Source organism: Castor canadensis, chromosome 13, assembly GCF_047511655.1.
Source record: "Castor canadensis chromosome 13, mCasCan1.hap1v2, whole genome shotgun sequence".
In the NCBI taxonomy this organism is placed as follows: domain Eukaryota; kingdom Metazoa; phylum Chordata; class Mammalia; order Rodentia; family Castoridae; genus Castor; species Castor canadensis.
Window position 1 is genome coordinate 48,427,575 of NC_133398.1, and position 144,179 is coordinate 48,571,753.

Genomic DNA, 144,179 nt, shown 5'->3' on the forward strand with positions numbered 1-144,179 from the left:
GTTTTGTTTGATGTTTTATATTCTGCTTTTTGAAAAAAAAGAAAAAAGAAAGAAAAGGGAGAAACAGCCAGGGGGCTTTTTCCCAGGTCAGGCATACCCTAGTCTAAGCTCAATCTTTTTAACTGCTTCTATTTTTTGATATTCTGGTCAGTATGATCACAGCACTAAAAAATATATGTGAGGCACTTCATCTATCATCTATCTTATACTGCTCCTCATGAGACTTACATTTAGCTCACCTCTTCCCTTATTCCTATGTAATCATATAGTAGTGTTTTTTTTTTTAATTTATATGTGCATACAATGTTTGGGTCATTTCTCCCCCCTTCCTCCATACCCTCCCTTACCCCCCATCCCCTCCCTCTCCCTCCTACCCCGTTGATACCCCGCAGAAACTATTTTGCCCTTATCTATAATTTTGTTGAAGAAAGAGTATAAGCAATAATAGGATGGACCAGGGGTTTTTGCTAGTTGAGATATGGATGTTGACTTGCATTGATTTCCTGTGCATGTGTGTTACCTTCTAAGTTAATTCTTCTCTAACTACACTTTCCTCTAATTCCTGGTTCCCTTCTCCTATTGGCCTCTGTTGCTTTAAAGTACCTGCATTAGTTTCTCTGCATTGAGGGCAAAAAATGCTATCTAGTTTTTTGGGTGTCTTACCTATCCTCACCCCTCCCTTGTGTGCTCTCGCTTTTATCATGTGCTCAAAGTCCAATCCCGTTGTTGTGTTTGCCCTTGATCTAATGTCCACATATGAGGGAGAACATATGATTTTTGGTCTTTTGGGCCAGGCTAACCTCACTCATAATTATTTTTCCAGTTCCATCCATTTACCTGTGAATGATAACATTTCTTTCTTCTTCATGGCTGCATAAAATTCCATTGTGTATAGATACCACATTTTCTTAATCCATTCGTCGGTGGTGGGGCATCTTGACTGTTTCCATAACGTGGCTACTGTGAATAGTGCCGAAATAAACATGGGTGTGCAGGTGCCTCTGGAGTAACCTGTGTCACAGTCTTTTGGGTTTATCCCCAAGAGTGATATTGCTGGATCTTATGGCAGATCTATGTTTAGATTTTTAAGTAGCCTCCAAATTGTTTTCCAGAGTGGTTGTACTAGTTTACATTCTCACCAACAGTGTAAGAGGGTTCCTTTTTCCCCGCATCCTCGTCAACACCTGTTGTTGGTGGTGTTGCTGATGATGGCTATTCTAACAGGGGTGAGGTAGAATCTTAGTGTGTTTTTAATTTGCATTTCCTTTATTGCTAGAGATGGTGAGCATTTTTTCTTGTGTTTTTTGGTTATTTGAATTTCTTCTTTTGAGAAAGTTCTGTTTAGTTCACTTGCCCATTTCTTTATTGGTTCATTAGTTTTGGGAGAATTTAGTTTTTTTTAAGTTCCCTATATATTCTGGTTATCAGTCCTTTGTCTGATGTATAGTTGGCAAATATTTTCTCCCACTCTGTGGGTGTTTTCTTCAGTTTAGAGACCACTTCTTTTGATGAACAGAAGCTTTTTAGCTTTATGAGGTCCCATTTATCTATGTTATCTTTTAGTTGCTGTGCTGCTGGGGTTTCATTGAGAAAGTTCTTACCTATACCTACTAACTCCAGAGTATTTCCTACTCTTTCTTGTTTCAACTTAAGAGTTTGGGGTCTGATATTAAGATCCTTGTCCATTTTGAATTAATCTTGGTATAGGGTGATATACATGGATCTAGTTTCAGTTTTGTGCAGACTGCTAACCAGTTTTCCCAGCAGTTTTTGTTGAAGAGGCTGCTATTTCTCCATCGTATATTTTTAGGTCCTTTGTCAAATACAAGTTGGTTATAGTTGTGTGGCTTCATATCTGGATCCTCTATTCTGTTCCACTGGTCTTCATGTCTGTTTTTGTGCCAGTACCATGCTGTTTTTATTGTTATTGCTTTGTAATATAGTTTGAAGTCAGGTATTGTGATAGCTCCTGCATTGTTCTTTTGACTGAGTATTGCCTTGGCTATTCGCGGTCTCTTGTGTTTCCGTATAAATTTAAAGGTAGATTTTTCAATCTCTTTAATGAATGTCATTGGAATTTTGATGGGAATTGCATTAAACATGTAGATTCCTTTTGGGAGTATTGACATTTTTACTATGTTGATTCTACCAATCCATGAGCATGGGAGATCTCTTCACTTTCTATAGTCTTCCTCAATCTCTTTCTTCAGAAGTGTATAGTTTTCCTTGTAGAGGTCTTTTACATCTTTTGTTAGGTTTACACCTAGGTATTTGATTTTTTTTTGAGGCTATTGTAAATGGAATTGTTTCATACATTCTTTTTCAGTTTGCTCATTATTAGTGTATAGAAATGCTAATGATTTTTCTATGTTGATTTTATATCCTGCTACCTTGCTATAGCTATTGATGATGTCTAGAAGCTCTGAGTAGAGTTTTTTGGGTCTTTAAGGTATAGGATCATGTCATCTGCAAATAGGGATATTTTACAGTTTCTTTACCTATTTGTATTCCTTTTATTCCTTCTTCTTGCCTAATTGCTCTGGCTAGGAATCCCAGTACTGTGTTGAATAGGAGTGGAGATCGTGGGCATCCTTGTCTGGTTCCTGATTTTAGACGGAATGGTTTCAGTTTTTCTCCGTTAAGTATAATGCTGGCTGTAGGTTTGTCATATATAGCTTTTATAATGTTGAGTTACTTTTCTTCTATTCCTAGTTTTCTTAGAGCTTTTATCATGAAGTGGTGCTGGATCTTATCAAAGGCTTTTTCTGCATCTATTGAGATGATCAAGTGGTTTTTGTCTTTGCTTCTGTTAATGTGGTTTATTACGTTTATTGATTTTTGTATGTTGAACCACCCCTGCATTCCTGGGATGAAGCCTACTTCATCATGGTGAATAATCTTTTTGATGTGTTGCTGAATTCGGTTTGCCATTTTTTGTTGAGGATTTTTGCATCAATGTTCATTAAGGAGATTGGCCTATAGTTCTCCTTTTTGGAGGTGTCTTTGCCTGGTTTTGGGATAAGTGTAATACTGGCTTCATAAAATGTGTTTGGCAGTTTTCCTTCCCTTTCTATTTCATGAAACAGTTTAAGGAGGGTTGGTATCAGTTCTTCTTTAAAGGTCTGATAGAATTCAGCAGAGAATCCATCAGGTTCTGGACTTTTCTTTTTAGGGAGACTCTTGATTGCTGCTTCAATTTCATTTTGTGTTATAGGTCTATTCAGGTGATTAATTTCCTCTTGGTTCAGTTTTGGATGATCATATGTGTCTAGAAATCTGTCCATTTTTTTAAGATTTTCAAATTTATTTGAATATAGGTTCTCAAAGTAGTCTCTGATGATTTCTTGGACTTCCATGGTGTTTGTTGTTATCTCCCCTTTTGCATTCCTGATTCTACTAATTTGGGTTTTTTCTCTCCTCATTTTAGTCAGGATTGCCAGGGGTCTATCGATCTTGTTTATTTTTTCAAAGAACCAACTTTTTGTTTCATTAATTCTTTGTATGTTTTTTTTGGTTTCTATTTCGTTGATTTCAGCTCTTATTTTTATTATTTCTCTCCTTCTATTTGTTTTGGGATTTGCTTGTTCTTGTTTTTTTAGGAGTTTGAAGTGTATCATTAGGTCATTGATTTGGGATCTTTCAGTCTTTTTAATATATGCACTCATGGCTATAAACTTTCCTCTCAGGACTGCCTTTGCTGGGTCCCATAGGTTCTGGTAGGTTGTGTTTACATTTTCACTGACTTCCAGGATATTTTTAATTTCCTCTTTTATTTCAACAATGATCTATTCTTCATTAAGTAATGAGTTATTTAGTTTCCAGGTGTTTGCATGTTTTTTGTCTTTACTTTTGTTGTTGAGTTTTACTTGTACTGCATTGTGATCAGATAGTATGCACGGTATAATTTCTATTTTCTTGTATATTCTGAGACTTGCTTTGTGCCATAGGATATGATCTATTTTGGAGAAGGTTCCATGGGCAACTGAGAAGAATGTATATTGTGTAGAAGTTGGATGAAATGTTGTGTAGACATCAACTAGGTCCACTTGATCTATTGCATATTTTAGATCTTGGATTTCTTTATTGAGTTTTTGTTTGGATGACCTATCTATTGATGCTAATGGGGTGTTAAATTCTCCCACAACCACTGTGTTGGCGTTTATATATGCTTTTAGGTCTTTCAGGGTATGTTTGATGAAATTGGGTGCATTGACATTGCGTGCATACAGGTTGATAATTATTATTTCCTTTTGGTCTATTTCCCCTTTTATTAGTATGGAATGTCCTTTATCTCGTTTGATCAATGTAGGTTTGAAGTCTACTTTGTCAGAGATAAGTATTGCTACTCCTGCCTGTTTTCGGGGGCCATTGGCTTGGTAAATCTTCTTCCAGCCTTTCATCCTAATCCTATGCTTATATCTGTCAGTGAGATGGGTCTCCTATAAGCAACAAATTGTTGGATCTTCCTTTTTAATCCATTTCGTCAAGCGGTGCCTTTTGATGGGTGAATTAAGTCCGTTAACATTAAGCATTAGTACTGATAGGTATGTGGTGATTCCTGTCATTTAGTTGTCTTAGTTGTTTAAAGGTTTGATTGTGTGTACCTAAGTTGAGGTTACTCTCTACTGTCTTGCTTTTTCTTTTCCTGTGGTTTGGTGCTGCCTGTCTTTTCATGGTTAAGTTGGGTTTCACTTTCTGTGTGCAGAGTCCCTTGCAGAATCTTTTGTAGTGGTGGCTTTGTGGTCTCATATTGTTTTAGTTTCTGCTTATCATGGAAGACTTTTATTGCTCCATCTATTTTGAATGATAGCTTTGCTGGGTAGAGTATGCTGGGGTTGAAGTTATTTTCATTCAGTGCCCGGAAGATCTCACCCCATGCTCTTCTTGCTTTTAATGTTTCTGTTGAGAAGTCTGCTGTGATTTTGATGGGTTTACCTTTGTATGTTACTTGTTTTTTCTCTCTTACAGCCTTCAATATTCTTTCCTTAGTTTCTGAACTTGTTGTTTTAATGATGATCTGTTGTGGGGTAGTTCTATTTTTGTGTGGTTTGTTTGGTGTCCTGGAGGCCTCTTGCATCTTTCTCTAGATTTGGGAAATTTTCCATTATTATTTTGTTGACTATTTTATGCATTCCCTTCGCTTGCACCTCTTCTCCTTCTTCAATGCCCATGATTCTCACGTTTAGTCTTTTGATGGTCTCGGTGAGTTCTTGCATTTTCTTTTCACCGGTCTTGAGTTGTTTAATTAATAGTTCTTCGATTTTTCTTTTAATTACCATTTCATCTTCAAGTTCTGAGATTCTGTCTTCTGTTTGTTCTATTCTGCTGGATTGGGCTTCCGTTTTGTTTTGCAGTTCTGTTTCATTCTTTTTTTCTGAGGTTTTCCATATCCTGGGTGGTTTCCTCTTTAATGTTGTCTATTTTTGTCCTGAGTTCATTTATCCATTTATTCATCGTGTTCTCTGTTTCACTTTGGTGTTTACAGTGCTTCTATGGTTTCCTTTATTTCTTCTTTTGCTTTTTCAAATTCTCTATTTTTATTGTCTTGGAATTTCTTGAGTGACTCCTGTACATTTTGGTTGACCATATCCAGTATCATCTCTATAAAATTCTCATTGAGTATCTGTAGTATGTCATCTTTTAAATTATTCTTGTGGGCTTCATTGGGTCCTTTTTCATAGTTTATCTTCATTTTCTTGGAGTCTGGTTCTGAGTGTCTGTTTTCTTCATTCCCCTCTGGTTCCTGTATTAATTTTTTGCTGTGGGGAAACTGGTTTCCCTGTTTTTTCTGTCTGCCCGTCATTGTCTTTGGTGTTGTTACTGTCCCTGTACTGTGTGGAATTAAGTATTTTCTAGCTTATAATAATAACAATGGTAATATTTAAAATGGAAGGGTGAGCTGAGATGGAAAGCACAAAGTTAAAGAAAGGGGGAAAACAAATACACAGACAAGGAGAAAACAGGACAAGGTATCAGACAAGAAAGTTTCAAAGGTATAAACAGGGAGCGTTAGTGTACTAATTGACAGTAAACTGAACAGACATTAGAGAGACAGAGAGCGGATTGAAAATCAAAAAGAAAAAAAGAAAAATAAGAATAAAAATAAAAAATAAGTAAATGAAAGAAATATCTCTCTATATAAAAATGCATTAAAATAAGATGAAAAATAGAAAATTAAAAAAAATACCAAAAAACCAAAAAACCTCCAAGTTCAAATGCAATGAAGTTTCAGTCTTAATATTTTGGGTGTCCATCTCAGTGTCCAATCCTGGAGATGGTGCCTCAGATGTTGTTCTGTAGTTGTCTCATCAAAGGGGACGCATAAAGTAGAACAAAACTACACACACACACACAGATACACACACACACACACACACACACACACACACACACACACATACAGAAAAACCCCATCAAGTGTCCCAAGTTCAAATGCAATACAGTTTCAGTAAGTTTTTCAGCATGCAGGTGTAATTCGGTTGTTCTCTCATCAAGTGTAGGGAGAAAAAGAAAAAAAGTAGTCTGGAGACAGTTCTGAGAATGGTATCTGCAGCTGTGGCTTGCCTGCTCACTGCTGTCAGCCTGCTGTTGCTGGTGGCATTATTTATGCAGATCTCTGGGGTGAGCTCAGCACTCACCTGGCCTCGCAGGCTTTGTTTGTTCAGAGTTCTCCTGTGCAGGAGCCTCTGCTACAAGCTTTCCCCTTTCGAAGCACACTGGGAAAGGTGACACTGCACCCGCGTTGTCAGGCCTGCATGTTTATTTACAGTTCATGTAGGAGGTGGGTCTTCCCCCCTCTCCTGTGCAGTTTGCCTCCCACTGCCACTTTCACAAGCTTTCCTGCTCCTGATTAGTGGGCGGTGCTGCTGCTCCTGCCAGCTGCTATGTTTGTTTACAGTTCACATGTGAAGTGGGTCTTCCCTCCTCTCCTGTGGAGTTTTCCTCCCTCCGCCACTCTCACAAGCTTTCCCGCTCCTGGTTACTGGGTGCGTGCCCCCGCTCCCGCCAGAGCCTCTCCAGCCCACCTGGCTTGTTTATTTACAGTCCCAGGAAGGATTCCCTTCCCCCAGTCTTCAGCACTCAGGGCACCCCACCCTCTTTTCTGCATGTCTTTATTGTTCTTATTGCTTATTACTCAGTTTTTCTTTTTTTCCCCAGGTGGAGGTCAGTCTGTCCAGGGGGCTATGCTTCTCTGGCCCAGGCTTGTCTGTGGGAGTACCGTGGTACCACGAAGCTCAGCTGGTCCATGTCTTCCCAAGCTGTCTGGGCACGGGCGACTGGCAGCCCAGGTGCCCTCCTGGTTTCTCCATTTAATGTGAAGTGGAGATTCTCTGTGCTGGCTGGAGCTGTGGAGGGGTCAAAGTTATGCCTCTTCTCAGTGTTTGTGCCTGCAAAGTGTGTCTCCAGCGTCTCTCCAAGATTTCACTATAGGAGGCTCGCTTTCTGCTTCCTCCCTCTAGCCGCTATCTTGGAATCCTATTCCAGCCACTTTTGATGAAACCTTTTTTTCTCATTTTAGCTTCCATCACCCTTCATTCCATTGTCAAGGCCTGAAATTTCACAGTGTAAACCTAAGTTTTACTTTCTTTTTCTGTAAGACTTATCTGCATTGGTTTTTGTGCAAACTAAATAGCAATATAAATATAACAATATTTATAAATAGCAAAAGAACATTCTTTCTGAGATCCAAGAAATCTGTAAAGGGTAAATAGAGGGAGAATGATTCATGAGGCATTAGGACAGAATCTGAGGCTTTTAAATTGCAGACTAATGATTTGGGCCAAGTAATTGAGGCTATGAAGTCAACAAGAAAATAGGATATTCAGCATGAGTCTGGTATAGTCAGGTGATAGGAAAGTGACAAGGTTAGGTGAAAGAAATTATTTCATGAAGAATAATGGTGGATAAAGTTGGAAAGATAGTTCAGAACCAGAGGGTTGATTATGAGCCTCAAGCCATCTGCCTCCAAAAACTGTAGCTTTTACTTTCACCGCCTCCATGTTCTTTCCTTCCTCTTTCCCTCTCTCCCTTCATCCCCTCTTCCTTTTCCTTCTCCTCCTTCTTTTCTTTCTCTCTCTCTCTCTCACTCCATTTATGTCTTATGAAAGCCAATATAATTCTATTAAAAAGCTACCAGAAACTTATCTAAGAGTGCACACCTAATCCACATCCTCCTTTATGTCTTTGTGGGATTTGATACTATTGGTTGTCATCTATGTCTTGATATGCTCATGTCCTTCACCTTACGGTATTCAATTCTTCATGTTCTTCATGTGTTTGCTGAACATCTCAATGTGTGTAATCAATCAAAATTTTACATTTAACATGTGGAAAACTTACCATATTTCCTTTCACACAAGCTCCTGTTCTTGTTTTCCATCTTCCTTAGTTCTGTTATATCTTTAAATCAGTTGAATTCAAATCCCCATTATAACTCTTGACTCAATCTACTCTTGATTTCAACCCTTGATGAGTCTTCATACCCAGTCAGGTACTGAGTTCTATCAATTTTCTACCTATTATTTTCTTGGCATTCATTCTACCTTCACATGCCCATGCTTACAACCTGATAGTTCCCTCTTTTCATGTTATTTGTATTGAGGTGAAGGTCTCCTAAATATTTTCCCATGACAGTCAGTTCTCACCATAATATCAGACTGGGATAGGTTGTCTCATACTATTTCTTGAAGGAAATTTTCAGTGGTTTCACAGCCAACCCAGGACCTAATGCTTGGCTTGGCTTGGCTGTGCAAGATCTTCCACAATTGACTTTCCCTGAACTTTCTTCCACGATTTCCTCTGAGGCAACCTATAGTTGGATAATACTGGATTTATCCATTTTCCCCCCAACTTGATTTTCTTTGCTTCTTTTCCTTATTACTCTTTTGAACTATTGATATCTTATTTTTCACACAGGGGTTGGTTACATTTTTTGCCTATGTCACAGAGTCTTCCTTATGTAATGGTACTTCTCTCCCTGCCACCCTACTTTCCTCCCATTGTGGTACAATAATTTGCATCTATTTCTTCCACTATGTATAATATATATATGTGTATATGTGTGTGTATCTACTTATGTATATATAATTTATAATATAATATATGATAATATATAATTTTCTTTTATACTACTAAAATGTTACTGAGGGATGTTTTAATTTATGTGCTATAACAAAATGTGTAGAGTACATAATTAAGAAGAAATAAAAGTTTATTTTTCACAGTTCTGGGGGCTGGGAAATCCAAGAACATTCTGTTGGGAAGGTCAATGTCTGGTAAAGATTGCTTTCTGCTTTCAAGATGGTGCCTTGTCCTGCACACCCATGTTTATTGCAGTGCTATTCACAATAGCAAAGTTGTGGAAACAGCCAAGATGCCCCACTACTGATGAATGGATTAAGAAAATGTAGTATTTATACACAATGGAATTTTATGCAGCCATGAAGAAGAATGAAATCTTTTCATTCACAAGTAAATGGATGGAACTGGAGAACATCATTCTGAGCGAGGTTAGCCTGACCCAAAAGACCAAAAATCGTATGTTCTCCCTCATATGTGGACATTAGATCAAGGGCAAACACAACAAGGGGATTGGACTTTGATGACATGATAAAGTGAGAGCATGCAAGGGAAGTATGAGGATAGGTAGGACACCCAAAAATCTAGATAGGATTTTTTGCCCTCAATGCAGAGAAACTAATGCAGATACTTTAAAGCAACAGAGGCCAATAGGAGAAGGGAACCAGGAACTAGAGAAAAGTTTAGTTCAAGAAGAATTAATTTAGAAGGTAATGCACATGCACAGGAAATCAATGTGAGTCAACTCCCTGTATAGTTATCCTTATCTCAACTAGCAAAAACCCTTCATCTTTCCTATTACTGCTTATACTCTCTCTTCAACAAAATCAGAGATAAGGGCCAAATAGTTTCTGCCTGGTAGTGAGGGGGTAGGGGGAGAGGGAGGGGGAAGGGTACATAAGGGAGGGGGTGGGGGAAAGGGGTTGAGAAATGACCCAAACATTGTATGCACATATGAATAAAAAAAAAAAGATGGTGCCTTGTGGCTGCTTCCTTCATAGAGAATGAATGCTGTGTCTTCACATGGCAGAAGGACAGGAAGGGGCACAGATGCCCCCTCTTTTATGGAGCAGAGCCCTTATAGCCTAATCACTCCCTAAAGACCCCACCTCTTCATAGTGTGGCACTGAAAATTAACTTTCAACATGACTTTTAGAGGGCACATAACATTCAAACCATATGGATTGATAAAAGAATAGCTGAACTTTTTTCCACTATCCATATTTTATTGCTATAGATTTTTAAAAATGTATTATAATGATAGGGTATTAAGGTTTTAATGTCAGAATCATTGAGCAAAGTAGTGATTCTATTAACCAGCTCAAATAAGTGGCTGAACCTCTGGAACTTCTGTACAATGGGATAATGACATTTGCACCTCAATTCTCTGAGAATCTGTGAGTTATTACTATATAAGTACTTTACAAACTTGCAGGATTCTTTCTTTAAAGAAAGAAGTCTATTTTCCCTGAAACTTTTAGTCAAACATCTTAAGTGCTTAGAACCACTGAGGCAGGACCAGAAATTCCCAAATGTCCCAGTGTCACTTTCCAACCCAGGTAAGTTCCTGGGTCATTTAATCGGGAGGTGTGATAGATCTTTTCAGTGTCATTTGGGAAAGAGCCTAGAGAATGCCTTCATTCAATCTGGATGGTCCCCTGTCTACCAGAGTGTTTTCCGCATAGAAGCGAAGAACCATAGTAACAGAAGTACATGGAGTAGCCTTTGGAGCTTAGGAGAGAATCTTTACTTGCCATTTTAAAGCATGAAAAATAGAATAATACCTGTTTTACATAATTGTTAAGATTAAATGAGGCCATGTAGCCAGAGCTCCAGGCTCTAGTACTATTGTGTTACAACTCTGTGTGTTCCCTTTTTCTTTTATTTGTTCCTGTCTACCTAATGTGGAATTAACTCTCATGGCCTAGGTCAAGAGAAGCTTCCTTTAAGGTGACTATTGATCAGAAAATGACCACATCTCCGACCTGTCTCCAGGTCCCTCAGATCCCCAGAGGTTGTCATTCTAAGTATAGCTTTTGGATGAACAAGGAAATGCAACTAGTCAGCAGCTCCTAGTGGCTTCACAAATGCAGTTATTGGCAGGGAGCCCACAGTTAGAGAGTATGGAGACAAGAATAGTACTCAAGGCTAGTTCAGGGTTCTTTCCACTGGTTTCTGCTGCCACTGCACATGTGGGCACAATAGAATATTAACTCTTCGCTTTTTTCTGTAACACAGCCACAGTCTTTAAGTCTGAAAGAGCTGAAATGCAGTTCCTTATAGAAAATATATTTTCCCATGCTTAATAAAGTGGGACATTAAACTCATCCTATACTTCATACCTTGTTTTTTAATCCCCAAAATAGAAATATCAATTGCAGGCTTTCCAAGTCATTGTCTTTGTTGACCTTAAATATCTTCTTAAGTGACTTTTGTAATTATCACCAAACTAAGACTTGGATTTTTTGAAAAAGCATACACTGTATTTTAGTAGACACTTGCTGAGATACACTTCTGGTTACTTTTAGGGTTGTTTACTGCTTCGCCATGTCCCAAACCACTTAGCTTTATGGTAGAAGACTGCACAGACCTAAGACATCAGATTACATTTGGTCTGATTCAGTGCCTCGTTCATTGGTTTGCCCTTGACAGAAAAGAGGAAGTATCTATTCCCTCACCCTGATGGTTACTGGCAGTTTATATAGGTCATTGGTTGTCTGTTTCTGTATCTAGTCTAGTCTGGGCATCTCAGAGTAAGTAATACTTGCTTTCTGGGTCCCACAGCAATAGAGCCAGAGAATTAGGGAAAAAAATTCCTTCATTACTCTTATGGAAAAATATGAGAATTTTATCTCAAAATATCATTCAGTGCTTTTTTTTCTGAATATGATCATTAATCTGATTGTCAACTCAATTGGATTGAGAACTACCTAGGAGATTAAAGCATGCCAGTGGGTGTGTCAGTGATTGTGTTTCCAGAGAGGACTAACTAAAGGGGGAATATTCATCTTGAATGTGGGGGACACCATTCTATAGAGTGGGGGCCTATATGGGACAAAAGGGAAAAGAGAAAGGCAATGAGTGCAAGTGTTCTCTCTTCTGCTTTCTAGTGGCCATGATGTGAGCTGTTGTTCTCTGCCACACCCTTTCCACAAGGATAGACTGAAACTGTGAGCCAAAATAAATCCTTCTTCCCTTAACTTGTTCATATCAGGTATTTTGTCACAGTGAGGAAAAGTCTGGCTAACACATTAAGTAGAAGTTTAGTTTTTAGATGTTAGCTGATTCCTCTTAAAAAAGCTTAGGAAACATAGGACAAGACTGAGATTGAGATAACTCAGAGGGCAAGAATCACAACTGAATAGCCAGCTGCCACATACAGGGAGAGGAGAAAAGAAGAGGGATGCACAAATGGCATTTCATAATTAAAAACCTCAGCTATTTAGTAAGCACTTATCATGCATGTAATATATACTATGGTATATTGACCCTTAAACCTGTGAAGTAGGGGTTAATTCTTTTTTTATAGTTGAAAAAATTGAAGTCCAGAGAGGCCAACTCATCCAACCTTGCTGAATCCACCAAGGTCATTCAGCAATAAATTCAAGACTCCATTAGAGTCATAGTATTAATCACAGTTTTTATGAGTTAAAAATATAAGAAAGGAGGTCTAAAGATATAGATCAGTGGTAGAGTGCTTGCCTGGCCTGTGCAAGGCCCTGAGTTCAAATGGCAGTACCACAGTGTGTATATAGATAGATATAGATACATTAAGTAATGTTTTATTTGGTTATCACTTCTTAGGAGTAGAAGCAATTGATTACATTGACTTAAGAACTCACTACCCAAAAAGATGCCACAGTCCCTGACCTGGCACAGATCTGGATTTGTTTCAAGAAATGGTCCTCTTACCCTTAAGTGTGGCCTTTTTGGTATCCCCTTTTCCCTTCTATCTTGTGTTCCACATCACCCATACTCTAGCCCTCTTCACGCTGCACTATAGTTGCCTATTTGTCTGACAGTCTCTTTAGGCTGTGAGTGACTGAGGTTGGGGAAGGAACTGGACCATTGTTCTCTGTCTATCGTAACACTGGTACAAGGTCTATAATAGCTGCTTAGTAAACATGTTTGGATAAAAATCAAAGTACTAAAAGAGTTGGCCAACTAAGTCTTTTATGGTGAATAAAGTAGACTGTTTAGTACAGATGGGCTCAACAGAAATTTAGCAGAGTATTAGGAAACAAATCTTGCCTTGACCTCATGGAGCTGCACAGACTTCAGATGACTACACAGAAAAAAATCACTGAGCATTTTTAATGGGCTTTTAGGAAAACTGTAATCACAAAGTTTATACTGTATCATACATTATCTGATAGCTTTTCTATGGGAATATTGGTATATAGTACTTAGTCATACTCAATTAGTAAGCATAGTAAGCTTGGAGTTAGTCTGGAAGTATAAGGTATTGTTATGTGTGCAAGGATGTTTTACTCAAATCACTGTATCAAAATGACCAAAATCATTCAGGTCAATCGTAGAGGGATCTGAACAAAAAAATATTCCTCTATGGCTTTCTACAACTTTTCTGGGATTTGGGTTTTAAACACCAATATAAACCTTGCCAAATTCTGAAGAGGCACTTGTGCAGAGGTTTCTGTTCAGCCATTTGTCATTTGAGCATTTACATCCTGTATGTCACCTTGGTCTTAGACATATACACATGGAAGCCTCAGGAAATCACTTATAGTTATGGAGCATGACCTTATTATCATTTTTGCCCAGGTGGCTGCGAGTGTGTTGCTAAAACAGAAGTAGACACTATCCTACCTTTTGGCACAAGATCTTGACAGATATCTCCTTACAGAGGAGCAGGCTTAGAATGCTCCATGATCACCAAGGGTTTCAGGATTTAAAGTGTGCATCCAGTTATCATATTGTGTTTAGACGAAGATCACTTGGAGGCCAGAGAAGAAACTGCTTATTCCTCCTAAGTCTTTAAGCGGAGTCTAATGGACTATGTATAGACACGCACCAGGAAAATACAAAGATGATTTGATGTTAACTCTATTTTTGGCAGTCATGTTTTCTTTACAAATCCAAGCTTATTAGGGAAGGCTCTAGCTTATGCACAACACTGCCCAACTTGTGCACTTTTGCCTTCTGGCTTTGTAGCTTGATTAGAGACATCTGTTCTTAAAGCATTTCTGTGAAAGCCTCCTGGTATTTCATGTCTTTATACTCTTGACCTGGCTAGATTGTGAGTGCCATAAGGGTGGTACTTTGTTGTTTATTGTTATGTAGGGAAGTACTCAATAAATGTATCGATTGAATGACCAAGATATTTGGGAACACATTTTGAGTACAGACAGGATGTCAATACAATCTTTTTCCTATAGTGAGGAACAGGCTGAATTTTAGTGATTATCTCTCCAGATGCTGTGGTTTACTTGTTTTGTTTTGCTTTGCCTTGTCCTACTTTACACTCCACTCTCTTCCCTTCCTTTACTTTCCCTTCCCCTTCCTTTTATTGCCCTTGTATTCTCTTTCCTTTCCTTTTTAGGAAAATAGGGCAGAGTTCCTAGGAATTTGAGATTTGAGGGTGTAGTATAGCAGTTGCAGTAAAATGAATGTGAGTTTCAAGTGATTTACCTCTCAACCTTTGAGTCTCACTTTTGTTATTTATAAAATGGGGATATGATATCAATCTTGTGGTGCTGGTTATAAGGATTAGAGATTTGAAAAGTGCCTGCTATCAAAGGCACTAGTAATTGCTATAGAAGGAACACAATAGTTGGTATAATTTCTTTTTGTTGCTAAAAGTCTTGAAATAGGAATTTATAACCTCTTTTTGTTACTAAACTAATTCTAGCTTTTCCTACCTGTCTCCTTTCCTTCCATTCTCTGTCTGTCTGTCTGTCTGTCTCTCTCTGTCTCTGTCTTGTAGTGCTGAGGATCAAAACTAGAGCCTCACCTCATGCATGCTGTGCAAGAGCTCTACCACTGATCTATATCCCTCCCCCGCTCAATATGCAGTCACTTCTATGAACTCTTAGAAAATGGACTAGAGTTTGCAAAAAGGCTCCAACTTCTTGTCCCAAGAATGTCTTGTATGCAGTTTTTACCTAACAGAAACAGACTCATAGCAAGCATGCTGTACTGTTTTGTAAGAAGGTAAGTCAGACTATAATCATCTATTTTCCTACAACATTAGTCATTAAGTGTTATAGCTGTTTTTGGTGTATGATAAACCAATTTCTTTTTGTTCTCTGAGTAAGTTTGTTTGCAATATGTAAACCCCTGATAGGGAATAGATGTGGATGGATTGATGGGTAGATGGTAAATGTGAAGGTCACTGTGAAATACAGTTGGTAGCAATCAAGTAGTAGAGAATGAAGGCCTTAACTATACGACATGCTTTAGCCTGTGATGGGTAGGTATGACAATGAAAGCACTGAGCATAATTATTCAGAATAAGGAAAACAAAAATTTCAAGCCTCATTTTCTTGATTACCAGTTTTCAGATTGATATGACTTTGACACAGATATTTTTACTTGGTACACATCTCAAAATATCTTGTGCTAATATAGCCTTTCATTCAAGCTTTTATGAGATTCGTTTATTCATCAAATGGAAGTTTTTTTGTAAGGGAAGATGCCTTCGTCTGTTTTGTGCTAGCATAACAGAGTACCACAGACTGGATAATGTATAATGAACACAAATTTATTTTGCTGATGGTTCTGGAGGCTGAGAAGGTCAAGGAAAAGGAGCCAGGATAGGATTAAGGCTGTCAGGCTTTGTGATCCCAAGGCAAAATACTGAAGGACAAGAGAGAGCAAGAGGGAGCCCGAACCTACTTTTACCATGAACTTACTCCTGGGATAATGGCATTAATCTATTCATTAGAACACAGCTTTCATGACTTAATCACCTCTTTAAGGTGATTACTGTTGCTTTGGGGGAACTTTCAGGGAAACACATACATAGTATCAGAACAACATGGAATTCAGTGATAGGCTGATTTGAATTAGAAATATGGTTCCACTGTTACTAACAATGTGGTTTTGTATAATAAAAATATACTTAGTCTTTGTCCCTGGTTCCTGACACAGATCTCTTGAAACTGTTGTCATTTGGTCTTTTCTGTGCTAATAAGATGATTCAAGGGGAAAGGAGAGCCCTGGGTAGTCATATAATTAGAGGGTTGGAAATTTTAGCTTGGTGCATTGACTTCCAGGGGGAAAGAGGGACTGGAGATTGAATCTAATCACCAATGGCTGATGATTTAATCAGCCATTCCCATTTAGTAAAGCCTACATAAAATCCCCTAAATAATGTCATTAGGGTAGCTTCTGAGTTTGTGAACACACTAAAGTCCTAGGAAGGTGATGTGCCTGGAGAGGGCATGGGAGCTCTGAGCAACCCCCTATCCCTCCATATCTTGTCATATTCATCTACCACATTTGACTATCCAGTAGTGGAATTCTTTAAGTTTAGTGTTTTCTCAAGTTCTGAGAGTTACTCTAGGGAATTTTGTAACTTGAGGAGATGGTCACAGGAACCCCTGAATTTGAGTAAGCTTGTAAACTGTGTTTGCAGTTGGTCTCTGAAGGGGGCAATCTTGTAGAACTGAATCCTTAGTCTATATGGTCAGTGTTCACCCTGGGTAGTTAGACAGAATAGAATTGAATTGTTGGACACATAGTTGATGTTGGAATCTTGAAACAGTAATGTGAAAAAACAATGTGTGTTTTGTGTTAGAAAAAAAAAAAAAACGGATCTTAACACCGTAGTTCTTAAAGTTCATGACCTACAATGAACTTCTGTCTGCAATTCTTTTAATAAAGTATGTGGGGGTATCATCATAAGACCTTGAAAGCTGTCTAGGAGGAAAGAAGGGAATAATGTATACAAATCTCCCAGGGTATGCTTGCTATTGAGTTAATGTACATGTTAATGACCCACTCTTTTATTTTTTTGGTGGTACTGGGGTTTGAGCTCAGGATCTTACACTTGCTAGGCAACCTCTCAACCACATGAGCCATGCACCCAGCTCTTTTTTGCTTTTAGTTATTTTTCAGATAGGGTCTCACATTTTTGCCCATGCAGGTCTTAGATTGTGATCCTCCTATCTATACCCCCTATACAACTGGGATTATAGGCAGAAACCATCACACCCAGCCCACCTTTTTTCTTTATTGTTTTTACATTTACTCACATGTGTATACATTGTTTGGACTACCTGTCCCCCACCCCCACTTCTAGGCGGAACCTGTTTTGCCTTCTTCTTCTCCCATTTTGTTGAGGAGAAAACATAAGCGATAATAAGAAAGACATAGTGTATTTGCTAGTTTGAAATAAATAAATATAGCTATACAGAGAGATTCCTAGCATTGCTTCTCTGCACATGTATATTACAACCCGAATTGATTCATCTCTACCAGACCCCTTCACTTCTTCCTAATCTCCTTCCCACAGTGGCCTCTGCCAGTTTAAGATTACTATATTCACTCCTCTACAGTGAGCACATCAACCATATTCAAGTTTTAGGTTTCCTTCCCTCTCCCTATTCCTCCCGTGTGCGTTCTCCCCTTAGTGTATGACCCATGTCCAATAATATTACTAAATTTGTTTTAGGTCTGTAATCCGCATATGAGGGAGAACATGTGATTTTTGGCCTTCTGAGTCTGGCTAACTTCACTTAAAATGATGTTCTCCAATTCCATCCATTTACTTGTGAATGACAAAATTTCATTCTTCTTTGTGGCTGAATAAAATTCCATTGTGAATAAATACCCCATTTTCTTAATCCATTTGTTGGTAGTGGGGCATCTTGGCTTTTCCATAGCTTGGCTATTGTGAATAGTGCTGCAATAAACATGGGTGTGCAGGTCCCTTTGTAATAACCTGAGTCGCACTCCTTCAGGTATCCGTAGGAGTGGTATTACTGGATCATGTGAAGATCTATGTTTAGTTTTTTAAGAAGCCTCCATACGGTTTTCCAAAGTGGTTGTACTAGCTTACATTCCCACCAGCAGTGTATAAGAGTTCCTTTTTCCCTGCATTCTTGCCAATATTTGTTGTTGCTGTTGTTCTTGATGCCAGCTATTCTAACAGGAGTGAGATGGAATCTTAGTGTGGTTTCAATTTGCATTTCCTTTATGGTCAGGGATGGTGAGCATTTTTCTCATGTGTTTTTTGGCCATTTGGATTTTTTCCTTTGAAAGAGTTCTGTTTAGTTTAGTTGCCCATTTCTTTATTGGTTCATTGATTTTTGTGGGAGTTTAGTTTTTTTGAACTCTCTGTATATTCTGTTTATCAGTCCTTTGTCTGATGTGTAGCTAGCAAATATTTTCTCCCACTCTGTGCGTGGTCTTTTCAGTTTAGAGACCATTTCTTTTGTTGTGCAGAAGGTTTTCAATTTCATGTAGTCCCATTTGTCCATCCTTTGTCTTAGTTGCTGGGCTGCTGGAGTTCTACTGAGGAAGTCCTTGCCTATACCTATTGCTTCCAGTGTATTCCCTGCTCTTTCCTGTACTAACTGCCAGGTTTTGGGTCTGATATTAAGGTACTTAATCCACTTAAAGCCCATCTTATTTTAAAGAAGTGCAGGACATCTTTGTTGTAATGTTTGGAATCTGATGGGGGAACATGATCAATAAATGGTTTATACTGAATCTGAATTGCCTGGAGGAAATATGGGAAGGAAAATCTGTAAACTCTGTATGAAATGGTGAAATATGGAGAGGTATCTGTTGGAGCACATTGATAATTGAACAACATATTAATCCAAATATTTATCAATGGCTTGATAACCCACAAGGGCAAGCTTTCTTAGTATATTAGCCCTGCCTTGATACTTATTTTCCCCTAAGGCTTTGGATTAAATTATGAAGAACATTTCTAGCAAATATGTTAGAGAAAGAACTTATGTGTTTGATCAGTAAGGCCAGAGTTGTTGACCAAAACCAAAAGGACAAATTTCCCAGTGATAAATTTGATTCCTAGTGTTGGCACCAATGGTGGTTGTAGCTGTTTTGAGATGATCACAGCCAATCAAAAGTACTGTCATTGGAGGAGCTTTAAAATGTAAGATATTCCGTAGGACAGAGTACCCAGAGAAGGTACTAGGCTGAAGGAGGAGTAGAATGGGAGCTATGGAGGATAAGCTAAGTGAGGATGAATTGTTTTTCTAAGAGTGCAGGTGTCTTAATTTGCTGAATTGTCTAAAAGACTGTTGTGTACAAGAAGTGATAAACTAATTCTGGTCAAGCTTGAAAACAATGGGGTTTATAACACTAAGAGGTGCAGTGCAGCTCAAAGTATGAAAGACTCTTGTGGTAATTAGAGAAATTGAAGTTGATTGAGCTACTTCACAGAGCAGAGAGCTCCTCATTGCTGGGAACTTCAAGCTGAGGCTGCATGATTTCATGAAGTTAGATTCTCTTTTAATTCCTGCTCTCTAAATTATTTAAAAATATTCAACCACATAAAATCCAAATCTTATATTATGTCTGCTTCCAAAGTCAGGAGACCCTGACATACCATTTGTTGAGAGCATCACTCTAGATGTATATTCTCATTTCTTGATTTACCCCTCCTGAATCATCCACTGTGTCTAATACACCAAATCATCATTATCAGTAACAGCTATAAGTGAATGATTGCACTTAAAGAAATTTGTCTTGGAATGTGTGTTCTTTTCTTGATAATTTTATTTTCAATTTATACTTCTCTGATCATGTAGACTTAAAGAAGATGGGAGGAGAACATTTTTTGAGGCAAACATTGCTAGTTTCCTGTCCTGAATTAATTTCTCCTTTTTCCCTTATTAACAGACTCCATGTTTTATGCACATCTCTAGGAATGACAATCACATCACCAGACTCCCTTGCAGCTGGAGGAAGTCTTGTAATACCACTAATGACATTTAATTGAAATTGTGCTGAGAGCTCTTTTTTTTTTTGGTGGTACTGGGGTTTGAACTCAGGGTCTCATGCTTACTAGGCAGGTGCTTCTACCACTTGAGTCACTCTGCCAGCTCTGCTGAGAGCTTTTCAAGGATTGTTCTTACTCAGAACATAGACTTGGGACTTGAGCTAATTCAGACATCTTGAGACAATAAAAGGAAGACCGAGAGAATTTTAGGGACATCAACCCTCACATTACTGAAAAAATATCAACAGTGGTCTTCCTCTGGGTTTCTTGCTAGATAAGAAGAATAAACACTTATTTGTTTAAGTCACTGCATTTGGGTTTTCTGCTACATGCAATTAAAAGTATTGATAATTGATAATTTGTCTATGATCTTTAATTAATAGTCAACAAATACTTATAGAGCTTTGGCCATATGCCTGATGTGATCCTAGTCACTGCATACAAAAGTGAATGAGACATGGTCCTTCCTTCAGAGAGATCTCAGCCTCAGCCTTAAGGTTTTAAGAAATCATGAAGCATCTAGAATTAAATGTTTCGCTTTAACTTTCCATTCTTGTTTCTGGGGAGTCGAACCATGGGATGGATACACTAGAGTTATTGGATGACAGCAGTGTCAGAAAGAGTGCCTGGGTTATATTGGTACCTGAGCTCTGCTCTCATGTGCTTTTCTGAAGGCTGTTGTACTAAGGTTTTTTGCCTCTGGACTTGCTGATCTAGCTGTTGAGAAGGAAGAGGTAGGGGTAATGTTTACATGGATTTGATGAGAATTTTAAATAGCATTAACTTTCTGAGTACTTTATTTAACTTTGTTTATTTAAAAGGTACATTACCACTGTAAACTGTGAATAAGATATTTAGAGATTTCTATTTAAAAACCATGTGAATGCTCTTTGTAAGATATGTTTTTGAAGCGACAATTTATTCCCAAATACCTTTATGATCATTTATTAATATTCTCAGGGAAGATAATGCATATATTATTTTCAAAACTATATAAAATCATGTTTTAAAAATAACCTCTGAAAAAAAAATCTTTAAATAGGAAAAATCCCAAAAAGGAAATACACCAAATGTTCATCTAATGCCATCAAATGTTGGGATTTTATGTGATCAAGAAAATCTTTTTTCTACTTTTCTGACTATATTCTAATTTTATTGTAATTAGGAAGCATTATTTTTATACTCTGCAGAGAACAAATGTAAGGAATTATGTACCGAGTCATGACAAATGAATTGACATTGAAATAGCAAAACCATTTTAATGTGTTTATATAAATAGATCTGTATAATTATCATTAAGGATCATAAGCACATATTGCTTAAAAAAACTTTTCTATTTACTCAAATTGAAGTTGGATTTTATTACAATATACAACTCAGTATTCTAAAGAGAACTAGATGATGGTGACATTAAAGCCATTGTATTTAATATATGTATAGATTGTGCATCCATGCAATAATACCTAGCTGTATGCTAAGCAGACAGTGTTATATATCCATTGCTTTGGTATCTGTAACCTAAAAAATGCTGATGCATTGCTTCTGGGACCTTGAAAAGGTAGAGGTAAGTATTTCTACTTATGCTTTCTATGTGACAGATTCCAGAATCTTCTATTGAGTGAGTTTTTTCCCTGAATGTGACATACTTGAGTCTTAAATCCATACAACTATTCTAATAATATGCAATTGTATATTTAAGATTTTAGTTTAAACTTTAATTGAAAAGATGAAGATATATGCTGGGTCTGGAGGCACACACCTGTAACCCCAGCTTTCAGAAAGCCAAGGCAAGAGCGTCATGATTTTAAGGCCACCTGGGCTACATAGCAAGATTATATATGAAAAAAAATAAAAAAAAAGAAAGCAAGAAATAAAGTAAGCTCCAAAGGCTTGGTTTAAAGGCATTTTACTTAATTTTCTACTTGATAATCATGATACTCTCATTTGAGGTAAGAGGTGATTATGATCCTGCATTGCCAGACTTTAATGCTTGGGATTTTCAGTGGAAGAAAAGCATGACAACTTAGTTCATGGGAAACCAAGGGAAGAAAAGGAATTGAACTATATTGAGGCTGAAAGTGTGCATTGGGGTACAACTATGGCAAGCAAAGTCATTGGTGATCTTCACTTAAGGAAATTCATTACAGGAATGCATGGTGAGGAGGGCAAATGTTAGAAGTAGGTAGTCTTTTCCATCATGTGTAAATCTAGGTGCTGAGACCAGAATCCACATCTCCTGACTCCAATATTATTACACGTTCTACTAAAGCAGCCTGGGTGTTTCACACATTGAAAACTTTAGGAATAGCTGTGCCTGGTGGTGCACACACACAGCTATAATTCCAGCACTCAGGAGATGGAGACAGGAGGATTGTGAGTTTGAGGTCAGTCTAGAAAATACATAGTGAGACACTGTCTCAAAAAATGTTTAGTAATATCTGCTTTGTATTTCTCAGTAGGAGTAGAATGTTGTATTTACAACCCCTCATTGGAGCTCATTGACTCATTTCTCAGTCATGCACCAAGTGCTATTGCATTTTTTGGCTCAGTGGAAGAAGGAACTGTAGTTTAATGTATACCCAATCAGCATTTTATCTTCTCTACAAATGAGGTCACAGATCATAGACCTCTCTGCAGCCCCTGCCAATATAGGCCCTTTAGTACCTCCTTGCCAACTACATGGCAGTTTCCACTTTTTCTCTCTTGACTCTTGGGAAGTGTATCCAACTAGGCAAAGTTAGGGCGATTAAGGCTAGTCACTTTCAACAAGCTGTGCCACCATTCCTGTCTAATTGTCCATCCTCTCTGAAGCCACCATGCCCTGATTACCTTGCAACTCCTTACTTCTGATTCCAGCATATATCAACTATCTTCTGAAACTTTTCACTGTGTCCCCAGAAACATTCCTTAATCTATTGTCAAAATCCTTTTCAGACAGTATACGAAACCTTCATCTTCCTCAGAATATTCTTTTCTCATATTGTTCTGCAGAACAGGCTCATCTTACCCTAGAAAGGAGGAATTTCCAGGTCAGTAATCATTCTGCTTTGAAAACACATCCTTTTCTGAGACTCAAGCCTCCTCAAGTCCCCATTTCCCCTTCTCCTTCATTGTTGTTCATGGGTCTGCCATTCTTCCTTTCAAATTTTGTCATGTGGATGTAGCTTTTGTTTTAGTCTAAATTCCTGAGTATTAGTACATCCCCATCAGAACACTTCAGTGGCCAAACAGGCATTTAGAGGCCCATTTTGAGCAGGACTACCAGGAGCAAGGCCAATTCTAAGTGGGGAGCTGTATGCTGAGTGACAGATCCCAGGATACTTTCTAGAACAGCTCTGGGGCTCCAGGGAAACAGAAGACTTCAAACAACTGCAACTATTTAGGTAGGATCTTAAACTCCTGGACCAGAAGCAGAAAAAGAAATTGTTTGTTTCAGGTTGCTCCCAGGGCTCAGGTGGAACACTATAGAATAACAGCAGGTTTTAAAAAGAGTAGGAATATTCCAGCTAATCAGGGAATAGCTTGTCTGCAAATGAAGAAATACTTTCAATAATAACAATATTATTAATAAAGAAAAGCTGGAGGCTCTGATAACAAAGCAAAAGTATGTTAGAATTTTTGGTGAAATGAACTCAAAAATAGTTTCCTCCCTAGTTTTGACTGCTAGTGAGTCTGCCTTTTCTCTCCTGGCTTAGTTTTATGTGTGTTGTGTCAGATAGGTTTGACCTGTGAGAGAAGATCTTTGCTTTTCAATTCTGCCAACTGCAGGAGTTTCTTGCTGGGCAGTGCTTTTGCTTCGTCCCTTTAAATGGCTGACCAAAGAATTAAGAGCTGGGGGTGAAGGAAAGAATCAACTTATTTAGAAACCAGAATATTTCTGGGTCCATTGAATGGAGAGGCTGGTCTAAGAGTCTGCCTTGAACGTTCCCTATCTGCTTTTATTAGCCAACAATCAGACTAGGGCCCAGGGTTTGGGGTGGGGTAGCAAGGAATAGGCAGAATGTTTTCTTTCTTGAATGCTGAATTTATTTCTGATATAAAACAATTCCAAAGAGAAAATTGTTCTTTAAAAATGCCCTAAGCAGACAACTAAAAATCTTGAACGTTGAGTTCTGGTTTTACCTCTGAGTTAATTCATAGATATTATAGCTAGAAAGAGATTTAGGGATAGATGAGTCCCTCTATTTGACAGATGAGCAAATTGAGGCCCTAAGAGAATACTGCAACTTACTCAAGGCAATGCAGCTATGATCTTTTCTCATCACTCATCTTTGCAGAATTTTCCCTCAAAAAAAAATCCTCAAATTCTCTAATATTCATCCTGCTTACATGATAAAATTCTTTTCTCCCTACTAAAGCCCATAAATTTCCCAGCCTGGACTGGAACCTCAAAAAGGTTTTATTGATTCATTTTTCTAAGAAATCAAGGCATTTGATAGTCTCTATCTCATTTCACACCATTTTTATTAAGTAATGGACATAGTTTCCTGGGGACAGATAATACTCAGAAGGAATCATATGACTTGCTCAAGATAAAAAGAAATTTGGAACAAGAGCTAGAAGTGACAAGAGTCAAAATCTATATTTAGCAGAAATGACTTTCCAGAGTCACTCCTGCTAGGAGGAGACTTTAGATGTGGAGAATCATCATTACTAATCACACTGCATATTTAATTGAGTGGGACCATCAGCAGGTTATTTCCTTATGCCCAACTTCCTGCTTCTAGGTCAAATCAAGGCTTTATATATTTTTGCTTTTTATTGATTTCATTACTAGACCCAGGTCTGGCTGCTTGCCGCACAGCAGGTCAGTGAAGTTAAGAGACAATGTGTGTGGTAAGGTAGGTGACTATTTGGAAAGCCAGCTAAATGAGAAGATGGAGGACTCTTGCCCAAAGTCCAACTTTCTTCTTAGAGAAAGGTAAAGTTTAAGGACGTGATAGCAAAGGGTTACAAGTAAAATCAAAAAGTTATTTTATTTTATTTTATTATTTATATGTGCATACAAGGCTTGGGTCATTTCTCCCCTCTGCCCCCACCCCCTCCCTTACCATCCACTCTGTCCAAAAAAGTTATTTTTGATTTGCAGATTACAGGTATCATGAAGGTCAGCTGACACCAATCAGACCTCCAAGAGTCTCAATTTCTTGTTAGTATGGACGGAAATCTTTAGCTATATGTTACTAGATCATATGCTTCCTGCCACCGATGTGCAAGAATGTATGTTACTTAAAGACTATGTTTGTGTCTTCTCTGTGTTCTGTCTATTATTGGTGAGTTATTATTAGCAATCCTCTATCCTCTAGGGCTAGCAACTTTATGTAGTAGGAGTTAATGCTGCTACGATTTCACTTTCTTTCTTGATACTTCTATTGCCAACTTGTATTACCTAAGCAAATAAAAGCTGATCTTTAATTTTCATGGTGTGTGTGTGTGTGTGTGTGTGTGTGTGTGTGTGTGTGTGTGTGTGTTGTGGGTCCTTTCTTCTGTTCTGCTTTCAACCTGACAGGAAACAGGGCATAGTCTACATAAACCATTTGGTCTACCCCCAGACTTGACTAAAGGAGCAGAGTATAAGTTTCCTTCTCAGAGACATGACAGTTGTTTGTATTTTTTTTTGACTGATTCTTGGCCATATGTATTTCTTAAATCTTTCTCTTTTATTTTATATCTCAGCATTCAATTTTAAAAGGCAATACTTTGCTGTCTTTGTTTTATAATTCTTTTTAACATCTTCCTCTTTGTTTGAATGTGGAGTGACATGGCACTTAAAAAACACAGGGGTGGGGTAATAATGATGAGTGGTGGGACCTGGAGGCATTTGTAATCTTAATTAGAGAATAATAGGAAAACTTTCCAGTGGAGAAAATCATAATAATCCCAGGAAGCGTTACCATGATTGGAGGCTTGGGAGCCTGTAAAAAGGGTGGATGGTCCTCTTAAAGAAAAGGTTATTAACCAGAAGATAGAAGGGGTAGATAAGTCTTTCCTTTTTACTTATGTTCTAATTTCCTATAACATAAATTTCAAAGGGCAAAATTGCAACAATTTAAAGATCTTATTTTGTTTTATTTTTTATTCTGGAATCAAGCAGGACTTCCTTACATAAAATAGAATGCATATTCTAATAAACTGAGTAGAGGAGATAATTTTATAGACAGAAAAAACTGAAGAAAGGAGAAACACACAAATAGAAATGCAAATGGATATTTCAAAGTTACTTGTGTTATAAGGCAGGAACAGGGAGTCAGAACAATAGACAAATAACTGACTAGTTAATACCAGGTTACTTCAGGTTGCCTTTTTGTATGTGTGTGTGTAAGGATTAAGGCAGAGGAAACTTCTTTATTGTGCCAATTGAAACTTTTATTTGTGAAATTTGGTTGTTATCTCTCTAACACTGACTTCTTAGAAGGTCAGATAAAAAGCTGAGTTTCAGATTGGTCACATGGAACTTTAGCACGAACAACTCCATTTTGATTTTTAGTCTGGCCTTTTGGGGCCCTGTCCAGGAGCTTAGTCCAAAACAAAGCCTTCCTGTAATTTTTATTTAACACAAGTCAGAGTAGTAATATACCATGTAGTTTCTTTTGAAAAAAGCAGTTTTGGTTTCTCCCTACCTCATTCTTTTTTGAAAAGGTCATTTCCTATCACTGGAGGTAAGAATGTTGAAATGGTTTCTTTTATTTATTTTCAGTAGTATATCTATGAGCTTTCAAAATGGTTCATGAAAAGTGAAACATTAACATTATGGGGTAGGGAATTTTCTTTCCTTTTAAAATAATTTTTTTGAGTAGCAATGGCTCCCAATTCTATGGTGTGACTTTGGGTGGATAATTACTATAGAATACTGCAGACTATTTTTTTCTCTTTCCCTGTAGGGTGATTGATTTTAACCTTTCTCCTCTGCCAAACCTTTGTTCCGTGCATGACATTTTAACCCCCACCATTTCCTATGTTCTATTTTGCTAAGGAAAATTGCATTTTCTATTTCTGGACAAAGCATGGTTGTTTGTGTCAGTCAATTTAACACAATATACCAGTTCTTATTTGTGCAGAGGAAGTACTAATAAGATTCCAGCAGGAGATGGGTCCTGAGCCCATGACCAAGCCTCCCATTGGGCCCGGAAGATGGAAGCCACAATAATCCATTACCGACAAAGATACTTAATGGTGATGTAGCACCTTTTTGTTTCAGAAACCTCCAGATAGTATGGAATCCCATTTCCTGTTCTGTATACTCATTCCTGCAAGTGGTACATGAGTATAGGAAAAATGTTTGCATGGTGTTGTGGAAAGGCAGGCACTGTGGAGATTGTGGCCTGCCTTTGGTTCCTGCTCTGCCATTTACCAGCTCTGAAACATTAACATTACATGTCCTTCTGAGCCTCGGGTTCTTCATCTGAAAAATAGGGAAAATAACAGGTTTTGACTGCAGGATTGGTAGGAGACTGGAATAAGATAATGAACACATAATTTCACACATGGGAATCATTCAATACGTGATAGCCATTATAATGCACATAATGCATTTTGATGAAGTAAGTAGTTCTTATTGTGAGATGTCTTTTGGGTAAAAACAGTATCGTGGCCTCCAGCCTTTTGTTTCATAGTGGATATAGGCTATGGGAAATGTAAAATTTTTTCTGTCACTACTGTTTATGACTTCATTTGCTAAGCAAACATTTAAAAAATGCCTGCTGGATGCCAGGCACTGTACTAGGTGCCTGAGTTTAGAAGAATAAAACCAAAAGTAAAGGTCAGAGTGTTGGAGTGGAACAAGCAGCATAGGCAGGTGAAACTTCCCATTCTGGCTTGGCTCTTTATCACCTGTGTGATTTGTGCAGGTTACTTAACTTCAATAAGTCTAGTTTCTGGATCTCTAAAATATGAATTATTAATGCATGTTTTAAAAAGCTCTGATAATATATATAAAGCAGTTATATCAAAATGTAACTGGACTGATATTCAAAATACTTGCTAATCATTATAGTTAGTAAATCGAGAAGAATCAGGGTTCATGCATGCTGAAGGACCTGGGTTCAGTTCTTAGCTCTGAAGAATAAAGAATCAAGTATAGAAAACCAACTAATTAGTGCAAATCAGCATAAGGGTGGAATATCAGCCCTGCCTTAACAGAGCCTAGAGTATTATAGGAAGGAGCCCAGGTTTTAGTTTGGGAGTTGGGATTTGTATTATTTATATTCTTTGTTTTTTGAATATTATAATGTGTTGGCATCCTAAAAACCTTTCTGTCTGGGGAGAGATAACCCTTCTGGAACAAACTAATCTTAGGGGTGCCACAGGGCCTACCTTGGAACATGTCTCTGAGAGGCAAAGTAACCAATCCAGAACCAGACCTCCCTTACTTGGACTGTAACCCCATGAGGAAATATTCCTCTGCCTTAATCATCCCAGAGCCAGGTACCAGGCAACCAAAGACCGTCCTACAGCCCAAAGCACATATGTATTATTTAAACTAGCCAGTCCTTAAAGGACTTTTGCATAGACTTTCTTACCACTGTCTTCTGCCTCCTGACCAAAACTTAGTGCTTTCTTTGTGGCTCTGCATGGCCATCTTTCTGTCTCTAGGATGGTGAATATAAAGAACTTGGTTTTCCTGAACTTCTCCCATGTTTTCTCTCATTGTAGCTGCAACTGAATGAGTACAATGTGAAAAAGGACACAAAACAGGAGCAGACAAAGAAACAAACATACAGACAATGACAATGCAGTATGAAATATGGCATAATGAAAGAACAGAGAGAAGCTTTTGGGGAGCCTCTAATCTTAACTTGGGGAATTCAGGAATGATAAAGAAAAGAAGAGATCACATTTGAATGCAGAGTGGAAGTATGAATAGGAGGGTTTGTCAGAGAAGAGATAACTCCATGCTGCACAGTGTGTGCACACATGTGTGGTGTGTTTCAGGATGGGTGGGGGTTGTGGTCTGAGGAATATTTGGGGGGCTGGAAATGGACAAAATTGGAAATGTCAGTAGAGGCTTAGTCTTGAAGGACCTTCAAAGTTAAGCTGTTGCAGTGTGAGAAGCAATGGGAAAGGGGGAGATGTAGGATAGAGGAAAACCAGTATAGTATAGTTGCAATTGTCAGCAGAGATATGAGAACCTGAACAGTAGAGGAATGTCCAATAAGCAAGGAGAGCACTAACTCAGGAAATATGTTAGACGAGGATCAGAGGGAACTGTGTTAGGAATTGTTTGTGATTGGATATTGGAGGGAGTGAAGAAGCAGTTGAAGATGACATCTGAGTTTTTAGCTTGAGTGCACCTGGGAATCCTGAGTGAGAGAACTGTTTTAAGGCAAAGTGCTTCTCTATAGCCTGTGTATCTACCCCATCCCCCTTCTTACCAGGTCAAGTAAGGCTTTTTTTTTTGTCTCACAGCTGTAAATATTTCATGCCAGTGGCCATGTTTCTGTTTTATTTTGGGAATGGCACTTTAGCTGGTTTTTTAGCTTAAACAACTTAGGAACTGAAGGGCCATTTTTGTCCTCAGGGATGTGTTTGGTGCTGAAGATGGCAGACAGTTGGGTGTGGGTGAGGACAGATAGCGCCTGAGGTCTTGTAGCTTAGAAGTAACATCTTGTTGTTTGAGGATAACACTGCCAAAGGTGTGTGGGTGTATCTTTGAAGAAACAAAACAGTAAAAGCATGACCAGCAATTTGATCTAGCTAGGTGTCTATAAACATCATTATTTTATTTATTGCTTTAACTCTTGTGGCACTCCTGTGGCACTCCTTCACAAGAGTTGGCCTCATAGATGGCCCTGAGTTCAAAGGCAACCACCCCATTGCTCTTGGGGTGGTAAGCAGCCTATCAGCTGACATTTTTTTTTCTGGCACTTCCCTGTTATATGGATTGTTTAAAAATTTTTTCTTTCCTTTTTCTTCTCCCCATAACCTTGGCAATAGTTTATAACTGCCCTCTCCCAGGGATACAGGGCACAATAAGACTGTAGTCCATGTGTTCTAGCACACAGAATTTTAGAACCAGTGAAGCCATGCTCAAGCCAGACTTTACTATCTCTCTGCTAGCACAGAAATAGTTTCAATGAAAGGACAGAATTATAGGAAGATTCATTTTGTATTTTGGTCAGCTGCTGTCCAACTTACTGATTCCAAACAAGTTTGAATTTTCTAAAGAAGTCTTCTGGTATTTTCACAACAGTGTACATTTCCATTGTTTTCTTTTTTTTAAGCCACTAAGAGCCAGGCTTTTTATACCCATCATATCGCTTATGTCTACTATACCAAGCCTGCAGGCTCCAGTTACTGAGTTTTTATGTGTTACAGCACTGTGCTAAGCAGCACTTTACATGGATAATAATATAAATTCTTTACAACAACCTATAAGTTCAGGCCAACGGTTATCTCCCTTCCTCAGGTGAGGGAACTGGGTCTTTGAGAAGTAAGCAGTTGTTCCGATTCACTCTGTTCTACGTGGACAGGTCAGGAATCCAACCACTTTTAATGCAGAGTTTGCACTCCTAATCATCATATTCTACAATCAGCAAGGAAATACATGCAAACATTGTTCATCTTTTTTTTTTTTACAGCAGTACTGGAGTTTGAACTCAAGGCCTCACACTTGCTAAGCAGGTGCTTTACCACTTGAGCCATGCTCCCAGCAATTTTTACATTAGTTATTGATTAGATAGGGTCTTATGTTTTTACCCAGATTGAGTCTCTGACCATGATCCTCCTGCCTATGGCCTCCTGTGTAGCTAGGACTACAGACATAGGCCATCATATCTGCTTACTAGTAACTTTTAACACAGGCTGGTCTTGAACTACAATCCTCCCCATCTCTGCCTCCCAAGTAGCTGGGATCATAGGCATGAATCAGTACACTTGTTTCACTATTATCACTTTTAAGGAAGATGAAACTGAGAGTTAGAAAATCTTAGAATCCAGAAGCAAAGTCAGTGACCTTAAAGCCATGTTGTTCTCCCATGTCACCAATTGCCTGTGCTTACACCTGGTGACCAAGGCATCACTGCATGAATTGTTTTTATCACAGGTAGCTGACCTTGAATCCCGGGATGCTCAGAGGAAGCTCATGAAATTAGTATTGGTTTCTGGTGTGATGTTTCTGTTCTAATGTTTGATTGGGCCATTCTTTCTCATCCTTGATGGTAAAAAGAACATTTGCATTATAAACGATCACTGATCCCAGAAAGTTGGCTTGAGCTTCCAACACTGCTGACTGTTCCCTGTAGACAAAGTGGTATGCCACTAAGGCTGATAGATGAGAAGTCTCCTACCTCTTTGGAGGAACTTCTTTTACAATCTTCAGAGAAATTCAGACAGCTATTTATTTTTGTATTTATGCAAATTATATATACATACAGAGTGGCTAAAACATAAAAACAACATATGGTTTAGGAAAATTTCTGTAAGTGCTCCAGGCATCTCTGGATACAGAAATTGCATGACTGCTAATAATGTATCTTCCTTAGCAGACAAAGATCACAGTGCTCACCTACTTGTAGAATATAGATGGTATGGAGCTCTTCTAGAGGGGTGTGCTATTTTAATACTCGACCTTATTCGTGATAAGCAATTGTCATTTTAAAGCAGTTTGATCTGGGGGTTATGAGAAAAGCCATAAGTGCCAGAACAGAATGGAGCAAAACTCTCTCACAGGAGAGAGCTGAAACCAGCCAAAAACACTGGCCATAGTATCATACAGGAAATTGGACACGGGGGAGTGGTATTGAGACTCAAACCTGTTAAATTAGAAATACCTAGAAAGCAGCAAAGAACCAGCTCCGAATGAATAAGCCTAATTAATAAGCCTAATTAATATTCTCTCTTGCTAACCAGAGAGAAAGGATAAGGAATTAAAGGAAACCAAAGAGGGAAAATTTTTTTTAAATGAATGTTCTAGTTATTAGACTCCATCCATATGCCAGGGTTATGGTTTCCTACCGCTTTCACAGCAACAGAGGCAAATGGATACCATTCTTAGTTCCATGTTGTAGATGGGAAAACTGAGGTGCATGGCCAATGCCATGCAGTGAATAAGTGGAATACTCAGAGTATCTATCCAACTCTTTCTGATGCAAGGAAAGCTCATACTTTCCTACCCAGGTGGAAATCTTTCCTGAAGGACTCCAAATCATTGCCAAATGACATTTGCGGTCTCTGGATACATCCTGCATTGATATTTGGCAGAAACTGTGGAAACCAAAGGTGAGTATTGTGGCCAGAGCACAGCTGGGGACTCTTTAGTTCTCTCTCCTCTCAGGCTGCTGGGTGATAAGCTGTAGCCCTTGCTTTACACACCAGGCTTCATTTATTCTTTGTACCACAATGCAGCTCCAGTGCCTATAGTGCAGAAAGCAATTAATTTTCCCAATATTTTCTAATTTTTGGCATGTATTGAATGCAGCCAGAGAGACTAAGCCAGGATCGTATCAAGGACTTATGCCCGCATCTGTGCAGAGGGATGTGCAGTTGCCATAGCAGCAATCAATCTGCTAAATAACTGGTAACATAAACTGATTCAAAGGCAAAGACTGATTTGGGTCAGGAAATTGCACTCTATAAAGAACAACTTCTCAGTGACTTCTGAGGGTTTTTTAGCTTGTATGGATGGTCTTAGAAATGTATAGCAAGTGACTGCTCAGTTGCAGGAGGTGTGTGCTCCAAGAGGAGAGCAGCATGTTTTTCCTGGGAAGTTAGAATAGAGAATTCCATGGCACATGCCATGAAACTGCTCTTCTGCTGCATGTCAAGACCCAGAGGCTTAGGAGGACCAGGAACAAAAGCAATAGGGACCAATTTTTAAGTTGTCACCATATGCCGGGACATCTCTTGGTGTTTTACATGCATTTTGCCAACAATCCTGCAACATGAGACATACAGACATGGAGACTGATGTTAGTTTGCCGAGAGGCATAAAACTGCCCAAGTATGGATTCAGGGTTCAAATTCAGGTTGACTTTGTGCAAAATGCGGTGCTCTCTTCACCCTGCCATGTTGCATTTCTGTCTTGGACTTTTTCTGAAAAGAAAGAGCATTTCTTCTTGCTCAACATCATGGGAAGGACTTCAGTGTTCTGATTCTGCTCTGCATAGTGTGGAATGCTACTAATAATTTTTAATCCAATGTGAACACTAAGTTTTCATGCACAAGGACTTGATACCTCTAGAGGAAGCACTGACCAGTTTGGATGATTCAGATGGTCATGACGAAAGGAAAAACATGCTGTTTTTTTTTTCATCAGGCTTTTAGATCAGTGGCAGGTACACTATTGTCTCCATTTTGGTTTGGTTTCTCTGGGAAGTGAGTACATCTGAACCACAATAAGAAGTGTCATGTTGTAAGCCAGCTACCAAGGACTTGGTAGTCAATGTTGGGTTATGGGTTTTGCTAATTTCTGTTGGTGTGATTTCAGGAAATTTACTTAAATTCTTTTAGCCACTATGACCAACCCTATAAGATGGGAATGATGATGATGATACTAACACAATTACTTAAAATTCTTTTGGGAATGAGACATAGGTAAAAATTGCCTCAGTCTTAAGGACTAAAGTCTCCAAAAGATTCCCTTGTATCAGGGAATATCCCTATGTCTTTTTAATTTTATTTTTAATGTTTGGTTTTATGGCTGTGCATTAAATATTTGCAAAATGAATGAAGTCTAGGAAAGCACCTCGTAGAGTGCCTGTCACATGGTTATGTTTTAATAAATAATAGTTTTCCAATTAAAAAAAGCCTAAAAATTGTTAGAGATCTTTTTACTTTAGAGCTCGGTTTGATCATGAGTTTGATTTGGTATCTGAGAGTAACTTGAGCCCTGGGAGCTTGGAGGAAGGAGATTTGAACATTTGGATGTACCTTTATGTTTTCTGTTCCCTCTTTCTGATTCTGTGGCTGAAAGTTGAGATAAGGCAAGTGCTGCTGACAAACTTTCCTCTAGGAGGCCTCACCTTACCAGGGTCTGCAGCCTCTGATCTGGGTCAAGACGGCTGAAAATGAACTTAAAAAATTACAATTTGACAAAGCTGTGCATCTGGACTATACCTCTCAGAGCTGAGTTCATTTAGAGGATCCTATTGTTTTTCAGTTTCTCAGCCCAAAGGATGGCCATTTCTAGTAAAAATGTAATCTTCAAGCCAGCCTTTTTCACATGGACTGTCAATGGGTTATGAACATCATATAGGCAGGACTGGGTTGCATTTTGAGTTTGTAACTTGGAGGTAAAAATTCTGTTTGTCCCTTCTCATCATTCTTTCTAATGAAGTTGATATTTTTGCATTGACCTATAACTTCTCTACTCAACTTCTGGGTCTGGCATTGTTGTAATTTCTGGCTTCAAAATAAGTGCTCAGTTTTCTTCCTGTCTGTGGACATTGATTTTTTTTTCCTTTAACCTAGAATGCAAACGGAACCTGTGCCTGCTATCTGAATATCTATAATTAGAATACCTGTGCAAATCTGCCAATTGACTCTAATAGATTGAATCCAAGTCAGCAACAGTGTTGGAGGGGAAATGAGATTGCCTTGCCTCCCAAGTTATCTTCGGTTCTTAGCCTGAATGCAGATAGATTTCCCACATTCAAGATACAATGGTCGGCAAGAGTTCCTGAGACCCTGGAGGCAGAATGCAATCATCACACAGGTAAATTATCCCTGCCGTGAGAAAATTGAAGCAGTAAATGAAACATTAGTCCACTTCACTAGGAGGTCATGTATGTTATGGTGCCACAACAGCCTGATTCTCTGATTATAGTTAGAGTTGAGTCTGCCATTCATGCCTTCATTTTTTTTGTTCTTTTTCTCTTTTTATTCTGCTGAGCTTTGTTTTTACTTTAGATTTTTGTGTTCTGCCAATTAAGCCCCAAATTGGCAGTTAAGACAAAACACAGATGAAAGGGAAGGTGCAGTGAGAAAGGAGACAAAGGCAATGGAGAATAAAGTTGAAAATTGCTCCTTTCTTCCTTCCTTTCCCAGCAGCTGTGTTGAGCAAAAGAGATACTGATTTTGTCTGATGGGGAGCCAATAACTCACTGGGCTGAATTCCTGAGTGGTCATCGGTAAAACTGGGTAGAGAACAAAGCTTGGTATCTGAGCTGATCTTCTCTCCTTCTTATGCAGCTGTTCAGGTCCCTGGGCTCCTCACATGCAACAGGATTAGATGCCATTTACCAAGGTTTCCTCTGAGCAGGCCTCACTGCTACTGTTCTGAGTGTATTGTATGAATCGCCTCATGATTCTCTTATAAAAACCCTAAAAATAAAATGTCAAATCAGGTGCAGGTGACTTCTATAATCCTGGCTATTTGAAGGCTGAGATCAGGAGGATTATGCTTCCAGGACATCCCAGTTTATAAGACCTATCTCAATGGAAAAAGATGGGCATGGTGGTGGCACGCACCTGTCATCCCAGCTACAGCAGGAAGCATAAAGTAGGAGGACCACGGTCCAGGTTGGCCTGGGCAAAAGGTGAGACCCTATCTCCAAAATCACCAGGACAAAAGATCTGGAGGCATGGCTCAGGTGGTGGAGTGCCTGCCTAGCAAGCAGGAAGGCCTGAGTTCAAACCTAGTACCACCACCAAAAAACAAACAAAAAAGCCAAAACAAGTCCCCATCATTTCCATTTAGCGATGAGAAAGCTAAAATAATAGAGAAGCATGGCAGGTGTATGAAAGTCATGTTTACAAAGTGGTGGAAAGAGGACTCAAACCCAGGCAGCTAAATATGAGTATGTTCTTGCATTAGTTTCTAATTGAAAAGTATTCTGTGTTCATTCTAGGAAACCTGGAAAACATTAAAAAGCATACAGAAGAAAATACAACCTTCCACTCTACTGTCATAAAACCATAATTATTTCATTCCTTCCATTGCTTGATAAAAATATATTTTAGAAATATATTGTTGATATCATATGGTAGGTAGGATATCTTGCTGTTTTCTGAAGAATTTAGGTGACTATTTTCCCATGAGGTTTTAAGTCCTTTCTTTGGACAGCATGATATAATTAACCATCCCCCTATTGTTGGACATGGAGACCACTCCTGGTATTTACATTTTAACAATGAATAAATACTTGCTTAGTTTAAGGAAATATAAATGAATGTTTTTAAGGTATGAAGACAGGAATGGGTGGCTTTTTTGGGGGACAAGAAATTCTTCAATCCAAATTTACCTTCCTTTTTCTGATTGTCATTTTCACTTTTTCTTTGTATACATTCTCTAAGGCTTCCACCACTCATGCCTACTTTCCTTTGACGTCTGTACTCACAGTAAAGTTTAATGCAACCTCAAGACTGCCTGAATGGCAATCTGAAAAGTGAATTTTATTCAAGAGTTGCAATAGGCTTTTTAGATGGCATAGTTTTTGGGTTTTCTGGAAAATATTTTTTGTGTGTTTCACTGTCTCCAGTTATCTTTGTACTGTATCCTCCAAAAAGAGCTTTATTTTTAACTCAATCATTTGCCTATTGTTTCATATCTTTTTGTGTATGATACTTGATTGACCAAGGGAGTAAAGAGCTCAGTCAAACATGGTTCTTGCCATTAAAGGCCTATGAGTAGAGCCAGGGACAGGAATGAAGATAATTATAGTTGTGAGTGCTGTGATACATTGGTTATAAAGGGTTCTGGAAACCCAGCTTGAGAAGCATGTTTTCTAGAAAGAATAGATATCTGCAAAAGAGATGGATACATGGAATGTTTAAACTCAGCCTGAAAAGACAATCATAAAATGTGCAGGCAGATGAGGTGGAGAAGGGCTCACCTTACAAAGGGAGGTTATACATAAAGGTACAGAAGTGGCACTTGTTTAAGAAACACATGCCATGTAGGAAGTCCATGTAGAGGCTGGATAGTGGTGGAAGATGAAGTTAAAGAAGCAATAGGAATGAGATTATGGAGTGTGGTAGGTGCCAACTTTAGTGATTTCATAGTTTATTCCATAGGTGTTTGTGAATGTGTGTGGAATTTAGCAAAGATCTTTCAGAAGCTCACAAGGGACATCTTAGGTACCAGTTTGGGTACCCTGTACTTATACTTCTTTATGATCACTCCTACTTCAAAATTTGGCTCCTTATAAATGACTTGGAGTCTCAGAAGCTATTCAAATACTTTTTGTTAATAAGAAATTTCTCAATTCTTAGTGTCTAGTAGAACTATTTAAGACTCCTGTATTTAACTTATTCATGGTCTATGACATTGTAGTCTACTCTGGAGGGCTCTGCTTTATTTGGTGTATATTGCTTAAGATTGTTGAGTTGCCTCAAAAAAACCTGAAACTCTGTCAATGCATTTGCTCTTGTCATTATGGTCCAATATTGGTCAAGGCAGATGGGATGGTTGTCTGTAGTCTCGGTTCCCCTAGGACTTCAATTCTCATTTTATTGGCCAGAACTCAGTCTCAAGGCTGCACTTCATCCAGGCAAGGCTGGAAATGTGTGTAGGGAGGGTGGGTCTGGAAGAAAAAGAAATGGGATTTGGTGATGAACATACAGCTGCAGTGTATGTTAATATTGCTATCACTATAAAAATTACTGGCTTTGGAGTTTGAACTCAGGATCTCATGGTTGCTAGGCAGGTGCTCTACCACTTGAGCCATGCCTCCTGCCCTTTATACTTTAGTTATTTTTTTCAATTGAGTCTCATGTTCATGTCCCAGCTGGCCTGAACCATGATCTTCCTATTTACGGTTCCTGAACAACTGGGATGACAAGCCTGTACCAGCATGCCCAGCTTTTATTGGTTGAAATGAGGGTTTGCCATCTTTTTACCCAGGCTGCCCTCTAACCACAGTTCTCTCAATCTTTGCCTCCCAAGTAATTAGGATGACAGGTGTGAGCCACTGCACTAGGCTTGTAGTGTCACTTTTAAGGATGGCATCACTAAAACCACAAGTCAGGATTTCTGGTCTGAGAACATCCCATTCTCACAACTATTTCATCACTTTTGAAATTCACCTGATCTGTTTTTGAGTTTATAGTCTGGCTTATTTGTTCAGGTTTTCTATTTCTGCTTTTATTCAAAATTTATTTTCCATCTCTTTTCCCACTTGGAAAAGCTCTTACAAAGTAAAAGTGTTTATAGCTTCTACTTTCACTGTGACGTTGAAGTAAGGATTGAATTACTTTGAATTATAAATTCAAAATCCAATATTCTATCAAAATAGTTTTCTAAATTAATTTAGTTATATCTTAAATGGAAGGTGAAACAGAAGCCCACAAAAGGCTGGAAGGCAGTAAGACTGTGTTCAGATTACATTTATAATAGAAGAAAGTGCTAAAAATTTTTTCAGTTTCATTTGATTTATCTGTATAAAAGAATGACTTTATTGTTTCTTTCCCCTAATCTCCATATATAACATTTTCTGTTTTTACTCTTCATACCCTAAAACCAATCAGTCTGTCATATAAGTCATATATTTTGCTTTATTCTATCACCTCTGCACCTGCCTTACTTAATTCTGTGCAATCAGGAATGTGTTCTAGGGAACATAATTAGCCCTGCCAACAGACTAGCAATGTAGACAAGTTATTGGGGAAGGAAGTAGATTTCATTTCCGAATTACACAGGAACTATTATAAACACAAAGGATAGGTATTTGTTGAAATGTGCAATATGATTTGGCAATTAAGAGGTATTTTGGAGTTTTTCCCTTTACCCCTTACATGCCCATCTCCCTGGTCCATTAGTCCAAGACAGTCAAAATGAAAGACAAGTTATCAGGCAGCCACTCTGCCACAAAGATAATGTCTCTGACAGGAAAGCAAGGTTTTCATTCCTATTCAACTTCTGGAGCAATTCAGATGACACTGCCTCAAGAAAGACTTCCCTGAATGATGAGGCAGCATGCAAGAGCTCTGGCAGTTGGCTTCCTTAGTGTTCATGTTCCCTACTTAATACTAGCTGCGCTGCATTGTATCATAGTACTCTTAACATTCTATCAGTGAATAATCTCTTATAGTTCGGATATCTAGCATGATTCTGCACATGTGCTTGACACTCCATAAGTATCTGTTTGAATAAATGAAGCATGAATATGTAAGCTGGGGATCCTTTAGAAACAGGTACAGTTTTGTTTCTCTGCAGGTTCCTAGTTCTATGTTGTGGGTCATTTTTTTCAGTTCTTTCATGACCCAATTGCTATAGCTACAAAATAAACATGGCAACCCTAATTGCAGATTAGGAATTTGAAGAAGTGAGACAATGAGTATACAGCCCCGAGGAGAAGCCCTACTCTATGAATGCAAATTAAATGATAGTTCTGTAGTGTAGTGGGAACATTGGAGGGTTTGGAGGAGGGGCCTGTTGGTGTGCCACAGAAGAAATGTGAAAGAGAGGGAAGAAACTGTGTTGGTATCCTTGGTATGAGGTGATGAGGTCTGAAACATTTTGTTTGGTAAATAGAGTCCCAGATGCCATCTCTGTGTGGAGTGATCCACTTTGTTGAGCTATTTAAGTGGTGTATGGATGTCACAGCCTCTCAGTGATCCCCTATGGAACTGTTCGCCATCTTGCCAACAGGTGCTGGCTTGGATTGGTTGGGTTTATTACCAAATGAGGGACTAGTAACTCATTTAGACCCTCTAATGAAGGGAGTTTATTTTAAGGACATCCTGTAGTTCCTGCAGTTGAATCAGGAAGACTGTGAGCACCTAAGACAGTTACTACATATTCTCTCTCTCTCCTTCTCTCTCTCTCTCTCTCCCCCTCCCACCCCTTATCCAGCACAGTCATGATATGTCTGCTACTCTCTCTATATATACTCTTATTTTTGGCTGATAACTTTGTAAACTCCTCTAGTCTAAATCCCGCAGGGTAGTCATTTCTCATCCATTTCTAGAGTACGTTTTGTGCTAGACCAGTTAATGAGTCCTTAGCCTGGCTGGGAATGAATTTGGGGCCTTTTTTTCCTGCCTTGTAAAGAAGGCCACTGGAACAAACTAGAAAGGAATATTGTGAACAATAAGCTAGCATAACTAACATGCCAGGGACAGAGCAGTTAAGAGGACAACACAACTTTGCCCGTAGCATAAAAGAAACATTTCTTACCTGTTGGCGTAAACATGGGCTAGCTGTGATGGGAGGGACTTAGCAACATAAGCAAGAAGAAGAGCTCAGCTTTAGGAACACCTGAAGGCATAAGCAAATATATCATCAGATAGTGTGCTCTAGAAAAATGAATTTAGCAATTCAAGAAATAACTTTTAGTGTTTTCTGTGTTCCAAACTCTATACTAGATGCTAAAGATACCGTGATGGACAAGACAGAGTCCCTGTCCTGTGTAGCTTACTTGTTCATGACTGAAATGAAAGGTAAGCAGATAAATACATTGATATGACTTTATATACTCTTCTAAGTGCAGTATGACTTACTTATTCATTCAGCAAACTTTAAAAAATTTATGTGGTAAAATATATAGAATGTAAATCTTCCTATTTTAACCTTTTTTTTTTTTGAGATAAGTTTTGCTGTGTGTTCCAGGTTGGCCTCAAACTCAACAATCTATCTTAGCTTCCTGAATGCTGGGAGTATAGGCATTTATACTACTTTATTTTATTTTAATTGTTTTTATGTATACAATTTAGTGGCACTGAGTATGCTCACAATGGTATGCAAATGTCACCACTATTCCATCTTTAGAACTTTTTCATTATCCAAACATAAACTCTATGCCCACTAAACAATAACTCACCACAACCTATTTTCTGCCCACCCCCTGTTCCCTGGTCATCACTATATTTTCTGTCCCTATGAATTTGCATGTTCTGAGTACCTCATAGAATATTTGTCCTTGCATTTCAAGCTAATTTCATATAGTACAACATTTTCAAATTGTAATATGTGTCAGAATTTCTCTCCTCTTTAAGGCTGAACAATATTCTCTTATATGTATATGCTACATTTTGCTTTTCCTTGGGTTACTTCCTACTTTTGTCTATTGTGGATAATGATGCAATGAACATTAGTGTACAGGATGAGTGACCAGTTCTTTTAGGTAAGCACATGTTTTGAGTGCCCTGGCATGAGGATACACATTCAAGGCACTCATTCCAGTAATAAAAATCAACTGTGAAGTACTAGAGTGGTAGAGGCATGCTCACTTAGAGCACCTAGGAGGATCACTGGGTGTAGTGTCAAGGAAGGCTTCCTAGAGGAGGTTGTACTGAGCTCAATCTTAAGGAACAAGTAGAATTTAGCCAGGTGAAGAGCAGAGGGAGGGGCATTCTAGATAGGTGGTAGAATATCACAGCAGAGAGGCTTGAGCATGTACTCCTCTACAGAAGCTCAAGATGGCCCAAGATAGATGTGTGGTGGGGAGTAATGTGGGAGAAGGTAGAAGAGATGAGGCTACCAAGATAAGCAGGAGATCTGCAAGCAATGCTAAGGAACCTTACAGGAACCGCTTAGGGCAGTGGTGCTTCTTCTTGATTGCACTAGAGAATTGCTTAGCAGCTCTCAAAACACACCAATGCCAAGCCTGAGTTTGGTTTAATTGGTCTGGTTTGGGGCCAAGACACTGGCATTTCTTAGGTTTCCCCAGGTAACTCTAGTGTGAAGCCAGGATTGAGAAGCACAGCCTTAGGCACTGGGGAAGCTTTTAGAGAGTTTTAAGGGAGGAAGTAGTAAGATCAGATTCTTCTTAACCACTTGCAGATATTTCATTGCAAAGTGAATTGTATAGTTGAGGAGACCTCCTTGGGAAAGGAGGCCCTTGTCTGTTCTCTGAGACTCATTTTGTCCCACTATGAAATAAAGCAATGACCTACATACCTCCAAGACTATTGTAAGGACTGCATTTTCCCCAAACACAGGGTAAATGGTGAGTACATTTCTTCAAGGTAAAGATGACAGTGCTGAGGAGCTCTGGGCAGGGCTCTTTCTCCACAGTGTCCTGAGACCCATACTCGGAATGCCCATGGAGTGCGCCAGCACTATCACTGAGAAGACAAGCAGTCTTCCATTGGTGTGGCCTAGCCTACCCAGGGCAGAGAGGACTGGGAGTCTGAGTTCCTCTTGTCTTGGCAGTTGGATGGGATTGCCTTAAACTCTCATGTCTCTAATGGAAGAGTTTCTGATGAGCAGGATGAATTTACAGTGTATTTGACTGGAATGAAAATAAAAGCTAATGCAGCTGTGTGTGATAACGATGAGGGAGAGCAAGGCGGCATCTGCCTGCTGACTTCATTGCAGGCTCCATGCTGTGGCAGCACTTGTGTGTTGTTTGCTTGTTTCCATCTCTGTCTGGAGCAGATATCTTATAGCAGAGCCATTCACCTGCTCCCTTCCTCCCCTTCCCAGGGGGAAGCTACATGACTAGGTTCAAACAATGAAGAGTAAGAGGCCTGATTCTGATCATATCTTATGGTGCAGGAGCCTTTAATTTTCTAGGGAGAGAGGTCTTCTTTTGCTTTACCTTTGATTTGAGAGCTTGAACAATACCCTTGGTCATTTTGTGCTTTGTGCACAGGCAGTGGGGGGAAAATATAGGTTCTGTTCACAAGGATCAGTTGAAATTAATTATGCTGGTAAGTGGGGGAATAAAGATGACTTGAGTGGCCTTGGGACATAGAGAGAAATTGGGAGGGAAGGTGAGATCCCTGTGCATCTCTTTCACTGTGTAAGTAAATATAAAGATCTGGCAACTATTTTTTGTTTGTGATCATTGTATGTTAAAGTTTTCTCACAGTAGTAAAATTCCAAGTTTCCCCTATCCCACTGATTATGCACAAGGTCTAGCATATCCTTGAACAGTCTTTGCATTCTGGGTACATGCATAAAATTTATAACTACATTAATTTATCTACACTTATCCTCTTTTCAATTCATGTGGATAGTTGAGTAATTGGTGATAACTTGGGGAATCCTAAGTCCAAAGGCCCAAATGTTACAGGGTGCAGTGTTTCTGTATAGATCAGAAACCTCACCTTATTATCTGGACTTATTTATAGGCTTTGTGCTTTCCTTTCCCAATAAACTGGTTCTTCATTGTTTGAAAATAACATCGTGGGATTAATAGAGTATTCAAGACAAGTCTTTCAGTTTGTGGCTGTCTACAGGGCTTTCCTGGAGCCGTGGCCCAATAGGGGGCCCAATGATTCCTAACCTCAGTAACAGGGGCTGGCCATGCATACATGCTCAGATGATGGGCCATCTGGGCCTTGCCTAGTGCCAACTCAAAGTATTTCACTTGACAAATTGAAGGTGAGGAAATCTTGGGTTTTCTAGATTCATCTGAATGCAGAAACCATCCCTTTTAAGCCATGGTAAGGAAGTAACAGAAAGGACCCTCCTAAAAATGTGCAAGACATGTTTTATATATTACTTCTTTGAACCCCCACTAACTTTGCAAGGCAGGAATTTTTATCACTGCTTTACAGATGGAGAAATTGAAACTCCAAATGGCTAAACAACTTACTCAAGATTACCTAGTTATGCTGGTGGCAACCAGAGTTGGAATGCAGGTCTAATGTACGGGGCTTTATACCTGAAAGTCTCAAACTGTCAACTGCTGATATTTGGGTACTGATATGGGGGGCTGCTTTGTGCATCGTAGAATGTCTATCAGTATCCCTGGCCTCTATTCTAGAGGACATTAGCACCTCCAATTCCAACCCAGTATAACAACCAAAAATATCTATAGACCTTGATAATTGTGTCCTGGTGGGCAAAGCCATCCCACTCCCAGTTGGTCAATGCTGCTCTTTGTTGAAACGTGTTCTCATCCAATTCTCATAACAGCCCTGTACCCTAGACACCACTGTCATTGCCATTGTACAGATTTATAAAATGGAACCTAGAGCAATTGTGAATTGAGCAAGGTCTCAAAGCTTACAAATAGCTATCATGTTTTTGCAGGTGGAATGAGTGAAGAGGCTGATAATTTGTGATGGATACCAAGCCAGTACAGTATCAAAGTCTATTTTTTTACCCCTTTACAAGGCATTTGAAGTAGAGCCTGGCACGATTGAGAATCGTGATAGATTCAAATCCACTCAATGTATAGTGGAACAGGAATACCTGTTATGAAACACACCAACACTATTTAGGGGTCCAAGAACCTAAATTGAGGAACACTGACAACTGTACCTTGCTGAGTGTGAGGTGACCCTAGAGTAAAATTTCAGGAGAAAGAATGGGAAATGTTAAATTGGAAAGGAAGAGTTGTAGAGTATTACCAAATGTGAAACTACTTATAGAATTCAGTTTAATTACCAGACAATGATGTCTTCTACAAAGTGACCCATAATGCTGGGGTGAGGGATCTACTTCAGAGCTTGAATGATATGTCTAATGCATTCAAATGACTCCCCATCACTGGCTCATGTTTAATCTCAAAGCTAAGTGGGCTGCCTTGTTTGGAAGCTTAGTGCATCCTGAGGTTCTAAAAATGGTTACAGTGAAACAAAAACAGCTGTGTCAACTTCCAATTTCCGCTCTATTCAGATTCACACTCTGCTTTCTTCTCTCAAAGGCCCTGGAACCCAGGCACACATAAGCACACACGTGCACGTTCTCTCTTTCCTTTCCTTTCTCAGGCACTGGAGCCCAAGGAGGGACATGGGCATGCGTACATCACACACACACACACACACACACACACAAACACACACACACACACAGACACACAAACACACACAAACACATACACACACACAAATACACAAACACACACACATACCACGTACACACACACATACCATGTACACACACAAACACATACACACACACATACACACACATACACACACAAACACACATACACACATACACATACAAACACACAAGCACAAACACACATACACATACATACACAAACACACACACATACACACATACACAAACACACACACACACACACAATGCCTCTGTCACTCACTCAAATTCATTTCTCTATGGAGAGGGAATGTTTCTCATTTTCCAAAAAGGAATCACAAACAAGAGAAGTCACAAGAGCCCAGACTACAATAAAATGCTACAATATGCTTTCAAGCTGGAGCGACTAAAAAAGCTGGAAAGAGAAAGCGGCAGTATAATGTCTATTTTTATCTTCAACTATAATCTACCCACTTGTGGTTTCATAGCTGTCAGGAGGCAGAAAAGGACATGTAATCATCCTACCGTTTTCTGCTCGTGTCTTCCACCACTGTGACATGGATGTGGGTGTGTGTTCACATACACAGATACTTTAACACAACTGTCAAAGGATTTCATTAAACTCTCACCTGAGGCTAGATTTTTTTTTTTTTTTACAATCTGCTCCTTTGTCCTTTAGTTCTTGGCCAAACATGGATAAAAACCAGGTGACTAAAACTATTTTCTGGGTGTCTAGGAATCATGGTTAGTATTGGATAACCAGAAGGAACAGCCTTTTTTCAGGGGTTTCCTAACTTCCGGCTCACCACTCTCTGACTTTATGGTTGTTGGTCTCCTTTAGCAATCATGGACCAATAGGAATAGCACAGCTTAGGGGATCAGAGACCTGAGTATCTCACCTCATTATTCTATGTGCAAACTCTGTGATCTTCAATAAGTTATTTGCAGAAAAAAACCACAATACCAAAAAAATGCTATTAGTAGGTAGCATTTTTTAGTTTCAATCTTGCGGTAACTTAGGGTTTATATTATCTTGAATTCTCTCAATAACCCAAAGAGGGCTGTCCTAAGTTACCGCATGACTGAAACTAAAAAATGCTACCTACTGATAGCATTTTTTTTTTGGTATTGTGGTTTTATCTGCATTATTGATATTATTGCTATCATTTGCAGTAGGAGGAGCAGTAGTTATAGAAGTAGTAGACGTAGTTTGGGATTTAATGTCTACATTTGTTCTGTATTCTTTGTTGTTTTTCTATCATTATTCTCTTATATTGGTGGCAGAGGGTATTATATGAGGACCCTGGATTGCCATCCTGGTTAAGGCAGAGAAATGGCCTCTGTTGTGGTCAGATATTGCCAAAGTCTATGCTGTCCTAGCCTTTTCTCTAATCTTTCTGGCAGATAAGACTCAAAACATTAGAAGAGAAGCTCAGTCCTTGAAAGCTCCTTCTGACCACAGACCTCCTTTTCAGTGGCTGCACTGGCCACTTGGTCTAAATGGAGGATCTAGGTGTGAGTTTGTTGATAACTCTTCAAAGAGCCAAGGCTCTTGGTGTCCCACAGACTTCAATTCAGGTGCTGCCCTGACTCTTCTTGGTCACACGAATGCATCTATGTTGCTGAAACTTCCAAGGATTCAACTGACCTAGTCTGTAAAATAATGTGCATATAGAGATATGGAGAGGTTCAGAGGAGGTTCAAAGTGTGAAAACAGTCTACAAACTTCAAGGTACCAAATAGACATCAGCTTGCTGCTTTATATTAAACGACAGTAGAGGGACGATCTAACCTTTCCAACCCCTGAAGTCTCAACAAACATGTAAGTTTCTTTGGGCTTCAAACCCATTTTGTATAGAGTAATATGATTTTTGAGTGTGAGTTTCCCTCTGTGCTTTACTCCCTGCCTGTGTACAGACCCAAAACCACACACCACACAGTCACTTCTTTGTCTGCAAGCTCATTAATGCTGTAACAGCTTCAACAGAAGAGCAGCTGTTTGGTGGTGTTGTGCTCACTGAGAGGGACACACAGGTACTGCTGCTGCTATTAAGCATTTGCAGGATGACAGATTGCCTCAATGAAGTGCCCATGTGCCGCTCCATTATGATGCCTCAGGTTGAAAAAAGCCTGGACCCACCAAAAAGCTTTCACAGATTGGAAAGTGCACAGTTTGGGGGTGTTTAGCACTTCAGCACATGCTCTGTGACTGTGCAGTCAAGTTAGCATGTCAGAAGAAATTAGTCTGCAGCAGGCCACATATGTCAATCACTGGTGGAAGCATTTCCCTGACACCCAGGATATGGACTCTGAAAAAAGGTTGCTCACCTTAAAGCCCCATCGAGGTTAGCACGTCTGTGGGATTGCCCAGAATCTCATTCTTGGGCCAGGTATTTACAAGAGGTGCGAGAGTTTGGAGAAAGAAGTTACCTAAGTAAAAATGGAATCTCTTGTCATTTATTTTGAACCAGGCAGAGTGAGAGATTTATATTGCACACACTGGCACATAATATACCAACCCTGCCAAGTGGGCACTATTAATATCTGATTTTTCAGATGGGAAGGTTGAAGTGAGGAAAGGTTATGTGGTTTGAAATTATTCTAACCAGGGAGTCCCAAAAAGATCTCTCAGAATCCAAATTATGCCTACTGCCCACACTCCTTCTCTTCCATTGAGCTTGTGCCTATAAGGTAATGAGCTTGATTATCTTTGTGAACAAACTACCAGCACTTTCACAATTGACTTTCAGCTTTTTAAAAAAAGAAAGTATGACAGGCACTCTTCCACAACCAGTGTGCATAGACTCCTGTTGGGGAATTTCTTTCTGAGGTGGTGGCATCTTCTTTTGAAGATAGTCAATAATGGTGAGTTACTGCCTCTTGTAGGTAAGTTGATGAGTGGTAGAGAAAATGATTAGGATTGTGTTCTTAGAGTCTAGGCAGGAGATGAGCTACAGTCAAGGGCAACAGTGGCAGAGGTGAGGGCAAACTTAAGAGAGAATTGAAAAGACACACAGTGACCAACTTAAGAGTACAGTGGGAGAAGTGTTTCCAGCTTTGGAAGCTGTCCATGGTAGTGTGATTTCCTAAGTACAGGAGGAAGAGGAATGATTTTCTTGAAGGAGTAGGGAGATCATATTGGGAAGAAGATGGTGAGAACATGCTTTCTTTAATACTTGAGTCATGTTGCTCTAGTTAGGAGGTAACTTGAAGCTGTTGTTGAAAAGTTGGGTGTTGCTGGTGAAAGAATGTCCAGAGAAACCATGAAAGGAGAGCCAATGGGGACAGTGCAAAAAGAAGAGCAAAGAACAATGAAGCTTAATATGTGAAGAGTATGTGAGGAAGGGGGTGCTAGTAATCTGTGAGTAGGATTGTTTCTGTTTCAAGTATATCACTGAGGATAGATTTTTTTGTGGGACTGAATTTGAACTCAGGACTGTGCACTTGCAAAGCAGACACTCTACTGCCTGAGCCACATCTACAGTCCCTTTGCTCTAGTTATTTTGGAGATGTGGTCTTGTGAACTATGTGCCCTGGGCTGATCTTGAACCGTGATCCTCCTAATCTCAGCCTCCCAAGTAGCTAGGATTGCAAGTGTGAGCAAATGGTGCCTGGCAAAGAGATTTAAATTGAACAAACATTTATGAGAAGAAGGAAAAAAGGATCATTTGCATGTCAAGATGTGACCTCATGAAAATTGTCTAAACAGGCCAGCTATGTACAGTGAAAAAAACCAGATGCTTGCAGGTCAGCTTGTGCACAGAGACATGCACAGTGCACCTTGCAGCTACATGGACTATTTGGGCTAGCGCTGAACTTTGCTTTGAAGGATAAATTGGGGAGATAAACAGATAGGTAAATATTCCACTCTTCTTTGCCTACTACTAGGACTTCTTTTCTCTGGGATTCTGTGAAGGCAGCAAGTAACTCAAGAGCCATGAAGATAGAAAGACATAACAACGTGGGACAACAAGAATAAAATACTGGTCTATAGCAGTCAGTTTTCCTCTTAGGTTTGGTGGTATAGACACAGTGATTCACAGAACTCTTTCATTTAAAAAAAATTTTATTAGGATATATTTGTTATATGGGGGGATTCATAGTGACAATTCTGATTAGGCTTACATTGTATATTGGTTAGATCACTCCCATCCTTTCTCCCCCAATATCCCCTCCCTGCCCCACTTAAAGCAGTTGCAAGAGGTTTTTTGTTCTATTTTGTATAAATAGATGAAGCCCATCAGCCACATATCCTCACTTTAATCTCCTTCGTTCACCCTCCCCCTTCCCACTAGTACCTCCCCCACTATACCTATTTTACAATCCTGTCTTTCATTATTATTTAAGTTTATGTTCAAAGGGGTTTTCTCAGCTGTGGGTATACTTTATTTTGTCCATTCACCTCCTTCCATTACTCTTTCTTACCCCCTTTCCTCCCTTTTCCACCTTTTCAACAGCTTTCAATACACATCCTTATGTCCTCTTTCTTCACAGATGCCATGTTTTACAGTATTACCGACGCTCTATCATTCTCTTTTCCTTTTCCTCTTTCCCCGAGTTCCATGGAGTAGTTCTACTATTATTAACTTTCTTCTGGTTAGTTGCCTCTCTTTTTCCTGGGGAGGGGTATGTTATGTGCTTATACTAGGTGAGCTATGCGTGTCAATCAGGAGTCAGCAAGTGTCCTGAGGAGCTCAGAGAGACAAAGCTAGACCATGATTCCTACATAGCCATGCGTACTTGGGCGAGTCGCTTCTATTTGCTGAGCTTAAGTTTTCTCAGTGTAAAAGGAAGGACTTGATGTGAATGCCCACTTTGTCCTCAGCAAGACATCAGAATATCTGTGAGGCACAAGTGAATATACGAACTCATTTGTAAATATATTTAACAAAAAACCAGTTCTGCAATTACCTATACAAGGTCAAAATAAGCCTATGATCTTTGATAGCTGAGTCATCAAGGCTCTTATCTCCAGCTGTTTTCCTCCCCAAATTTCCCTGTAGTGCCTCTGAATTGTATACAGAGGACTTTCCCTCATTGGCTTATTTGGTGTCGCCTCCCAGGGGAATTAAAAATCTGATGCAGCCCTCAAGGCTGCCTGGAATCAATATGGTCAAGTAATGGTGTCTAATGAGATTCATGCAGAAACCCTGGAAGTCACAGAGATCAACGTTGGTCATCCCTCATGCTCTGGCTTTGCTAGGGCCTTGCTTGCTTCCCTTAAGAACTTGCTGCAAGCCTCTACAGCTTCTCTTTGGATCTGGCACACTAAACCCCCAGCCTCACATTCTACCTCTAACCCCTTCATATTTTCTGCTTCAGCCACCCTGGCCACCTTTCTTTTCCTTGACTATGCCTAACAACTCCCACCTCAGGGCCTTTTCACTTCCTATTTTCTCTATGCAGGGGAATATTTACTCTCAAGTGATGTCACATAGTAGCTGTCCCACTTTTGTGAGGTCTTTGTTGAAATGTCGCTTCCTTAGAGGAGCCTTTATGGAACACCTGATATTAAATACCAACTCATGTATTTTTTTCATATACAGCTTGTTTTGCTTCATGCATATTTGACATTGTTATATTTACCTATTGACCATCTCTGTGTAGTACAGTGTAAGCTACATAAAGAGAGGGACTTTGAGCCAGGCACCAATGGCTCAAGACTGTAATTCTAGCTACTTGGGAGGGCAGAGTGGCTCAAGTGGTAAGAGCACCTGCCTAGCAAGCATGAGGTCCTGAGTTCAAATCCCAGTACCACAAAAAACAACAACAACAAACAAACAAAATTCCAACCCTAGCTTCTTGGGAGGCTGAGATCAGAAGGTTCAAGGTTTGAGGCAGGCCCAGGCAAAAAGTTTGAAAGACCCCATTTCAACCTCCAGCTGGGCACAGTGGCTTATGCCTGTCACCCCAAGCTACTTGGAAGACTAAGACCAGGAGAATCACAGTTCCAGGCCAATCCAGACAAACAAAGTTCAGGAGACCCCCATCTCAATAGAAAAAAGCTCAGTGTGCTAGCATACACCTGTCATCCCAGCTATGGAGGGATGTGGGTAGGGGAAGATAGTGGTCTAAGATGGTCTGGGCAAAAGTGTAATACCTTATCTCCAAATAACCTGAGCAAAAATGGACTGGAGGTGTGGCTCAAGTGGTACAGTACCTGCCTAGAAAGTGTGAGGTCCCAAGTCCAAATCTCAGTACCACAAAAGGAGAGAGAAAGACTTTGTTTATTGCTATAACTCCTATACCTAGCATAATGTCTGACACAGGGCAGGTGCTTAATAAATGTTTTTTGAATGAATGAAAAAAATAAACAAATAATAGAGAAAGTGCAATGCTCCAAGAGTTCTTTCTCTTGACAGTATGACTCTCATTTGTGTTCTTATTGAGAAAGATAAAATTCTGTATGTTCTAGTAGGAGAGTTAAATGAAAAAAGGGTGCATGCAACTCTAATTTCAGATGGTGGTTAGTGCTAGGAAGAAAACAAAGGAAGGACAGTAACTGAGTTGGGATGACAGAATTTCTTTTAGATAAACTGGCTAAGACTGTCTCTCTTTCAAAAGGGCTGTGCAAAAGAAGAATTGAGGAACTAGCAGGTGAAAAACCCTAGAAGTTGGAATAGTTCATTGCTTTATACAATGGTATGAAGGCCAGTAGTGCTAGAGCTGAACGAAAAGGAAGGAGAGTACAGGAGCCTGGGCTGGCAGACGGAGGCCAAGTCATTTAGGATCTAGATGATCAGTCAGAGGCTTAGGTTTTATTTTAGAAGTGAGGGATTGTCCACTGAACCAGGTTGGTGGTGTCACGGGTGAGTCAAATTTCAGTATACATCGTGCATGTAATTCCACTGAACTTGACCCTGCTGTTGGGTCTGGGTTACACAATTCAGAGTCTTGCCCTCCAAAGAGTTTCCTTTCTAAGGCTGCACAGTGTCCTTTTCCTTTATTTGATTTTGGTTACAGCAAAACAGTCTGTCACACAAGTTTTTAAATCCACATATTTAAAAATATTCATCTGGGGGAACTCAAAGTCCCACTCCTATGTTTTCTGGAGAACTTCCTTATCTCGGTTAAGTTTTTAAATTGTTAGGGCAAGGGTTCTGCCTCATTTCTCCCTTAGTGCAAGTAGGCAATACTTCAATGTCAGAACTCTAGGTTATGCCCTTGAACTGTTAAAAAAGTCAGTGCATGCTTGTATATAAACACACACACACACACACACACACGCATTCTTTCAGTTCTAAATATCTGGACTTTTCTGTTTCTCTGGTAGAAGACTCTTAATTTTCTGTGTTGAATCTCTAGCATAAGGCTGGTTTACATTTGTTTACTAGTTCAGCAAAATTTCTATGACTTTGAGTTACTTGTAAGAACTTTCTAGTATAGGAATTCTAAAGAAATCTCAGTTTTGGAAACAATCCTTTGGATTTTCATCTTTAAGTGTTGTTTCTCCCATCCAAGTACTAACCAGACCTGACCCAGCTTAACTTCTGAGATCACATGCAACTGGGTATGCTCAGAGTGATATGGCTGAAGACAAGTGTTGTTTCTGGTAGAAACAGGCTATTGGATGTCAAGTTATTAATGCTGCTTTTTAAAAAATTTTCTTTAGGTCCATAATTTAATACTCTTTCAAGTAATGCAAATGCATTGCATTATAACAAACTTCCCATTAGAACATTGTCTCAGTATTATCCCAGAGTAGTGGAAATCCTTTCAAGATTTGCCAAGAGAAAAACTTATCATTTTATAGAAAATAATTTTCTCAATATTTTCTCCTAAAATTCATTTTTTAACTTAGTGCCTATTGTCCTCTTTGCCAGCACTAGCAGACAACCAAAGAAATGAACAAGCAGCAGATGAATATTAATGGAAAAATTCTGAAACTGTTGATCATGCTTGATTTGACAGTTTGTGGACGTGTGGGCTCACAGTTCTACATATAAAAATTTTCTCCTAGTAAAATTGTTCATGTTTCATATGGTAGAGTTCACAATGCTGTTATTTTAAGGTGTTGGGCTGAACATGGTATTTTGCAAAAAACATCGCTTCTTCCAGTTTCCTTTTTCCTTTTCTAAGTTTGAAAGCCCTAGAATTTTAGGATTTGACTGAGGTCCATCCTTAGAAAGTACCCAAGTAAGATTTTTGTCTCTTATCCACCAATAGCTTAGAAAGTTTTTGACTAGTTTTTAAGCGGCTGGGTGAAGATGTGGCTGTTCAAGGTATTCAGGGATGGAAGTTCATGTTCACGTGTCCATTTAGCAAGCATGGCCTCTTCATGTTGTCAACTTTAAATAACCTCCATCTACATTTGAGATCTTGAAGAAGAGAAATAGGGAAACCTATTTCCCATAGTCCCCTTCCCCATGTGCTTCCAGGTTAGAGTCTGCCAATGAAAGCCACTCATGTGAGATTTAGAAGGTGGGTAGAAAAAGCGGCCATTATATTCCAGAGACTTTTTAAGCAGATGTGTGGACAGATGGCAGAACTGAAGCTTGCAGAAGTGTGTGGGAATATCCTGTGAACTACCTGCTTTGTGCTCCAGGCAGGAGAGATGCTCAGCGTGGCCTTTTCTGGATCCTTGATTGGGTGTTGCCAGCTGAAATGGGTGGTGGGAGCTTCCTGAAGGTTCTTGACATTGCAGCAGCTTCTTGGGGACCATCTGTTTATTTGCTTCAAGCAAAGATATTCAGCAGTGGCTTGCTTCTTTGCTGCCTCAGCCCTTTCAATGATTGTTTAAGCCTCTAGTTCCCTGTATTCAAACCTTTGTGCTTGGAACACTTAGCAGTTGGAGGTCATAAGATCTGGGGAGTGAGGTTGGGCCTATCAGCCATTTCTGACTGCCACTAACCTCTACAGTCCCCAATAATATCACCAGATAGGTCAGATTTATCCTTAATCCAGTCCAATAATCCCTTTTTATAGCACTATTTTTGTGGAAAGACAATCTCTTTCACACAAATCTCAAAGTACTTGAGAAGACACTAATTCGAGGGTTGGATTTATCTAACTATCCTTGAACCCATTTGCATTTTCAACATTCCCAGCACTTGGGAAATAACTCCACTTGCTTTCTTTTATTTTCCCCTAAAGCTATCATATTTAATGTAAAACCTGGCTGGTATCACTGCAACAGTTCTTTCTAGACTCTCCAAGTTAAACATTCTAGGCATGATGAAATCAAACTTTTTCCTAGGAATATACTCTTGCCCAATATCTGTGTTAATTATTGTACTTAAAACTGATTAAGGAAGGGTGCTGAAAGCAGCAATGTAACAGACATCTACTACTTCCTCCAAGTTCGCTCAACATGCACTTGATTGTATAAAAATATTTTCATACTATCTGTTTCACAGAGAAAATGCAGAATAGAAGTTCAAAGAAAATAAATTTAAAGTAGATACAGAAGCAGAGTGAGGGGATTAGTATGTAGCTTGGATGTTAATGGACATAGGCTTATATTCACCTGGTTTGTCACCACCATTAATGAAGCTTACGGAATGTACCACAGTGTCTCCTGAATCAGCATTGGGATGGGAGCTGCTGCTGGCATTTGCCTCCAGGTTGTACACTCTGCTGTTATCAATGCTCCCTTTCTGATTAACAAACTGTTTTTTTTGGCAGTGCTGTGCCTGAACCCAGGGCCTTGTACAGATTATGTAAACCTCTAGGCCCAACATTCTCTTCTTGCCATGTTTAAAACATTCACTCATGTTATAGGCAAGTAATGTTTTGGGAAGCATGTTCAGGGTTGATATCCCACTGTTGTGCCATCTTTATGACCATAGCAGTTTTTTAAATGTTGAAAAACTTTCTTACTGGTGGGTAGTCACTTCTTGAGTCTTCTCACAGCTCCTGTCATCCCACCACATCTCTTGACATTTTAGCAATTAAGGGGTTCTTAAGGCTCATACAACAGGGGAGTGTTCCTGACCTACTCACTTTCATTGGCTGATATGTGGTTCATACTACCTGTTAAATATTGTTAATAACAAGGAAGAGCTCATTTTTTGAAGAGCCAAAATCTCAGAGAGAATGATCTTATTTCCATTTCACTGTTTTCTTCTCCCGTCAATGAACAGCCTATGTAGAATATTAATAACTTTAAAGTAATTATATCTAATTGTGGTTTTAAACAATCCTAGACTATATAAATGAGGCTTCTAAGAGCCTGGTGAGATACTCCCTGGATAAGGAATGGGGACTGACACTTCAGAGAAGAGTGCTTTGAGTTCTTTGTTACTGTGAAGAGCTAACCTACAGGGATGGACCTTCTCTATTGACCAAGGTGTGGTACATGAAACAGTCAAAGTTGATTAGGAAAACAGAGGACCAGGTAAAGCTCATGCCAGAGAGAAGGAAAGGCGTAGATAGATGGTCTCTAAGTATGTTCTAGATGCACAGGGGATTTATCCTTGAGGTGAAAGACCACTTGCCTTACTGTCACCAACCTGATCTGAAGTTTAATATCTTTGACTGCAAGCACTTGAATCTCATTGGGTTTTAGTTTACTTATTTTAAAATGGGGATGATTTATGGAGTAGCTTTGGGAATCAAATGAGGTAATTCGTGTATATAAGGCAGGTAGTACTCACATAATAACTAAAACCCACACCATAAAAAGGCAACATACTCTTCAAATTTATTCTTGGCAGTGTGAAGAAAAGGCCTTGAAGATGCTCCTGGCCAATGGTACTATGTATCGTGGGTGATTTCCATTGGTTTCTGGGCTGGACTTTCATTGTCAGTGGTATGAAAGGTCATGTCTTAGGATGAAGAAATGAGACCCAGTGCATTCCCTTGTCATTTCTAGGGAGAGGTGGCTGAGGAGAATGGACTGCCTGCCCCATGTCCTGCCAATCCTGAGAAACTACCTCACTGGATATCTTTCTAGGCCTCCTCAGTTCCCCCATGTAAATGAATACCCGCCATCTCCACAGAGACACATGCAAAAGCAAGTGCAAGTTTATTAAGTTGCCACTGGTGTAAGCTCTTCCTCCCATGAGGACATCCACCCTTGTCCCACAGTGTGTGTTCTGTGACTTCTCATGAAGCCAAGAACAGCTTCTGACAATGGCAGGTATACCCTTTTGATAATAAAGTTTAGCATCATGGGGTCTTAGTACCTCTTGAGCAATGCAGTGCCATTCTTTGTACTTTTACATCTGGAATATATGATTATTATCTTTAAAGTCAAGATGACGAATACCAGTAACCTCAAATGCCAGCACAGATTGATTAGTAGAGTATGCTAGTGTACTGTCTGGAGCAGGATTTGAAGGCCACAATTAAGGCCTTGATTGATTAGCAATTTCTGTAATGGGTTTGGGAAGGGATGATGGTAGTGTGCTTGTAATGCCTTTGCTGATCCTATTTTAAAGTGGTTTCTTTTTCCTTTGTTATGGCTCAAATGATAACTTTTTGAAACAAATATATAGCATAGCAGATTAAATGGAGTAGAAGGAACTTTTCTTAGAAAACTATTAAGTTGCTTTGATGCATCAGGAGATAATAAGGAATCTTGTACCAATAAATATGGCTACTACAATCTCTGCCTTCAAGGTTTCCACAGTTTTGGAAAGCAGGGGAGATAAGCATGAGACCAAAATTCTGTTGATTGAAGAATAAGCAATGAATCATTAAAGCATTTATGTACAGAAGATAGCCCATGAGAGGAACCGATTGATTCCAGCCAGATAAGAGGAATCAAATGATACATTTCACTTTAAATTTGCCACCCAACTTCAGACACCAGTCTCTCTGGGCTGATGTTGACTTTATCCAGCTAACAGAAGCGTCGTTAGCAAGCACTGGGCTGCCAGAATGGCTTAAAAACTAAAACAAATCTAACAGCATCCTGAGCTGTAGGAAATCTTAACTGAGAACTGCAAGGAATAGCTGCCTTGGCACAAGCTGTGTGGAATCTTAAAAGGGAACAGGTTTTGAGGCCAAGATTTATGTTCAACAGCTAATGCTTTAGAGACAGAGTTATATGTAGAAAAGCTGACTCTGTGTTTGTCCCTTACTGATGCAAATAAGTCACATCTGTAACCCAGGCCTTATTTATTTAGAACTTGGAAATAGGAAGGCAAATATAAGGCTAAGTAAAGCCACAAGGTCTGTCCGTCTGTTCACCCCCTCGTAGGACTGAACAGGAGGAATAGAGACCATGGAAGTCAGTTACCACATCATCCCTAACTGTAGGGGTTGGTTAGCTGTACATGTCAATAGTCCTAATGAGGACTGTGGAGTCATTTGTTAAGTAACTGAGTGAGCATGCCAGTCAGAAGCTGCTGGAGAGAGTGCAGCATCAATTAGAGACAAAGGAAATCGCTCACTTTTCTCTGCAGCCAGTGGGCCCTTGGAGGCTCAGAACTAACTGGTCCAGATAAATCAGAGAAAGCAGACGGAAGGAGTGGGGGAAGGAGGAGGCAACTCAGCCTCCTGGAAGTCTGAGGGGCGAAATAGAAAAGAGACCCCTTTGCTCACACAGAACAAACACACACTACTAGAGAACAGAGTGGAAAGAAAGCCCTGAAGTCCCGGGAGACTTGACAGAGAGCATCTGACAGCCAGACTGAGTGACCAGCCTGACCATCTGCTCCCACACGTCTCTCCCCAACAATGGGGGCTTTTGCAGACCTTCTGCCCCTCCCCTCCCCCACCCTTAGAATGAATTTAAATGAGACCCCGTTACTGGGGTGTGGGGGGTGGTGGTGGTGCGGGCAGCAGCTCCTGTTGTGATCTCTCACACTGAGAGAGGTAACCCAGAGCCCAGAACAGGAGGCCTGAGGGGAGAGGTTAAAATCTCAGCTGCCCGGAGAGATGATTATGGAGCGGCTCCCAAATTAAGCTGCTTCACTGCTGGTACTTGCTTGGGCATGTGTTGGGATAATTGTGCTTGGATACTTAATGCTTGATTGACTTGGCTGTTTTGTGTTTGACCATATTTTGAAATGCGATCTCACTGTTGGGGTAGGCAATTAGCATAGAGCCCACGGGGTTGGAAAGAGTGAAACTCAGTTGCTTTCTATGGTGATTTCTGCTTCTTTACTGGATTCAGCACAGAATGCTGAGTATTCCACTGGGGCTCATTTGCCTATATTTGGATCATCTGGAATTTTGATCTTAAAGAGGAAGTCTCTTAATCCTGAACTTCAGTGTAGCTGCCAACTTTGATCTTTGCGTCTTTGGTCACAACTGAGTTTTGCATCCATTCCAACTGACCTTTGCTGTGGTTCAACAGTGGAAGAATAGAATAGGAGAGGAGGGGTCAAGGCACAAAAAAGGAAAATTAATGCCCAACATTAGAAAGGCTAGGACAGAATGAGGATAATATGTTATGACACAGAATCCATAATTTCTAGATGACAGTCAGCTGAGTGGCATTGGCCCCTGTCTTGTTCAGTTCTCTGCGGGTATGTCTTAATTGTCTTTGTATGTCCAGTGCCCAGCACAATGCCTGGTTTTTGGAACTATTTAGTACTTATATTTGTGGCGCTCATCTATTGGGACTAGCACAGTCTCTAGGAAAGAAGGGAAATTAGCAAAGTTTTAAAATCTGCTTAATTTCATTTTTTGATGTTGATCTTGAACACTACTTTATTCTTGAAATGCAGTGTTCCAGTTAAGAAATACAAAAGGCATACAATGGATCTACGGATTCAAGATCATTTTGGGAATATTTGAAAGTACAGGCTGTATAATAAAGAAAGGCCAGGTTTCTACTCATGTAATCTCATTAAAAGCAGCACCAGCTGGCACCAATTTATTTAAAGGAAAAGGAAGGGTTGACTGTGGAATTATCAGATGACTTAATGTGTATCACTGATTCCCTAAATGGAAGTGTCCGTTCTATAAATGAAAGTGCCACAACCTATTTGTTGTGTTTTATAAGAAAATTGAGAACCAAGAACTAATTAACTATATTATGAAACTTAAGTGATGAGTCTCATGAAACAATTCCAGAAGAACAGAAAAGTATATTAATGCTCTAAAACTAAATGTTGCTAAGATGTGTGCAGTAGCATTTTGTGTATTGTCTAGTATTTCTTAGGACCAAATCTTATTGAAATGAAAGTATTCTCTGATTTAGACTCAGTACTGTGAAATTCAACCTATCTAGGAAGTACAAATCTTATTTACCAAAGTTTCATTTACTTATTTGTTTTATAAACTGATTAAAGTCCCTCAATCAGGATGCAGTCCTATATTATTCTTGTCCCTGCTGTTGTTTTGAATTATAAATAAATAGTGATTTTTAGATTGGCCTTTGTTTGTTGTTATTTGTATGCTAAGGACTTTCCCCTATCCTGGTGGTTAAGCAACTCTTTCAAAGGTAATTGGCTGCATTTTTTTGCCTTTATTCTCTCATCAGTAAAGTGGGAATTTTCATACCACCTATGTCATGGAATTGTTGTGAGGATTAAACAATATTTGTAAGAATTCAATAAAGTACATAAGCTGCTTAATAATGGTACTTGGTATACATACTATTTGTATGTATATTGGTAATTAAAATATTTCAATTTTTATTTAATTTGAGCACCCTGTTTGTTGATAGAAATGAGAGTCTCATTTCTATGTCTTTTCTTTTTAACTATGACTCTGCTTTAGATTACTATGGACTTCTCTAAATATAGTGCAGACAAATTTATTATAGTAAATACTTTTCTAAGGTCACATATTGAAGTATAATAATTTTTAGTCACTGCCCTAAATTTGAAATTCTAATTACACAATTAAGGATAAATTCCTAGCAGCTGGGCAGCCTGGGTTAAGTATTTTAGTGTCTCAAGTAAGGCAGAATAAAGAAGTGAATAAGCAAGTACGTGTGGATCTTCGTACTTTCAGTCATTAACTTCTTTGAGCCTTGTGATTCTTATTTGTATCCTAATAGGGTAATAATACCTATCACACAAAATTGATGGAAAAATTAAATAAGATAATATAGGTAAAGGACTTCATACAATGCTTGGCCTATATAGAAAGGACTCAATAAATGGTGAACATTTCTTATTATTATACCTGTGATCATTTTCTGAGATGCCAGAAACTGGAAGATGGACTTTTTTTTTTACTCTTCACGGGAAAATGATATTCTTAGGAGAAGTTCATGGAGGAGCAATTTGACATCTTAGAGGGTATGTTGTGGAAATCAGGGGTCATGGATTGATTCTTGAAATGAATCACTGATTCCAGTCTCCCTTGGAAGGAACTACAGAGATAACCTACAGTCTCTTTCCTTCATTTCTTCCTTCCTCCCTCCCTCCTTTCCTTCCTTCCTTCTTTCTTTCCTTTGTTCCTTTCTTCCTCCCTCTTTCCCTCCCTCCTTTCCTTCCTTCCTCCCTCCCTCTCTCACTTTCCTTCTTTCTTTTTTCTCTTTCTTTCTTTTCTGTTTTTGATGGCACTACTGGAGTTTTGAACTTATGGCCTCATCCTACCATTTAAGCTACACCCCAGACCTTTTGTTTGCTTTAGTTATTTTTCACGTAGAGTCTCACTTTTTCCTGGAGCTAGCCTTGGATAGCAATCCCCCTACCTCCACCTCCTGTGTAGCTGGGATTACAGAAACAACTTACTACATCCAGATTGAATGCCCATTTCTGACCAAAGATGAATTTTCTCTTAAAAGATGAGGATGACTTGAGTGTAGGTAGCTCACTTCTACAATCCTGGCTACTTGGCAGGCGAAGATTGGGAGGATTGTGGTTCAAGTCCAGCCCAGGCAGATAGTTTGTGAGATACCATCTCCAAAATAACCACAGTAAATTGGACTGATGGTGTGGTTCATACAGTAGAGCACCTCCTTTGTAAGTGCAAAACCTTGAGTTCAAATCCCAGAACCACCAAAAAAAAAAAAAAAGAATGACTTTGCTGTTGCAGGAGCAAAGGATCAGTCTATCATTCGCCTCCTTTTCTATTCTCTTCCTGTCCCCAGTAATCATGACCATTATTCTAAAAGCCTCACTTATTGACTTTGTTAAAGGTATAAGAACTTTATTTTCATTATGTTTAATTGCCATAGACAATATGATCTGTAAGCTAGATATTATCCCAAATTACCAAGAGTATAAAACTCACATAACTTGTGAGTAGCAGAGCCAAGAATTCAAGCCAGGTCTTTCTGACTGCTGAACCTGAATTTTTACCATTGTTCTTTGGCACATTTTACCATTCTAACACTATCTCTAGCTCTAACCTTATCAAAGGTCTGTAAAAACAATTACAAAGAAACATTTTTAAGGGTAATTTTTTTCTTAACTGGAGTTGTATTTCTCTTCCTCCCCTGCAGAGTACAAAATTATCAGAATCCTCACATATACACACTTGTGAAACTGTAGTGCCAGTCACTACTCTCTCTGAGTGCTATTACATATAGTTTGGTGGCAAGAAAATTAAACTCTATTTCAGGAACTAGTCCCCAAGAGCAGTACCATTTTTTTTTCTTTTGGTATAAAAGCAGATGCCAACAAAAGATTAAAGAGGAAAAGTGTGTACCAACCACAGATAGTAAATACATATAATATTTAGTTCAGTATTCTAATGAAGTTGAGACGAGCTCAAGGTATGTTAGCAATGGAATAAAAGTAGGCTCCAGCCTTGGATATTCATCCCAGTATGTTTTCCCATAGGGCAGAGAATGGCTTCTTAACAAGCATGAATTGTGTGTGGGGCGGGGGGAAGTGTTTCGCATTTTCTAGGGATAGTGTTAACTGAGGAGGGGATCTCTAAGTTTTGAACACTTTTGGAGGTTACCTACATCCTTGGGCCCAAGCATCATGTGTATACACAGCGTATTTAGCTCCAGGCCTTCTCCTGGTTCTGAATACGTACTCTGATGGATGTATTGCAACTATCTACTCATTCCAACTATGTCTGCAGGGACAACTCGAGGTACAGGCAAAATTTGCTTTCAGCATCTCTCACTTTCCCACTCATAGTCTCTAACTCTTCTTATTAGCTTTCTGGAAGCCCCTACAAATCCTGCTTGTATGTTTTGTTACTGAGCAGTTTCTTCTGATATGGGAACTTATTTTACACTTAAGCTTTATGAACTTCTACAAAAAGTTATCTACTAATAAAAATCACTTATTGCAAATGGCTCTCTATATTGCATAAAGTGTCCATAGATGTGCTATTTTATTTTCTTGTTAGTTCTGTGATGTAGACCAGATAGATGGGCTACCTACACTATATCAATCATAAGACAAGGTGAGAGAGGTTAAAAAACTTGCCCAAAGTTGCATGGGAAGTGAATGAGCAGTAAAGTCTGATCTGCCTGAAAAATTGAAAAGTGTTTAATTCACGAAGATTCTGCAGTTCCAGGTTTCATGGCAGGGATTAGACAAAGGTACGCTCTGGAGTGTCCCTTGATTCAGACAATACACACCTAAAACTCAATGAAGGGAAAGCACCAGAAACACTGCTGTCTTCCAGGTCAGCGATTGATATCAAGGTAAAGAAAAGACAACGTCAAGCCAAAAATATTTGCATCTTCCATTTAACATGGCCTAAAGATTTTGTATCAGAGATTTTAAAGTTTTGCGATAGATGCAAAGCAAATGTATGGAAGATGGGTAAGCAACTGACAGGAAATAATGATATTAACTTCTAGTCACATGTTGCACATCATATTGCTTGTGGGCTCTCTAGAAGATTCAATTGCATAATATTTTCACAGGTTCTCTGGAAAATGAGGGCTGATACTATAATTTTTTCAGGAACATAAAATATTTTTATTGTTATGGAACAAGCATCTTCTGTACCTTAAGGAAGAAAAGATACCACACAGTCACAGTTGCCAGTTACATAAACTCAATAGCATCAGTCATAATGTTGGTGATTGTTTTTTATTTTTTCATTTGTTTTGAGAGAATTTGTAATTGCTTGTAGAAGCATTTTTATGATGGTTGCTTTAAGATCCTCATCAGATAATTCAAGTATCTGATCAATCTGGGTTTTGGTAGCTATGGATTGTCTATTCTCAAATAAGTTATGATTTTCCTGGTTCTTGGTATGCTGAGTGACTCTGGATGGTATTAATCTTCTTTTTTATTAAGTAGTCCCCATTTTGAAGTTTGTCTTAAGGACCAGATGTTTGTATTGTTTATCTTTGCAATGGGCTCTGCTAAGTCCAGAAGACAAGTGCTGATTCAGACTTTCCGATTGGAAGTGGGTAGGTGGAAGTTCAGCTCTCTCCCTCCCCCAACCTTACTGATGCCTTCCTAAAGATAGTGGAGCTTCAACTCTCACTGCTTCATTGCTGCTAGCACAGATCCAAGGGAAGGGAATAAGAGCTCCACTTCTTCATGGTGGGGAGCTCCTTGGACATACCTGAAAGGGAAGAATTACTCAGGATCAGCCTTGAAGAGTAGATACCACAGTAACTTTAACTGCCTTTCCTCAATTTCTTTATCTGTAAAATGTGAAATGGGGATAGGGCAACAATAGGTATACATCAAATAATTGGTGTGAAAATTAAAAGAGATAATGCATATAACAAAAATAACTTCTAGCTGGAAGTGTGGCTCAAATGGCAGAGCATCTGCCTAGCAAGTGTGAGGCCCTGAGTTCAAACCCCAGTACCACTAATATATATATATATATAAAACATATATATAATATATAATATATAATGATCCCTGATATGTAATTAATACATTTTACTTAATTTTTATTGATAAGGGATTACATATTGCTTCAAAACACTAAATTAGAGAAGAGCATATTCTCTGTTGGTAAAACCCATTTTACTGGTTAGTATTTCTTTTGACAGCTTTAATTAATGCATTCTGGTTGATTTTCTTCCTTTTAACTGAGAGAGGGTTGTTGTTATATTTGTTTTTTTTTTTAATTTTTAAGTGGTGTCCATCAAATGAGCAGAACAACCTACAGTTTTATTGTAATAGTGACTTGGCATCTCTGTTGGAATCCCTTTTCTTTTCATATTCCTTTGCAGGTGTATTAGAGGTTTAGGCTTTGTCTTCTTTATTACTTTCCAGTCCCTCTACATTGCACCTTATAAGAACAGTCCTGTAAAGGGCTGTGATATTGCAACGGCATATGCTTGGAAGCTGCTCTTGGTTCTTTCTTCAGAAGCACTAATGTGGTTAGACCTGTAGGAAAATTACAGGCCAGTGGAGGTCTCTATCTAAATAAATCAAGGAGTAACTATTAGGGCAACATAAATTCCAAATAAAGTAATTTCTATATCTGAGCAATTCCACCAAGAGAATTTCTTGTTTCTACATCAGAGACGAGGGTCAATGCAAACTCATTATTTTTTAGCAGTTGAACAGTTAGCCAGGTCAAACTTTTATTAACCAGTATATGGTACATTTGTAACTACCTTGATTTGTACAAAAAAATAACTATGAACTTCATGGCATGTTGTTGTCATAGCATAGCTAATTTCTACTCTTTTCTTTTGATTCTGTGTCCCCACCTGTAATTTCTCCAAGTGATTAAGACCACAAGTTGTTCCTTCTACAGCTGACATTTCCTTCTATAATTATTCATCTCTTTAGTTCTTTTAACAGGACATTTATTAATGATCATTTACCAGGCAGTAATAAACTCTGTGTCATTTAGTCCTTCCGGAATTTTCTAATCTTGATTATAGTGTAACATACTGCCTGATTAATTGCTCATCATTGCTGTTTTCAGCTTTTGCATGAACTAGTTAAGGTTATTCTTCCTTTTTTGGCTTTACAATCCCCTGAAGATTTTCATCCTCAATAATCTTGTTAGTTGTTCTCTACTTCTTTCACTTCCTTTTTTGCATTTCCTGATAGCACAGAGAATATACTGAATACTTGCAAATGGCTACCATTTACTCTAGTTTCAGTCTAGCACAGCGTTTCTTAAACTTTAGTGTGTCTCAGAAGCACCTTCACAGTTCGTTAAGACAGATTTCTGAACCCCATTTGACTAACTTCTTAATTAGTAGGTCTAGAGTGTGGCCACGGTATTTATGTTCTAACAAGTTCCCAGGGTGCTGATGCTGCCTGTTCAGCACCAAGTGTTGAAGAACTCTTGATATTAGCTGATTAGCAGAATGGTGAAGAGCCCAGACTCTAGGCCCAGTAGAAAGGGTTTCAGGTCACAGCTCTTCCACTTTGCTCTCCTGCCATGTGACGTTGGGGAAGTTCTTTAATCTCTGTAGACTGCAGTTTCCCCTGTTGGTAAAACAGGAAGAAGACTAACCTGTGAGACATATAAGAATTAAATGAGATGCTCCACATAAAGCACTTACTGACTATATGTAAATGCTCAATAAATGTTAGCTATTGGAACTTTTATGAGATGTGAAGAATTAATAATAAAGCTTCATTGCCCAAATTAAGAAAGTTTGCCTCCTCACTTATTCACTTTATCTAGAACTTGGTTTTCTATACTGCTGAGGTAAAAATGCTTTGGAGGTGTGGCTCAAGTGATAGAGCTCTTGCCTAGCAAGCACAAGGTCCTGAGTTCAAATACCAGTACTGCCAAAAACAAGTTTTAAGAAAATTGGCCATGTGGACAGAAAGATAGGGAGAAAAAAATTGATGAGATTTGAAATGAGGAAATGCCTGGGTTCCAGTCTAGACTCTGCTATTGCTAGCTTTGTGACTCATAACAATTTTCTTTATCTCTCTGATCCAAGTTACCTGTAAATATCCTCTAAAGTGGTGATATAAATAGTAAGGACTGTTATGTGGAACAAATGTGTCAAACCATTTGAAAGTTTCTTTTCACTTTAATGTTATATACAACTATAGTCATTATTATTTTTTTGAGAATCAGAATCTAGAGCAATTTTTATTATATTATTCATTATTACAATGAAGAATTATGCATCTATGGATTGACACTGTGGAAGGAACCTATTAGAATTATCTTGAGATGGTAGTCACTCTAACTGAGAATTGCTAGATAATTGCTTTGATATTTAGACATTCTCTTTTTATTGGTAATCCAGTCAGATAGACCTTTTAATTGGTCAAAATTCTGGTTCATATTTCAGACATTTTACCTGGAAAGAATTACCAGGTATATTGTCATTTACCATCTGAATGACAGTATCTCAAAATAATGCTGAGAAAGAGAAAAAAAAAGCTCTAGATTATATCTGATATTAATAATAACTTTGTTTTCATGGTGTGACTTATTTAATTTTGACAATGGATTTTAGATAAAAATCATGGCCTTTTTTTAGTTGATACTATTGGATTCTTTCAGGAGAGGAAAAAAGTTCTATATGATCAAATTTTTAAAATGTTACATTAAGTACTGTGTTAGGTGTCATGAGAAATGTTAAAATGAAGTACACATGCTCAATGTTTTAGACTTTTTTTTTTCTTCAGCAGAAGTTAGAACAACATATAAAAATCTCTACATGTGTTGCAAAGAAGGTTGGGTCTGAGGGCTAAGAGAGTTTAAAGGAGGAAGAGATTACTTCTGGGTGTGATATCAGCATCCTCTCATTTTCAGGAAGTGCACATTAAGCCAGAGAATCCTAGTATCCTAAGGAGCCTGGAAAGGACTGGACAAGTTCAATTTATTGACCTTCATTAAGGATTATATTTAAACCACTGGAGACAGATGAGAATCTATCCTCCATCAGGGATAAATCCTTTCCTTGAAGGAGATTCTGTAACCTTCCTTATTAACTCATTTTGGTATTTAGCAGCCTTTGCTTGCTGCTGAGAAGCTTGCCTTAGCTCACACACAAACATCAGGATTTGCTCTTCTTACATTTGCAGAATACCAGCATGCTTCTTCAACATAAAACAGCCATCATTATGTCCTCAGTCACCTCCAAATCATTGTTTTGAGAGTCAGGATGTAATACTGGCTATGAGAATAGAGAGTTGGACAGCCCTAGACTTTTGGATTAGAGACTTGCTCCTTTTTTTGTTGTATCACCTTGGGCAAAGTTCCTAAAATCCCTAAGCTTCATTGCTTTTATGCATAGAATGGTGATGATAACATGTCTACCTCTTAGAGCTGTGGTAAAGATCAAATAAAAAATGATGTATATTGAAGTGGGTGTGGTGGCTCAAGCCTGTAATCCTATCTACTTGAGAGGCAGAGATCAGGAGAAATCACAGTTTGAGGCCAGCCCATGGGGAGGAGTGCAGTTTATGAGACCCGATCTCAAAGAATGACTGGCTGTGGTGCCGTAAACCTGGCAACCCAGCTATACGTGGAGTCAGAAATAGAAAGATTATAGTTCAGGCTGGCCATAAAGCATAAAGCCTAAAGTGAGACCCTACCTCAAAAATAATCAAACCAAAAAGGGCTGGTGGTGTGACTTAAGTGGTAGAATGCCTGCCTAGTACTAGGCCTTGAGTTCAACCTCTACTACGACTCCCTGAAATGTACATGGTGAACTACATGTAATTACTAATACATAACCATTCTATCCCATATAAACAGCAACTACATGTAAATACTAATACATAACCATTTTTCCCATATAAACAGCAATTGTGCTTAAGCTAAAGAATGGCTGAGCAAAGTACCTAGAATCTACCAAAAATTCAACATCAATAGCACTATTATTAACAAAAAAACCCATTTTTTTGACAGTCCTGGAGTTCGAACTCAAGGCCTCATGCTTGCCAGGCAGGTTCTCTACCACTTAAACCTCTCCACCAGCCCAAGAATTATTATTATTATTATATTATTGGTCATTATCGTGGTCTATAATATCATGTTGGTGCTGGAGGATACTCATGCAAACAAATCATTATAATATAATGAGAAGAGTGCTTTATGGAGCTCTGTGTATGATGCCATAGATGTGTGGGAGGTACAGCAACTGCATCAGTGGCCTGCAGACATCAGGGATGGCTCCAGAAGGGTGGCAGCATTGGAACTGTGTCTTTAGGGGGAATTGGAGATTTCTGGGTAGAAAATCAGATGGAGGAATCCCAAGCAAAGGAAAGAGCATGTGCCCAGAGCACAACAGTGGGAGGGAATGTGGGAGATTTGGGAACCTGCAGTGATTTTGTATGGCTGGGGGATAAAATAAGACTGTGAGGGTGGAAGGAATTGGCTCAAAAAAAAAAAAAAAACCAACAGATTTTTATTGGGGAAGTGTTGTGATTGCATTCCAAGTTTGAAAGGTTGCTCTGGAGGTTTTGTAAAGAATGATTGGTCTGGAGCAAGTATGGAAGCAGAAATGCTTGCAAGGAGACTGTTGCAATTATACAATTGAGAAGTAGTAGTGACTGATACCAGGACAGCAGCAGAGTGTGTGGGATGGAGTGCATAAAATGATCTGTGTCTTGGGTATCATTTGAAGGTCCTAGTGATGAGTGAATTAAGGCAGGAGGATGAAATGCCAGTTGATCCCTGGGTGTTTGAGTTGGCTCCCTGAGATATAGAAAATAAGAGCAGCAGCAGGAGGAAGACTGGGACATGAAAAAAGTGGTGGAAGAAGGCTGAAAAGAGTACAAGGTGAGTTTTGGGCATGTTGTAGTCAAGGTGCATGGGAACTCTCCATTTCCTTTTCTTTAAGCCTGATGTTTCTGATCTGACTGTAGCAGAAGGTGCCCTACTGTAGCGAGAAGCCCAGGGATTCATGAGATCCTTGCCTGGGTTTTCTTTTTTTTTTTTCATTTTTCTTTTATTATTCATATGTGCATACAAGGCTTGGTTCATTTCTCCCCCCTGCCCCCACCCCCTCCCTTACCACCCACTCCACCCCCTCCCGCTCCCCCCCTCAATACCCAGCAGAAACTATTTTGCCCTTATTTCTAATTTTGTTGTAGAGAGAGTATAAGCAATAATAGGAAGGAACAAGGGTTTTTGCTGGTTGAGATAAGGATAGCTATACAGGGCATTGACTCACATTGATTTCCTGTGCGTGGGTGTTACCTTCTAGGTTAATTCTTTTTGATCTCACCTTTTCTCTAGCACCTGTTCCCCTTTTCCTATTGGCCTCAGTTGCTTTAAGGTATCTGCTTTAGTTTCTCTGCGTTAAGGGCAACAAATGCTAACTAGTTTTTTAGGTGTCTTACCTATCCTCACCCCTCCCTTGTGAGCTCTCGCTTTTATCATGTGCTCATAGTCCAATCCCCTTGTTGTGTTTGCCCTTGATCTAATGTCCACATATGAGGGAGAACATACGATTTTTGGTTTTTTGAGCCATTGCCTGGGTTTTCTGACAGGGTGAATTACATTTTGCTTTTCTACTTTCACTAGGATCTTGTTTCCCCAAGTGTGCTAGCCATGTACCTGTGCTGAGAAAGTGGATGTTAAATAAAAAGAATGAGCTAACATTAATAGAGAGTGCTTACTATGTTTCAGGCACTATTCCGAATGCTTCTGCTGAAGCCATATTTAACTTTAGCGACAACTCTGAGGTGGGTAGTACTATTAAGGCTATTTCTTGAACAACAGAGAGATTAACCAACATGTCCAAGGTCATATAACTAGAATGTGGTAAAACCAAGGTCATACAACTAGAGTGTGGTAAAACCAAGGTCATATAACTGGAGTGTGGTAAAACCAGGGAATAAATTGGGGAAGGGGTCTGGGATTGTGGTCTTGAGCATTATGGTGGGATTGGGGTACTTTATAATGGGGTTTCATTGTTTTTTTAAAACTATTTGGGCCATATTTTTTGCATAGCATTTTGGGGCTTATAATGTCTGAAAGGTATCTATGGATTATAATTTCTTCTGTCTAATATACATTCTCCAATGGAAATAATTCTAGATTTTTATTCTAAATGATCTTATTAGATTTAGTCTGTTTATTTTTACATTTATTGTTTATTTAAAATTTTTAGCTAAAATAGATATCTTTTCAACTTTTACTCATTTGTCACCTGTATTAAATACTGGTACCTGGTATTATCTCACAATTCTCTCAATCAGTCCTTCCAGGACTCTTTCATAAGACCCCTCTTGCCTATGAGGTAAATTCCTGCAATGTTATGCATATTCTCCAGTGTATGGGAATCCTCTATTGTGGTGGCTGCCCAGTTACTGATTGATGGGAAAACTAAGCTAAATTTTTTTAATGTAGTTGTACTTTTATGGACTAACTGGGCCTTATCTTTCCCTTTGTTTAATTGTACTCGTGGAGAGGAACTACAGAGTGTTGGCATTAAGAACCCTTTAAAAGACAAAGCAGTTGATTATAGTTGATTATTCTTATCCTCAAAGTAAGTGCTCACATTGGTGCAGAAAAAGCACTGCACAAAAATGGCAGAATTGTCTCTTCAGGGAAGATATCTTCAAGTCATCCTTGACTCCTAGGAGAGTAAGGCAACCAAGTACAATGCAGAGGACTGGGGAAAATGCTGAACTGCAGGCAGAAGGGTCTCATGGGAAATTGTGAGTGTCCTTTAATGACGTCCATCAGAGGAAAGCCTCACAATGGTTTGCTTTCCTTGCCAGTGATGACACTACTGTCCTCAGGAAATTGTAATTCTCTTCCTGGGTTTGGTATTAACTAAAGGTTTGAATTAGCAAAATCATTTTGCCTACCTGTCTTTAGCACATGTGCTGTTTCCACTGATGGGAAGGTCCTTTCATCCTCAGTCCTGGAGAATTCCTACAAGTCCTTCCATATCTAAATAGTATCAATGACACAAGTGGGGGTGGGGAGCCAAGCAGGAGTTTTTGCTTTATATATCATCAGTAAGAGCCTGCATTGTCCATAGAGAATTAAAAAAAAAAAAAAACCAAAAAGAGAGTTGGCCTTTTCTAACCACTGTATGTTGCCGATTATAGTGTCAGTGAAGAAATACTTCTCCTTTCTATCTCAGCTTTCTCTTACTGAGCCTTCCTTCACCTTGGATAGCTCTGCATGTTCCCAGAACCTTTCTAAGTATTTTTCCTATATTAACTTCCATAATTTGTGCTAATTTATAGCTAAGGGAATGGAAGCATTGAGTGATTGTGATAAGGTCAGGTAATTTGGCTACATTGTGTACTAGGTAAGTGATGCGGCCAGTTCCATTGGGGCAGTATCACATTAGTTCACTTACCTAACCATTGAATATAAGAACCCTGCAATATCTAGTGCACTATAAATATACCACTGTGAAGACACCTCTGAATTACTCAGCATAAATGGCTTCCTATGTGTGTTCTATATTTAGGAAGAAATATGAACATATGTCTATCTGTTCAAATTTGCATCCCAGCACTCACTGAGCCAAGAACTCTCTAGCTTCCCCATTACAGATGTCAAACGAATGAATGAATGAATGAGTGAATACTGTCTTTGGTACCAGAACTAGAAGGACTGTGCATATTATGGCAGGTTGGTATAATGCTCTGGATACTAGTTTGGATGTCAAGAACATCCTCCATTTCTCAATCTGTTATGTGTTGTCAATGAGCTCTATAATCACATATTTAATATGTTTGAATCTTTATTTTCTATTCTGTAAAATAGACAAGACTACACAGTGATTTCTAATTGTGGCATCATTTCTTCAAGCTAAACTCAGTAAATTTGTTTTTCCCTTCCTATTGCTAAATGAGAATTTTTGTAGAAAGAAACTTTTAAAGTATAACATAGTACAGACATACACACTTAAAAGTATATGGCTTAATGAATTACTACAAGGTGACCAAGTGTACATGACATCACCTGGATCAAGAAATAAAACATTACCAGCCAGTTGATGCCCTCCCTTCTAGTCAAATGTAGAAAGTTTTACTGACTTCTAACATATACACTGACTTTCTAATAACTGAACTATTTAGTACATATTTTGTGTAAGTCTTTTATTCAACATCATTCGTTTTTGTTGCTGTATTATATTCATTTCAAAAATAGGCTATAATTTATTTATTCATTCTACTACTTATAAATATTTTAGGTGAACACAAAAAGACCTATACCTAGTCAATCATAATAAAACTGTTGAAAACATCAAAGATGTATCATTAAAATTATTTTATATTGCTAACCAAAAAAAATTTATTCTGTCCCTCCCTTTTTGGGAATTACTCTGTTTTTTTTTAAGCTGACAATATCTAACATACCTCAAATCTCATTCTCAAACCATCATTGATTGGCCAGGACTAGACACCTGAATAACACAGCCTAATCATAGTTCCTGTGCTGGTGCTCATAATTCCTAAGTCCAGTAATAATTACAATCAGAGCACTCTCCCAAGATTTCTGACCTTGAGATGAGAGAGAGAGAGAGAGAGAGAGAGAGAGAGAGAGAGAGAGAGAGAGAGATAGAAAACCATAGAATCATAAGACACTTTGGAACTGATTGGGTCCACACTCCCCATTAGGAGTCATTCTGCAATAGGAGAAAATAAATCTCATATGGCTAGAAACAGCTGGAGAGGCAGACAGAGCCTTGGTGTGGTATCCTTGGCTTCATTTATTTTGAAGGCCCGGCCAAACCTTCCCCTTCTTATTCTTAGCTATTTGATCCATTTAATTTCTCCTTGGCTCAAGTTAGTTCACGTTGATATTCTTTTACAATCAAAAGAAATCTTACTAGTATGGACATGTTACACAGATCAAGATGTATAAAATCAATACATGTGGAGTTGCTGTCTCATTGTCTAATCTCACAGCAGCACTTTAAAAAACATACAGAATTGGATAATACCTAAGACCCAGATGTAATTTTTGAGGACTGTTGAAGGTAGTAATTTTTGTCAGTATCAAATGAGAAAAATGATTAGAACCTGGAGTAGCATCCTATGAATGGCACAGTACTCAGGACTTCTGCTCAGTACTTTCTTCAGTGTTAGCCTAACCCCCATTTTAAAAGATCCTCTCCTTGCCTAGTTCACGGTGTTACTAGTGAAAGCTGGCTTCAACTGCATGTGTTCAGTGTATAGAAGGAACTCAATAAATATTTATTTTGTCATTGCTACCCAATTCAGCTGCACATACTTTTCTCATTTGTGGTTTGATTACCTACACATAACTACTAACAGCTACTCCAAATTCTATTAATTCTTCTGAAATCAATGACTCCCTGATATATTTTAATTAGCAATTTAAGAGGTTTTCTTTTTTATTCCAACACATGTCCACCTTTATGTTTATCTCTCTTGTTCTTCCTTCCAGTTCAAAGTAGTTTCTGTCCTTATTTTTCTCTGATACCATCTGAGATATGGTTGCTATATTTATTCCCTTTCTGGCATCTTTAAATTTTACCTCTGCATAGAGGTTTCTCATTCACCTTGAAAGAAAATCTTAGCAAGATCATGATGCCTTTTCTAAGCTATCATCTTATTTCTTTTCCTTTACTGAGACATTTCTTTAAATAAGAATATTATGAATATCTTGATTACTGTCTTAAATCCTTGACACACCCTCTATTTCCAAGGTAAGTCATTCTGTCACCTATGACTGATCTGTTTCAAACCCTGGCTTTTCTTTTTTCTCATCCCCTACCTGCGTGCTATGAACATTTCTGAAATCTAGGCACTGGGTTCTGTTTCTTGTTAGAAATGCTCTGTCTGCTATCTGGACAGTGTCTATAAAAATGATGTGGAAATCTATACCTTCAATCTGTTCTCTCCCAGTTCTGAACATCCTTCATTTGGCTGTCCCATTTTCTCTCTTCCATGGAGTACTTGCCAAACTGAGCTCATCCTTTTCCTTCCATCCACACTGGCTCACCATGCTGAGCCCCTTTTCTACATCAGCAGCACCAGCATTTCCCCAATTAGGCAGGCTTGAAACCCCATTACCATTGACCTTTCCTATCTTTTTTATTCTTATTTTTTGATGTTCTCTATCTTTCATCATGCATGGTAATCAGTCACAATAACTTGCAAAGATTTTTCTTTGAAAAGACTCTCCCATGTTCTTTCCTTTTTCCTAACCCCATACCAATCCACAATTTATATTAGCTGATCTCATAGAGCTTGTGGAAAAAAGTGGCATCTTTCTTTCCTCATGTTTTCCCTCTTGGTGGACCTGTATCTTCTTCTCTCTTTGAAAGATATTTTTAGCTCCTACTCTATTTTCAGAACCAAGATAACTGATCAACACGAATTCCAGGAATGAACAAGTTTTCCTGCAGCTCACTCTGCCAGATATTTTTATGTCCCACAGGCTCTATATAACTTCTCACTTAGAAAATTCTCCCAAATGGGTGAGATATTCTAAAGTCAGAATTTAAAAAAAATCAAAATACCTTAAATACATTGAACAACCTTCATTCTAAGCTAGAAAAGTAGAGATGGTTCCCTAAACATCATCATTTTGGTACCTCAGAGAAGTTGATTACTTATTTCTCTATATTATAAGAGTTTGGGGGCTGTGTTTACTATACTTAACTCAGGAAGTTGCATGTAATAAGAATTAAAAAACATCTTGATGGATAGATGGATGAGAGGTCTATATATCAACTCAATAGCATATATTATATATAAAAACTTCATAATTTTTAACTTTATAATACCTTAATAATTAACCTTTGGGTTAGAGAGAACATGTTATTTTTGCTATGTTTCTGTTGAAAGTCTAATGTAAAGAGTTGTTTGTGGATTGCCCAAGTGACACAGCTATTTTGCAACATGTTTAGGGCCAGAAACATCTATTTTATGCATCCCAGATCTACATACTGAATCTTAAGGAAACTAAGGAAAGTAGATTCAGTTTTGAAAAGAATAATATTTCGAATCAAAATCGCTACATGTGGATTTTTCCCCCATGGAATTTTAGGTGGATTTATAAAGATCAGTAAAGCTTTTCTCTGTTTTTTTTTTAAATTTTAAAGTAAAGTTAGTCTGTAATTTATTTCCATATGAAATTTAATTATTTATTTATGACAGGAGAACAACTTGCCTAAATTTAGATATTTTAGTTGCTGTTATGTCAGCAACTTCTATACCTATGGAAATTATAGGTATAGAAGGGACATTAGAGGTTGCCTAGAATGTTTCTCCTTATGGGACTCACTTTCTCAAGAGACAGAGATGGAAAAAGCTTTGGTATATAAGCAAGCAATTTTTTCAGGAGCTCTTACAAGGAGAGACACTGGAATGAAAGTGATTTGAGCTATGCTCTTCCTTGGCTAGCATTCTCTCCACATCTGCCTTTTGTTTCACCTGTGACCTTTGTCCAACATCCTACATGTTCTTACTCTTGACAGCGTCACCTGGGAATGATCTGAATTCATGCGTGTATTAGGAAAAAATTATGCTTGCTTCCCTAGCAATCTAACCCAGTCTTTTTCTACTCTAGACATTATTCAGAATTCCTGATCCATGGATGTCACTTTGTTCTTTCTGTTCCTTGGATGGACCAAGATCTTATCTACCCTTGCCCTTTGCACTTGCTATTTCTTTACTGGGAATATTTCACCCCAAAGATTTTTGCAGGTGTGAATCATTGGATCTTTCAAATCTCAGCTCACATATTACCTCCCCTAAAATGATTTCCCTGGCCACCACCTGTGAAATATCTCCCAAGCCTCCTCCTACAAGTTACTCTTAGACATAGTAGTCTGTTTAATTATTCTTGTAGGATATGGCACTATTTACAATGATATTATCTACTTATTTATTTGTTTATTCACTTATTGTACTTTTTTCTTTTTGCCATCCCACCTTGACTAGAACATAAACTTCATGATATCAGGGTCCTTGCTTATTCTGTTCACAACAGTAACTCCTAGAACACAGTAAGAGGACATTAGATATTTATAGGTAAATGAAGGATTTGTGCTTATAACATAGTATTTTTTCTATCACTTCAAGAGAATTTTGGGTGTTTGGAGGTGAGCCTGTATATTCAGTTATATTGGTCTACTTTCTTCCCTGCTTAATGTAGGATTTTTCTACTATTGGTAGTCACTTTGTCATATAGATAATGATTTTGCAAGAAACACTATTCCAAATTATTGGTACACAGCATCTGAACCTACTTGAAAAAGTTTTTAACATGTAAAGGATTCTGCTTTATAAAAAAAAGATGCTTATACTCCATAAAAGCAAAAAGGAACACTTCTGGAAGTAAAGAGCCAGTTTCATACTCTTCTTATCCCTTCAGAAAACTGCCCCTGTTTGGCAGTCTATGAGTGTGGGATATTATGGTAGTGAAACTCCTGTGGAGAGGATACCATGAAAGTGTTGCAAGTGTGAGAAGGGATTTTTGTCTTTTAAATGCTTGTGCTAAAACATCCTTCTCTGAGCTGCCTTTAGCTATTGTCTTTCTGGCTTTTGTGACACTGGTGAGCACTGTGAAGAACCTATATTCTCTGAAGCCCTCCTAAGCCCAACAGGTCTCTATCCTTTTCTCTGTTACAGTAGGAGGCCAAGGCAGTTTCTTTGTTTTTGCAGAGGGGCAGGGGAGGATTTCATAGCAGTTAATCTTTGGAAAACCCTATTCTGGTAGGTATTAAGACCATTTTTCACATGAAGGGAACAGACTTTGAGAGCTTACACACTTTGGATATGATCTTCCTGCAAGTATGTGATAGAACTGGGATTTGAACTTCAATCTTCCAGATACCAAAGTTTCTATTTGCTGTTATGAAGCACCATTCAGTAGTATCCCTGTGTGGGGAACTGAGGAGTTCACAATTTCTAATCTATTATTGATTAGCTTAAATTGTTGGAAAGCAATTTCAGATACTGAACCAAAATCTGCTTCTTTGTATCTCTCTACAAAATTGCCCTTTGGGAGTTGTACAGAATGCCTACCCTTTCTTTTTCCTGACAATCACTTGCAAATACTTGAATAATACTCTCAAATATTATAGTTGAATTCAGAAAGAGGTGGGACATGAGGAAGAATCATAGCATTTGGATTAGTTGAAAGGAGAAAAACAGACATAAGAGGTAATCATGTGATAATAACAGAATGATTTAAGAAATGCTTATTATGTGTCCAGTACTGTGGTTGTCACTTTCAAGTCAGGCTCATGATGATTGTGCAGTAGGTAGATGATGTTATTTCATACATGTAAAAAAGATTCAAGAGGCAAGGAGTAATTCAGTTCACCCAGGTATTATGTCACAGATATTTGAAACCAGAGTGATGTGCTGGCTTTGGCTTATATCTTAGTTACCTAAATTAAGTTACCAAAACAGTATAATCTGTTTATTAGTTTGAATTTAGTAGAGCAGAAGCCAGAAAAAGCCTTTACTGCTTTTCAGTTACCATCTTAAACATGCTTCGCGGAATCACTCCATCATTATTCTCCATTAACATTTTAAGAAGATACTTGTGCTTTGAGGACCCTTTTTAGTTACAACAAATCCTAGACCATGAAGTCTAAAATTCCAGTCTCATTTCTTTTCCTCCCTCTAGGTCAGACCTAATAACCTTAGCCAAAAGTGAACTGTAGTGAAGAAGAGTATGGTCTTCTCAATTACTCTCTTTTTTTGTACCTCTTTTTCACAGGCTTTTCTGAGGCAGGGAGCAGAGAGATGTGAAGGTCAAGTGACTGTTAACTGATGCTGTCATAACCCTCTTGACTGTTGCTACTTCTCTAGGTAACTCCAATCAGCTATGGATGCAAACAGTTAGGCTGGCATCTATACTGGACTAGACTTTGGAAAGTGAAGGAGAAAGGGGATGCAAGCTTAAGGTTTGGGTGCTAGGAGAGATGATATTGATCTTGAATATCAATGGAAGAAATCAAGCTAATTCAGAATAGGCATCATTCAACAGGCATAGTAGAAGCTTCTACACAGCTACTAACACGGAAATGCAATTCACTTTTATTTTGTGGTACTGATATGTTCTAGCTGTTGGTTTTTAAATGAATGCAATTTCCTTGTTAAATACTATTATAAAATCAAGGATGTATCCCCATCAGGGAAAAAAGAAAATCCTCAATAGACTCAATTAAAAACTTCTGGTGAACATGTAGTTGAAATGGTGGTCAGCCTTGTGGGCCCTGTGGGATTTCTTGTCCCACTTTGTGGTTCACTTCTCCTTTGCTCTGATTTTTTGACTGTTTGGACTCCCCTAGGCTGCCAGACCCACTTTTGCTCCCCTTGGGATAGAATATTAGTACAGTGTCTATTATTGGAGAAATGACTGAACAGATCCTAATACACTGGGAGTTTTCTGGCTGGCTATTGTAGACATCACATTTGCAACCAGGCTTTACACTCTTACTCCACTACCATTTCTCATCTTTGAAATGTTCTCCCAAAGAAGACAACCTACTTAGAGCATCCATGAGCAATAACTGTGGCCTGTATCTCTTTATCTTTATGTGAACAAACCTCCTCCAAAAAATCACCTAGAGATATATCATCTTATAATTCATCACCTTTTAGTTGTCCTATAAATTTGACAATCTCTGTGTCTGTATAATATCTATTGGTCTGCTATTATTAAAGAAGTATATTTTGAATTTATTATCAGAAAACATTTCTTTTTCTGCTTGGGCAAATGGTGAGATAGTCCCACAATTCTACTCTTCTGAATGATTTGACCTTGGGCACCATGGGAAGGTGATGAAGTTGGCGAGGGCATCATGCACAGAAGACACCAGAAGATTAAAGAACCTGACAACACCTTGGGAGAAAGAGGAGTCATAAGAAGGGAGGACAGGGCTACTGGCAAAGATGAAATTGCTTTAGAAATGTTTCTGCACTGGTTTCTACACAGGAAACCTGTAATACCAATCCCTTTCAAAAGACTGGGTCAATAGAATCACCTCCTGGATTCTCAATTTATAAAACCAACACTTTCTTTATCTTTGTTACAGCTTAAGGAAAGAGTCATGTTGATACAAAATACTATTTTAGCTCTTCTTAGAAAGAAGACAAAAAGATTTTCACAAATGCTTCTCTTCTCATTTATTGTCACTGTCACTTTTCCCACCCAGACTACTTTCACTCTTGGCCCATGTGGAAAATCAGAAGATAACTTAAAGTTAAATGATGACGGCTGAGAGCGTAAAGCATTTAAAAATGATAATAAAGACAAGCATCATATCTTGACAATATAGTGTAATGGTTGGAAGCTTGCCAAGGAGGCCCAGAAGGCCGATGGCAAGGGCACATTTGATACTTCTTGTGGCCACAAATCCTTCCTCATGCCATGGAATAATATTTGAGGTGATGAACACCCATCACCTCACTTGAGAAAAAAATGTAAAGAAGGTACAGATAAGTGAGTTAGGGAAATCAGGATGAATCTTTGATTTATAAATTAATGTAATATGATCCTTTTAAGCATTTTTTTCTGTACTTATACAGTGTTTTCATAGAATGTGAGAAGTAAATCAACTCATATATGTATATGAATATAATGCATATATAAACCTACATACCTATCTGTATATAAAAATTATTTTTGAAGGGTGGAAAGATTTATTTTGGGTCATGGTTTCTGTGGTTTTAGTCCATCATATGGAGAAGGTGTGGGTGGTAGATTAAAGTAGCTCACATCATGGAACTTGGAAAAGAGACAGAGAAAGGCAGAGAGAAAGAGAGAGAGAGAAAGAGAGAGACAGAGAGACAGAGAAATTGAGAGAGAGAGAGAGAAAATATATGTATGTTAGCGGGCTTCCTCCGCTTCCTTTTTTATTCAATTTGGGCTCCCAGCCTATTGAATGGTTCCATTCATATTCAGAGCAGGTCTTTCCCCTCAATTACTGTCCCACCTGTCAATATTTTCTGGAAATGCTCTCACAGAAACACCCAGAAGGATGCTATATTAATATTTTAGACATCTTTCAATCTAATCAAGTTGAAAATCAAGATTAACTATCACAAGTTCACTCCTTGTCAACTTGGCACACAAACGCATCTCCTGAAATCATACTTTATCTCCAAACAAAGACAGTAACAATGACATAATTCCATCTAACATGATAGAACTCTACTGCTTATAACTAAAACCATTTTAATTCCTTTCTCCCCAAAGTCTCAACAATTCCATTATTGCTAAAATTTCCTAAACCAAAGTCTCTTCTGAGACTCAAGCGAAACTCTTAGTTGTGAGCACCTATAAAATCAAAGGAAAATTCCATATTTCCAGGATACAATGGCACAGTAACATTCACATTTCAAAAGAGAGAAATGGGGAAGGGGCCAAAGCAAGAAAAACATCCAGGAGAGCAAACATTAAATTCTGTAGTTGCATGTCTGGCATTCTGAACACATGGTAACATGATGTGAGTTCTCAAGGATTTGGCAGCCCTGCCCCTATGGCCTTGCTAGTTGCAGCTCAAATGATCTTTCTCCTGTGCTGGTTCTGTACTCTGTCTATGACTTTTCTCATAGATGTGCCATATTCCTACCATCTTAAACTTCCTGAGATATCCATTGCATTCACTCTCAGCTTCACAAATCACTCTCTCAGGGACTGTCTGCAGGAATTCTGATTCTACTAGACATTACCTCCTTCCCTTCCCCCAGGCTTTCCTTTGAAATCTGGGTGGAAGCCTCCATGACCCTGCAACTTTTACATTGCAGATGCCTGCAAAACCAGTATCATGTGGATGATTCTAAGGCCACCTTCAGCTCAGACAGTAGTTAGGCAATACTGGAGCATGGCTGTAGCAGTTTCTGAGTGCCTACATGGCTGAAGGTAGGGAGATGGTTCTGTAGGTGACCCTGCCCTAGACTTCTAGTTCAAAGCATTTCATACGAGTTAAACTTTTACACAATGAGCTTGCTCTGAGTTCTGTGAAGCCAATTTCTGAGATTCCCTCAAAGCATCTTTCCTATTGTCCTTGATTTCTTTTTAATGGTCTGATATCTTCAGTATGCACACTCTCCTTGGCCCCAACTTTACGTGCATTTCTCTTCTGGCTAAGCTACATGCTTTTCAAATTTTTCTGTTCTCTTTCTTGCTCCTGATTCTCACTGTAAATCTGGCTAAAAGCAGTTAGCAAAACTAATGTCACAACCTGAAGAGTGGGGTTCATTGAAATTTCTTCTGCCAAATTCATTGGTCCATCATCTTTTAAACCAGTCTCCCATAAAGTATTAGGGCATGGACAAAATGTAGGCAAGTTATTTGTCACAATGTAACACAAGTGGCCATAAATCCAATTCCCAGTAGAGTCCTCATTCCCATCTGAATCCTTATGAGCATAATCTTTACTGTCCACATTCCTAATGGCACTCTGGTCTTCTTGAGCATATATTACATGTATAATATACATTAAATGCATACATATATGCATGTATATAAAATGCACACCACACATACAATTAGTAACCAGTGCAGGGGTTGATATAGAAAAGTTTCATTATAAAATCAATAATTTTAATTATTCTCTTTATAGTGTGTAAAGTCAGCTTCAGCTTACATGAGATTTGGTTCCACTGTTCATATATGTTGATGCACAAGATCATTAATAAGGACCCTTTAATTTATCACTTTCCATTTCTTTTTGAGGTTCTCTGTTAGATGTAAAAAGAGTATAGGAATTAGAGCCAGACTAATCAGAATTCAAATTGCTGCTCTCCTACTTATGATCCATAATTTGAGGAAAGTAACCTTTTGGGTATGAGAGAACACATGTAGATAATGTTATTTTTTTTAGGGCAGCTGAAATTTAACAAGGTGACAAATATGTAACAGTGGCATTCATCAGGGATTGTCAAACCATTTCAGTCAAGTCCTAGAATGTAGATATTTTAGGTTTTGCAGGCCTATCTATTTAGGTTGGCTATCATAATGAGAAAGCAGAAAGACAGTACATATAAACGAACAAGGCTGTGTTCCAATAAAACTTTATTTAAAAGAACAAGTGAGCAAGTTTTGGCCCATAGACTGTAGTTTGAAAATCTCATCAATTAACCAATATTATTTTTTCTTCATTTCTCCAGTTTGTCTTCTCTGAACTTTAGGTTTTTCGTATGTTTAATGGAGAAAATAGTACCTGCCAAAGTTTATCGAGAATCTAATGTGTACCAAGGACTCTGTCAAGTACAATCAACGGTAGTGAATATGATTTGGTTTTACCCTTAAGGGTTTTAAAGGATAACAGGACATGGCTAACTTACCTAAGCTTGACCTTTTTTTTTTTTCTTCTTTTTCTTTTATTATTCATATGTGCATACAAGGCTTGGTTCATTTCTCCCCCCTGCCCCCACCCCCTCCCTTACCACCCACTCCGCCCCCTCCCTCTCCCCCCCACCCCCTCAATACCCAGCAGAAACTATTTTGCCCTTATTTCTAATTTTGTTGTAGAGAGAGTATATAAGCTTGACCTTTTTGACTATAAAATGTTTTAATAATATTTATTTCTTATAGCTATATTGAGAATAGGATAAAGTGTTTTAGTGCATATACAGTTCCAGCTATGATGGGGAAATGGTTATTGGACTTCCCTTTTGCTATTAAGAATTGTAAAACTGGAAAAATGTGTGAAGAAACTGTTTTCAGACATTGGACAACAGATAACTCAGGGCTGTGATGCTTGAGATAAGGAAAGACCATATTTAACTTTGGCTTTGTGCCTAGGATCACTATACAAATATAAAAACTAACTAAAAATGTACTAAAGAGTTAAGCATAAGACCTGAAATGGTAAAACTACCAGAAGAAATCATAGGTAGAAAGCTTCTTGACATTGGTTTGGGCAGCCATTTTTTTGTGTGTATGAAAACAAAAGCAAAAATAGATATGTGGATTATTTCAAACAAAAAACTTTCATTACATTGAAGGAAACAGAGTGAAAAAGCAGCCTATGTAATGGGAGAAAATGTAAAGTATTTGAAAACTATATATTCAAAAAGGGGTTGGTATTTAGAACACACACACACACATGCCACACGTGTGTGCACATATACACATGAAGTCTTTAATCCATGTTGAGTTGATTTGTGTCACTAGTAAGAGATAAGTGTCTAGTTTCATTTTTCTGCACATGAATATCCAATTTTCCCAGCATAGTTTACTGAAAAGATTGCTGGTTCACCAATGTGTGTTCTTTTTTTTTTTTTAGCAATCAAGACATTTCTAAGATACCAGAAATTCTATGTAATCTGCCACAAATAACCCTGAGACCCATGCACGAATTTAGCAAAGACACAGAATACAAGGTGAACATACAAACATCAGAGGCATGGATATGTAATAGCAGTACGTAATATCAAACTGAATAATGTCACTGTTTATAGTAACAACACTGTAATAGTAATTAGAAATTAAAGATGGGAGAGAATTTTCATTAAAAATTAAAAATTTGCTGTGTGAATTTATAGAAAAATCTTCATAAGTTCGTGATTCATTCTATCTATATAACATTCATGATTATGTTAAAATATTAATCTTCCTATAATTGTAAATGCAAGATTTTCAATGCACTCTCACTCTCTCATGAGAACTTTTTCTTCTAAAATTCTTTGTAAATGGAAAGGACCTAGAATAGTTCAAATATTCTTGAAGAAGAGAAACAGGATTCTTACAATGGTAATCAAAACAGTGTAATGCAGTCTAATCTATTAAGGTCAGTGGATACAGAATAGTGTACAGAAATAGAACAATACCTATTTGGTTAATGTAATTTTTAACAAAATGATCATTTCTTTTTAAGAAATGATGCAGAATCACTGGGTAGTCACAGTGGAAAAAATACCAAACACAACAAAATAACTCAGCTCTTACTTTGGAGTTCACTCAAAAATTATTTCATAAGGAATCATGGCTCTGACATAAAAGCTGAAAATATGAAGTTTCTAGAATAATCTCATAAGATAATATCTTCTTAACTCTGAGATAGGTTAAGGGGTCTAGAAAACACAGATCATAAAAGAAAAATATTTTATATTGTTTTCAAAACTAAAACTTCAGCTCACTGAAAATATCCATTAAGAAAATTAAGAGATATATTTATAATAGATAGGCAGATGTTATATTTCACAAAGGAAGATATATAAATGTCCAATTATATACTTGAAATACTGCACAGAACTTGTCATCAGGGAGATGCAAATTAATATGAAAACAAGATATGATTATACTTCTGCAATTGCTTAAAATTTAAAAGCCCAATAATATTAAATGTTGGCCAGGATGTATGGCTGGTATGGTACAAAGTGGTTGAACAAGTTTGGATACTAGCAATTTCTTATGAATTTATATGACTACTTTATGAACAAACAATTCCACTTCCTATTTATGCAAGATAAATGAAAACATATATACATTCATAGCAGCGGAAAAACTCAAATGCCACCAACAAGAGAATAGATAATTTGTTTTATAGTCATATAAATGAAAGTGTACTTGGCAATCGAAAAGAAGGGGTAGATTTGGACACTGCTCATGTATTATCAGTATCAGTAAATGACTGAGGTAAAGAGTAGTATGAAATTGTCTAGGAGAAAGGTTGAAACAAATAGCAACAAAACGAAACAAAAAAAAACCCTAAAACACATGGAAGGGGGAAAAAGGCTTAAGTATCTGGTGGATGGCTCTGTAAGATCGACTTAATAAAAATTGTTTTCTCAATGAGAAATAGAGAAAGTTTCTTCATTCATTGAAGTTTCCAGGTAGGCAGAATCCCCTTAATTCCATTTCAGCCTCTGTTTCTCTTTCCATAATGGAATTTTCAGTATTTTCAAAGAATTCTTTGAAGACATTGTGAGAGGGACGACTGAGAAGGGTCTTGAGATGAGACCACCTATCATATGTTAGTGCTCTTTATTCTCCTTGCTCATGAAGTACTTGCATTTCAGGTATTTGTCTGCCACTGAGAAGGTGGGTGCTTGTGTATTTCCCCTTCTCTTCTATTTCAGCTAAGGAAATTTACTTTTGAACACTCAGCAATGCTGAGTCTCACTATGAAAACAAGTGGTGAAATAGGAAGAAAAGCATATGTCAATACTTTCAGGAGCTGGTTATCACATTCATCTATTTATTTTTTATAATATATATTTTTTAAATATAGTTATTTTCCTGGTTGATTAATTCTTTTGGGGACTTATTCATCTTTTTAATTTTTCATTCATATTGTGTAAAGTTATCATTAAGTAAACATAGCTAAGAAAAGGAGTTAGTTTGCCTCTTCAGAGATTTTATTACCAATACTTCCTCTGAAATACAAAGTTTTGTTATTAAAAAGAGCAACACAAATAAACAATAGTAATAAAGTAGATTTTAAAGACCCTTTCCTTCCAAGAAAAAGAAAAATATACAAATAGAAAGACCCTTTACTAAACTTGACATTTAAAGAACAGATTAGAAAAGGATGAGAGAGAAAAGAAAAAGAGAAATCAGATACTCAAGCTTTCTGAACTCAGAAAAGAAAAACCAGAGCAGAGAGATCAAAGAATCAAAACTCCATTAAGGGGAACAAGTGGGAAGTAAAGGGACTACACTATCCCTTCAAGATACAGACACATTTTGATTTAGCTGTAGAACCAGAGGAAGGTCACACAAAATCAGAGGGAGGCTACATGAAAACTGCCCACTGTTACTCAGGAGGGAAGCTGGGATTGACATTCAGTTTGATCTCACTCTCCATTCAGTGATCTGCCCTCTAGGTATGTACCTCATGATATTTACCCATAAATTTGATAACCCAGCTTAGGTTATCAAGGAATCACATTCCTGCCCATGAAACATCCATGCTATGACAACTCAACATCTTGCATTTCTCTGCCTGATGTTGTATCCCTTCAAACTCTTCACCCTGACCTTGAAACCACTTCTGTTTCACTGCTCTTTGTGCTTCATTTAAAGGGTAGCATAAATTCTGGTGTTGTACATTTCCAACTAAGAGGATTAACCTGAGGTATATTCTTTTGAGTAAACAAGAATAAATAAAGAAAGCTAAAATAATTACTACTTTAAAGTACAGAGCATATGGCTATTTTCCTTGAATATTATTTGGCATTAGAGTTGAAATTTCAGTCAGTACTGTGGCCCAAGAATCAAGTTTCTTATGTTCCAGGGACACTTTCTACAAAATCAAAGGAGGTTAGTATTTGTTTTCAAATATAAGCACTCACAGAAACTCAGTATTTGAGAATAAAGGATGGTAATTGACAGATGGTAATTGACATCCTTTCAGAATGAGGTTCTCATATATTATGTATAAAACATGCAAATATTTCTTTTAAAAAATATTTTAACAAAAGCAAGAATCAACTATTCTTAGAGTTTTTCTCCTTGGTAAGCAAATGTTTATATGAAGGAAACATGGAACAAAAGTAGTGTTTTGTACTTTGGGAGTTTATATGGTCATTTCCTGATGTAAGCAAATTAGGAATGCAGTGACTTCAAAGACACAGACTTATTATCTTACAATTTTTCAGGTCAAAACTCCAACATGGCAACCCAGTAGATTATACTTAAGGTGGCAGTAGAGTTCGGCTCCTTTTTGGAGACTATGGGAAAGCCTTTTCCTTTGTCTTTCCTAACTCCAGACCCCTTGAGCCATGGCTTCCAAGGATTGTGTCCTTTTCACATCTCATTGCTCAGACTTCCCCTTCTTTTTTTGAGGGCCACTGTGATTATTATGGGCTCATTTAGATAATTTTCAAATTTTAAGGTCAACTGATTAGCAACATTAATCCATTTGCACCCTTAATTCTCCTTTTCTTTATAACATAATCAGGTTCAGGGAATTAGTGTGAAGATATGTTTGGAGGGACTATTATTCTGCCTTCCATAGCTGGGTTTCAATTTTGAACTCTGATGCAGCATGTTAAGTGATGGGAGGAACTATTGAATTTGGGCAGTCCCGGCTACATTGCTTTAAAGTTGTTCCAGTCCATATGTAGAATGGACCATAGTACACAATGGGAAAACATTTAAGGCTAATAAAAATATGTAAAGTGAGTTTTACTTTTCTTTGGTCTTTTACTTACCATGACTATGTTATTAAAATTTGATTATCTCCCCCAAATGATTTCTAATAAATTATTTTATAATTGTGTCCATAGTTTATGCAAGTAAGGGCCAGGCTGGCTTTTGTCAAATGCTCCCTGTCATATTGCATTAACATTTTAGTTGCTTTTAAATTGTACATAATGCTTTCTTGCATCTTAACTAGATTCTCTCCTTCAATGGGCAGGTAAGTAGAACAGAGTTTTTAAAAAATTCAGCTTTGATCCAGTTTTGAGGCTAAGGCAAGCCAGTTCCCCTTTGTGAGCAGCTAATTTAAGTCCACACCACAATCACCTCCCTCATCATATTCTCATACCCTGGGATCACTATGTGTCAATCCTAGTTACCCCGGAGCCAGGTTCTAGACAACTAGATTCTATGCCTAGAAGCCCACAGAAGTATTCAAATTAGCCAGTCCTCAAGGAGTTCAGGAAAACTGGGTACCTACACCCCATTTGCCATATAGAGATTGCCCCACCCTCCGCTCCTGCTTGCTGTTACCATGCCTCTGTATGCAACCCCATGCGTGACCCTGGTAGGCACCTCTCATTTGACACTGTAAATAACAAAGACTACTGCTTTCAGCTGAGTTCACTGTGCTGTGTCCCACCACCAAAAGAATCTTTAAGCCTTATAAAATAGGAATCCTTTCAACCATCCACCTGTTTCTCTATGCCACACACATTTATTGCATACTTGATATGGGCAAGTCCTGTGCTAAACCACATAGGTGAATACTGTGCTCCCTGTCTCTGAAAACTATTCAAGATGCAGATTTCTTTTCTACCTGGGTTCTTGCTGTTTCTTTCATCACCCCTCTTTTTCCCTTTATCATTTGCTGCTGAAATTAATAGTTTTGCATTGTTTTTGCTGAACTATCAACCTGGGTAAATGGAAATATGTGTGAATGTGAATTTTAAGAATGTTTGTGTGGATTACTACAATACTGATTTTGATATGCTTTTTAAAAACCATCTGGCCCCTTTGTGATACTGACTAGTAGCCAACAGTTTTCTTCAACATGGTTTTGATACATGGATTACTAAGGAGAAGAAAAACCAGCAACCTCTTGTACCTATTGTAGCTAACATTGTGGGCCAGTTGTATAATAAAAAAAATTCAACCAATGTTTTACCAAATCATGCCATCTGTACAAAGAGTCTTTTTCCTGTCAGAGACAGCAGGTATAGCATAGGTCTGAATGACCAGGTCCTTATCTTGCTTTTGTAGGGAGGTCAAAGCCATTTTAAGATGGTGAGAGACATGTCACAAGCTTGTTTAAAACACGTCTGTAGTGGACAGGGAACTGTATGATTCACACTTGAAGTTCTCTGTTGTTAGAAAGGGACAAAATCACTTTGACTTCAGGAATGCTGGAGGTGTTAGGATCTGCCTGGCATTTTGACTGTGTTTTTGAGACGAATATGTATGTGTGACTGCCTAGGGAAAAACCACACACAACAGAACCTGAAGTGAATAACATTGAGTGATGTATTGCCCTTACCATCAGTCATATCATACACAATGTAAGCAGAAGGAAATAATTTGCTACTTTCCTGGGTTCCATTATGTATATGTGTTTACTTAATCAGAACTAAATGATATTACATGAAGTTCCCTTTGCCCTCCTGAGGAATCCAGATCCAACACTTTCAGCACTGTTCAGTGCTGGAGAGCGAAGAAAGTGTAACCATAGTGATGGAATGGAAATGATTTTCTTTGTTCAGAGGCTTCAATATCCAACAGACATTACAGTTTTCAAGGTCAAAAATATATTAGGATGAGATAAAAATTAAAGAAAAATGTGCTGGCTTGGCTACAAAAGCTAATTTAGTTTATGCATTATAAATTATGTTAAAATGACTAAAATGAGATTTCTCAGCAAGAACTAAATGTGTGGTTTCACAAAACTAATTTCCAAAGATGAACATGATTACAGAATTTAGCTTTAAAAGCTTTTCAGGCCATCAGAGAAAACAGCAAAGCTATCAATTATCAGACTTTAGTGGTGCCTCTGTCAGAAATATAATGGTATTTTTAGCATTCTGCTCAGCATTTACTAAATTAAGAATGTCTACAAACAAATCAATTAATTGGGACATTATTTAATTAAGTAAAACATGTGATCTGCCAAAGAACCTTAAGCAGACAATTGTAACAAACATCCCTGTAGCCTTCCTCTTCTATTGAGGGAAGTAGCACACCACGCAATAAAATGAAGATGGAAGTTATGGAAATGAAATGTTGATCAAACAAACACAGCCTCATGTTTTTCTGATGCATGCTGCATACTTATGTAATTTGAAAAAATGCTTGTTTGAAAATCTGTGTTTTCCTTGGAGAAGGTCAATGCTATCTGTCAATCATTTCATCCTGTTAGGTAGATGTGTGGCATTTGTTTTCTTGTAATAATGCTATATACACATAATGGATCTGGACACTAAAACGTTACTGGGTTCTTGAAATTTGTTTCCATTGTACTGGAAAGCTAAATAACTTAGATTCAGGGAAGTTTTATTTTGGACCCACTCAAGCCAGCCATCTTCAAAAATAAACCATCTCATTCGATCTTTTACAGTCTTGTGAGATAGATATCATGATCCCAGTTCTGTAAGTGGGACACAGATTGAAGGAAGCTAATCATGTTTTCTGTATTCACTTTACAGAAACTGAGCTGAGATTAAACCCTATAGCATATGACAATAAGGCTGAACACTTTCTATTGTTCTATAAAATGTTTTCTCCAGGTAAGTCAGTATGACCTAGTTGGGCAGCACCAATAACATGGCAAGCCCATTGACCAACAACCATGGGAAACACATTGTCTCCAAAGTCAGGTTAGGAGGGAGCAGAGGCTATCATCCAATACTCCCCTGGCAAGGTCAAAGTACCTAATTACTTATTCCCACTAGGCTTTGTGAAAAAGCAAAGGCTGTCTTTTCACCCACACACAACCTAGAATAGAGTTCTATCCTTACTTAAAATAACTGCAAGTATGGGCCAAGCATAGGTTAAATGAAATGCCAGGGAGAGCAAGTTATGTAGTCCCTGGAGTAGATTCTCAATAGCAACGTTGTGAGCTTGTTAGAAACTTTAAAGTCTAATTCTGCCTTTTTGTTAATGAAGAATATTTTTTCACATATATGAGAATGGTGAGCTTGTATATTGAGAAATATCTCATTATATCAATTTCAGCATTCATTTGATCTGAGCAATTATTAGTGGTCCCACTTACGTGACTCTGTTCATGGGGGCCAAGTAAAGTCTTCGAGTTCTCTTTGTTCTTTTTTTGTTCTTTTTTCTCCTCTCAGATCAGGGACATCCCTGATATGATTATGTATCTCAAGTTCTTACCCTGCTGGATTTATCTTTCTGAAAAATTTTCAAACAAGACATGGATGTGAGTCTGCAAGTCATTGATACCTGATTATCTGAGAAGACAAAGGACCTTCAAATTCCTGCCTCACTAAATATTCATTTGTAAATCAAAGTTTTGTTACTTGTACTCTACACATTTTTGTTTCTAAGTGATAGGTTCAACATTTAATGATATGCCATGTGGGGAAACTGAAATGTTTCCACTCAGTTCTAAAAATAAAATAACTTACTATGTTCATTGTAAAACTGGAAAGAAACCCCTTATTGCTGATGACCAAGGTAGAATGTTAGAGGTATATATGGCTGGAGAGATAGGAAGGGCCAAGAGGGACTCTTCTCTGACAGCATGTGAGCAAAAGGCTTTTTTTATTATCAGGATAATTTTGTATGCAATGGGGAAAACAACCCTTTAAATATCAGTGTGGGATTCAATAGCAAAATATGTCTAGACATGTGAAACCTTCCTTGCTGAAAGAAGTTATTGAAAAATGATTCATTTTTACATCTTCTACCTGCTGCCTGATTCTTCATGATATTGATTTGTGAGAGAAAGGACTTTTTCCAAAGGATAGTGCTGAGATGTGTTGCTAACAACATGTACGGTTTTTAGCGCTAAGCCTTTATTGAGCATAAGCCATGTGCAGTTGCTGTTGAGAAAAATTAGTGTCCTTCTCTTAATAATTCAATTTTCACAAGGATTCTTTTGTTATTTATTTCTGTCACAATTTTGGAACAATCAAACATGGATGACACTTGATCTTTTTTAGAGCAAGAAAATATGCTTTAAAAAGTAAGGCTATATATTTATTATAACACAATTTATTGTTTTTCATTGTTCAGTATTCAATATGAATGCTTTAGAGATGGTATTTTATACATTCTCCACTATCAGTTGCTATTTTACTTATAATTAACCAAATATTTAATAGTGCTTAAAGTCAATACAAGTTTCTTTTTCTCACATTGGACAGAGTGGTTACCTCTTGTTTGAACAGCTCAGTGATGTTAGGAGTGGCATCTCTGTTATTTTCTTTGTCTTTTCCTGACGGTCAAAAGATGGTTACTGCTGCTCCATATTCAGGCAAGTCATAAAGGGTAGGTGTTGTGTTAAATAGGTATGCTTCAAAAGAAGGCAGAGTTTAAAAGGCAGAGTTTTCCAGATCTTTCAACAAACACCCACTTACAAATAATTGGCCAGAACTCAGACATCTGGCTATTCCTAGCTTCAAGAGAATCTGACACAGTAAGTATTTAGGTGTTTGGGACTGAATGGTAGGTTAACCATCTAATAGTGTCTGACAACAGAATTTGCATTTTAATGACTAGGATTGATATTACGACTGAGTGAAATCAGCTTTATTGTAAAGGAAAACAGAATAGACTTAAAATGAAATTATCTGGGTATAAATTTCAACTATCTAGTTCCTATAGTTGCTATAGTAGGCAAATTTTTTACTTGTATAAGCTTCAGTTTCCTCGCTCCTAAATTGAGATGAGAACTTCTCACTACATTCTTGCAGTGAGGATTAAACTCAGGTAAATTGTCTTGAGTGTCAAGCACAGGCTTGCATATATAGAAATTCACTGAGTTATTAATTTATTCATTTGTTCATTCGTACATTCAGCTGACCAATATGAACTTTGTTCAAGAGAAGCAATTGAGAAGAGGTTATCACTGGTTAGACTGTTAATCGAGAAGCTCAGGATGCAGTACTTGCCCATGTCAGGATCTTGTTACTGAGGGTGTGTGTGGTTATTCCAGCCTCAGTGATACTGGGCAAAGGGTGGGAGGGAAGAAGTTCACTTTTGTTGAGCACTCCCATACCTCTCTTACCTGCTATGACTTTTACCTGATGAAGCAGGACTTCTTTTCTTTTGCATTAAAATGGACCATTAAGCTCAAATCAGAATGGCTTTGATCTCTCATATTCCTAAATTCCATATATTATATTGTTTTCTTCTCATTCACTCTTTTTATTTCTTTGGGAGCCCATCACAAGTTCCTGGGAGCTGGGCAGACAGATAGTTTTGCTCACTACTCAAGGTCACACACCAAATCTTATCTTTCTTTCATCCTTCAATAAATGTTCCACAAATAGGTTGGAACCCAATAATCTCTTCCCTGAGAGTAAGTTTCTTTCTGTAACTAGAACTCCACCCAGAGATAAAGGATAGCTATCACTCATTACTGATTTGGAGTCTGAACCTTAGAACTGTTGTCTGCCTCTTCTGTCGTGATGTTGTTTTTGCTACCTCTGCTGGTGTCTCCAGGTGTGGCAAACATGGCATACCCAAATTTGCTGTGGGTTTATTCCTTAGGTTCTCAATCCAGAAACCTAGCCACATAGAGATTGTATAACACTGTGTCACATGTACTGTTTTTAAATATGAACACAGGAAGATCTGAACATAAATATCTTCTTAATTAATAACATTTTTTTCTTTGTTCTTCCCTCTTTCCATCAGTTCTCCCTCCTTTCCTCCATCCTTGTCTGTCCCTGCTGCTGTCTCTCTCTCAGATATTTTATGTGGGTGGTCTATAGTCTTTAAATTATAGCTGGATCATTTTGAAGGGAGGTGGGCTCTGAGAGATGGATAGTAATTTGGGTGTAACATACTGATATGTTACAAATTAAGATTTCAACACTCCTGAAGGGTGGAATCAAATCAGTCATTGAATGGTTGCCAGAGCTCAGCCTCTGTAAATAGATGATGAGCAGAGACAAGTATTGATTCCACACTTTCTCTAGAGGGAGCTGATGATCAGACCAGAGGAAGCTACAGTGAGACTGGTCATCAGTTTTTATCTGTGTATTCTGCATATGTGGTATAGTCCCTTGATGCAGCATAAGAAATACTTATTGAATAAATGTATGGGGGATCAATAGAGTTTGTGTAGATTACTAAGGTGTTAAAACTCTACTTCTTTTTTGGAATATGAGCCAGCTGCTGAGCTAGGATGATTCCAAAGTGATTGCTCTTCCAATTGGATCATGACCACTGATCTCACATTATAGTATGTTACCTCAGTTGACAAGTTAGTCTTGCCAGCTCCCAGCACAAGAACTAACTTTGCAAAGTTAAATGACAAAAGGAGGAGCAGAGAGCTACCACACAGCCCTGTTATTTATCACACTCATGTCCTCCATAGTGATTATGGTATTGACAGAAAGTTGTACGAGTTTCTAAGAGTCAAGTTTTAAATATTTGATATATATTATCTTGAGAAATGGTACTCAAAAATTTGGAATGTAGAACCTAGGTCAGTCATTCAAGTGAGTCATGGAAAAATGCCATCATACCTGCCCAAAATTGTTCACTTAGTTTGATGTCTTAAAAAGAAAATAGTTGACATTTAGTGTCTCCAATTTGTGGGTGCTTTTCTTCCATTAAAAAAATATATTTCTAGTGGTATGTAAAACATTTTAACCTTGCAGAGGACATCACGTGGAAATTTTACATGCTATTTACATGGAAATTTTAAGATACTATTGTTTGAGCTAAAAGTTGCAATATTTAGTAAAAACAGAAGTTTGAGTGATGAAATTGTTTGCCATACTTGGGCCAGTCAACATTCAAATGGGGTGTTCTTGCTGTTTAGTGATAATACATGGAGATTCAAACATTTGTGTATGCATGAATTACTCCGAAAGAAGTTTAAAGGAAAAAAATAATCACGGGGCTTGGCTTCTGTAGGAAACTTTCAGTTACAGGAATAAAATAATTAGCAATAAAAATGTCTCCTCAAAGTTGATTTGATCAAAAAGAGTCTCAGTATGTGGATTTAGTTTGTAACAGAAATCATGTAATTTGTGTGCCAAGTGATGTGGGAGAGGCTTAATTTAATTATATTGTCACGAAATGATTACGTTCATTGACTATGAAAAGAAGAGTGATTTAACATTAAATATCCTGGTTGAGAAAGTTTCACTATTTAGTTTTCATGTCTATAAAGACCCTAGGAGAACATGAATGATGAGAAGGTCATGTTCTTTTTAAAACGCAGCCAGGATCTGAAACCCTCATTTGAAGAGAAAATAGTAAAAGTTCTTTCAAGTTAATCACACAACTTTGGTCTATAAAGACTCTGGATGTATATTGAAATCTTGAAAAAATCTGAATGGATCAATGTATCTGCATTCTAATTTATTTAAAATATTGCTTTGAGTCATTTGAAAGGTAAGAATAGTAAGTCTCTGCCTTCAAGAAATGTTTTTTTGCCTTCAAGAAATTTATAATCAGTTGATGAACACAGAATATTTGTACATAGATGTAGTAACTTGCTCATTAAATGGGTCAGTTATTAAATAATAGAAGAATCCAAAAAATATGCCTGGTATTTCTAGGTCTCAACCTTGGAAAAATTTAAGAACCAGTCAGTAAAACTTGCCTTTCCTTTATACTTTTTATACATATTGCCAGTTGGAGTAGAAATATTTGAAATAAGGAACACATTTCAACCTCTTGCATGATTTGAAATGTCTACTATTTCAATGCACATAGTGTTTTAAAGTAATTTTTCCACAAGAAAGTAATGTATTCTGAGAATAATGATGTTAAAATAAATATTCTGGAAAGCACTTCTGCCCAATTCCCTATTCCAATGACTTCCAGTACTTCTATTTCAACTTAGGATGACAAATCATGAATGTGTATCTCCTCATTTCTCCATGAGCTGCATGTGGACTTTTTTTGTTCTAGAAGAGTATTTGATAGAGTAGATGTTCTTTAAATTGAGGAACAAATAAACAAGTCCCTTTATCCTCGGCTGTAACACACTTGGCTTATACTGTTTAGTAGCCCTAATCAGGTTGGCTTCTCTTTGGTTTTTTGGAACATGTCAATCTCTCATTACCTCAGGCTTTACAAACACCCTCTGTTTTCCAGGAAAGTTCTCCTTTTTCTCCTTTTCTAGCATGTCCAGGGGCACTTCTATCACTTCAGAGTACTCCTCTGATCACCCTGTCTAAATCAGGGCCCTCCTGCTTCTAGCTCAGCATCAGCATCTCGTTTTATGTTTTTCCCAGCATAGCATATTATATTCAATTGTTATTTATTCCCTCTCCAACCATATTATAATCCTCATGATGCAAGGCATGTTTCTTATTGTCTGTGCTGCCTGTAAGTACAGTGTCTAGCACCGTGCTAATACATGGAAGTCATGTATTAGCCTTCCATGTATTGGAAGGAATAAATAATAAATAAATAATGCTTATGTATATGACATGTTCATTAGTAGCATTTATTCTCAGGCTGGAATATATAATATAGTTAATATATATGATATAACTTTACATTTTATATATGGCCTATATATTAATATGTATTAGTTTGCTATTTATACATATTTTCGTGTACCCATGTTGTAGTTGTGCATCCTTTTGGCTTCACTGATCCAACGATTCGGCTTTTTAAGACAGCAAGGTAGAAATTCATTTGAATGTAGTGTATGGTTTATGTGGGAATGGAGAAGAGAACAGGGTTGTTTAGGATAGACTATCATGCTTGCTAAGGTGAAGTATGTGAGAAGTTCTGGAAAACAATTCTCATGACTTATTTTTATGGTCATCTGAATTCTTTGCAAATTCTCTCTCCCTTTTCTCCCTGTTCTGGCCCCCTCTCCCTCTATTTCTTTCTCTGTTACCTATTTTTGATATGAGAAAACTAAAATATCTTATATTAGACTCATTCCCTTGAAAACTGTACTTTCCAGACATTTATATGTAATTTATGCAAAATTTAATTTTTCTTACTTATGCAAGATTGATGTGTAATAAAAATTGTGCTACAATTGAGTCTCCCACTTCACTCATACCAATGAGAACCCTTACCCATGAAAGTCAAATGGTTTAAATAATGTTTTATTGTCAATGACCATTTCACAGATGTCATTCTCTTTTAATGAGGATACTGACACTAATGATGTTTGTAGCAATAATAAGGTGTAAATGACTACATAGCCTACATTTCCCCAAATGACATCTGCCTATGGTAACAACAACAAATGTTCTCACTCAATGGCCTCCAGCAGTGTTGCTGGAACTTCAGCCTAAGCCTCTTCATGATGATCTCAGGGTATCTCTAGGAAGTCTCATTTATTCCTGATTGGCTAAGACAATCCTTTGTTTCAACCACAGATTTTTCCCTGGCAACCCAGGTAGTTTCTACTTGTTGTCATCGGTCTTGACATTACCCACCCCCTGGAATTTGCAATGTTAACCCTTTCTTTTCCTTCAGAATACCCTGTGCCTGTGCTGTGGCAGGAAATGACCCCACCAAGTCTGATGTGTTTCAGGAGTGCAGCCCATGCAGCACTGACTAGTGTTTTGGTCCTCCAATTTCATCACTAGAACTTTGGCACAAATTTCCTTTGAGGTTGGTCTAGAATAGAGCCTTGCCACTTACAATAATATGGTTTATGGACATTCGTATGGGTGCCACTCAATTTTAAAGTGCTATATTACTTACTATAAATTCAGACTGTCAGGCTCTGCAGCAGTCCTAATGAATCAGAATCTGTATTTTAATGAGATTCTCAGGTGATGTGTAGCACACTGATATTTGAGAGGCACCCAGAGATGATTAGATCAACTTTTCTCACTTCTTCTTTGACTGCCACCTCATTGGTTGCCTACCACCACTCTCTTTTGCTCCATAGTTATGGGATAGCTAAGTTTTTTGGTGTCTTAAATGTCTTAGTTTCTGGACAGCCATGAACCTATGTAGCCTGCCACATAGCTTTCTACATACACAAAAACTTACTTGCATAGATAATAGATCTTTTTGTGAGCTTCTCATTGGAGCCCCAGACACATAAAATATAATAGAAAAGGTGAATCATAGTAACACCAATAATGATTCATTCCTTAAATTTTCACTGTGCTTTTCTCTGTTCAAAGCTTTTTGATTTGCTATGCTCACTGTGGACCCCAAACAACTCAATGAGATAGGTAGAACTGGTATTGTTACACCCATTTTACAGATGAAGAACTGATGCCCATAAAGCTGAGTTTCTACATATAATCCATGGCATGTCTTTTGGCTTCAGTCATCCTTTCACTACACAAACCAAGTGAAGTAAAAAGTGAAAACAGACAAGTGAGAATGCAGTTATGACAAAACATGGCTGCTGTTTTGATGACTTTTTAAGAAGTCATCAAGGAGGTTTAATATATGCTTTATGGCCTCCAAAACATGTCTTTTATCCTGAAGGTATTTTAGTGCTAAAATTTTTATTTAACAGAAAAAAATAACTGAGGAAAATATTTCAAATGAGATCCTGCTATAAAACAACTAAAAGCAATATTGCCAACATTTTGACAGGCTTATTTGGGTTTAAGCAATCACTATATACTTCTATTATCTTTGAAAATGTTAAAGGAAGCCAACTTTGTGTTTGTATCTCTTCAATTTATGAACTCAAATGAATTTGAGTTCAAATAATACTGGTTTGGAATAAAATGTTTCATGCTAGCTTTGGAATAAATCTTTAGGTATGCTCTTCAGCGATGAGGTAAACTGCTGATCAGAAAGCAAGGCATTATTTTAAATTCTTACCTGGAATAAAAAATAAGATGGATTGTTTTTGTTCTTTTAAATTTTCCATTTTTCACTCTCATAAGGAGAAATTGAGTTGGCACCTTAGAAATGATTAAGCATTTTCTTTAGAATATTTTGGTTGTTTGTGGTGTCAAATGTAATGAGCCTTTTCCCATCTGTAGGAAGGGATGCCTGGCTGCTCAGGGGCACCCAGAGATTCTCTGGGTTGTAGGAAAGTAGGAGCCAAAAAGCAATATGGGCACTGACTCAGCTGGCAGAAGTTTCTTACTGAACTTTCTCTGCTCTGGATATTCCAGCATGACTGCCTACAGTTGTCCTACTCCCAGACCGTATTTAACTGTCTTTATCACCAATAAACTCGTGTTCTCCTTTCTGATTGCCTCAGCTTTTGTGTGTGTCTTCTCCTAGTCCCCTCAGGAGCATCCCTGTTTCAGCCCTCATACTTCCCATAACCAATGAAGCTTTTCTTTTATTCATTTTGTTAATACTAATTTCCTCTCCTGTTTTTCCTTCCTTCCTCTTCTGCTGTTCTTATTCTTCCTCCTCCTCCTCTTTGTCTTCTTCTCTTATTCCTTCTCTTCCTTTTTTAATAACAATCCTGTAACTATCCTTTCAGTTGCTTTCTAATCAACTCTTCCTTTAGATAAACAGCAATCTTTTCTGGTGAAATCACAGAGGTCTTCGTGATAGTAATTAAAAATGTGGGAAATAGTCATGTGCAAATGTTTCAGTTCTTTTACAGAGCAACACAGTAATTTCAATGGCATCCCAAGCATGTATTCTTTCGGTCTGAAACTATGCCTTAAACATGGACCTCCCTGTATATTTAACCTCTGGATCAGGTGCTAATGCCCAATTGTAGAAAGGTCCAGTTGTCTTAGCTCTGTTATAGCAACAACCCTATATCTTCTCAACTTGTCACACTTGCTTAATATTTTTTTGCTGCTGCTGTGTGCAGTTACTTTAGTTTTATAACTTCCACTCTCCTATTTTTGAATCTGTTCTTACCATGTTGTATTTATTAATATGTTTTTGTTTCTGTGCTTTTTGATAATTTGAGACTTACCTTTATGTTCTCTGTATCTAAATGTCTTTAACCTTGCTGTCAATTCTGGAGCTGCTCGGTAGGATGGTTTTCCTTGCATCCCTTTTACCACCCTAAAGAAATGCTTAATTGACAGACCTGACACTTAAACTTCTGTTTCACAATTAAGTAGTGCCAATAATTCACAATCAATAAAAACGTTGACTGATTGATGCAATGAAGTGTGGAATTGCCCCTGGTATAATTAATTTGATTTCCTTACAAATCCTCCACCTCTTTCACACTCTTAAATATGTATTAAAATTTGTGTATGTGAAGATAGTGGGCAAATGTAACTTTCTTTTTGCGTAAGTGTATTCCTGAAAGTGTGTTGCACAAGTAGAAGGCATGCACATATATTCTTATTAAAATATATTAGGGGATCCTCTATCCATGAAGCCTCAGAGTAGTGTTTTACAAAGTGAAAAAAGTTCTTTGTTCATTAGGCTATTTATATGGCAAAAATGAATAACTTACCAGCCATAGCAAAAATGTATTTATTACTCATATTATTTGTCCACAGTGCATTGGAAGAGAACTCTGGAAGTTTGATGGAAACTCCATCTTCACACATGCTTCTAGAATCACTTAAGCAGGGAGAAGAGACTGCAGGAGCATCTTGTACAATTAAGAGGTAGAATTAAATGTTAATTAAGAATTAAGTACTTAATTAAGAATTAGAATTAAGTAATTAAGGACTATCTTGCACCATTAAAAATTAAGTAGTCTGACCTGGAAATGATGGTCCAATGGCCAGAACTTCTTCCACTGCCCCACCCAATCAAAAAGTACTAATTTCAGTCTTCTGTATGGGAAGTAGGAAGTAAGAACTGGTTATTTGTGAGCAGCACTAATGACTATCACAACCTACCCTGTGGTTATCAAGTATTTTCACTTGGTACAAATATTGTCCAGGTAAAATATTGTCCCTTTCCTACTTCCCAAAAGGAGACAACACAAAACATAGCATCATACACACTGTACTGAATCTCTGATAGTCTTATATTAGGAGTGATACAAAATATTTGTATTAGGTCCAGATACAGATCCTGATGATCCAGAGACCTGTAACAATTTCATCTAAACGTTTGTTTGAAAAGTGTGCAAATTGGAAGCATATCATAATCACCAGGTCAAGTTGCAACTTCAGGTTACAACTCTGAAATCTCACTGGAAAGATGTTATCAAGGGCTCCTCTCCTGAGATAACTCTGGAGTAGGGGGGCTCCTAAGTTCATAAACTTCATGGTTGTTGTCTCTGTCCCCTGGGATAGTCTTCCTTCCCATGATCCTCTTTGGCCATATTTGAAGTGGGTATCAGGTGGTGTATCTCCCTTTGGGATTAGCAAAATTCTTAGTATATATCTTACCCCCAAATGCTTGAAGTCTCTATGTGTCTCACGTTCTGAACTGTCACGTTTTCTTTTAGTTCAGTCCTATTCTTTTGGCAATATATTTCTTTCAAAAGTTTCCCTGCACTTCTCTCTTTGATTTCAGTGAGCTTCATGCACCAAAAATTTGTGACAGCTTCTTTTTAGATATAATATTCATATTTGCTTAGCGTCTTTGCTTCCTTGCTACTATGCCTCTTTCTTTTCCCTCACTCTCTTTATTTCATTATTTCTCTTGTGTCTATCAGGTATCTCACACTACACTTTTCATGTCTTTCCCTGAACAGTTTTGTCCAGTTAAAGGATATTCTAGGTATCGCTTCATGTGTGGTAGGCAGAAAAATGTTCCCCTGAAAATGTGTGCATTCTGATCCCCAGACCTGAGAATATGTTCTGTGCTCAAGAGGAATTAAAGTTGCAGCCATCTGTACCAGGCAGTTGACCTTAAAAGAGAGGTTCTCCCAGATTTTCCAGGTGGGCCCATCGTAATCACAAGGGACCTTAAAAGCAGAAGTGGGTTATGGAAGGAGAATCAGTATCAGAGGGAAGCAACAGAAGAAAAATTCAGCCAATTCTGTCTGATTTTGAGAATGGAAAGGAGTCATAAGCCAAAATTGTGCCATCTCTAGAAACTTGTAGAAAGAAAATGGACTGCCCTCTAGTACCTCCACACGGGAATGCAGCCCCATAAAACCTTGTGTAGCCTAGGGAGACTCATTTAAGATTTATGCCCATCAGAACTATAAGAGTAAATTTGCACCAAGCAAGCCTGTAGTCATTTGTATGGAAGCAATAGGAAACTGATGTACATCTTAAATCTATTTGGAGCTCTTTGCATCTGGTGTGATTGCAACATCTTTAACTTAATATTAGCGCAAGATTGAATTTTAATCAGCCTTTAGTGTTTAAAAATACTTCTCAATTATGCATTTTACTGTGTAATGAGAAGAGAAGTAGTCATTTTTGTTAATACTTACCAGTCCCTGAATTTGTGGACTTTCTATTTCACACTTCCCAAATAGTTTGCCATCAAATAATTGTTTTTCCTATTACAGTGTCTAATCAATGCCATGGTTATGTTATGGTCGAAACCCACTTCTGTTGATTAGTATCTCTACCTAGTTTACTCAATATGGGAGAGATTTATGTTGTGTAACAAATAATGCTAAAATATTGCTGACCTAAAGAAGATTTATTTCTCATCCATACTGTGTCCCTCAGGAGACATGCTCTACCATGTTTTAACTCTAGAGCATAAGCCAGTAGAGTAATCACAGTCTGGAACATTGCCAGTTTCTATGGCAGAGATCAGAGAATGTATGATTAGTCATGTACTAGCTCTTAAGCTTACATCAGTAAGTGACACGTCTATGTCCACTTACATGTCCTTGACCAAATTAACAGTGCTCCACCAAAATCCCAAATTCCATCCTATGATAAGCCTATAAGGAGAACAGGAAACATTTGGTGTATAGCAATAAGGACTAGCATGACCCTTATACTTTTTATAAATTTTTATAAACTGAGATTTATTGTAGTAGGCTGCTTATGCTTTCAGAAATGGGAAATGTACTATGAGAAAAGATGACTCTACAGAAATATTTTTGCATATTTTCAATGGAGTTATAAATGATCAACATATGTAGTCACAATCAGCTGTTTATTCTGACTCTGTATTTTAAAATCATATTAGTTTGTATGCATATTTTAGAATGTAAAGAATACTTAAAAAAACTACACAATACTCAACTCAATACATACTAGGTATAATTCAGAAAGAAATCCAAAGTGCCAACAAAAATTTATATTTAAAAATGTGAAGCTCAATGTTATTTATAATTAGAAATGTGCAACATGCTACAGACCCCAAAATAGGGCAAAACATGATACATTCATTCACTATAATATAATGCTGGTAATTATGTAAACATCAAATGCCACAAATTGTTCCCAACCTGACATCAGCTTAAAAAGTGGATTACAATACTGCATTCACTTTGAAATTCAGTTTTTATGGATTGTGCTGAAAATAATTACTGGAAGAAATAAGACATTTCATCACTATATGTGAGTGATGGAATTATGATTAGTTCCATCTTCTTTTCTTTATGTTCCAAATTTTCTACTGTGAGAATAGTTTACTTTTCTGTCCCAAACAGTAAATGTAATAAATAATATTTCTTTGTAAAAAAGGATTTATGGTGACATATCAAGTCCTGTCAATATAACCTTATTATTTATTTTTGAGATAGGGTCTTGCTATGTAGCTCAGGCTGATCCTCTTGCCTTAGTCTCCTGAGTGTTAGGGTTATGGGTGTGTGCCATCATGCCTGGCTTAATATAACTCTTCAAGTGGAAACACAGCATTGAAATAGTATCTGGTAGGCAAACTTCTAATGATATCCCTCCATGATTCCTATTACCTTCCCACTTAATTAAATACTAACTTAGGTAATGTTGTGAGGCCTTTGACAATGGAAGTAAGGTTCCTAATCAGCTGAGAGTATGCTGGCTCATATGTATGTTTATTAACATAAATTTCAGATTTAAGTTTCACACAGAAGAAGGCAGTGATTAAGGCATGTACCTTTTAAACAGTATGGATTCTCTACTACTCTCTCTCTTTTCCTGTTTGGTATGTGTGTGTACATTTAAATTTTTTAACCTGGAGAGAGGTGGTGAGAAAGAAATTGAAATAAGCCCTCCATATAAATATAGCTTTGAACTTGACAGTCAAAAGTAGAAAAGAGTGAAGGACAATTTTATTTAGCAAATGAGAACTCAAAACCTTTGTTTGAAAATTGCTTTAGTTACTGGCAGTAACTTCTTCATAGACTTTTGCCTTTAGTTGTAGACCATTCCAAGTCTAATCTTTATATTTATTGCACAGAGTGATGTTTTGACAATCAAACTGAATTATGCAAATTTCTTGCTTAATATGCTTCAGTTGCTGTCCATCACTTACAGCATGAGTTTCAAGCTCCTCAGCTAGATACAAAAATTCCTTCATAATCTAAGCCAGTTCTACTTCTAGCTTCACCCTGCCTTTGCCATAAAAGCACTGATTCTCCAGCCAGAAACTTGCAGTTTTCTCCAAACAACACCGTTTTTATACTCAATATCCACAAACATTCTTTGCTGTTCCTAGAATGGATTTTTCTTGTCCACCAAAGGAACTGTTCACACAAGTGTGACTCAGCTGACGTGTCTTGTCTTTAGTAAAGTCTTCTTCTTTATGCTACATAATGTTCAGCAAGAAGATGTATTCAAAGTCAAACATTGATCACATTTTTGTACAAAAGTCAGTATTAAGGGAGAAAACCACTTGGAAAGTATGGACCTCAAAAACTGATTACACAAAAAGTTTTTGAAAATAAATTAGATAATTAAAAATGTCATTTCCAACAGCGCTGGACAGTAGGTTGTCCTTGCAGAACCATTATTATTGCTGCTTTTACTGTCACTTGGATTATTTTTTTAGCCACAATTCAGTCAATTGCTTGCATTGATTCATATGGCTTGACAGTTTTTGAACTAGGCAGAAAAACTATGGTTCAAGCAAGAACATTTGAGAATTACAATATCAAACTCAGCAAGAAAAAACTTAGGAAAGAAACATTTTACAAAAGTTTTAAAACATAACCAAAAGACCTATTACAAATGTCTTTAGGATGAAATTCTATTTTATGTTTATTTAGTTAAAGAAATTCTCAGATGAAAACATTAAATAAAAGTCTGACATGAGAAGAAAAATTAGACTAAGTGTAAGATTTTAAAGTATAAAGCATAATTTAGATACATGTCTAAGTTAGCACATAATTCTCCTGTCAGATATACCTGATATAGGAAAAGACCAAATCATACCCTGGTGGATCCCAGGTTAATTGATTTCAGGCTCAGGCAGAAACAAAGAGAATCCATATAACTGAGAAACAGGAGGTGGTCCTAGTTGAAAAATTAGGCCCACATTCTCTGTTCACTTGCTATAGCTGAATTACCTTGGGCTAGTGATTTAATATTTGGAAATCTCATGTTTTTTTTAATCTGAAAATTAAATACAATTCCAATTAAATACAATTGGAAGACTCAAATTATAAAATCCATGCAGAATGTTTAGTGCGTAGTTCTTGACATTTAGGAAATGCACAATAAATGTTTGTTATCATTATCACTCTCAATATACTGAACATAATTCATTGAAAAATAGAACACGGGCCTATTCTATAAATAGTTACTGAATGGAGCCAATGTGGAACCAGCCAAAAGACTCCAGGCTCCAGATCTCACTGTAATCAAGTCTTACCTTGGCTGAAGCATGTTTCATCTATAATCAATTTAGTTTCCTTGTCTTTAACATGGGGTGCCACCTGCCTTGCCTCCATCCTAATGCATGGTAAAAAGCAATGTCAGTGGAGTTTGGTACAACTAATAATGACTGCCATTAATTATTGTTCATATTGCTGTCACCAAATCTGTCCTCATGAAGAGAATTCACACAGTGATCTTAGGCAACATTCATTCAGCATCTCTGTATCGTGTGGTCTGGTACAAGGGCTAGCAGAACTGAGAAGGAGGTATAAGCTAGAAAAGACCATTCTGCTAGTAGTGTCAGTGACTAACTACAGAAAGAAGAGATTAGACTTTGGGAGTCTTGCCTGAAAGGTTTTGCAGTAGCATGAGTAGGAAGTGACGTGGTGATATGGTGACAAAGGAAAAGAAGATGAAGGAAGTGGTTGAGACCATTGTGGCATGGCCTGAGCTTGGGGTTTGATTGGTGGGGAATTTGCTATTGGAGTTTAGCAGATTCTCATCCAGTGATTTCTCCTCACCTCCAAATCCTGGGGCAGAGATTTACCAATGATAGTTATCACTAGCTAATATTTATGGAGTGTCTATTACATGCCAAGTACAATTATTACTTTACTTACGTTAACTCCTCAGAGCAATCTGATTAACTAGATGCCATAAATGACCTCTATTTTGCACATAAATAATTGGAGACAGAAACATTTAATAACTCACCTATGAACACATAGCTAGTAAGTAGCAGAATTCAGATTCAAACCTTAGGCAATCAGACTTTAGAGTTCACATTGTCAACCACTACACCATAGAAATAGTTATGATGATGGGGTTAAGAACAAATGTTGTGGGCTTTTTCAGAGACATTCCGGGTGTTGAAGGCTGAACAGTTACTCTGCACTTGATTGATCAACTGATCACAGCTCAGTCACCTCAGCTCTTTCAGCAAGGCCTATATTCCTATACTAAAGCATTAAACCAGGCCAATGCTCCTGACTTCAGCTACGATTCCTCTGAGTGTATGGTCCACAACCAGGCCATGGAGCATTCGGGGGTGGAAGTGGGTCTTGCAGAAAAGCACATTATTATTTGGTGAAATCTGCTTGCCGCCAAGAGTGCTTCAGGTCTCATTCACTTACAACCCATAAGGAAGCTTTCCATTCCTTCAAAAGTATTGTGAATTCTTAAATCAAGGGACATTCATGTATGCATGGTTTCCAGGCTACCAGTTTACTGACATGGGACATTGGAGGATACCATATAACTTATTACTGTTAATAATCATATTTTTGTGCATTGTTTGCTTAAACTTTCCCCTAATTTTTTTAAACTAGAATTTTATCTACAAAACTCTCTTGAGCAGGCTAATGAATCTCTGTGAGCTTTATTTTCCTCATGTATAAAATGAGGACAACAGTCATTGTGGGAATTAAATGAGATACTCCATGTAATACAGTACTTACCACAGAGGTTGACCCATATAGTAAGTACCTAATAGACGTTAACTATTACATTATCTTCTTCATTTGCATCAGCTTCACCCCATGTAGAAGGCATCTATAGCATTTTGGTGAGACTGGAAAAAAAGGTAAATAAAATAATTTTCTTAAAGAGCTCTCACAAATAGAGGCAAGATAAAGACAGATGGGACAAAACTGAAATGATTTTAACATCTCAATAATGACATCTCCATAAGCCTTTCAGATGGAAATATGCAGCATTTTTCTCTAGCAACTCAGATTATGATTCAGAAGGGCAGATAATTTCCTACAATCCTGCACAGGTGTTCCTGGGGGGCCCAGAGGGTTTCCACATAAGGCCTTCACGTAGCACTAGACATGGCATTGAGTTCTCCAAGACTCCCAATCCAGAATGAGAAGTAGAAGCCAAAGGTCCATCTTATGTATGTAAGCAACAGGGTCCCAGATCACATCCCTGGAACACACTCGTCCTACATTGCCTCCCTAGGCTGAGACAACACCATGGATGGGCAAGATTGTGGTGTGCACTGTCTGCTCACAGATCTGTTTGGTGATCTGAAAAAGTGACTGGTAACAAGCAGCTGTGTTCCAGAAATAGCCAACCCCCACCTTTGAATATGGCTCTGAAAGTGTATGAAAGGGTCTACCTTGTGGAGGAAGACAAAGGGACAAAGAAAGTGAGCCATAGGACCTGGGACTACTTTACCCTTTGATGCCAGGTTCTTCTTTGTATTAGGACTGAGGAGGGGGTACATGGAAGGGTCGGAGCTGATCCTCTTTAGTCCCTTTATAGCCTCACATCTGTCCTGAGGCTATGCAGCATACAGGTGTCACTTCAACTCTTTCATGACTTCTCTGTTAACCTACTTGTTTGGACCTACTTTGCATCCAGTTCCTGAACACCTCCCAGGTTTTGGCTACATTATTCCAATATATACTTATGACTATTTTTTGCTCTAGATCTATAATTTCTTCTGGCTACATATTTGTACCTTTTCAGGCCACTCATGCCTTTGTCCACCCTGGTTTTCAAGGGACCTGAAAACTTGGTATAAATAGTTTGTTGCTACACTTACAAGGTTTGTTCTAGCTCTTATAAGAAGGAATAGGACAAATAAAAACAGTATGTTATAGCCATGAAGTACTGGTAAGAAGTGTGTCAGGACATTTATATCATCAAACTACTTTTCTTTATTCATCTTCTCCAAATGGATCCTCTCTCCTCTAGGTACAGTTGCTCAGGTTCTTTTTGCATCTATATGGTTGGTCATCTGCATATTTGAATTGCATTAATGATAAAAAATTCAAATGAAAAAAATCCAGTAAAGTCTTTCTAAACTGAGAAGTATTTCAAAAAGTGAATACAAATGATTTAGCTGGTTTTTTTGTTAATACATAATACACTAAGCCTGGAATAATTTTTAGCTTCCCAGGGAACACAGACTTTGATTAAAGAAAAATATATGCTTTTATGAATCTAAAAGGAACACAAGTTAAATTTGGTAAATGCAGACGTTCTTATGAAAAAGGAACAAAGAAAACAGAAATCAAATGAGAAAATAGCCCCAGATATTAACATATGAAGAAATAAAGAAAAAAGGTTTTTTTCCTTTACAACTTTTCTTGAAAAGTTTTGGAGTTAAGAGCAAATGGAAAATCCTTAGCTCATTTATGTGACTTGATTACCTTTTCAAATGTAAAACAAAAAAAAATTCTTGAGAGTAGAGAAGATCCTGAGGAAAATGGAAAGTGTTTCCAAGCAGTGTTTTCTACTTTAGAGAAAAAAAAAAAAACCTCAGATTCAAAAAGAAGTATGTAAGTCTAGAGTAATAGCTTGTAGCCAAGATTACAGAAATCTATAGTGTCTAATTGCTTATCCACACAATATTGTCTATGGTTGCAATGTTGACAACTGCAAGTAACTGTGTAGGATTGACTTTTTGGAGGTAAAAAAGGCTTTGTACACTCTGGAAAATATTCTCAGTCTTGTTCTTTTGAAATAGGACATGAAGATTATTGTACAATGGCAAAAATGTCCCTTGATTTCCCTCAAATGTAAGAAATGTAGAAATTGAGCTAAAAGATTTGATATCCTAATAAAACAATTGATAAACACAAGCCAATGGGGATATATACAAAGGAGAAGGGACTATGACAACCCTAGAAGATTGTTTAATATAATGTCAAAAGCTACCAATATAAAAGACTCCAATTTACTCCTATCTCCAGATGCTGGAAAAGCTTTTGACAGTTAATTGGAAGCTTTTATTTTTGACATTGAAAAGCGTGGACTTGCCACAAGAATTCATTTCATGGGCAGAAACATTATCTGATCATCCAAAGGCCAAAATTAAGGCTAATGTGTATAATTGGAGACCATTTCTTTCTTTCTTTCTTTTTTTGACAAGGAAGCAGCCACAGGCTGTCCACGTTTTTCTCTATTATTTGGTTCATCAATAGAATCTCTGGCAGGAGAGATGAAGGAATAAAAATGGGGTACTTAAGGCCCACAATTTTATTGTGAGTAGATAATGTAGCTCAATTCTGGGTTGCATGTAAACTTGTGAAATCCACTTCTGAGAAGTCAAGTGGGAGGCAAATCTCCTCTCTTAGTCAAGGGGCTATTTGGTTTAGTTCAAGAGGTATTTTCCTCTTAGGATCAAATTCTTTATTGCTAAATAAAAACATGTTTCAAATGGTGTCTTCTTTGTCCTTGGGAACAGTATCATATCCCAGTTTCAACCTGTTTCTTCTGTTCTTGCTCAGTTTTTTTTTTCCAGAGTAATCACTATGGAACAGATGAGCAGAACATCTAGTAATGGTGATGCATTGTTGCTTTCTCTAATTTTCTTCTTCTTTCCTAGTCATATATACAAACAATTCAGATTAGCTTATGGGTAAATAGATGAGTGAGAAAGACAGGTTCTTATATATAAACATAAAATATATTACTACTAGTAGTAATAGTAGTAATAATAATATAATCATTAAGAGGGTATGGTAGGGAATTGCTTTAAAGCCAATTTCAGTTACCTATGTGCAGAATGGGAGATATAGTACATTGTACAGTTTTTGTCCTCTTTTTATCGAACTGTAATTCACATAAAATACAATTCACCCATTTAGAGTATACATTATAGTTTTGGGGTATAATCAGAGTTCTGAAACCATTGCTACAATTGAATTTAGAAAATTTCTATCACCCTGGAAAGAAATTCCATATCCATTAGCAGTCACTCACTATATCTTTCTAACTTTGCAAGCCATAGCCAATGGTTAATCTACTTCCTGTGATTAAAGATTTGCCTATTCTGGATATTTCATATAAATGAAATCATGCAACATATGTTCTTCTGCATCTGACTTCTTTCACTTAGCATAATGCTTTCAAAACTCTTTCATATTGTAACACTTATTAGAACTTCATTCCTGTTTGGAAACATTTAATATTTCATTGTTTGTATATATTACACTTTGTTTAGCCATTTATCAACTAGTGGGCATTTGGGTTGTTTTCACTTTTGGCTATGCAAAATAATGCTACTATGAATACTCACGTACAATTTTTTTTGTGACTATATTATCTTTCCTTTTAACTACATACCTATGAATGGAATTCTTCATTTGGTACCCCTATGTTTAACTTTTTGAGGATCTGCCATGATGTTTCCAAAGTGGCTGCACCATAGGACATACCTACTACCAGTGTATGAGGGTCACAATTCATCCAATCCTCACCAACAGTTGTTATTACCTGTCATTTTAATTACAGCCATCCCAGTGGGTGTGAAACATCATCTCATGGCTGATAATTGTATCATGGCTAATGAAGCTGAGCATCTTTTCATGTATTTCAGGGGGAAATGCTTATTTGGAACTTTTCTATTTTTAAATCAATTATTTGTCTTTTGGGAGTTCTTTATATATTCTAGATAATAAATACCTTATTATAGATATGACTTGCACATATTTTCTTCCATTCTGTGAGTTAGTTGTCTTTTTACTTTCTTTATACTGTCCTTTGTGAAACAACATTTTTAAATTTTAAATATTTTTGAGATAGGGTCTCACTATTTTTGGATTAGTGTATAAATTTCTGCAAGGAAGTCAGTTTGGATTTTGATAGGGATTGTGTTAACGTTGTAGATCAAAAGATCTCAGGAGTATGCTATCTAAGAATATTAAGTTCTCTGATTTATGAAAGTGACTTTTCTGTATCCAGTCTCATAAATTTGTGGACTTTGTCCTTTTTTCTATTGGTATATTATATTGAATGAGTTTTGGACATTAAAACTTTTTTGTGGTGGGAGACCAAGATGACGGATCGCTGACAGACCCTGGAACCTTGACCTGAACAATTTCAGACAAATACTCCAGATTTTCGTGGTAGCAAGGATCAGGTAACCCTGCTTTTTCTACCAACTAAGATACCACCAAAACATAGGGGATCCATAAAGTAGCTTCTCATAGCTCCTAACAGCTAGGTGCCGGGACAGGCAGCTGCCAGCCTGCCATCTGTTGGGCTGGTGGCTGAGAAGCCACTTTTTCTTTTCTTTTCTTTTTCTCTTTCTCTTTCTCTTATTTCCTTCCCATCCTGGCTGGCAAAGAAAAAATGCAATGCCAAGAACTGGAGAAAGAGATCTGCAAGCATCTGGGACTACTTGGACCCACAATAATATGTATGGACACAAAACCTCTGACTGTTGTCTACCTGTGCTGCCCTGCAGATGATCTGTTCCCACTCAAGTGAGTCTGCAAACTTGCCAGGTGAGCGCAACACATCTTATGCTTTAGAGGGAACCACATAGTATAGTGCAGCTGAGGGACTGATTGCATCCCTCCCTGGGCAAAACTGGTGATCAGAAACACAAAGGGAACATTACTCCTCTGCCTGGAGGAGGAGGGGGCAGAATGCAGAACTGAATTAGCCTGCGTGGGGGTGGGGCGACTTAGCAGCACTGGGGAAAACTACATATTGCACTGCCTTGGAGAAACTTGGAGCAAGCTGAAACTGAGAGTCCTCCAAGAGAAAAGCTCAATTTTAGCTCACAGGCTTGCCATTTTTTATTTTTATATTTTTCTTTTTTTTTCTTCCATTTCATTGTTACCTACCTCCCTCTTCCACTCTGTCCAAACACCATTTCACTCAGGCCCTCTATTGCTCTACTTTCCTTTCTCTCCCCATTTTTTTTCTCTTTTCCTTTCATCTTATCTCCCTTCCTTTGCTCTCCTTACATTCCTCTCCTTACCCTCCTTTTCACCCCACTGCCCCAACCTCCTCAACACTCACCATCTATTGAGTAGTCTACCATATCAACTTTACACCTTACCCCATCCTTCCTATCCCTCTGAAGTCCTGACAATAGCATGCTCCTTCACAACATTGAACTATACCTTAAGCACACATCAGGGTCTTATTATCCTATAGCCCCCACACCTCACACCCCTTCTGCCCTCATGCCATTACCCCTTTCTGCCCCTTCCTCTAGCACCATCTTTTCAATCATCTAAGTATGTATCTCTATCCAAACAACAATTATCCCCTCAATTCTCACTGCTTCTAGATAATGTCACCAAGCAGTTCTCTATACATTATGTAAATAACTGGCCTGGTATTGAATCACTAAATTTGTTATTGCTAATTCATACCTCCAGGTGAGGGAACAGAAATAGCCCTTCGACCTAGCTAGCAACTAAGTCAGTCACAGCATGGTAATTAAGCAAAGGGAAAGATAACAGGTGATTAACACCCTCAAGTAGCCAATCAATAACATAGAAGCATGACACAAAATAGAAATGTTGGGAGAAGACGGCAGGGCAATTCACCCCTCAATGAATGGTAATTCAATAGAGGATTTAGTGGAAGATGAAGGAAATGAATATCCAGTTGCTGACCTTAGTAGAATAAATACGTCTAATGAGCTCAATGAGGTCTGTAAAGAGGTGTTCAAAGAGTATTTCAAAAAGGAGCTCATAGAAATACTCATGGAGGAGATGCAAGAGAAATTTAAGGGGAACATACAATAAAAACTCAATGAATATCAAGACAACACAAATAAAAAACTTGAGAAGACACAGAAACAAGTAATTGAACTCAGAGAAGACTTCAACAAACTCCAAAAGAAACTAAGATTATAAAAAAAAGAAACATGAAATAAAGAAGTCAGCATAAGATATGAAAGAGGAGTTTAACAAAGATATGGAAAACTTCAGAAAAAAGAATCAAACAGAAATCCTGGAAATAAAAAGTTCCTTAAATCAAAGAGAAAATGCAGTGGAAAGCAATTCCAGCAGACTACACCAAATGTGTTAGTAGTGATGTACCCTATTTCATTACTGGTTTTAGTAATTTAAGTATTCTTTCTTTCCTTTTGTCAAAATAAAGAATCATCAATTTTATGATATTTTGTTCTTTTCAAATCAAACACTTTTAGTTTACTTGAGTTTTCTACTCCTGTCTTTTTCTTTTTTCTCTTTTTATGGTACTAGGGTTTTGACAGAGGGCCTGGCACTTGCGAGGCAAGCACTCTATCACTTGAGCCACATTCCAAGCCCTTTTTGCTTTAGCACTTTTCAGACAGGGTCTTGCACTTTTAGATCAGGTGAGTCTCAGAATATTATTCTCTTACCTAGGCCTCCTGTGAAGCTGGAATTGTTGTGGAGATGAGATCTTAGCACTTTCTTCCCAGGCTGGCCTTAAACCTTGATGTTCCTATTTCTCCCTTCCAAGGAGCTGGGATTACAGCTATGTGCCACCATGCCTAGCCTTTGTTTTTCTATTCTTTATTTATTAATTTGCACTCAAAACTTTTAATTTCTTTCCTTCGATTAATTTGGAAGAGTAATGAAGTTGGAAGAGTAATAGCTTGATTTGCAATCTGCTTTTTTTATAAAAGCCCTTACATCTGAATATTTCCTTCTTAGCAGTTATCGTATAAATTTTAGTGTGTTGTGTTTTCATTTTTGTGCATCTTAAAGTATTCTCAAATTTTCTTTGTGATTCCTTCTTTGATCTATTAGTCATTTAAGGTTGTGTTGTATGATTTTTTAATTTGTTAATTTTCCACATTTCATCTTAAATTTCATTCCATTGTGGTTAGAGAACATACTTAGTATAAACTTCAACCTTTTGAATTTATTGAATCTTGTGTTATGGACTGTATATATCACCTATCCTATTTAAATGCTCCATATGCACTTGTGCATTCTGCTGTTGTGAGGTAGAGTGTTCTATAATTATTTTTCAGTCATATTAGTTTATAGTGTTTCTCAAATCTTCTGTTTCCTTGTTGACCTGCTGCCTACTTGTTCTATCCATTTTGAAAAGTAGGGCATTGAAGTCTACAGCTGTGATTGTTGAATTATCTTCTGTCAGATTTGCTTCATGGATTTTTGATGTGTTACCAAGTGCATATTTACTTTTGAAATGATAATATCTTTGTAATGGGCTGACTCTTACCATTGTAAGGTTTCCCTCTTTATCTATAGTTACATTTTTTTTTTTTTTTAAAATCTATTATGTCTTAAATTTGTCACACCAGCTTTATTATGGTTGCTGTTTTCCTGTCTTTTTTCATCTTTTTACTTTCATGTAATCTGTATCTTTGAATCTAATACCTGTTTCCTCTAGAGAGCATAGTGGTTTGTTTAAATCTAGACTGATAATTTCTTCCTTTTGTTTTGATTGCTTAGTTCATTCATGGTTAATGATATTGACATAGTTGGATTTTTATCTGATTTTTTTTCTCTTGTTTTGGTGGTATTGGGGTTTGGTCTCAGGGCCTTGTACTTGCTAAGTTAGTATTCTACCATTTAAGCCATGCCTTCAGTTCTTTTTACTTTAGATTATTTTTCAGACAGGGCCTTACATTTTTTGCTTGAGCCAGCCTTGGACCAAGACCATCCTACCTGTGCCTCCTGCATAGCTGGGATTATAGGCATGAATCCCCATGCACACCTTGTTTGTTGAGATATGGTCTTATTAACATCTTGCCCAGGCTGGCCTTAAACCCTGATCCTCCAATTCTTTACCTCCAGAGCAGCTGGGATTACAGACATGAGCCTCTGCATCTAGCCAATCTGCGTTTTTACTATATGTCTCATGTCTTTTGTTTCTTTTCTATGTCTCCTTTATTGCTTTTTTATTTAGTAGAATATTTCTGCTGTATGTTCTTAATATCTTGACTTGCCATATGTAACTTAGCATCATAATCTAGTTCATGCTATACTACCTTAATTCCAGTGAGATATAGAAAAACTACTTCAGTCACACCTCCAACCCTTTTTGCTTGGGTTATTTTGGACATGGGTTCTTACTTTTCTCCCAGGCTGACCTGGACCTCAATCTCCTGTCTATGGTTGCCTCAGTAGCTGGGATGACAGGTATGCCCAGCCTTTTCTGTTGAGATGGGGTCTTGTGAACTTTTTCACTCAGGCTAACCTGGAATCATGATCCTTCTGATGTCAGCTTTCCCATAGAGCTGGGGTGACAGGTACATGCCACCAGGCCCATTTATTGGTTGTTGGGGTCTTGTAAACTTTTTGTGTGGGGCTGGCCTCAAGTCATGTTCCTACTGATCTCTGCCTCCTGAAAAGCTAGGATTACATGTACGAGGCAATGGCATCTGGAGAGTTGTATTAATATTTTAAATCTCCATCTGTGGTTCTCTTGATTTGTTGTGTGGATTTGAGTTTCCATGTCATGTGATTTCCTTTCTCTAAGTCAACTTTGCTTCTATTCATGTCCTTTGTATTGTTATTGTGAAATAGATTGCATTTGTATTTATTTTATGCCTAACCATAATTTATATACATATTATTTTATGCACTTGTCTTTTAAAACATTTAAGAAGAGGAGAAATATTCATGTATATTTTCCTTTATAATTACTAAATTACATTTGCCAGTGCTCTTTTGCTTTGTGTGTGTGTGTAGATTCAGATTACTCTCTGGGATTACTTGTTTTCAGCCTAAAATAATTCCTTTACTATTTCTTGTTTAAATGAGTTTAGTAGCAGTAAATTCTCTCAGTTTTATATACCTAGAATATTTTACTGTGCCTTTCTTTTTGAAGGAAATTTTTCTGGTTATCAGATTTTTGCTTCATAGTATTTAATACTACGACCTTGGTTTCCATAAGAAGTTTCTGGTGAGAAGTGAGCTGTTAATATTGTCGGGGTTCACATCTGAATATATATTTTTTGCATATACAAAAGAAATTTTTAATGAAAAGACTAGAAGAAAATTAAAATAAAAAGCATAAACTGAGAATATATTGCAAAATACATCACAAAGGATTAATGTTTCTAATATACAAAGTACACTAGAAAAATATCAGTAATCCTATAGAAATGGTCAGAAGTTAGCTAATAAAAGAAATAATGAAATTTTATTGCCCTTAATTATACCAAAAGACATTCAATCTCACAGGTAAGAGAAATTAAAATTAAAATTATATGGGCATCCATTTTTTCAACCATCAGAAAATTTAAAGAGATTTGACTGCTTGCTGTTTTTATAAAAATAAAATGTAAGGGCTGGAAGTGTGGCTCAAGTGGTAGACCTCCTGCCTAGCAAGTATAAAGCCCTGAGTTCAAACCCCAGTGCCACAATTAAGTTTACTTTAAAAGTTATTACTGTTTCTCTGGAAGAGCAGTCCATAGTCCCTCTCACATTATTTCCTTCATGTTCTCTTTTCTCAGTCTCTCTTGAGTGCTTCCTTGCTTATGAGTCTGGAATTGGTCACTGTTTTCTGTGAGGATTCTTAAAACTTCTGTGGAAGTTCCTTATGCTCTTCATTTTACATATAGTCCTTATTAATTTTACATGTAAAGTTTTCTTTATTTTACATGTAGTCTTTATTAATTGATTGCTGTGTTTGCTTGGTCCTACCAGTATATTTGACAAAAGATTTACTGTTTTATCGTAACTTCAGGGATGCTTTTGTTCTGCGTAGCCTTGATGTCCTTTCTTTAACCTAGGTGATGGTCCTGGCTGCCTCTGCTCTGAGGAGTTTTTTGAATGTGCTCATAGAAAGAGCATTTAAAACACCTTTTGATGGCAAAAATCACATCTTGATTATGTTCTAAATTCAAATTACAAAAGCATGCATACCATTTTCCTGGATGCAGTAATTTGGGGGGTATTTCTGTATAATCAGTTCCTGTTCAGTGTTATTAAATTAAAAACCCCCTTTTATGCTATAGTCTATTACATGTCTATGTTGATGAGGTTTACCTCTAGTAGACTATAGATAGCCATGTAAGTATTTGGTTTTTGCATTTTGTGACAAGTCATAAATTAGAAATATACTTTAACTCCTTATACTCTTATTATACACACCCAACATGTAATATGAGAAAAATTATCAGAAATAGAACCATGAATAAAGCATGCAGAAATATTTATGCACCAACCATTGAGGGTGGGAACTTGATTTTATTAATCTTTTATCTCCTATAGCATCAGGCACACTGCCTTGAACCCAAAAATTGTTTGTTGACTAAATGATTGATTTGTTGCCACTCTTCACGCTAATAAAGTAAGCAATTTGCAAAAATATTTGATTTTATGATTTACCACTGTGCATTTGGAATCCAGTAAATGGGAGGGAAAAATAATTTTTTCTGAGATACAGCTTAAACTTTTAAGTCATAGTCATGTGTCATTGTGTTTAAAACATCTGCCTTGGGCCCCCTTTTTTCTCTCCTCTCCTTATGTATTCTTTACCAATCTTATTCTAAAATGTCTAAGAAAAAAGGATATAGAAAAAGGTGAAAATACACACTATTTGTAAAAATCAAGATGCTCAAAGAACGTAATGCCAGAATCCATGAAATGTTTTTGCCAGCTTTGAGATCAAGCTGGATAATATAGCCTTCAAGACTGTAATTCCCGTTCTAAACAAGGTAAGTGCGTGAAAAATAAATACTTGAATAAAGGAGAAAAACTATTTTGAAACTACTGATACTATTTCTACTGACCAGAAAATTGGCCCACTAAAAAACTTTTGATTGCTTTTGAAGAAACTAGAATAATGTTCTTGTTATCCTGAATTCCTCCTACTGTATCTTTGTGCCCTAAAACATTTGGGCAGGAAATTCAGGAGACTGTCTATGACACATGGTTCTCTGAGAAGTATAGTCTTTTTTTTGAACAATTTTGGGGAAAAGACCAAGGTTTTGTAATCAGGGACAGTGAGAATTGTAACTTCCAACTGTGCTCCACTAGAATGAAGAATTGGAAAATAAGGCATTGAAAGCCAGCAATTTAGCTGACATTAACTAAGACAGAGGTTAGATAGGTGAAGTCTGATAGCACCTGGGAATGATGTTTGGCGCTATTCACACCAGCTCTTTATCTCACTGAAGAACATTGTGAACACAGCTATTAGAGTAATTTAAACGGGACATCCACACACCTATATTCTTGCTAAAGTCTCTTTGAAAATTAAAAGAAAAAAAAAGCTTTGAAATGGAAGTATGTTATTTCTTGATTAAAAGTAATTTTTTTATTACAATGATCATACATTTACTGATTTTTTTGTTAATTAATGTTGATTACATTAATTTTGCCCTAGCATTTCCCCATTTTAGTCTTAATATGGCACAAGAACATATGGCCTTTAAGGATAGCACCAAGAAGCAATAATAAGAAAACATGTTTTATATATTTATACAAATATAAAACATTTCTGGTGCTCTTTAATCTTTTCTGTAGATCCTAGTTGTCATCACATATCCATTCTCTTCTTTCTAAAGAATTCCTTTTACTATTTCTTTTAGTACTATTGTATTGGTGTTCTTACCTTTTGTATAACTGAAAAGGTATATGTTTAATTTCCATTTTTGAAGAATATTTTCACTGGATAAAGAAGCATGGGTTGACAGTTTGTTGATGTCATTCCACTATCTTTTGTCTTCATTGTTTTTGGTGAGAAGCCAACATTCACACTATGGTCATTACTTTGTATGTGATGTTTTCTACCATTTGATTGCTTTTTAAATAGTCTGCCTTTATTTTTCAGTGATTTATAAAAATAATGTTTAAGCATGGACTTTGTGTATTTGTTTAGGGTTTGTTTAGGGTATTTCAAACTTCCTAAATTTGTAATCTTAAAATTTCTAACAAATTTGAAAAAAATTTTAGTCACTATACTGTTTCTTCAATTTTTTCTATCTATTCTCTCTCCTTTCTTTTTTTGGAACTCTAATTAAATGGATGTTGTACTGCTTATCATTGTCTCACAAGTTCAGTCACTGTTTAATCTTTAGTGTTTTTTCCTCTGTGCATTTTATTTTGGATGATTTTTATTTATTTTTCTACTCCTTTCAATAATGTATGCTTTTCAATCCATGTAAGGTATTTTTAACTTAAGTATTTTTCAAATCTGTGTTTTCTATTTAGTTTGTTTATCTTACCTATTTGTTCACTTATCTCTCCATATTTTTCTTTGAATACTTGAATATATTATTTTGATTTTTTTTTTTTTGCAGAACAGGGTTTGAACTCAGGGCTTTACACTTGCTTGGCAGTCACTTTATCATTTGAGCCATGCATCCAGCAAAATCCTTCAATATCATTTTGCAGATCTTCTCTGCTAGTTCCATTATTTTGGTTACATATAAGTAATTTTATGTTGAGGTTTTTTAAAAAAAATTGATTTGACTCCCATTATTTTGCTTCTTTGCATGTCCAGTTAACTTGAATTGAACATTCATTGTTCAATCATTGTTGATCTTGAACATTCAGGATAGGTGGATCCTGCTATGTTACTTCATTTTCTACAGAGTTGGGACTCATATGTCTTATGGCTGAGGTGAGGAGGGAAGCAGCACAGAGTTTGCTAAATTGATCTGCAACTTCCTTTAAGGTCGTTGGGCTCAGGTGTGATAAGTCTGGCCACTGTTGATGGTCACCAGCCATGATGATGCCATGTAGTGGTGTCATCAACACACTGCCACTGCTGTGTGCTGTCCTTATTCACCTATTTTGGATATGGTCTACTGATATTGAGCTTTGATTAAAAAAAAAAAAACTTAGCTCATTTTTACCCACTTTTATGTTCTACCAAAAATTGGATAACCAAATCAACATTTTTAATTTCCTTACCTCTAATTTTCATTACTTTATTATTTTTCTAAACAAAGCTTATTAATTGCTCCATATAAATATTGTACATAGGGTATACATTGTTGCATTTACATCAGTGCTTACAATTTTAACTTTTTTTTTGTATACCATCAGCTTTTGCACTACCTCTCTTGCTTCCCCCTTTGTAAGATAACAGTATGAGACCTCTTGCCTATACTTCCTTCCCCTGACTCCATCTTTAAAAATTCTGGCAGCTATCCCTGTACTTTTATATAATCACTATTCAATCCCATTATTTAACCATAATTATGTTTTTGGTACTTTGCATAGAGGTTGATTCTAAGGTTGAAAACCAAACATTTGTATTTTTATTATTATATTTGTATTTGTGTTATAATAATTACTTAAATATTATTCACCAGAGGTAGATATTATGCAAATAGTTACAGTTTTCTTTTTTGGTATGAATCATATGCTAACTTGAAAGAGAATATTTCTATCATTCTTTGTTATACTCCTAAAGTATTTCATAACCATACCATATTTTTTGTATTTGTATTTGATATCACTGCTATAATATTTGTGTATTATGTGTTTCTTTAAAATTTCCCATTAAGTTTATTATTGAAAGAAAGTTTAAAGAGCTTTTTAAATAACATTGCTAATGTATCTGTTTTCTTAAATTTTACCACCAATAAAAATTAATTGCCTACTGATTTGAAGCCCTCTGCCTTTCTTTCCAATGTAGCTCTTTGCCATGCTTGCTGTATATATATGGCCTCAAGTTAGTTCCACCAAGTATCTCAATACTTGTTTCACTTGATTGTTAGTCACTTTCCATCACTGTGACAAAATACTTGAAGAAACAACTTAAAGGAGAAAAGGCTCATTTTGGATCATGTTTTCAGAAGTCTCAGTCCACATTTAGTTTGCTTGGTTGCTAGAGGCCTCTGGTATGGCAGAACATCATAGTAGCAGGAGAATGTGGCAAAACAAAGCTGTTAGACCCATGGTTGAAGTCAGAGCCTGTATGATCCAGTTACTTCCCCAAAGCCCCCATTGTCTAGCTACTAAGCCCTTAACACATGAGCCTGTAGGGGAAATTCCTGATTCAAATCATTACACTTAATTTCTGTCTTATGTTTTTGGAGTACATCCTTATGCAACTTTTACAGAAATGCTACGTAGCAGTTTTTATATGCTTGAGAAAGCTTTTATTTTGAGCCCATGATTGATTGTTTGATTGGCTTGATATTGTATTTTACATTCAAAATCATTTTCTATCATAATCGAAGGTTTTTCATTCTTCCTGTAGCATCTGTTATTGGTTTGCTATAAAAATACATGAGTACGATTTTTCTTCTTTTTTAGGAAACTTAAAAGTGTCTTTGAAAGCTTCTGCCCTTCTCTTTATCCTTGAATTGTTCTACACTGAGTGATGTCATTGTGGGGAACTTTTCACATTTGATATTGATTTAAATTACATAATTAATAAAACCATCCTCTTCCAAGGAAAACATCCTAGACAAGGAAGTATTCTTTCTTTCCTATTCCCAATTCTTTTCATGTTACCTACTCTTTCTGATCCCACTTTTGTGAAAATGTTTTTTATATACATTTATATGTCATAGATATACCTTATTTCTACTTGTATTTGAGAATGTATTCATTCATGTAATACTGTAGGTGTTTTTTTCTGAAAGTTGGCTCTATCTCTCAACATTATCTATACATTTATATATTATCTCTCAACATATCATCTAATAAACTCATGTTTGCTATCACGTGTTTTTTATAGCCTTTTTTGGCTCTTTGCATGCTATCCTCTGTTAATTACTTTTTTCACCTTGCAAGTCTATTGGTTTGTGTTTTAATTTTAACTCATAGAAATTATTTATGCAATATGGCTATTACTCCTTTTTCTGTTATAAAAGTAAAAATATTTATTCCAGTAAATTACCTGCTTTTAATTTTATTTGTAGTATTTTATTACTTATAGAAGATTATAGTTTTGAGATTACCAAATTTGCTTGCTTTTTCTTTTATGGTTTGCTATTTGTGTCTGATGTAAGAAAGTCTATTATAACTTAATGGATCACAATATTCTATATTTAACTTTTTTGCAGTTTTCTCAATATTTATGTGTGTAATTATCTGAGATTAGTTTTTGTGAATTCCTTTAGGTAGAAATATAACTTACCACATATAGATAGCTAACTGTTCCTGTAATTGTATTGAATATTTATCTTTCTGTACTGGTTTGAATGCTGAAACTATCATATTAAAAGTTTGGAGAGCTCTGATGTGATTCCATCCTGTATGTCTGTTCTGGGAATCAAAGATCGGTTATCTCCGTCTGCCTTCTCTCCCCACCTAAGTGTGTGCCCACCACCTCATGAAGATTATATGATCATGGACATGGACCCCTGAGGCCCCAGAACCACCTTTTGGCCAACAAAGCTTGTCACTTTAAGGTAGGTAATGATGAAAATGAGTACCAATTATCACTAACAATGCTCAGTTAGGGGTTGATACAAGGGATGAGTTGCACATCTTTGGAAGCAGAGACAATGAATTGCGAGGGCAGTCCAATTAAAGTGACATTGGCAACTCTGAAAATGTCTGTATAGCTGACAGTTTCCCTTGGGGGCTTTGAAATTACACCACTGTGGTCTTAAGGTTGAAGTGTGTTTCAGATCCTTTGCATGTTAGTGGACAGGACTTAATAGCTGTAGAGGAAAATTCAGAGTCTGAAAGAGAGGAGGAGGAAGTTAAGATCTTGAGTGTGTCTGGGAAGCAACTGGCCCCTGGGATTGGTAACAAGTTTCCGTAGAAGAAACTAAAATTTGCTGCTGATGAAGTTGATGGTGACTATGAAGATAATGACAATGATTATGATTTTGATTATGATGAAGCTGAAGAAAAAGTTCCAGTGAAAAAGTATATTCAAGATACTCCAGCCAAAAAGGTACAAAAATAAAATGAGCATGAAAAAGACTCAAAACCATCAACACCAAGATCAAAAGACTAAGATCCTTCAGAAAACAAGAAAAAAATGTTGGCTGTACCTAGTTCTGTACAAGACATTTAAGCAAAAATGCAAGCAAGTCTAGAAAGAAGAAGTGATTCTCTTCCCCAGGTGGAAGCCAAATTCATCAACTTTATGAAGATTTATTTCTGGCCAGGAGGTTACTCAAGATCTCTGGCAGTGGAGGAAGTCTCTTTAAGAAAAATGGTTTAAACAATTTGCTGAAATTTTCTGTCTTATTTCATTTCTGGAAGAGATGATATCTGGTGGTCCTTTTTATAATACCATGTGAGAACTTTCCCTACCATATTTGGTAAATGTTGTTCAGGTTCCATTGCCAAGAATGTGTTGTCCAAAATGCCTGTTTAGCTCTTAAAGATGGAACTCCACCCTTTGCTTGGTTTAAGTATGCATGGAACGCTATGAAAGGATTAATAGTTGTGGTTCTGAGACATGGAAATGGTGGGGGTACAAAAAATATACATGTGAAATAAAATCCGTATTTTAATAAAGTAAAGAAAAACAGGTTGGAGATATATTTTCAACATGCTTTCCCTCACTCATGGGTGAGATTTTGGGCTCTTTGCTTAATTATTTTTGATTTATAACCAAGATGGCAATATACTAATCACCATAGTTATATGCAATATCTTGATATTTGACAAGGAAATATCTGTCATTTTGATACCCCCTTTTAAATTTCCTATTTTTATACATATAGTCTTTAATATAAATTTAAAAATAGACACATGGATACCTGGTAAATCCTATTGAGATATTTTTATAATTTACATGGAATTACAACTTAATTTGTTAAAAGTTGGCAAGTCTCCAGTACTGTCTTCATACCCAGGCACGTGGATTTTCCCAGTATTCAAGTTTTATGTCACTCAAAAAAGTTTTAGTATTTTTTTCCATGAGTGATTTAAATACTTATAGTTTTAAAATTCCTGAATATTTTACAATTTCTGTTTTTAGTTTGAATGGGCTCCTTTTTTCTATGATGTTTTGTAATTGTTGTGACAAATGTGTGGACTTTTGTTTTTGTTGATTTAGAGCTTGTCGCCTAGCTTAACTAATTTTTAAAAACAGGCCAACAATTGGTTTAACTGATTTTTATAAGTAGACCATTATATTATCCTTTAGCAATGATAGTTTTGTCTCTTCTAAACTTTGCTTTCTGTCTTTTGTTTTCCTGCTGGATTGGCTAGACACTTCAGTATAGTTTTTAATAATATCTACAATAGCGAGGATCAAGTTTTGTGCCTGATTTGAATAAAATATATGAAAAACCTCTCTCACTTATAATTTTTGCTATGGATTCAAATGGATTTTTTAAAAAATCTTTTATCAGGTTAAGAACATTTCTAAATAGGCACACACATATGTGGAAATAATAAATATGTTTTTTGTTCTCATAGGAAAAGTGGTGATTTTTAGTCTTTTTCCTTATTTGTAATTTAAAAAAAGTTTTGAAGAACATATACTACCTTAAGAAAATTCCACAAAATGCTCTTCTTGGAAAAGAAAAGGAGAACATAAAATGTATATCACTAATCCCAAGCCACCAGCAAAGGCCCGAGTTCTCAATGGTGTATCCCACTTCTAGCCATTTGTTTCATAAGGTTTTCCAATGTGTACTCCTCAGGATGTCATTTATGATTCCATGTAAAAAGTTTTTGTAATCCAACAGATTTGGAAATTGTGTCATAAAACACAGCTAAACATGATTTTAAATGCAGTATTTCTTGAAAACTTTAATATGTAAACATTAAGAGTGAAGCTCCAACAGGAGAGAATAAGGAATCTGGAATATTTTTCAGAAGCATCTCTTAACCAATGTGTCAGGCTTCTCTGTTGTTTAGTGGACTTTTTATGTTTTTGATGTTTGAAAAACAAAATAAAATTCAGTGATATATGTGCTTAATTGAGCACAATTTATGCAAGAAGCACTATTTAATAAATACTTATATCAGATGTTTCTCTAGGGAGCTGTGTACCTTAGAAAGAAAACCAAGTAAGCCAAAAAAAATCAGTTCATTCTGTTCTGATGTCCAAAGTATTAGATTAGGTGGGGAGAAAAAAATTATTGGTTACAGCGTTAAAGAATGGGTGTGGATTTCATGAAATTTCAATTTTAGTAAGACTTATACTGAGTCTTCCTTTAGACTCAAGAGAATAGTAAAACATTGATAACAGTATTTTTTTTATTGGATGAGGAAACAGAGACCAATTGATTGATGATGAATCTAAAATCATGCAAAATGAAATGTCAACTAGGAACAGAAGATTCATTTGACAACCATACCACCACTTTATTCAACTGACCTTATTTCCTCCTTTGCAAAATAGATATAAGTAAGTGATTAATAGGAGCTGGGAAGGGAACAGAGAGTAGGAGCTAAGCATTTTGGAATATTGAAATAGTTTAATTGGATCCCAAATGAATTAAGATGTGTAGGAGTCCAAATTACACCCCAAATACCAAGCCTGCATAAAGCTAATTTAAAAATAATTTAAATGAACTGGATAGAATGACTGGTTCATGTTAATAGGAAGAATATAAAAAATTGCAACGACTATGCTGAATAGAATTTTATTCATATCAAACTATAATTATTAAACTTACATTTCAACAAGGTGGGAAAGTTTGGAACCTGAAAATTACAGTTACCTAAATTTAATTTAAATGCATTGTAGGTATTATTGAACACAGAGTGAATCTGTTGGTTTAGTTTTCATTCTAATGACAACATATTTCAGAAAGTGATACTATTTTTGCCAAGAAATTGGAGCATGCAGATAAAATGGCCCTTAGAAAATGTCAGGTTGGCACATTCTGATGTTTGGACCTGACTGCAGAGGTAGAAGGTCCAGTTCTCTTTTTCTTTCTTCCCTTTCTCTACTTCTCTTCCAACTTTTAATGCTCTCGTGTCCTCCAGAAACTCAGTGAGCAATTGTTTTGCTAAGACAATCTAAAGTCCTCAACTTCTATTCCTTTTTCTTTCTTGAAGGGATTTGTGATCCAAAGCTAAATCTTGCTCTATTTTTGGAAGGCAACTAGTACTAGGAATATAATCTTGAGTAAGTTGCTATGTATCTGCAGGTTATCAATAGGAATAACCAATTTTGAGATTATAATAGATTATATGGGGACACATGGATATGACTGTGCTCTTTATCTGGGAGAGAAAGGGAAGCAATGACAATACCACACAATATTTTGGTTTCTCCAGTGACTCCTGGGTTTCTTGTTCAGATGGTCAGATGAGCCCATCTTTCAGGATTTCCATGGCTCAACTAGTATTGCCTAGTTGAGAGATTGTTATGGTATGGATGTCACCATGAAACCTCATGTGGAAATTTAATTGCCATTGTGAGGTATTAAGAACAGGAACAGGTGGGGACCTTTAAGAGATAAGCAGGTCATACAAGTATGGTCTTCATAAATTGATTAATCCATTCATGGAATAACAGATTAATGGATTATTTCAAGAGATAGTCTGTTATAAAGCTAGTTTGACTCTGTCTTTTTGTGCACTCCTCTCATCATGTAAAGCCTCATCCTGCCTTGGCTGTCTGCACAGTCCCCACCAGCAAGAAGACTGTCAGCAGACATGGCCCCTGGAACTTGGGACACTCAACCTCAAAAACTGTGAGCTGAACATACCTTTATTCTTTACAAATTACCTTGTCTGTGGTAGTCAGTTATAGCAATGGAAAGTAGGTTAAGACAGGTTAAGCCACTTCTGAGGAGATCAAAGCAGCAATCCTCTTATCTCATTCCTGGTTCTGAAATGCATTTCTATATCTATCTCTTCTTTAAGAATTGAATCCTTCCCAGGGACTCTCTGTCTTTGGGCTTTAAAAGGAAAGCCATTGGAAATACTGATTGAGAGAGAGACTGGAGAAAGGTTGAAAGCAATGGCCTTCTCCCTCTTGTCATTTCTTGGGCAAGTGGTAGAGTGAATGAGTGAACTAAGTGGATAAGATAGGGACATTTTGGGATACTTGCTCCTGAAAGTGCAGGATATTGGGTGTTCCTGCCTTAGAATCAACTCTAGGTCAGAATTAAGAAATCTGGCTTAGAATCCTCTTTCTCTGCTCAATTCCTTTTTTTCTCTTTCCTTAATGGATTCCAAGAATGACTTTCTTAGTTTAAATAAAAGCAACATTATTCATATTCATTTATGTTAACTGTGACTTTTATGCCCAAGGAACCTATGACACTACAACAATTATTCATATCATTAAGTATAAGTTGGATTAATGCTGTTAAAAATTACATGTGATAATAGTGCTGAGATTTACTTAAATGAAATTAATGGTGTTTCTCATCAAATGTGATTATTTAACTAAGTTTAAAATTTTTAAGGAAATTTGAGAAGTTGATATAAATTTAAATTAATGCAGTGATATGCAGAATCAATTATGACTAAATTAATGAATTCATTCATTTACTCAGTTGACATTTATTCAATGCGTAGCACTGTATTATGAGATAGCAATACAGAGGTGAAAACCAGGTTCCATCTTCTAGGAACTAACAGTGTAGGATGGAAGATAAATAAATAAACCAATAGTATTACCCAATGTGATGAGTTATTAGATAAGATAAGTGAGGGGCTCTCACTCGCACTGATAGCTGGGACCGAGGCGCGATCAGGGACACTTGCTGAAGTAGATGATACTTTGCCTAAGTGCTGTATAATAATTAACCAGCCAAAGACACAGGCAAGAAAGAGAGCACAGAAGCAATAAAGGGCATGGTCCAGTGAGAGTAGAGAACCCCATGATGTTCTTCAGTGTGAAGACAGATCAGTATGTGATGGTGAGATTGGAAGAGATGATGTCAGAGAGAGGCAAGAGACAGATCATAAAGGGCTTTAGATATCTTGTCCTTATTAGGACAGAACAACCCATATTACAGGCCTTTTTATTTCTTGGCCAGGTGCAATGCCTTTCCATTTCAATGAGTATTTACTGAGCTCCCACTGTATGCTTAGAACTATGCCCTTGATGAATATCATTTCCACAAGTAGGTCTCAATTGCAGTTATTATCTGAGGTTTGGCTTTTTGTTGCATAATGTAAGCTTTACAATAGTGTAGCTACTAAATTATAAACATACTTTCCATTATTACATGTTCTATATTTTAAAGTAAAAGTCTATCCATCTATCTGTCTGTCTATCTATCTATCATCTGTCGATCTGGCTATCTACTACCTATCTGGCTATCTATCTATCTATCTATTGACATACATCTAGGTTTTATTGAAATTGATCTTTACAATATGATGCAGCTGTGAAGTGTTTAGTTTTTGTAGTTCTATTTTTCAGCTAGTTTGCCAAAAATATAGAAGCTCTGAAATTTAGGAAGAGACACAGGAAACTTTAACTTACAATGGTGTATAAATTATGGGCCTCCAAAATGGACTGAACTATACATAGATTAGGAAGAAATGACCATCTAATGCTGCAGTGCCCCTTGCTTGATAGGTTTTTTTTACTGTGCTTCCTCCTGTTATCATAGTTCTGTTTTTGATTTTGGTGACAGAGCATTCTAGTTACGCTACTGGACACTGCATAGCTGGGAACTATTTTGCTAGCCTAGAGCAATAGAGAGAATCTCGTCCTTGCTGTGAACCTCCTAATATAAAACAACTGACTGTTGGCCAGTTGTTTATTCAAATGTGCTCTTAACAGATGCTTCACACATGTTATTTCTAAGTTTCCTAACAACATGAGTGAGCCTTAATTTGTAGAATCCAGAACCATGGCCTTGAGAAGTTAAGCATGACCTGTCTTATTCTAAAGACAAAATAAATAAATGCCTGTTCTATACACTCTCACAAGATAAGTGGATTCTCTGCAGATCAGGTGAGTTATTCTTCACTGCACTAAAGGTTTTTTCTTTTTAAGTACCCATTTTTTGAGCTATAGTCCACATACCTTAACATTTGCTCTTTTGAAGTGTACAGTTTGGTGGTTCCAGTATATGCATCCAATTTGAGAACATTTCTATCACCCTCAAAAGAAGAATCATTCCTTTTCTCAGTCACTCCTAAATCTTTCCCTCCTTCCTAGTGGCTATTAATTTGCTTTCTGTCACTGTGGATTTGCCTATTGTGGGCATTTCATATAAAGTGAATCATACAGTATGTGACTTTTTGTGCCTGACTTCTTTTATTTGGCATGATGCTTTTAATGTTTACTTATGCTATAGCATGTAACAGTACTTTATTCTTTTCAATCACGGAAGAATATCCCCATGTAGAGCATACCACATTTGTGTTTATTGACTTACCAGTTGATGGACATTTGGGTTGTTTCCACTTGTCTATTTTGAACAATGTTGCAGTGGCTTGGCGATTTTAGGCTGCTCCAGGAATCTCTGTCACACGACACACACTATTGTATTGTAGTTATCCAGTACTTTGTCATTTTCTCTTGATGTTCTATAAACTCTGTAAGTGCAAGAAGCACATTTGTCTTGTTAGCCATTATGTCAAGCACAGACTATCTACATAAGGAACATGTGAGTGAACAAATTAAAGAAGGCAGTTCTGTAGCTCTAGGTGAGAACTTTGAACTGCTCATCTAGTTTGCCTTGTGCCACTTTACCAAAGGCTGCGTCTCTCACTGTTAATATTGTGTTTAAGGGTGAGGATTCTGCTCTAGATTTTTTCTGTCATTTTTGATTGTTGGGAGAGTGAAAGTTACAATGATATAGCAGCCTCATAATTTGTTTGGTTGAGTTGAGTATTATCACCTATCAACATAAGTCAGAGGACATCCAGATTTGTTTTGACAGCTTGTGCTTGGAGCATTTGGGACATTTATTAGTAAGAGAAGTAGACCATAATCCCCAGTTTGTTTGTTGCCTTGCCAATTAAACCTGCCTGATTAGGCATGTGTCACAAAGGGGCTCTTCCCATTGGGGACCATGAAAAAGTCCATCAACGTTAAATTTATCTTCTATACTCCTCTCACTTCTTCTTTGCCTCCTCTTCCTTGCTTATCTTTGAACTCATTTCGGGGATCTTTCTGAGTGTAGTGCAAAATGCTGCCTAATTTCCAATCCTCTCTTTTAAAGATAAAATGACTTAATTAGGGAAAAATAACCTTGCTTATTTTTCTTCAAATAAAGCCCAGGTTATTGTGGGCCTGCCTTTCTTGTGGGACACTTTGCTCAGTTTTCTGGATCTGTTTCTTTGTCTGGAACCCAGCAGAACACCTGAGGAATGTTGGGTGCCGGGGAGGTCTGTAGTGGCAACTCTGAATGTGGCACGTACTCTGGCAGCCTTTGCTTTCCTCCTCCCTCCTGCATCTGCCTACTCCTTAGCCTAGTGAGAATGACAGGAAGGGAGAAGGGAGCTGCCAGGTTTCCTGTATGCATGTCTGTGGGAGGGAGACGAAGAGGGCTGGCAACCACGAACTAAGTGGGCTTCATTCCATCTATCTTTTCTGATTAAATTGAAGCAGACTTAGACTGCTGCCTGTAAGCTGTGGTGGGAACCACAGCTCAGAGATAATTCCTGGAATGACTACACTAGATGTTGCACTCTTTTCTACCTCTGATGGAACCCATTGGCTAAGGGAGTTAAGACCTCTAGAGCTGTTTGTAGTGTATGCTTGACATTTGGATTATAATCTGTGTATACTATTATATAAGCTTCAAAGAAAATACTTGGATAATATTAATAAAGATGTCTTTTATTAATGGTTTATAAACCATTTTTGGTGTGACATCTCATGACTTTAATTCCTATGCTATTTTATTACCCATCTAGGGGAAGACTGTTTTAACTTCCAGGTGCTTATCATAAAAGACTATAATGTAAAGATCCAATGAATGTATTAGTTCATTTTCTCTTTTGTGCCTGATTATTGCATTATTGCAACTGATTCCACATCCTTCTGGATAGTTCTATAAACATCATCTTTTATGTCAGTCCTTGCTTTCCTAATCCTATCTCAGTGAGTATTGTCAAGACTTTGGGTAGAAATCACTGCAACAATAAAATTCTATTTTTGGTATAAGTCTTCATGGTGGAGTTTCTGGGACCCAGTCCTTCTCCTTCAACAATATCATCAGTTCTTCCTGGAACAAATAAAACTGCTGCAATCTCTAGCATTAATCTCTGCTCCATTATAAAGTATTAAGGGCAGTTGCCCTTTTGCAGCTAATTTCTTAAGGATGTTTCTGCCACATAGATGAGCATCATTGCTTTTGTTGTTATGGATGGTGGACTCCGTGCTCTCCCAATCATTGGTGCTTCCTAGTCATGTTAAAGCAACAATAGTTTTTAATTTTCAACTTTCTCCTTAATACACAGAGTGCTCCTAATGTTACAACTTTCTTTTAAAATTAAACGTTCAAGTTAGTTCCCCAGTATCTTGAGAAGTTTGAAGTAAATTCTCCAGGGTTGTACGATAGGATATTTCAGAGATATTCTATGTTGCTTGTCAAAGTAACCTTCTCTAGTGATTAGCATCCCAGAATAGATACCAGGCACTTCAACACTTCATATATCAGTGTAAATTCTCTTTTCTTTTAAAAATGACTTAATCTCTCATCCTTACACATATTTCTTTAGACTATTCTTTCTAAGGAGTTAGAGAAGAGATACTATCTGGTGTTTATAAATAGGATTGTTGTGGATTTACTTGGGATATAAATAAAATAAACTATGCTATGCTATAGTAACAAACAACTAAAAAATCTCAGTGGTTTAAGACAAAGGAAGGTAATTTCTTGCTCATACTACATGCTTCAAGATATTCACCTCAGTTATTTGGGGAGTCACTCTGGTATGATGTTTATCATCTTATAATTCCTCCATCCCTAAATTATGATATTCAGGGTTTTCTAAAGCAGTGGAAGAGATCAGGTGAACACAGATCTTAACTACTTCCATCTGGAAATGATACAGGGCATTTCTGTTCACTTTTCATCATCCAAAGTCAGTCACCTGGCCTTTTTCAAGGAGAAGAAGATCAGGCATTTTGGTAAATTCTAGAAGTGAGGGGATAGGGACTTAATTAGTAAGTAGGTTGAGAAGAAGTTTGAGTGGGTTGAAAGATGTACAGAATAAGTCTAGAATTCCCACAACTGATTTTTTTTTTTGCTTATAGCATTTATTGTCTCTTTCAATGGAACTTAAGGAAACAGATCAGTAGACACAACTTCTATAACTAAATGTTCCTCTTGCATAAATAAAGCTATTTGGAAGTTCACTGTTTGCTAAGAGCGTGAAATACCACAGGAGTTACTGGAGTGGTAGAATTCAGCAGGTAGGGCCATTCTGCCCCATTTCTCATACTCTGCTGCCATGCTGGGATTACTGGAGAGTATGAGAATGATCCAATGCACTTGAGGTCCTGTGTGCTACACCTTGCCTTCAAGAATTTCAGCGTGTGCTCCTAGGAAGGACAGCACTGTCTGTGGGTTTGAGGCAAGGGTCTAGTGAATATGCCATCCACAGGCATTAAATTTATGAGCATTGTATGACACATCTATAACTTTCTTTGAGCAAAAACCAAATATGGGAGAAACACAACTTTTTATTTTTATTATTTTTTTATTTTTTTTTTCATTTTTCTTTTATTATTCATATGTGCATACAAGGCTTGGTTTATTTCTCCCCCCTGCCCCCACCCCCTCCCTTACCACCCACTCCACCCCCTCCCGCTCCCCCCCTCAATACCCAGCAGAAACTATTTTGCCCTTATCTCTAATTTTGTTGTAGAGAGAGTATAAGCAATAATAGGAAGGAACAAGGGGTTTTGCTGGTTGAGATAAGGATAGCTATACAGGGCATTGACTCACATTGATTTCCTGTGCGTGGGTGTTACCTTCTAGGGAAACACAACTTTTTAAATGACATAGACTTTTCAACCATTGCCTTATAAGTCTCTAACGGTATTTTTTATTATACATTATCTCATTTTGTTCTTAGAAAAGCATAGTAATCATCTCTCCTTGCCTGCTTTGTTTGCCTCCTTAGCACTTACCACTATCTAGCATTCGAATTATTTTCTTATTCAATTGTCTGTAGAATTCTTTCCCTTTGAGGACATTTTTCCCAACTGCTATGTCCTCAGAACTGGGAACAGTACCTGGCATAGAATAAGACCCTCATCAAATATTTACTAAACAAATCAATGAGTAATACAGATGTTGCTTTATTACATTTTTCTGTGTTAAAATGTATTAATTATGTGAAACAGTTTTCTTCAGCTTTACCTTAATTCATTATTTAATATTTTTAAGCACCTACTAAGTGCCAGGCATTTCACTTAGGGAATGCAAGGGTACTTGGAGGGAATAAGACAAGAATCTCTTACCTCATGGAGGTTTACATTCCCAGGAATTGAAGAGGGAGAGAATTAAATATAATGCATAAATTATGTTATATTTTGTAAAGTGATAAATACCATAAAAAAGAAAAACTCCAGTAGGTGAAGAGAACTGGAAAGAGGTGGGAGAAGCAGAAGCATTAATTGTAATTAATTGTAGTAGTCAGGGGAAGCCTCACTTACTAGATGAGGTTCAAACACAGAACACAAAGAAGGTAAACGAGGTAGCCAGTGTTTGTGGTGAGGTGAAGAAAGGCAGCAGAGAGTTGCTGGGAGAGGTGAGGACAAGGGCTAAAACTAAAATAGGAAGTGCAGTGGTATGGCTGATGTTGAGAGAATGAAGGGGGGAAGTCATAGGAGATGGGGGCAGAGAAGATATCACAAGTCACTCCAAGCATGGTAGCTTTTGCTCTGAGTGAAATGGGATGACTTGGAAGAATTTTGAATAAAGGAATAACATAATTTGACATTAGGAAACATCACTTTAGGAGCAATGTTATGAATGGAGTTTAGGGTGGGAAGGCTAGAAAACATCAGGTCTGTGGGTGAGGAGATAGCTACAGGTAACATAGATTTGGGCAGTGACAATGGAAGTGGAAATGCTGGGAAACAGATTATGCAAATATTTTTACAAAACTGGGTCTGACAGTTGCTTTCTGTGTTGTCCAGTTGTAGGTAGTCAGGAACAAGTTGTAGCACACTGAGGTCATCAGCATCTGCCTTCTGTTCCAGACTCTTCTGAGGATACCACCATTGTCTCTCCTCTAATTGTGTCCTGTGTCCCCTTGTATCACTTGTCTGAATCACTCAACAGTACTTTCTTATTTAAGGATTAGGTTTTGACAGCCAAGATGCCCCACCACTGATGAATGGATTAAGAAAATGTGGTATCTATACACAATGGAATTTTATGCAGGCATGAAGAAGAACGAAATGTTATCATTCGCTGGTAAATGGACGGAATTGGAGAACATCATTCTGAGTGAGGTTAGCCTGGCTCAAAAGACCAAAAATCGTATGTTCTCCCTCATATGTGGACATTAGATCAAGGGCAAACACAACAAGGGGATTGGACTTTGAGCACATGATAAAAGCGAGAGCACACAAGGGAGAGGTGAGTATAGGTAAGACACCTAAAAAATTAGCTAGCATTTGTTGCCCTTAACTCAGAGAAACTAAAGCAGATACCTTAAAAGCAACTGAGGCCAATAGGAAAAGGGGACTAGGAACTAGAGAAAAGGTTAGATCAAAAAGAATTAACCTAGAAGGTAACACCCACGCACAGGAAATCAATGTGAGTCAATGCCCTGTATAGCTATCCTTATCTCAACCAGCAAAAACCCTTGTTCCTTCCTATTATTGCTTATACTCTCTCTACAACAAAATTAGAAATAAGGGCAAAATAGTTTCTGCTGGGTATTGAGGGGGTGGGGGGAGAGGGAGAGGGTGGAGTGGGTGGTAAGGGAGGGGGTGGGGGCAGGGGGGTGAAATGACCCAAGCTTTGTATGCACATATGAATAATAAAAGAAAAAAAAAAGGATTAGGTTTTGAGACTCAATTGTGTTTTCAGCTTTTACTACTTGGGTTGTTTGATTTAGAATGTTTGCTATTTCCTTTTCAGGAAATTTCAGCCATTGATAGTATGACAGGAAGAATATGGCCTTAGAGTCCAACTGTCCTTGCTTTGCCAGCCATTGTCTCTTATCTTTTAAATTTGGCCTCTCAAATTGCAATAGCTGCTCTATATGTGGCCCTGAAAACAATCCTAGTTTCGTCTTTTTGTTGTGATGAAAGAAAGATCAAAAGAATAAACCTGGAGGTACCTGTTACTGAGGACAGTTGACCTGAATTAGCACAGTCACTCAGACTGTCATTGGCCAGCCGATATTTCCCTTCAGCTGCACATCTCCACCTTCAACTCCCCTTTATATCTTTTCTCTGAACTTTCTTCTCTTTCTTTCATATTCACCAGATTGAAAACAAAACATAAAACTTAAAAGCTATGTAAAGTAATCTAGCTGATACATGGTCCCTCTTTTATAATGATGTATTTTTGGTCAAGCAGAGGTAGTAACTTACAAAGATTTCTGACAGGTGTTGCTATAATAACTTTCTTCTCATTTTATTATATGTGTCATATAACCTGAAATAATCTCTCCTTCTTCATTTTCTTCCTTACTTTACTTCTGTAGATGATGACCCAGAAAATTGAGTCTCAACTAAGTTTACAATTTTTTTTAGTGTAGAGTTAACACAGGAAACTGCCTTCTGAGCTCTTGTGCATTTTAAATTTAGAATAGTGCTCTACAAAGCCTAAGACTTGCAATTTTACTTGTGTAATATAGTCAGGTTAATATAAAATTAAAGGGAAAGTGACTGGGATTTGAAAATGTGTTGTTGAGAGTGATAACTGCTAGACCCATTTGAGCAATGACTAGACCCTGCTCAGCTGGTGCTGAGAAACCAGACTTATTCTTTAAACACTATTTTTTAATGCAACAGTTTCTTTGGCAAAACTTTCATGTTCTTTAAATATTGTGGAAAATCACATCTTACCCCCAGTTCATTGAACACAGATGGGACCAATTTTTCTTCTAAAGGATTATATTAGTTTCCTATGGCTGCTGTAAGAATTACAACTCTGGTGGCATAAAACAATAATAATTTATTCTCCCAAAGGTCTGGAGGTCAGAATTTCAAAATCAAGGTGTCCCCGAGGCCAAGCTAACTCTGGTGACTATTGGTGATCCTTGGCAATAGGATCACCAATAGGATCATTCCAATCTCTGTCGTTGTCTTTATAATACATTCTCTGTGGTGTGTGTTAAGTCTCTTTCTACCTCATATCAACACTTGTAATGGCATTTAGTGCCTATTCAGATAATCTAGGATAATCTCCTTATCTTAAAATCCTTAATTTAATCAAATCTTCCAAGACTCTTTTTCCAAATAGGATAATACACAATCCAAGGATTAGGATCTCCTTATCTTTGGGGCCATCCTTCAGCCACAATAGTTATCTTAAATACTACCTTGATCTTTCTCCTTTTCAGACCTCTTTCATAAGTTTCTAAAATATATAGTACATAGTTTCTGTAACAGTTAGCATTATCTACATAAAGTTATATCGTTAAAAAATTATGGAGGCCTTTTTCTCCCCCTTGGAGAAAAGTAGCATTTTTTTTCCTTTTATTATTCATATGTGCATACAAGGCTTGGGTCACTTCTCCCCCCTGCCCCCACCTCCTCCCTTACCACCCACTCTGCCTCCTCCCTCTCCCCCCCACCCCCTCAATACCCAGCAGAAACTATAAAAAGTAGCATTTTTTGGAGTAAATATTTTAGGATTATGTTCTTGTAGTTTCTTTCATAATTATTCAACTCTGCCTTTATAGCAGGAAAATAGCCACAGCTTAGAGTTAAAGGAGTGGACAAGACTGTCTTTGTTTGCTGACCTCTCTCCTATAGACATCTTCATATCTATTATTATTTCCATTTGTGAACATGAGAATTTCATGTTGTGTTTCAAAGGGTCCCCTTTGCTTTTAGAGATATTACCATGCATTAAGTTTTCCTATATCAAACTAACAAATTTACACAGGAGGTCAAAGTTGGTAATTCCTAAATTACAAATTCTAAGGATTTAAATTCTTTTTCTTATGACTACATCTCTTTGATTCCCCCTTTGATTTTGAAATCATTCATTCAGCAAATATTTATTCTAAAACTTGTGTCCAGCAGGTCCACTTGAGCAGATGTACTTTATGCAGAAGGGATGTAAGTCGTGGCAGTTAGTTTTGAGCTACGTAGGAGACAAAGTCATGAGATTTAGGGGTAGGTGTGATGTGGGCTGAGGGAGAAGAGCTCAAGGATGACTCATGTTTCTGACTTCATCACGGCTGCAGAGTGTCTTCATCTTTAGATGAGGCATGGGAGATGAGGGTTTGGTTGACATGAGAATAGGTGGATTTTGAATATCTTGGAGGTCTGCTTTTTCTAAAAGCTTTTGCCTCGAAATATTTGAACAGTCCCTTTAGAAACTGTAGCAGCAAGCTAGCGTAATCTTGACCACTTTCTTCACAAAGAAACTTAGGTAAGAGATAGGTTTGATGAATTCCTACACCAAGTTACGCAAAATGAAAGAACTGAACTACCCAGTAAACATTTATGGAGCACCAGCTTTAGATAGTTTTAAAGAAATTTCATTCTTACAGTATATCTATGATATAAGTACTAATGTTACTTTTATTATATTGGTATGTAAAGGGAGGCATAGGAAGGTTAATTAACTTGCTGAACTCCAGAGCCAGGATTTGGACTCATCCAGCTTTTTGTTAATCCTGAGTTGTGCTGATAGACTGGTAAACAATTTGATTATAATTTCTCACATTAAATGACAATTTACCTGGAAATCTTTCCAGAACACTCTCATCCAGCCCCCCAAAATATAGTTTAAATACCCCTCATATTACTTCCCCAAATTCCATGTGTCTCATTTTTCATAGAACTTATTAGTACTTTTTTACAAACTGTAAATCATGTTAGGGCAAAGACTATTTTGTTTTTTATTTGACCTCCATTTTCTGACATAATGTCAAGCAAAATCTGCCCAGTACATGTTTTCACAATTAAGAATTAAGGGGTAGAAAACTGCTATCGTTGTTTACCTTCCTTAATAGGAAGGTAAATCAAATAGTTCATTATAAATCAAATAATTCATTAGCTTGTGATATCTCTGTTCCAGTGCTGCAGGAATTTTGTTCTTGAAGATTCTTGACTAAAAGCAAAGCAAAGAAAGTTATAAAAAAAAAACAAACAAAACATAGTAAAATTAAAAATACTCAAGTTCAGTGGGAGTCACTGGGAGAAATGTTTTGGGGTAGTTGGTCCTTTATCTAAAGGAAGGTGAGCTCCTTAGTAAAGGAGTGCAAATAAAAAAGAGTTGCATGCATCAACTTCGGTTATTGACTGAAGCCTATCTCCCTGAAGCAAGAAAGACATTTGACAGCTTTCAAAGAATTTTCCTGTACTTTGAGTTGATGATTCCAAATATCCATCTGCTGTGGCTGGATTATAGTCTTAGGCACATTGTTGTTAATCCTCATAACTTTGTGGGTATAGATCTTATTATTTAACAGATGGGGAAACTGAGAACCAGAGATACACAGATGCTAAGTGGTGAGCACAGGTGTTATATCTAGGAACAGCTGCTGCAAAGACCATGGTTTTTCTAGTTTACCACACAAAGTAGTGACATTCAAGCAATCTGTGGTGTGATAAGCGAGGACACCCATAAGTTTCAGAAAGCACCTTGTCTCAAATTTTAATGTGCACAAATATCACTCTAGGAGCTTGTGAAAATGTGTATTCTGATTCAGCATGAAGTCTGTGTTTCTAACATGTTCTCAGATGATGACAATGCTGTTGGCTCATGGACCAAATTTTACCCAGGCTCAAGAGACCACTGCAGCTAACTTCCATTGCAATATGTAAGATAAAGTTCAAACCATTCCTAAACAGCAAATCTCAGAAAAAGTCACTGCAGGAGTGGGTATCAGATAGCTGTCATATTTGGTGCTGCTCTTTTAGACATTTGCTGCCTTCCAGGAGAAGGAGAGATTGATGACACTGTGGGAAAAGAACAGGATAGAAATAAGGTGAAGATTTGTCTGTCATATCCTCCATCAGCAGTAACTGCCTTTGGCATGCTGTGTTATTGTTCCTTTCTCAATACTGCTTCACTGATTTAGCTGGTGGTTATGTTAGAGGACAGAAAACATATAAAATCTTCTTTTGTTTTGGTTCCTGGAGATCTAGTCTTTCATCACAGCTTGTCCTCAATCCAAGACTGATGAGTTAGAGACAGATGAGGGCCTCTCTTCTCTAAACACTTCCTCTCAGACCAGAATATTAAAGAGCCTGGGGAATCTTAGAATCTTAGGATTGTAGTCAGACCTCAATGAAAACATACACAAGCAAAGCACAAAGAACTGCAACAGCTTCTCATTTCCCCAAGTTCCTTCTTGTATGACTTTTTGCTTATGGATCAAAAAGGGAAGAAAAATAACAGGATAGTTGGGTCCTATCTTCTTCTGATTTATATTTGGTGATTGGGAAACTTGGCATTTTTCTTGTAGCAGTGAATGATTATTGAAAAAAAAGATAAGAAGAAAGAAAGGAAAAGTAAGAACAAAAGCAATAGAAATGGTACTTTACCATTTATCTTTGCCATTTCAACTTCTATTTAACAGTCCATTCTGTAGTATTTGAAGGGATGATATAGTACCTGAAAAGTACATTTTAGGTTAACATGCACTTCCCTTTCTTTTCTCTTCATTATCTACCTCTTTTATTTTATGGTTGCTATGTCTTATGCAGCTCGTTAGAACAGATATGAATAGGAAATGGAATTGAGAGGCAGTGTGGAATTGTGGCAAAAGTTCTGATCTTGGATTTAAAGACTAGATCCCATGTGTTTCTTCTCCCCTAATTTACCTACTGTGGAAATTTTCTGGGGGTTCTATAGAATTTTAAGATTAATTGAAACTTTGTTCTAAGGAATTATGGAGATCTGAAACCTTTTCCTACATCTTGTCAGATTCCGCAGGAGTTTATGCTTTGATGATCAACTTAGCCTCAATTTTCTGCCACCACCTTGTGTCTTCCTTGATAAATCCTTTATGTCTGAGAGCTACTCAGAGCAATCACCAATGTAAGGCTGATGTACTAGCAGAGCTTTTTCTGAATGTTTGTGACAAGGAAGGTCACATAGTACACTGCAACCACTTATGATCTGTGCAATGCCTCTTGTCTCATCCTCACCAGGGATTTCTCCCTGAACACTGCCATCCTTTGCCAATAATACTTCAGTTTTTCACCATCTTGTTAGTTCCCCTTTCTTTCTTTCATCCCCTTTCTTTTCTTTCATCCCCTTTCTTTTCTTTCATTGTAATTCACAAGATAAAAACTAAAACCAAACATACTTCTAATTTTCTTAGAGAACACACTTCTAACTATCTTTAATATCACCAGAGATTTCACTTTAAATCACAATAAGGTATTTTCCAAACAAGGAAGGGTATTGATACCAGACAATAATATAATAAAGTTTACTTTTAAACTCTCATTGCATGTGTTACTTAACATGAAATGTTTTACATTGCTTTAGGTGATAGGCCAGAAATTAAGTAACTTAACTAAATTTATAGAATTGTAGAGCTGAGACAACACAGAAACCAAGAACCTATACCTTTTTTAGTTAGGATTAGGTACTCTAAAAGCCTAAGTTTAGCAAATCTACATGTAGAATACAGTCCAGTTAATATAATAAGAAGGGGAAGTGACTAGGATTTGAAATTCTGTTGCTGAGAGTAGAATAGACAGATGAACTACAGGGTCCTTCTAAATTATTGATAGGAAATGGGGTTCATTCCCAAGTGCCATGTCTTATGTAATAGTTTCTTTATTTGGCAAAATTGATTGGGACAAAACACAAATGTTCAGCTATTTTAAATAGACATTGTAAAGAAATGGTTTCATTGAAATTTAATGCCATTTAGAAATTTGTTAATATGAGAGATTAAAAAGCAACATTTTGACTATTAGAAAAAGATCAGTACTAGAAAATTATATGAAAAAGAGAAAAAAAAGGCAGTTTATAATTCTAATATCTTAATAAAATGAGCATCACAACTTTATGTTTCCTTGAAGACAGTGGCACTATGCATGCTATTCAGTCTATTCAGTATCCTCCACATCTGAGGCTTCAATGAACCACCAATCAAAACTATTTGGGAAAAATCTGTGTCTTTATTGAACATGCACAGGTCTATTATCTTGTCATTCTTGTACAATACAGTATAACAACTATTTACACAAATTTACATTATATTAGACATAAGTAATCTGGAGATGATATAAAGTATACAGGATGGGTGTAGGTTATATGCAAATATTTCACATTTTATATAAGAAATTCAAACATCTGCAGATTATGACATCCTGTAAACAATCACCCACAGATACCAAGGGATGACTGTCATCAAATTTTGTATCCTGATTTATTTCTCAAACAAACATTTTCCATGTTCTGCAGTTTTCAAGTCACAGTTTTAGTTATAAAACAGAGCATTTGATTATTCTTCTTGCTTTGTATTAAAGTTGTTTACAATTTTTACTATTAGAATAATTATCATGTGAATATGACCTGTCAGATAGATAGGATATATTTCCTTAAATTATCGGAGATGAAATTACTAAGTCAAAGCCTCACATTGCTATCTAATGTTCCATCTCTGAGAAATCATATATATTATATATTTTAAATTGCCTAGTTAGTAAGTGAAAAATGGCACCCAGTTTTCCTAATTTGCTCTTTACTGATTATTGGCTAGTGGTTATTTGTCTTTTACTTATACTTTTCTTATGAATTTAGTGCTTATATACTTAGAACATTAATCTGTTGTCATTTTATTGGTTTCTTACCCATTTGTGGCTGTCTAAGGGCTTTGTTTTTTTTAGAATTTTAAGAATGATCAAGCTAAGTAGTGCTTTGTTCAAAGCACTAGGCTATTTCTGATGAGGATTTTTTGCTGCTAAAACAAAAGGGTGTGGAATTCCATTCCATTTTAGCAAGTGCTGACTTCTTCAGCAGATTTCAAAGCTGTCTCTGGGCTTCATGTCACTGTGACCCAGAAAGGAGTGAAAGCACAGCCAGCCCAGGTTCCTGTCAGAGTGGTAACCTTCACTCTGATTTTCTGTTTCCCCTAAGATTGACCTCAATATATATTCCATGTTATTGAGCAAAGTGCATCACTGGATTTATTTTCATTTTGCTTTGTCAAAACAGATTAGTGCCCAAGGATACATGGTAAAGAGGGCCAAACTCATGTTTGGCATCTGTATCTCATTGTCCAGTGATCCCATTAAATCCCCACAAGTTTAGGAGCTTCACAACATGTTAAAACACATGTTCTGAGTCTTTCAAAGACTTCTCTTGATCATCCAAACCTCCCTGCCAATTATCTTATTTCTCTGGATGTATTGTTTGTTAGCTTTTCATTGCAGTATCTTTAGATTAAATTTTTACTCATGTTGGATTACCCATTTTGAATGAAATGTATATCAAAAAGGGGCCTCTATGGTTTTGCTGAGGTGCTGCTTGTATGATATCACCATTTCTTTTGTTAAATATTTTTATAGTGTTTTGTGTGTTTTCTTGTCTACAAATATTTTTCCAATTGGTTTAGTTGGATTACATCTTTTTTAGTTTGCCCACCACTGGTCAAACTCTCTTCTTCTGGCATGTACTGAATTGTGGTATAGTTATTTTAAATTTCTTTCTTCCCCTCAATGCCCTATATATTCTTTAAAAGAGAGTGCCTACTTTAGTTTTTTTATTCTCCACAACTAATCAATATATTCCCATCATAAAGTGAGTTTTTAGTGATAGTTTAATTAAAAAATTTGAAGGATACTAATGGCTAGAATTTCAGGCACTATGGCAGGCTGAAACAAACGGAGGTATTTTTATGCCTTGCATATGGTTTAATACAGATGGCTGCCAAACATGGCCTACAGGAAGGGCAAACATTGGCAATTCCTTAAGGAAAGCTAAAGTTAAGTTTTAGTTGTTTGGTGTTATTCATTTACAGCAATATTTTTAAAAGTCAGTATTATAATTTGATTTTGTAGGAGACAAAATTGCCTGTCAAAATGAGTAAGAAAGGATGACTAGTATTCCATCAGTGAGATGGGAATGTTTAGAAAGCCATTGACTAAAATGTTGTGTTCTAGTAGCCACAGGTTTTGCTTTACCTTGTTTATTGTTACCTGGACAAACTAATTCTATGAGAAAAAAATGGGTGTTTTGGTTTGCTCTTTTGGCTCCTGGCTCTTTTGAAGAACTATCAAGTTGTATATTTGTCTTCTACTTGTATCTTGAGATATGTTTGTACAAGTAGCTTGATTTTAGGAAGTGAACCTTTTATCCATAATTGCTGATATGCTAGTTGACTTTTCTTTACAAAAAGCATAACTATTTTACAATCTTTATTCTGACGAGCTTAGTTTTTTAAGCAGTAGAGGATTAAGCAGTAAGGATTTAAACTTTGTGTTGTAGCATATTTCAAAGGAACTTTACACACATATTCCTTCTGTGTATCATTAAATAGAGTAGTATAAATAAGTCAGTTATTTCTACAGTTTTTCAAACAAAAATATTTTTCAACAAATTTAGATTAAGTTATGAATTAGCAGTATTCAGCACATTAGGGAGTGCTATAAAGACCTTGTCTCTATTTAAAGTACATTCAGGCAATATGTTTCATAATATAAGTCAATCTATGAAAAGCTGTCTAGTAGAGCTCCGGTATTAGGAGGTTCTTTAACAAAATAGAGACACAAGTCAGAGATTTTGCCCTCAGACAGTTGACTTCATAAAACATACCTTTCAGGAAAAGCTTCAGGTTTCACTTTGCTTTTTAAACATTCGAATCCACTTAGAGGTGCAGCTAATATTTAGAGTAGTAGACATTGCTGGTTTCTTCACTCTAGATCAACAAAATGAAAGCTGAAGGCATATTTGTTCTAATTTTCACAACTTCCAGAAAATTATCAACATCATTATCAGCACTGTTGTTAATATCATTTCCATTTCCTACATCACCAACACAGTGGTCCTTTCAGTAATCTTTGTAATTTTGTACTCACCTGCTCCCAATTTGATTTCTATGGTCTAACACAACAACTCACTTCAGGATTTTGAGTTATTTTGGAAAACTAAAGGTTATAAAGAAATTGGAAATTGTGTTATAAAACTTTGAGACTGTAAAAAATTCAAAATTCAGACTCTATTATTTGCCTCTTCTAATTCCTCTGTTTTCTTTCTTTTTTATTAGCATATGTTAATTGTACAACAGGGTTTCTTTGTGATATTTTCATACATACATCTAATGTACTTGGATTAAGTTCACCTCCTCTATTACTCTTTCTAATTCCTTTTTTCATTCTCTTCTTTTTCTTATGCTGCAATTCATAAAGCTCAAAGCAACAAAATTTTTGGTAGAAGGAAGAATATGACATTGAATTAAAAACCAATACACATTAAGGATACAAGAGCAGGTTGACATATACGTTCTATTGGGCTTCTCTCTTAAGTGACTACAAAATATAAAGTCTGAGCAGTCTAAGCCAGGCATAACTTTAACACATCACCAATGACAGTGATTGGGCTAGAAAAGAATGTATGAACTTAACTGTGGCCAGTGACATGTGTAAAGATTAGTGGTGGACAACCTAAAATGTCTCTCTGATAAGTAGAGATAAACAAATAAGTTGAGATATCCATTATTCTTCTATATGTGGCTATGTCTTCCTGGGATACCTGGAATGATAGTGGACACCTTGCCAACATGAGAAGATTATCTGGGGACAGGGTGGTGGACTTGCTGAATTGCGCAAAGCAGAGCGATAGGATAGCCTTGTACTTTCTTGATGCTTGGGACTTCTTACAGGAGGAAAACAAATATCCTTATTATTCTGGCCACTTGTATTAAAGGTTTTATTACTTTTAGTCAATACCATCATAAATGACAAAGTGTGATTTGCTGGTTTAGGCTGGAAGATAGTGCTTTACAGATAGTTTGCTTTTCACATTTCGTGAAATTCTACCAATAGGCTCTTCTATGAATTAAGGCATTGAGGTCCCTGTTAACTATGAATCTGCTTTCAGAGGCTGTAGCACATTTGCATTTCATTGCAATATTTAATCAAATTCCTGAGAAAGTAGCAAACCAAATAACAAAATTTGATGGTAAGAAAGGAGCCAGGAAAGACTGGAGAATGGGATCATGCCAGGCAGAGCAGTTTGAGAGGATAGGCTTCAGAATGGGTGAGCTATGCATGGCTTTGTGACAGCACAGTGTAAACTGTGGGGAAAACTGAGCAAAGGTCCAGCAGTCAGGGGAGGGGAGAGACAGGATGAGTTTCAGTGGCAAACATGATTCTTTTCAATTGTAAGTTTACAATCCAGAACTGCCAAAAATGGCATAGTTTTGCTATATCCCATTCAAACCTGTAGAATCTGATTTTTTTTTCTTTCTATCTTCCATTATATTGCTGCTATATTAAATTT

General features: G+C 37.3%; 1 long non-coding RNA gene and 1 pseudogene across 1 annotated transcript; both read left to right on the plus strand.

The window, feature by feature from the left end:
- Window positions 1-32,060: 32,060 nt before the first annotated feature.
- LOC141415641 (uncharacterized) lies at window positions 32,061-99,498 on the plus strand. Its single transcript, XR_012440628.1, has 4 exons — window positions 32,061-32,230; window positions 34,421-34,664; window positions 40,256-40,330; window positions 98,915-99,498. It is a non-coding gene; the product is annotated as an uncharacterized lncRNA (long non-coding RNA).
- A 21,430-nt stretch (window positions 99,499-120,928) lies between these two features.
- On the plus strand, window positions 120,929-121,979 carry LOC109703013 (nucleophosmin pseudogene; annotated as a pseudogene).
- The last annotated feature ends 22,200 nt before the right edge of the window (window positions 121,980-144,179 follow it).